This window comes from Tamandua tetradactyla, chromosome 12 (assembly GCF_023851605.1).
Source record: "Tamandua tetradactyla isolate mTamTet1 chromosome 12, mTamTet1.pri, whole genome shotgun sequence".
In the NCBI taxonomy this organism is placed as follows: Eukaryota; Metazoa; Chordata; class Mammalia; order Pilosa; family Myrmecophagidae; genus Tamandua; species Tamandua tetradactyla.
Genome location: NC_135338.1, coordinates 73,530,796 through 73,640,699, shown reverse-complemented (window position 1 = coordinate 73,640,699; position 109,904 = coordinate 73,530,796). Strand labels below are relative to the sequence as shown.

At 37.5% G+C, this 109,904-nt stretch overlaps 1 protein-coding gene and 1 pseudogene across 4 annotated transcripts; both read left to right on the top strand.

Moving 5' to 3' along the window:
• Nucleotides 1-23,733: 23,733 nt before the first annotated feature.
• SPESP1 (sperm equatorial segment protein 1) lies at nt 23,734-75,834 on the top strand. 4 transcript variants are annotated; one of them, XM_077123950.1, is made up of 2 exons: nt 23,734-23,907; nt 74,592-75,832. In XM_077123950.1, exon 2 carries the CDS (start codon nt 74,654-74,656, stop codon nt 75,626-75,628), a length of 975 nt encoding a protein of 324 aa, XP_076980065.1. In that variant the 5' UTR covers nt 23,734-23,907; nt 74,592-74,653; the 3' UTR covers nt 75,629-75,832. The 4 variants fall into 4 exon arrangements, with proteins under 4 accessions (XP_076980065.1, XP_076980067.1, XP_076980064.1 ...); XM_077123952.1 differs by lacking the exon at nt 23,734-23,907 and adding an exon at nt 36,243-36,487 and having other exon boundaries at nt 74,730-75,834; XM_077123949.1 differs by lacking the exon at nt 23,734-23,907 and adding an exon at nt 36,249-36,487 and having other exon boundaries at nt 74,592-75,829.
• On the top strand, nt 58,484-61,768 carry LOC143652368 (proteasome subunit alpha type-6 pseudogene; annotated as a pseudogene).
• Nucleotides 75,835-109,904: the final 34,070 nt, after the last annotated feature.

The window sequence follows — 109,904 nt, the reverse complement described above, 5'->3', positions numbered from 1 at the left end:
TGGGAAATCTGACTGGTGTCTATAATATCTGAGGAGACCCTCCTCAAAAAAAAAAAAGGACTCTCAACAGTCAGGGAAAGAAACAGAAGAACTGAAAAATTCTGTACATTAAACAGAGCCTATGCTAGAGGTTTAGAATAAGTTAAACTGGATGTCAAAGAATAGATAGAGAACAAATCCATCCAGCAAGAAAACCCTATGTAAAAGAGTGAAAAAAACATCCAGAATAAACTAATAAAGGAAATCAAATGTGTAGGTGCCAGCAAAAAATGAGACATACTAGGGAAATTGAGGATATGGCCGAGTCAAATGAAACACACACACACACACACACACACACACACACACACACACGGTTCAAATGAGATACAGGAGTTGAAACAACTAATTTAGGTTGTTCAAACAGGCATGGAAAATCTCACCAAAAATCAAATCAATGAGTTGAGTGAGTATATAAAGAAGACATTGGGTGAAAAAAAGAAGAACTTGAAAGTTTGCAAAAACAAGTCACAGAACTTATGGGATTGAAAAGCACAATAAAAGTGAAACAAAAACATGAAAACAAAAAAGATGAAACAAAAACAATGGAAAATTACAATGATAAATATGAAGAGGCAAAAGAAAGGATACATGAACTAAAGAATTGGATATCTGAAATACAAAATATGAAAGAAAATATAGGGAAAAGAATGGAAAAAGATATGAGCAGGGTCCAGGGAATTAAATGAACACATGAATTTAGGTACTGTGTGTGTTCCAGAAAGAGAAGAGAAGAGAAAGTAAAGTAAGATAAAGACTAGTGGAGGAAATACTAAAAATTTCTAATCTTTTTTTGAAAGACATAAAATTTCAGATCCAAGAAGTACAGTATTCCCCAAACAGCATAGATTCAAATAGACATACTCCAAGATACTTACTAATCAGATTGTCAAATGTCAAAGACAAAGAATTTTGAAAGCAGCAAGAGAAAAACAACTCATCACATACAAGGGAATCTCAGTAAGACTGTGTGGATTTCTCAGCAGAAACCATGGAGGCAAAAATACAGTGGTATGGTATATTTTAGATTCTAAAACAGAAAAATTGCCAAACAATAATTATATACTCAACAAAATTGTCCTTCAAAAATTAGGGGGGATCAAAATATTTTCAGGCAAAAAATCATTGAGAGAATTTGTGACTAAGAGACAAGCTCTGCAAGAAATACTAAAGGGAGCACTTCAGGCAGATAGTAAAAGACAGAAGAAAGAAGTCTGGAGAATAGCATAGAAATAAAGACTATCAGTAAAGGAAAAAAGAGAAAAAAATTAAATATGACACATAAAATCCAAAAAAGACAAAATGGTAGAAGAAAATACTGCTCTACACAAATAACATTAAATGTTAATGGATTAAACTCCCCAATCAAAAGACATAGACTGGCAGAATGGATTAGAAACCAGGACTCATATATATGCTGTCTACAGGAGACTCATTTTAGAACCAAGGAGAAAAATAGGTTGAAAGTGAAAGGCTGGGAATAGTTATTTCATGCAAACAACAATCAGAAATGAGCAGGTGTAGCTATACTAACATCCGACAAATTAGACATCAAAAACAAAACAAAAGAGACAAAGAAGGACACTTTGTATTAATAAAAGGAACAATTCAACAAGAAGACAAAACAATCATAAATATTTATGCACCAAGTCAGAGTGCTCCAAAATACATGAGGTAAACAATGACAACACTGAAAGGAGAATTAGACACCTATACCATTAAAGTTGGAGACTTCAATTCCCCACTCTCATCAGTGGATAGAACATCAAGACAGAGGATCAATAAGGAAACAGATTTTGAATAATATGATAAAAGAACTAGACTTAACAGACATTTACAGAACATTACACCCACAATAGCATGATACACATTCATTTTAAAGTGCTCAGGGATCATTCTCAAGGATAAACAATTGCTGGGTACAAGGCAAATCTCAAATTTAAAAAGATTGAAATCATACAAGGCACTTTCTTAGATCATAATGGAATGAAGTTGGAAATCAATAACAGGCAAAGGGCCAGAAAATTCACAAATATATGGAGGCTAAACAACACACTTTTAAACAACCAGTGGGTAAAAGTAGAAATTACAAGAAAAATTAGTAAATAGCTTGAGGAAAATAAAAATGAAAACACAACATATCAAAATTCATGGATACAGCAAAAGTGCTGCTGAGAGGGAAATTTTTTTGCCTTAAATGCCTATATTTAAAAATAAAAAAAGAAAAATTCAACAAATGGTGCTGCAATAATGGAATTCTCACATGGAAAAAAAATGAAATGTGACCCTGGACATATAGCATACAAAACAACAACAACAACAAGGAATTAACTGTTCACCAAGAAAACTATAAACTAACCCCAGAGCAAACAAAAGTAAAGAAATAACAGCAAATTAACACCAAAGCAAACAAAAGCAAAGAAATAACAAAGAGTAGAGCAGAAATAAATGAAATTGAGAATATGCAAACAATCAAGAAAATAAAAAGAAAAACATGAATTAGTTCTTTGAGAAAACAATGAAATGAATGAGTCCTTAGCTAGGTTGATAAGAGAGAGAGAGAGAGAGAATGCAAAGAAATAAAATTAGAAATGGAAGAGAAGAGATAACCACTGACTCTGCAGAAATAAAGAAGGTAATGAGAGGATGCTATGAGCAACTATATGCTAACAAACTAGACAATGCAGATGAAATGAACAATTTCCTAGAAAGTTATGAACAGCTGACATGGACTCAAGAAGAAATAGATGACCTCAACAAACCAATCACAAGTAAAGAGATTGAATCAGTCATCAAGAAGCTCCCAAAAAAGAAAAGTTGAGGAACAGATGGCTCCATATGTGAATTCTACCAAGCTTTCAAAGAAGAATTAGTACTAATACTGCTGAAACTCTTCAAAAAAATTGAAGGTGAGGGAAAGCTACCTGACTCATTCTGTGAAGCCAACATCACCCTAATACCAAAGTCAGACAAAGACACTACAAGAAAATTACACACCAATCTCCTTAATGAACATCGATGCAAAAAATCCTCAAAAAAAAAAAAATACCTGCAGAATGAATCCAACAGCATATTAAAATAATTATACACCACGACCAAGTAGGATTCATTCCAGATATGCAAGGCTGGTTCAACATAAGAAAAGGAATTAATGTAATGCACCATATGAACAAATCAAAGCAGAAAAACCTACATGGAAAAGGCGCTTTTCAACTATATATGAAAAACCTACAGCTAACATCATCCTCAATGGAGAAAGACTGAAAACTTTGCCTCTAAGACCAGGAACAAGACAAGGATGCCCACTGTCACAATTGTTGTTCAACAGACACTTCACAGAAGAGGAAATACAAATGGCTAAAATACATGAAAAGTTGCTCAATTTTATTGGATTTTAGGGAAATGCAAATCAAAACCATAATGAGATATCCTCTGAAACCCACTAGACTGGACATTATAAAAAAAATGATAAGTGCTGGAGAGGATGTGGAAAAAGAGGCACACTTATCCACTGTTAATGGAAATGTAAAATGGTACATCTGCTCCTGAAGGCAGTTTGATGGTTTCTCAGGAAGCTAAGTATAGAATTCCCATATGATCCAGCAATCCAACTACTAGGTTTATATTCAGAGGAACTGAAGACAAGGACACAAACAGACATTTGTACACAAATGTTTATAGCAGCATTATTTATAATTGTCCAAGAGATGGAAGAAACTCAAATGTCCATCAACAGATGAGTGGCTTAACAAAGCTGTGATATATACATACGATGGAATATTACGCAGCTTTAAGACAATAAAATCATGAAGCATGGAACAATGTGGATGAACCTTGGCATTAGGCTGAGTGAAATTCACCAGAATCTAAAGGACAAATACTGTATGGTCTCACTTAGATGAACGAACACTGATGAGTGAACTTTGAGAGTTGAAGTTAAGAATGCAAGTTATCAAGAGATAGCAATAAGGTAGAGATTGTGCATTTGGTACTCAAGAAATAGAGAGTATGCAACAGGACTGATTGTAAAAATTCTGAAAAGGATAGCACAGTACTAACTGAATGTAGCACAATAATATAACTACACTGAAGGAAGCTGACTACAAGCATGATTGAGGGAGGAGGACTGGAGACACATATGAAAAGAGAAGGAAAGACAGAGGATAACGACTGAGTCAATATAACAGGAATGCCTCGAGTGGACAGTGATGGTGATTAATTGTTCAATTATAAAAACATTTTTGCATGAGGAAGAACAAATGAATGTCACCATTGCACGTACTTGAAAATGGGTGATATACTGTCAAAAGTACAATCAATGCAAGCTAGGGTCTAAAGTCAACAGTAACAGTGTAATATGCTTCCACTGAGTGTAGCAAAGGCATTACGCCAAAACTAAATATCAACAGGCAGGGGGTCATCGGGAAGGGGTTTGGATTCTTTGCAGAAGAAAAAGAAATATCTTCACATAGATTATGGTGATGAAGTCATGTCTGTTTACTTAGGTTGGATTGTATCATGTGCGAATAAAACTGTACATGAACAGAGAAAAACAGGTGCTAGAGAATATATGGAGAAAGAGATGTACTTATTCACTGATGGTAGAGAAACTGAGAGGTGCAGCCCCTTGGAGGGCAGTGGGGTCATTCCACAGTAGGCCAGGGATGGGGCTGCCATATGATCCTGAAATCCTGTTGTTCAGTATATACCTGGTGGAACTGAGTGTGGGGAGATTAATGGACATTTGTACACTGGTGTTTTGGCAGAAGCATTCATGATTCACAATGGATGGAGCTGGCCTAAAGGTACAACTACTGAGCAAAGGAAGAAGGAACTGTGGTGTATACGTGCAATGGACTTCTGACCAGCTGCAAGAAGGAATGAAGTTGTGGGGAATGTAACTAGGTGAATGAACCTTAAGGACTGTATATTGAATGAAATATCAGAAACAAAAGGACAAATACCATACCTCACTCATATGGAATAACTATAATATAAAAACTTGGTGAATTGAAGTCAAGAGCATGGGTTATCAGGTTGGGGCCTATTGTAAAGGCCCTAGGTTGTAAACTTGTACAGCAGTCACATATATTCAGGACTTGTAACTGCTATTTCTAAATTCTGAGTTATGGAACTGTTTTGTATAACCTGGCCATTCCCAGAAACTTCAAGTATTTATGTGACACCTGAGACTCAGATTTAGAGCTCTGAAGCTATGAAAGTCAGCACTACCCCATACAGAAATGGTAAAAATATGAAAAAGAGATCAGATTTTAACTAAGGATTTTTTTTTTGTATGCTGTATGGCAGGGGTCACATTTCATTCTTTTTCCATGCCAGTATCCCCTTATTGCAGCACCATTTGTTGAATTTTTGTTTGTTTTGTTTGCTAGTTTGTTTTGTTTTGGGGAAGTGCATGGGCCAGGAATTGAACCCAGGTCTCCCACATGGCAGGTGAGAATTCTACCACTGAATTACCCTCACACTCCTTTAGCTAGAGATATTAATGAAGCTGATATGGATAGGACTAAGGTAGGTCAGAATACAGGGAAAGGATGACATCATCCATCTTTTAAAACTTCAACTACTGTGTGAGACCAAGGGAAGAGATGTTTATTTGGTGCAAAATTCGTATTTTAGGTAGTGCATTATTGAATTTAACTTCTATGGTCAGTTTAGTTGAACACCATAAGTATATAAAATCTTGAATAAGACATGAGATCTTGTTGCTTTGTCCAGGTTAGTGTGATGCACCAATATATTCCTGAGTGATTTAGGGAGTAAATAAAGAAGTATTGGTAAAGTCTCTTAGGGCCCTAGAGAGAAAGGAGGAAATATTTAGCTCTCCCACTGAGAATTCCTGATATTCTCACAAGCAATCAGGACAACCATATCAATAGGCTGAGCACTTGATCTCTGAGTTCACCCCTGTGCTGGTTTGAAAGGATGTATGTACCCTATGTATGCATGGGATAAAGAGTAAAAATCCCATTTTGTAAGGGCAGCTGTTTCTTCCAATCCCTATTCAGTACTGTATGTTTGAAACTGTAATTAGATCATCTCCCTGGAGACGTAACTCAATCAAGAGTGGTTGTTAAACTGGATTAGGTGGAGACCTATCTCAACCCATTTGGGTGGGTCTTGATTAGTTTACTGGAATCCTAAAAGGAGAAACCATTTTGGAGAAAGATAGAAATTCAGAGAGCGAGCAGAGAAGTATGACATAGCCACAAGAGGCAGAGTCCATCAGCCAGTGACCTTTGGAGATGAAGAAGGAAAATACCTCCCAGGGAGCTTCATGAAACAGGAAGCAGGAGAGAAAGCTAGCAGATGATGCTGTGTTCATCATGTGCCTTTCCAGATGAGAGAGAAACCTGGCTGTGTTTACCGTGTGCCTTCTAACTTGAGAGAGAAACCCTGAACTTCATCGGCCTTCATGAATCAAGGTACCTTTCCCTGGGTGCCTTAGATTGAACATTTCTATAGACTTGCTTTAATTGGGACATTTTCTCAGCCTTAGAACTGTAAACTTGCAACTTATTAAATTTCCCTTTTAAAAAGTCATTCCATTTCTGGTATATTGCATTCTAGCAGCTAGCAAACTAGAACAACCCTTATGAAACTTATTCCTGCAAAGGATGGGGTTATGCCTACTTATAAATTTCCTTAAGAGTCACTCCCAGAGAACCTCTTTTGTTGCCCAGATGTGGACACTCTCTCTCTAACCCAACTCAGCAGATGAACTGAAGTCCCTTCCCTCTACATGGGACATGATTTCCAGAGGTATAAATCTCCTTGTCAAAGTGGGTCAGAACTCCTGGGATTTGCCAAGACCTGGCATCATGGGCTTGAAAAAGCCTTCTTGACCAACAGGGGGAAGAGAGAATTGAGAAAAAATAAAGCATCAGTGGCCGAGAGATTTCAAACATTGTCAAGAGGTTATCCTGGAGGTCATTCTTATGCATTATCTAGATATCTATTTTTAGTTATGGTGTATTGGAGTGGCTGGAGGGGAGTACCTGAAACTGTTGAGCTGTGTTCCAGTAGCCTTAATTTTTGAAGATGATTGCATAATGACATAGCTTTTACAGTTGACTGTGTGATTATGAAAACCTTGTGTATGACACTCCTTTTATTCAAGGTATGGACAGATGAATAAAAAATGGTTTAAAAATAAATAATATGGGGATAAGGAGTAAAATAAATTGGGTAGATTGAAATACTGGTTGTCAGTGAGAAGAAGGCATAAGGTGTATGGGATGTATGTTGGGTTTTTTAATTTCTTTTTATGGAGTGATGCAAATATTCTAGAAATGATCATAGTGATGAATATACAACTATATGATGATATTGTGATCCATAGATTGTACACCATGTTTGGACTGTATGTGTGTGATTTGTCAATAAAAATGTTTTTTCAAAAACTGGTGGGAGAGGAGATCTAAGATATCTCATATAAACAAATATTAATGTAGTATGCATCACTAGACATACCCTATAAACAACTCTAAAGAGAGTTCTTCAGATAGAAAGGAGTAGACACTATAGAGTAGAGTGAGGTGGCATAAAATATTAAAGATCTCTGGTAACATTAACCATGTGCATAATTATAAATGCAATACTAGCACATTGTATTGCATTTTTAGTTTGTAGCCCCACTTTTTAACTCATACAGTTTCTAAAATGCAAATACATTTAAAAGTAATGATAAATCTATGGTTTGGATATGCAATGTTTGAAGTACAAAAAAGTGGTGGAGGTAAAAGGGGCTATAGAAACATAGTTCATCAATGCTCTTGAAGTTAAAGTTAAACTGATATCAAATAATATAAGATTGTTATAAATTCCAGATGTTAAACATAAATCCAATGGTAACCACAAAGAAAATATCTGAAAAACATACAATGAAATAAATGAGAAGGAACTCAAAATGATTTATTATAAAAGATCAAATATATAGGAAAGTAGGACACTTCCACACCTAGAGAGAGAACAGGCAGAAACTCTTGAAAGCAGTGGTTCTGGGGCTTCAGAGTCCAGGAAAGGACCATTGCAACATACAAGGAAGAAGTGAATGAAAAAGTGGAGAAACTACGATGCAAGTACTGTGGTGAATGACTGAACTTGTCTGCAGTTCCTGAAGCCATCTTCCACCCATGAGGTTACCTTTGGGTTGGCCTGGTTCTTACCCGGCCTGCTCCTGTAGACTGGGAGAGTGAGGGAGGCCCCCAAGCCAGGAAAAGAGGGATGCACAGCACAGGCTGATCTATCAGTTGGCTGATGAAGTTTACTCTCTGGGACTCCCAACCTTGAATCTTTCCAGGCAGTGTCAGGCATGGATGAGACAGAGGTCACATGCTCACTGCAGAAATATAACAAAGCTGTCTCTGTGGGAAAAGGCACCTGATGTTCTGAAAAGACTAAAGTGTTGTAAAGCTGTTTGAGTCAGGAGTGAAAGGAGGCCTTGGGAAACATGTGTAACTTTTGACTCATCCGGTCACAAGGAAGCAGATGGTTCAGCTCATGCTTCCTCCTCTCCATTCTTTAGTTACATTTTTTACTTTCTTTACCTGGCAGCCATATAAAATAAACAGTGCTAAACCTCTGGGAGTCTTTGAGTCTCCATCCAAGCTCAGAGTTCCACCTGGTCCCAGCTTTAACTATATCTTTGTCTCTTGTGTTTCTTTCTCAATTCCCCATCACCTCCCTTCAGTCCTGACACTGAGCCATGCTGGTCATGGCAAGGCAGGAGCTCAGGGTGCTTGTGGCACAATTGTTTCCATATACAGAGAAACCACAGAGAGAGGCTGAACTTGGCTGGAGTTTCTGGTGCTCATCCTTTACTCTCAAATTTGGCAGTTTTGGTTCAGCCTGGTTCTTGCCCAACTGCCAGCTGCAGACAGTAACAGACAGGGAGGCCCTCACCCCAGGCAAAGAGGGGATTGCAGCACAGTTCTGATCCAACTCTTGGCTATTGATGTTGACCTTCTGGGTCCTGCAGTCTTGAACCTTTCCATGCAGGAGTCCGGTACACCTGCTGAACCATTGTTCCACACACTGAGATACTACAGTGATTGAGAAATTGCATCATGGCTCCCAGTGCCACTCACCCCCTCGCTTGAGACCAAAAGCTTCTAGTCAACCCAGACCCTGCTCAGTTGGCCAGAATAGGATTGGAAGAAACAGGTAAGCCATCCCACTCAGGAACAGTGGGACATGACACAGTTATTATCCAACTGTTGGTCAGCCAAATTGAATTCCATGGTCCCACACCATTGGTTCTTTCTGGACAGGCACCTGCAGCACCACAGTGCCATAATATTTCCATCATCCTTAGAAAGAGAGGGGGTAGAGGGCAAAAAATAAAGTACCTTTGTAGCCCTGTGGGTAATAGGTAGCTGAAGAGTACCATCTGCTGAGAAGGCTGGAAAAATGCAGTCATGGATAGAAGAGAAGGAGAGCATAAAGAATTTGAAAGATTACATAGAAAAATAGCAGATGTTATGAAAATGAAAGTCACCATAGATGAAATTAAAACTGTATTAGAGACAGGCAACAGCAGATTTGAAGAGGTGGAAGAAAGTATAAGCAAAGTAGAAGACAGCACATCCAAATATGAATACATAAAAGAACAATTGGAGATAAAAAAAAAATGGAAACATTTGTGTAGGGTCACAAGAAAATGATTGAAAGCAGGAAGTACACTGATATATACATCATAGTACCCCAGGAGAAGAGAAAGGAAAATGGCGTGGAAGAATCTTTGAGGAGATAATGGCTCCATATTTACCAACCATTATCAAAGCACATATATATATATGCAAATTGAAGGCACTCAGTGTACCCCAAATAGAATAAATCTGAATAGATCCACTCCAAGACACACATTAATCACACCATCAAATATCAAAGAAGAGAGAATCCTGAAAACAACAAGTGAAAGCACCCCCCTCCCATACAAGGGAAACCACTTAAGGCTAAGTGCTGACTTCTCTTCAGACACCATGGAGGCAAGAAGCCAGTGGTATGATATATTTAAGCAGTGAAAAAGAAAAATTGCCTGTCAAAAATTCTTTATTCAGCAAAGCTGTTCTTCAAATGTGAGGGAGAACTTAAAATATTCACAGACAAAGAGACGCTGAGAGAGTTATTAATGACAGAACTGTGACTTCTCTGTGCTACTTACATAAAAATAAGGTGGTGGCCCTTAGCAGTTGGGCTACCAGAACATCCAAAAATCCAAATGTAAGGAGACAACTTAAAATCAATGAGTACCCCCAGTACACACTCAGGAAAGTCCAGAAAGAATGTGATTTGCAGAAACCTGGCTACAGCCCGCAGAAGAGCACAAAAGGCAGCTAGAGATGATTGTCCTCAACCTTTGACCCATTTCTCACAGTAAAATAACACACATACAACTCATGTGACTGAGTATTTCCTGAGCAAATAAGAGCCATATGTCTTACTTTCAGAGAGCCATATTTGTGAATCAACTGTGGGAAATTCTAAATGTAGCACAATAATGCTGGGGTGGGTCAGTTGGAGTTTTCTTTTTCTCAGTGCTTCTCCACAGAGGCACAAGAAGACAACTATTTACTACTTGGTTGAGCCTACATTTGAGGACTCTTTTGCTTTAACAAAACTAACAGTTTTCCCAATCCTCTTTTGGTATTCCTTTAATAAATAAAATACATTATTTGTTAAAATTTCATTAAACACAGAAAAACTCTAAGGAAATTTTGTCACCCATAATCAAATGTTTCACAAGAGCCAATGGTGGGCAGGTAGGGGTGCCAATCTTTACTCCTGATGTTTTTATATAACTTCATGACTTGATTCATTCACCATGTTAAAATAATTTTATAATCTTTCTCCAGTAAAATTATGTTGACATCCAATAAAGGAAAAACTTTAATGAAATTCAGGATCTCACACATATATTGAGTTATTCATGAATTGGGAAGCATGTCTTTCAGATTGTAGACAGGAGCTCCACTGAGGGGCTGGAAGGGGAAGTTCTTTAATGACAGAGATTTTTTTCAGTCATTTTTTTAATGGGAAACCCCATCAGCTACAGGTTTTCCACTTTGATATTAAAATTGGTATCTCCTCGGTGTGAGAACTTTAATATTGACTAAGGAAGGAGTGGCCACTGAATGTTTTCTTTCATTCATAAATCTGAGAGTGTTTTATAGATTATGAATCCCCATATGTTTCACAAGTGTTGCTCTAAAAATAAAGGAATTCCCATATGTAGTTCACTGAATGGTTCTCCAATTTTAATCACCTGGTATTCCTCAAGAACCTACAAAATTCTAGTAAAGACATCCAGTCATTTCCTGTTTTAATATTATTCCTATTTGAGCTTACTTGTGCACACAAATTAAAGTCTGCTGATTTTTTTTATTTGCAATGATTCTAGACCTTGAGTTTCTATCCAGTGGAGTTCACACATGTTGTTTAAGAGTATATTATAAATAAAAATATTTCCACATGGATCACATTGATAGAGAATTTCTCCCTGTGTGAGTTCTCTGTTTATTTAAAGGTTTGAACAGTGGCTAAAGACACTTCTGCATTTGATACATTTATATTGTGATTCCTCTCATGTAGTATCTGGGCAGAATTTGGACCAACATCATGTTTAAAACAAGATACCCCTATAACAACCCACCACCTACACCCTGCATTGGTATGAAACATTTGTTACAATTAATGATAGCATATTTTTTACAATTGTTATATTTATGTCCATACTTTATTTAGGATTCATTGTTTGTGTAGGGTAGTTCTATGGTTTTTAAAAATTTTTATTCTGTTACCACATAAACAATCTAACATATCCCCTTTTAATCAATTCAGATGTATATTTCATTGTTGTTAAGTTCCCTCATAGTATTGTTCTACCCTCATCACCATCAATTACCAAAACATTTCCATCATTCCAAATAGCAACCCTGTATATTTTAAGCTTAACCTCCCATTCCTCCCCCCACCCATTCCCTGGTAACCTATATTCTTTTTTTCTGGCTCTGAATTTGCTTATTCTAATTGTTTCAGTCAGAGAGATCATACAATATTTAATCCTTTTGTGTCTGGCTTATTTCACTCTACAGATTTTCCAGGTTGATCAATATTGTCATATATATCAGGATTTCATTCCTTTTTATGGCTGAATAATAGTCCATTGTATGTATCTCCCACATTTTACTTATCCATTTATCAGTTGATGGATATGGGTTGCTTCCATCATTTGGCAATTGTGAACAGTGCTGCTACAAAGATTGGTTTGGAAATATCTGTTCAAGCCCCTGCTTTCAAACTTTTGAGTATATAACTAGTAGTGGAATTGCTTGGTCATATGATAGTTCTATCTACAACTTCCTGAGAACTAACAAATTATCTTCCACAACCGCTAAACCATTTTACATTGCCACCAGCAATGGATGAGTGTTTCTATTGTGCTGCATTCCCTCAAGCACTTTTTAATTTCCATATTTTAATAGCAGCCCTTCTAATGGGTGTTAAATTGTATCTCATTGTGGTTTTGATTTGTGTTTCTCTGGTGGCTAATGAAATTGAGCATTTTTTCAAGTGCTTTCTGACACTGTGGATCTTCTTTGGAAAGATGTCTGTTCAATTCTTTTGCCCATTTTAAAATTGGGTTCTTTGTCTTTGATGTTAAGGTTAAGGATTTCTTTATTTATACTGCATAGTAATCATTTATCAGATATGTAGTTTCCAAATATTTTCTCCCACTGTCTAGGCTATTACTTAATTTCATGATACAGTCCATGGAGGAACAATTTTTAAAATTTTCATGAGGTCCCATTTATCTAACTTTTCTTTTGGTACTTGTTCTTTCAATATAAAATCTAAGAAAACATTGCCTAACACAAAAGTCCTATAGATGCTTTACCCAAGTTTTCTTCTAGGAGCTTTACAGTTATAGCTCTTATATTTAGGTTTTTTATCCATTTTGAGTTGTTTTTGTATGTTGCATCAGGTAGGGTTTATCCTTTTGTTGTAAATAGAGATCCAGTTTTTACAGCACAACATGTTGAAGAACTATCATTTCCCAATGGAATGGTCTATGTCATTCTGTCAAAAATCAATTGGTCAAATGCCTAAAGTGTATAATAATAGTGACTAAATGTACAAGTTAAAAAATGTTTTTGCATGAAGAACAAAGGAATGTCAATATTGCAGGGTGTTGAAAATAGATGGTCATTCATATTCTAAAACTTCAACTTCTGTATGAGACTAAAACAAGAAATGTTTATTTGGTACAAAGCTTACATTTTGACTAGTGTATTTCCTAATTTAACTTAAGTGGACAGTTTAATTGAACACCAGAAGTACATGGAAACTTGAATAGGACATGAGATTTTGTAGGTTTGTCCAGGTTAGTGTGATGGCTCAATAAATACCAGAATGATTTAAACAGTGAATAAAGAAATATTTGCAAAGTCCCCTTGGAGTAGTGGGGAGAAAGGGGACAGTTCAACTTCCACATTTGGAGAATTCCTGATATTCTTGCATGCAGTGGGGATTGCCAAATCAATAGGCCAAGTCCTCAACCTTGGGGTTTGTTCCTATGAAACTTATCCACACAGAGAATAGGCTAAGGCTACTTAAAGTTAGGCCCGAGTCATCCCCAGAGAACTTCTTTTGTTACTCAGATGCGGCCTCTCTTTCCACCAACATGTCAAGCAAACTCACTACCCTCCCTCTCTCTGTGTGGGACATGACTCCTAGAGGTGTAAACCTCCCTGGTAACATGCAACAGAAATCCTAGAATAAGCTGGGACTCAGCATCAAGGGATTGAGAAAAACTTCTTGAAAAGGGGAAGAGAGAAATGAGACAAAATAAAGTGTCAGTGGCTGTGAGATTTCAAACAGAGTGGAGAGGTTATCCTGGAGATTATTCTTATGCATTATATAGATATCCCATTTTTAGTATATGGTATATTAGAGTGGCTAGAGGGAAGTGTCTGATACTGTAGAGCTGTGTTTCAGTAACCATGTTTCTTGAAGATGTTATAGCTTATGCAATGTGACTGTGTGATTGGAAAACTTTGTGTCTGATGCTCCCTTTATCTATGGTATGGACAGATGAGTAAAAAAATACGGATTAAAAGTAAGCAAATAATGGGGGAACAAGGTTAAAATAAATTGTGTAGATTGAAATATTGGTGGTCAATGAAAGGTAAGGGTAAGGGGTATGGCATGTATGAGTTTTTTTATTTTTCTTTCTTTTTTCTGGAGAGATGCAACTGCTCAAAAAAAGATTATGATGATGAATGCACAACTATGTGATGATATTGTGAGCCATTGATTGTAACCATGTCAAGAATGTTTGTATGTCAACAATGATTGTATGTCAATAATGTTGGTATATCAGTTTATTGTTTATAATAAAAACATTTCTTAAAAAATCAGTTGGCAAAAATTATGAGTTTATTTCTGAGTTATAACTTTCAATTCTGTTGGTCTGTATGTCTGTACTTGTGCCAGTGCCATGCTGTTTTGTAATAAATTTTAAGTTAGGCAAGTGTGAGTCTGTGGAGGGCCAGGAGCAATCAATCAGGCCCAAGCACATTGGAAAGTCCCCACAACATTGGGGCGGAATGTCCCCAAGAGTTCAACAATAACCAATGTTAGGAAACTGAGGGAACGGGATGTGTTTTGGCAACAGCTAACGGTATTCTTCTGCTTTTATGATCACACTTGCTTGCTAGCAACTGCAAAAACCACAACATGATTTTAGCCTTTATAAGCACACCTTGAAAACCTCTGGGGGCTGCTCTCTGAATCCTCTTTCTTGGAGGCTTCTGAGGTAGTTGCGGCAGGCTAATAAAGACTCCAAATTGGCTTGCAGTTTTGAGTTGTGTGGTCTCTGGTTCAGTGCACCCCACAACACCATGAATACAGAATATCCTTCCATTTGTTAAGGCATTCTTTAATTTCTTTTAGCAATGTTTCATAGTTTTCTCTGTGCAAGTTGTTTACAAGTCCTCGGTTACCCTTATTCCTAGATATTTGATTCTTTTAGTTGCTATTCCAACTAAACGGGATTTTTAATTTCATTGCATGTAAGATATGGTTTGTTTATTTTGAACATTATCCATGATGCCCAATAGATGGAGGGAGCTGAAGGGTACAATGACTTAGAAGTAGAATGGTGAACTGTGATATATTTATATGATGGAATATCATATGGCTACAAAAGGAAACATGTCGAGAGGCATAAAATGAACTGAATAAAACTTGCGGACAATGTGTTGTGCAAAATAAGCCAAGAACAAAAGCTCAAATAAGCGATAGTCTCTTTCAGAAAATACTTATACGAAAATAGGATATTTTGAATACAATTAAAAATTTAAATGTCTAAAACATCTTCTAAGAGAATGAAAAATAAGTTATTTGTAAAGAAAAATCAAGCCATTTGTCTCCAAAGGGAATATGTTGTCTTTTAGTCTGTAAATAGTCTTCTGAATATTAAAAACAGTATTCTGTATTAAGTAGTAAGCCTTTTCAGTCATGAACTTCAATTTTATGGTTCTCTTGTATATTCCTATGTCTTTTTAGCCCAGTTGCACTGTAATAATCTTGAGGTAAACAGGTTCTCTTTTTGTCAGACATCAATAGTGATTTCATGTATTCAGTGAGTCAGACAGCACAGTAATACTGTATCCATTTAATATTTGAAGTTAGTTTATAGAGGATAATTTTAAATCACTGGCTTTTTTTGCACAGGCAGGCACTTGGAATTAAACCCAGGTCTCCACTATGGCAGGTGAGAATTTTGCCACTGAGCCACCATCGCACCACACCTATAATAGATAATTTAAAAAATAATAATGACAAAGATGTTTTGAATACATATCAATGAAGGACTTAATTTGTGTTGATGTTACAGACATTGTCTTAGAAACAACAGATAATTTATCCGAGACCTTAAAACTTTAGCTGGGAAATATCTTAGAATTTTTGGTGGAGATGATAATAGGTTTAGAGATCTTTTTTACATTCTGAAAAAACCTGTCCAAAATCTCTGAAGCAATGAAGGGCATGATATGCCCCAGGAACAGAGATTAGCCTGGATACTTGCTGGATCACAGTGGGTGAAGTTGCAGCCTCAGTAACTCTGAAACTGTGCATTGGGGTTAAGTGGTCACTGGGTTGCACTAATAGAAGCAGCAACACATGATTGGAAATTCTGCATAATGGATGGATATTGAGGGGATTTAGGTGACATGGGAAGCTGTTTTTTGGCCATCCCTAAAGGACATGCAGGCCTCAACTTTTGCTTTTTCTATTTATCTTCATTCATTATTTATTCTTAACTTCTTTTTTATTTGTAATGATAGTATATTCATAACATCAGTTTTGATTTTCAAAAAATCAGTTTGGATTTTTATTCTTATTTGTCACCTGACATGGTTGACTGGTTCCATGTTTGGTTAAATCCTCATGTGGGGCACTAGTCTCTGGGATCTCATCTTTTGGAAACCCAGAATTTTTCAGACCATCAATTCCTGGTTTCTTTTTATGCAAGAGTTCAGTTCTCAGCATATCCTTTTCCTCTCACATTTCACTATAAGCTTCAAAGAGAAGCCAGTCTGCATTTTCCATTTAGTTTGGAAATTTCCTCAACTAGATATTCAAGCTCATTGCTTTCAAATTCTCCCTTCAATCCAACACCATCACTGAATTTTGCCAAGTTCTCTGCCACTTTAAAACAAAGATTGCCTCTCCTTCAGTTTGCAATAACACATTTATCATTAACATCTAAGTCCTCTTTGGAGGTGATTTTAGCATCCATAGTTCCACCAAGAGTCTCCTCAAAGCAATCCAGGCTTTCTCTATCAAGTGCATCATACTTTTTCCAGAATCTTCCCTCATCCATTTGTAAAGCAGATCCAACATTTTTGGTATTTGCAAATCCTAGCATCCCACTTCTCTGGTACAAAAATCTGCTTCAGTTTGCTAAAGCTGCCAGAATCAATATACCAGAAATGGATGGGATTTAGGACTTTAACCTAAAGGTTAGGTTACAAATTAGGTTAGAAATTTACCAGCTTTTACAATCACAAAGGTGCAAGATAAAGTGTTTTACAATCATTATCTCATTTACAATAAAAATTCAGAGATTTCAGGTATCACCTCTGCCTACTCTAACATAGCAAAAAGAAAAAAGGATTATTTATATGATGATTCAGTAAAATAATCCTTTTTTATATCTGAACTTCTCAGTTAGTCTTTTGAAATGTATTTTAGATTATTGATCTTTTCTCAGTTATGAATCAGTGATAAAGATAAAATTCTTTTCTTTTCAACACAGCCTAGCCCAATACAATTAGAATCTGGGAAACAATGCCCAGGAAATGGACTCTTAATTATAATACTTTCCTGTAACTAGATTATATTGTAAGAGAAGAGAAATAGAAATGAAGTCTACATTTTCAATATTTTTTGTCTTTGTATCAGAATGAGAATTTACAGAAAAATTTACAAAATTAGTGTTTAAAATAATGAGTTTTATTTTTTCTGTGTTTCTGTGCTTTGGGATCTGACTCATGGCTAAATATTTTAATTGAAGCTACAGGCCTTCTAATTGGGTCTGTTTGATGTATACTTCCCTACTTCCGACAAATAAAAATTCTTAGCCAAGCTTTATTCAGATTGCTTAAAGATAAGTAAATGTGTAGGTATTAATATCCCTAGAATCCAAAAGATTAAAAAAGCTGAATTTCTAATACTCTTTAAACTCTTTCTGACTTCTTTCTCTGTTTCCTAGCTTAGTAAAACTCTCCCTCTATAATGATAAGATTTACCAAATCCTACTGAAAACTCAATGAGTTTTGCAAAAGAAGTCATTTTTATCATTCATATTTATGAACCTGAATACTCAGATATTTACCAATTTAATTGCAAGTCTCCTGGTAAGGTCACATTGAAATCTAGATGCAAACTAATTGGACAAATCCCTGAAACAACTTTTCAAAATGAAAACTACTAAAACATTTAACCTAGCCAAAGAACTTCATAAAGTCATATCTGAAGTTTTACCCCAAATTAAAGAAAAACGCTTTACAAGGTATGCCAAGTTCAACAAGGCAATGTATGAATATTACAATAGGCTTAAGGAAAAAAGCTGGGGAAAAGAAATCTTCCAAGCTAAAACAGCTACTAACTAAGCCCCAACAAACCTTCTAGGTATCAGCATCCAGAGTGCTTGTATTAGTCAGGGTTCTCTAAAGAAACAGAACTAATAGGCAAGATCTGTAAATATGAGATTTATAAAGGTGTCTCATGCAACTCTGGAAATGGAAGAGTCCAAAATCCATAGGACAGGCTGTGAAATTGACAGCTCCAATGAAGGATCTGGACAAATGCCATAGGAGAGTCTCGCTGGCTGAAGAGGCAGTGGAAGAGTCTCTCTTCTCCCCTAAAAGCTTTCAATCGATTGGATTATCTCATTGTGGGAGGCATGCCTTAGTTGATTGCAAATGTAATCAACCACAGATACAATCAACTGGCTGATGATTTAATATACCAGCCTTCTGGTTTATCAACCAGCCATGAAATATCCTTGTAGCAATGGTCAGGCCAGTGTGTGCCTGACCAGACAACTGGGCATAATCACTTGGTCCAGTTGACACCAGAACCTAACCTAACCCCTTGTTAACTTGGCAGCTATACACATCACCTTAAAGCACACTTAATTTCCAAATAGAACACAATAACAGACATACGTTTTGCCTAACAATACTCAAGTATCCTGTGTACAACCAGAAACACCCTAGAATAAGGGGAAACTCCTAAGGTAACATTCACTCTTAAACTTCATACCCTGTGACTTAAATACTACAACATGAACAATACAACTTATGTCATATGGTAAGAGGAAAACAAGATATTTGCTTATGTACAAATGCAAACAAAACAGGAAGGAAATATTCATACACAGTCCTCATTTCTGTAACTGGTCACATGGTTGTAGTTAATATTTATCACTATCTTCTTCTAATACCCATTTTACGTTCCTTTTACCCTCAGCAAGCACTTCAGCTGGCCATGGTTCTTTGCCGTGAAGTGACCCAGACCTTCATCCCTAAAGTTTCTGGGCCATTGATAGTCCTGCCTGGATTGGGTTGCTGCAGTTTTCCATTGACTTTAAACACAGGGCATGGTAGTACTACAAGACACACTAGGGGATCTCCTGTATTCCAGGAAACCTACTCTTTACCTCCATTGTGTATTTACAGTCCTATTTCCCCATGGTAGGATCAATCACCTCAGATAGAACAGTAATCCCTTTTTGTGCCTGTGGATTCAGTGTTGTGAGAAGCTAAAAGTGGTCAGGTGGTAGTTTTAACTTCCAGTTCAATGGAATCATTGTTGTGTCTCCAGGTAAGAGCACTCCTCCTTTTGGAACTAAGACCTGTAGACCAGCAAAGCTTAAGGTTTCAGGGACAGGAAGCAAAAATTTTCCTAGTGGATCACTAAGGGTGATAGTGAGTGGTGCCACTGACATTTCCACCCCCTGACTCCTGGACCCTGGCTACGGGAGAAACAGCACCATAGAGTGGATGCTGATTCAGAGCATACACGGCCTCCTGGAGAACACTGCCTCAGCCCTGCAAGGTATTGTCACTTAGTTGGCACCATAATTGGGTCTTCAAAAGGCCATTCCATCCTTCTATCAATGCAACTGCCTCTAGATGATGGGGAACATGGAAAGACCAGAGAATACTATGAGTATGTACCCATTCCCACACTTCACTTGCTGTGAAGTGGGTTCCTTGATCAGAAGCAATGCTGTGTGGAATACTATGATGGTGGATAAGACATTCTGTAAGCCCACATATTGTGGTTTTTGTGAAAGCATTACATGTGGGGAATGCAAACCCATATCTGGTGTATGTATTGGAAAGCTAACCCAATACCAATCCAGTACAAATCACTGCCCTTCCATGATGGAAGTGGTGCAATGTAATCAACTGCCACCAGGTAGCAGGCTTTTCACTTCAGAGAATGGTGCCATATCAGGGACTGAGCGTGGGTCTCTGCTGCTGACAGAATGGACACTCAACAATGGCCATAACCATTTACTTTTGTTCTAATATTTCTTCCCTTCTTTTTGCTTTGCGGGCTAATTTGCTGTACTTTCTCAAGTTCCTCCAAAATAAACAGTTAATTCCTCAGTTTTTGCTCTTCTACTTTAATATAAGCAGTAAGGGCAATAAATTCTTTCTTTGCAACTAACTTTGCTGCATCCCATAAATTTTGGTATGTCGTGTTTTCATTTTCATTTGCCTGGAGATATTTACTTACTTCTTTTGTAATTTTTTCCTTGACCTACTGGTTTTTTAAGATTGTGTTGTTCAGCTTCCATATATTTGTTAATTTTCTGGCCTTCTGACTGTTACTGATTTCCAACTCCATTCCATTATGATCTGAGAAACTGCTTTGTGTAATTTCAATTTTCTTAAATTTATGAAGACTTGCTTTGGAACCCAACATGTGATCTATCCTGTAGAAAGATCCATGAGTATTTGACAAAAATATGTATCCTGCTGTTGTGTGATGTAGTGTCTTTTAAATGTCTGTTAAATTTAGTTCGTTTATTACACTATTCAACAGCTGTTTCCCTTTTTTAAAACAAAATTCACATTTTATTTAGATTGGAAAAAACTGTACAAATTGATTTTTTTTCACCAAAAATAAAAGCAATATTTTCTGTATTATTCCTGGATAAACCACAAAACACTGTGATTAATTAGTTGAGGTAATTCCCTTAACTTTCCAATACAAATTCTTAACAACATACTTAAAAGCCCTGCTAATTAAAGGTCAGTTGTGAGCCTTATTTTAACATTTTATAAACTGCATTCCTTCCTTCCACACCTTCTCAAAATCTGTTTCTTCAAAGTACTGATAACTGGCCTGACAACTGGATCCACAGTGGTAATTAATGTTATGTCTAAAATGACTTAATTCCAGAGTGCCACTAACAAAGATCATGCAAAAATGAAATATGGCACTTTTGATGCTATCTTCTGGAAGAACAGAGTGTCTTCAAGACATGACAGTTCAAACAAGGGCCCTTTAAATAGATAGATTATTAATGACTAACGTGTTCAGTGGAGACCTACAGGCAAAGATAATCAGTGATTAAGCAGCTTGCATACACCTCCCAGCTTCTCCTCCAAATGTAAGATGAAAACATATTTTTAAAGTCTCAAGTATTTTCAGTGGTTTCTGAATTACCTATGGGAAGCTTTGACTTAGTTGTATAGAGTTTTATATACGTGTTGATCATTAAATACTAATCATGTTTTATATAAAAATTTATATTAAGCAGAGCCAAGTACTTGACCTCTGATCTGTCAAAGTGTTCCTCAGGTATGTTTTGAGAAGCTTTCAGCCATTTTCATAGTGTTCATTCTCAACCTTCATCATGGGAAGAATACATAACACCTTCAACAAAGCATAAACATTAGGAAAAAACTTGATGTCAGGTAAATGGAAGGCGTCATAAACGGTGAATAGAGGTTCTATATGTTTCCCTCTGTGTTTCCATTTGATTTTCCAACAATGAAGCTCAGCTGAGAGTGTGTCAGGATTGGGTGAATCACATCTGTACATGTTAGCATGGTGTTCCTTCAACATATCAAATTTGACCTGTCTTACAACAGATGGTACCAGAGATAAGCATTTAAAAGCTTTGAGATGCTGTTCTGAAAAATTTATCTTTAAGTTCCCAAATAATATGCTCTACCATTGGAACACTTAGTTTCTCTATAGTAATTCTCAGAGGCTAAGTAAGATTCCAGGTTACCTTGCTGAGCTCTGTGGAGTTTGCCAGGGATTTTCATGTGAATATCAAGTTTGGTTGCCAAATTTGTGGCTTCCTCAAACCAAAATTCATAATAAACTTCAATATTTTCCATCACTTTGTCTAGAGAATGCAGCACTGCTGTCAAGCAGCTAGCTGCAAAGAAGATATCAGAGGTTTGCCCCTGGAGATTCATCCCAAAGATTCCTGTAAGATAGGACATTCTTAAGAACAACAATGGTAACAATGAAATAAAGATCTGTTACTGCACTACAGAGTAGAAATGCTTGATCAGCTACACAGTTATTCCATCTAATATTTGTGTCTTTATGCCATCTAAACATAAAACAAGCACTTGCAGGAGTTCCACTAAAATTTCAAAAGCATCATGCCTGCCTGTCCACTGAGAATGGTAAATTTCCCTCAGTTATTACCCCTTTCTTCATTGCTCTGAAAAAGGACCACGATTACATAGTCAAGTTCTAAAAATAGTTACAGTGATCAATGGAAGAAAGAAGAAACTTCCTCAATCATTCCCAATGCAACAGATACTCCCATAACGGGTACTGAGTTCGCTAACCACATATTTAAGGAACAGGAAGAGCAGAACATATAGATAGCTTGGGGATATTTCTCTGGAAGTCTGGAAGCAACAACTTTGATTTTGGAAGAAAATCCACTTGACACAATGCAAGCCTGTCCATGATTTTTTTTCACCAAAAATAAAAGCAATATTTTCTGTATTATTCCTGGATAAACCACAAAACACTGTGATTAATTAGTTGAGGTAATTCCCTTAACTTTCCAATACAAATTCTTAACAACATACTTAAAAGCCCTGCTAATTAAAGGTCAGTTGTTTCATCCCCACTTCTCAGTTATTGTAGTGAGAAATTTCACAGCCAAAATTTTTGCAACTGCTTCTTAACGGAGGAAGCCTCCACAAACTCCTCTCTCAGGTTATGAAATTCATTCACAAACCTCACCAACACAGGCAGATGCTCTTCCCCGGCTATGTGACCACATCATCAGTGACAATGGAAAAGAAGAGTGAGTTTCTCACTTCCCTGAGAGTTTCTTCCCAAATGCAGCTCTCTGTATCTCTAGCATCTGTTTCTGCCGTATTTTTGAACAGAACAATGTTTTAGCAGCTGTTGTCTCAAAGCACTTTCTCAGAACCTCTTCACCAGAATTTATTTGGTACCACAGAAGTGCTTGAAAGTTATCAGAAGTGAAGAGAACTTCAGGGACTTCATCAGCCTCATGTCCATCCAAAGGTTTGCTTTGTTCCCCATAAGAATCAAAATTTCAAATAAAGATTTTAGGTGTTCTTTGTTTTCCTTCTCTTAAAGGGTTAAGGGTTAGATATTTTCACCCTATTCTTCTGCATTTGTGTTCTGAGCATCGCTGTTGTTTTTGTTTCTGTGTGTTTTTGTTCCTGTTCAGAGATCTCATCAATTTTTCCTGTTTCAGAGTCCTGATTTAATCTTCACTCACTTTGTTTATTCATTTTCTGTCTACTATGTGGATTGTTCAAATGACTGGTAAATCAAATATTGTTGGTGTAGCACTAGCTTGAAGAATTGTCCTATGGCTAGTTCTACAGAGCACAGAGGTCTCAAAGTGTTTGGCACACAACCAATAATGTTTATTTAACTGATCAGGTGTTTTATCTTCCAAGACTGCTCTCCTACAATTCTCCACCCACTTCTGGCATCCGGCCAGATCCCACAGGAAACTGAAGACGGCCAGGTTGGACTGTGTGTTCCTCCGCGTGCAGTTGGGAGCAGCGCAGAAGTTCAGCGTGGTAGCCGGCCTGCGGGTTGGCCCCGTGCTTCCCTCCCCACCCCTTCAGTGCAGCCCGCCAACCCTTCGGGGCCAGGGACAGGAGCCAGTCCAGGCAGCCAGCTCTACAGGGATCTGTTTCCCTTTTCATCCTCTATCTAGATGTCCTATCCAGTGGTGAAGAGGTGTATTGAAGTCTCCAGCTATTTTTTTTCTTATTCCCCACAGTTTTACTTGTAAATACTTGTGTGCACAAGTGTTTGTGTATGACTGTGTTCTGATATCAGCTTCTTAAGTGGTCTTGCTTGCTTTGGCTTTCTCTTATGGCTCCCGTAGACCCATTTGGTTATATATAGGGTGAATGAATGTAATAATCAAGGGATAGTCCGCCAATCTCAGCTTTCGGAGCCACCAGCCTCAGATGGCCACATTTGCTGCTCCAAATGTTTCCTTTTAACTGCCCATGTTTAGGACGGAGACAGAGACTCCAAAGCTGGGCCCTGCTTGAATGTGTCTGGGTTTAATGGGCTGATTTTAATTTTAAATTCCTTCATTTAAATTCCTCCTTAAAGCACGCTTTGAGATAATTACACAGTCCTTTACTGATCTATTAATCAGGCTGGGTTCTGTGTCCACCTCCGATTCCTCACTTCTGCTGGGGTGGTCCAGAGGCCTTGGAAATCACTAGCAGCAAAAGCAGGATGCAGCTGACCCAACTGTCCCTGAGCTGGGACCCAGGAGGGTCTGGGGGTACTGAGTGGCAGGCCCAGAAGGTAGGAGGCCTTTTGATGCCAGATGATTCTGGGCCTTGGTGTTTCCTTCTGAACCTGAAGTCTCCAACTACTATGGTAGAGGTGTCTACTTCTTCCTTCAATGTTGTCAGTGTGTGTCTTGTATTTTAGAGTACTCTGGCTTGGTGTATAAATATTTATGATTGTTTTATCTTCTTAATGAGTTGTACCTTTTATTAATATATAGCGTCCTTCTTTGTCTCTTTTAATTGTTTGACGCTTGAAATCTGTATATTAGTATAGCTATCCCTGATCTTTTCTGATTATTGCTTGCATGAAATATCTTTTTCCAGCCTTTTACTTCCATCCTATTTTTGTCCTTGGGTCTAAATTGAATTTCTTGTAGATAGCATATAGATGGGTCCTGTTTTTTTTTCATTGATTCTACCAGTCTATGCCTTTTTTATTGGGGTGTTTAATTCATTAACTTTTAATGTTATTACTAAAAAGGCAGTACTTTCTTCTACCATTTTGTCTTTTGGGTTTTATGTCTCACTTTTCTTTTACCTTCCTGATAGTCTTCCTTTCTACGCTCTTCTCCAAGCCTGTCTCCTCTATCCTCTCCCATCTGCCTTAGTGCTCCCTTTAATATTTCTTGAAGAGCATTTCTCTTGCTCACAATCTTTCAGTGTCTGTCTGAAAATATTTTAAACTCTCCCTCATTTTTGAAGGACAGTTTGTTGATGCAGAATTTTTGGTTAGGTTATTTTCTCTTCATGTTCTCATTCAGTTTCCTGAGATTCTGCGCATATTTTTCCATTCTTTTCCCTATTTTTCTTTCATGTTTAGGATTTCAGTCCTGTCTGCTCATTCACTAATCCTTTCATCTGCTTCCTCAGATCTGTTGTTGTAGGTCTCCATTATGTTTTTCATTTCTTCCCATAAATTTTGTGCCTTTCATTCCCATAAATTCAGCCATTTGTTTTTTCAGACTTTTGAGTTCTTCTTTGTTTGCCCAATGTCTTCTATATCCTTCATCTCTTTTGCCCATCTTCCCTCAACTATTGATTTCATTTTGAGGTGATTTGTATGTCTGTTCATATGTCCTTAATTAGTTGTTTCAACTCTTGATTCTCATTTGAAATGTTAGTATGTTCCTTTGAATGGGCCATGTCTTTGTTTTTCTTAGAATGACTTCTATTTTTTGTTGGTGTCTAGGCATCTGATTTCCTTGAATAGTTTATTCTGGAGGCTGGTTTCACTCTTTTACCTGGGGTTTTCTTGTTGCTTGTCTTTGTTCACTATCTGTTCTTTGGCATCCAGTTCAACTTATTTTAGACCTCTAGCATAGCTTCTGATTAACTGATCAGAATTTTTCAGCTCTTGTTTTTATGGTTCTTTTCCTGCCTATATGGAACTTGTTTTTAGAGAAGGGTCTGCCAAGATATGCTTGATCTGAATCAGATTTTTCCTGACCAGATAGGCCCAGGTCTCAGGAGGAGGTGTAATCTGTATCAAGTTTCTCTGAGGTTGAAACCCATCATGTTGTCAGACTTTGCTATGAACTCTTGACTCTGTGCTTTTCATATCTTGTCCAACAGGTGGCACTTGTCAGCCTGCTTTTCCCACCACTGTGAAATACTGCGGTGCCTTTTTCAGCAGCCCCTGTCCTTGCCAGGTTCCTGGTTGAGACAGATGCTGAACTAGAAGTTGGGTTTAGGCTGCTTCTGTTTTCTAGCCCCTGCGGCCTGAATTCCATGAAGGAGGGACAACACTTGAGCTGGGCCCTGCCCCTCCTTTTCTTGGTGCATATATACCCTTACAGAATTATCTCCCCAACTTGACTCATTATTTTGTCCCTTAGATCTGTCTTAACTCAGTCCTTGTCTGTGACAATTTAAAATGCCTGTGGCTTTCTCTAATGAGCTATATCGTATAGTTTAAAAAGAAAACAAAAAGAAGAAATCCCATTTCAGAGCCAGTTCTCCAGCTTACCAATGAAGAGCTGGAGCTGTTAACAGGCTCTACGTGCCCTCTTTTGCAGTGCTCAGAGTTCAGCCAACTCCAAAATCCCCCTAATCACTTCTATTTTATTTCATTTTATTTTTTGTCTGTCAGCTCTGCCTCTTCTCTGCCAGGATTAAAACCACAATTGGAGCTTCGCTGAGTTACCTTCCCTTGCTTCCAATAGAAACTACTTAAAGAAATACCCTTTAGGGAATCATGTTCTTCACCTAACGAGTTATTTTGTCTCTCAGACAGATTAATTGCACCCTTGCCTGGGACAGTGCTGAAGCCAAGAATGGCCTCCTGGGCTCTTAGGAAGCTTTAGAAAAAGAAAAAAAGGAGAGAAAGAAAACAATCCTTTTCAAAACCAGCCACAGCCCCCTAGGGTTTGCAAATCAAGAGCCAGAGTTTATATGTGTCTCTACATGCCCTTTTTATCTTGGGACCCAGCCCTTTTCCAGTTTTTGAGCTCTTTTCTTCTTTCTCTATCATTCTCAACCCTTCCTTCCATGCCTACCCCCAGCTTATCCATACTTGGAGTTTCTATTCAGCTGTCCAAATTTGTTAATTAGTTCTGCAATTGAGGCTTAGTTAGACTATCTTCCTTGGTCTCAGTAGAGACGGGTTCTTTTTCCTTTGGAGAACCAACTCAAAGATGGCCTGCCATGCCACTGGAGGAGAAACAACAGCCTCCATGGCTTGGGAAAAATATAATTCTGTGTAGGATCTTGCCATTCCACCTGTTCCAGACTGGTGTCTGATGTGTGTCCGGTCACTGAATTCCCCCAAACATTTGTTCCAGACAGTTCCTGCTATTTATTAGCAGTCCTGGAGGATGAACTGAATTCTGAACCTCACAACACTGCCGTCTTGTCCCATTGCCTGAATGTATGCCTTTAAAGTTATGCATGATTTTAGAATATTATGAAAACAAATGACTTTAACTTTCAGTGAAGGAGGAAAAAATGAAAGAATGCTAGTTGACTTTTTAAGCCTGCACTTAATCATAGTTTTAAACCAGTTCTCCCTACCAGCATCCAGAAAACTCTTTCAGAATTTATTCCTAATTTATGTCATGGGAATACCAATAAAAGAGTAAACTGAAGAAAGCAATATTTCTGAAAACTGTCACCTAAAATAGCTATGCCCTCTAAACTATCAATTGTAAATGTAATACAAAGATAGACCGGATAGACTTATTTTACTTGGGTATGTGTGCCCTAATTTTTTTTTAAGTTCAGAATGGAATGCACAGTTTCTGAAAACCAAGGTGCAGAATAAGTTTAATAATCTAAGCTGCATGCATAGGAGTAGAACTAAAAGGAAGTTATTGCTCAAAGCAAAGTGATAGGAAAACAGTTTATATACTTGCTTAGAACAAGGAAAGGAAGAATGGGGAAGAGGAGGCATGGAGAACATGAGATTTGTGAGTTGTCTTGGGCAAAGCATCCTTCCATACCATAAATCTGCAAAAGAAGCCCAGGTAGAATGTTTGTGAGGGAAAGGGCTTATTTGGTAAAGATAATCAGGCTTTTACCATCATAAAAAACCTGATCCTATATAGTTAGTTCTGGCTGATTCTGCATCAAACAGGGAAACAAGTCTCTTTTTGATGAGACCGTGAGTTTATTGAAGATGCATTAATAAAGAACTGGAGGAAAAAAAATCTAAGACCAGTTCAGTGTGAGAAAGGTGATTTGAGCTTTTATAGCTCAAACAGACAAATGGATGGCAAGAGTCCAGAAGAAAGCAGAAAAAAAATAAGTGTGTTAGTTTGCAAGCTGCCAGAATGTGATATACCAGAACTGAAATGGCTTTTAAAATGAGGAATTTAATAAGTTACAAGTTTACAATTTTAAGGAAGTGAAAGTGTCCAAATTAAGGTACCAACAAGAGACTACCTTAATTCAAGGAAGGTCCATGGATTAGGAGCGCCTTTGTCAGTTGGGAAGTCATGTGGTAGGCATCTGCTGGTCTCTTCTTCCTGGGCTCCACTGCTTTCAGTATCTGTCCACGTGGTGGTTCCTCACTTTGTTTCTCTGAGGCTTGCTTTCATCTCTTGGTTTCTCCAAAATGTTTCCTTTTTAAAAGTATTCCGGTAAACTAATCAAGCCCCACCTGGAATGGGTGGAGTCACATCTCCACCTAATCAAAAATAAATACCCACAATTGGGTGTGTCACATCTCCATGGAGATAACTTAATCAAAAATGCCAATCTACAGTATGAAATCAGGTTTAAGAGAAATGGTTGCTCCCACAAGAATGGATCAGGATTAAAACATGGCTTTTTAAGGTGCATAATCCTTTCAAACCAGCACACTAAGTAAAATCTTAGAATTCATTAAAATTGGGTATTGGTCACCTGCTTCCTTTTGTTTGATCAGCATATTCTGTTATTTTGATGGCCCTTATCTCTTCATTGACCATTTAGGCTTTTGATCTTGTCCTTCAAAGGGAGTATGGTGGGAACATTAACCCATATTGCATTTCATCCTGCTTTGGGTATTATCTCTGCAAGCAGAGCTTCAGTAAGATATCAATAATGTAACCAGAAATAGAGAATGAACTTTTGAGGTCACAGCAAGCAATGCTAATAAGGGCTTTCAGGTTGAAGTGAATAAAAGTTAGTTGGGTGATTTGATTATAACAAGCATTTCTAGTTATCAAAGCAGTTTCTGGCTGAAGGATTGTATTGGACATTTTTCTAACCATCCAGCTATCATCAGCATGATTGTCTATCATAGTTCCTCCTTTTCCATAGAGGCAGAGCTCTAAATTAGCACTGAAAGAGATCTTTGGCAGGTCAGCCTGCTTTAGTTAGTGTTTGTTTCTTCTTTGTAGTTTCCTGTGTAAAATGGAAGTTTAAATTTTAGTAAAGCTATTTACCAATCCAAATTCACAACTTACACAGCTTTACTGATAAAATAAGCTAGAATTATACGTATTAGGTCTTTAAGATGATGAAAAATGTAAATCTGTGTTTAACAAACTTATTATTTTTAAAACTTTATTTTAAAAATAATTGTGTTTTATAAAATATTTGAAGACAGTTTCAAAGATCATTTTAGTAACTTAAGGTAATCAGGTATGTGAAGTGTGCAGATATAAAAGGAAAAGAATGTAGTTCTGTCTTACAATAAAATGACTGTTTTTCACAGAATGACAAGTAAGGATATATAAGACAAAGCCTGGGTGCACATGAAAAGTTGTGGAAGGTTTATTGAAATGAAATGTTTTTGACATGGTTGATGCTGAAAAAACCAAAAACAATAGTTTTCTTTTGTTATACAGTCTGGTCTCAATATAATGTAGAATCAGGAGAGACATGATCTGAGAGTGGCTTTATAGAAAAGAACACTCTATTTTGGTTATAATTGCTCTGCAAGAGAATAGAAATAGGATGAGATGATGTATGTTCAACCCTTTATTTGCCTCTCCCAACAATCAAGGTTGAGAGGAAAATGTAAAATTGTACCTGTAAAGTTTAGCAGAGAAAGGAAAAATGCCCTCACTGATTCAAATCTAGAGAATCTAACAGAACCTTTATTACCCCATCTGCTCCACCTCTACTCTATACCTGAGGGGCCAGTAGATCAGGAAAGGAGGAAGGCCAAACTGAGCTAATATTCAAGCACACCAGAAAAGGATGAAACATATGGTTCAAATCAGGGAGTTTTATATTTCTATGTTTCTTTTTCTTGTGCATCTAACTTTTTGTTTGCGTTCATTAGGGCAATGTGTTTTTTCCTACCTCTGGATGTATAAAAGAGCTGCATTTGAAGTGCTTATAGGTAAATAAGCATATATGTATATATTCCAGGAGTCCCAAAAAAAATTAAGAAAGGAAAAACCCTTTAGGTACCAGTGTTCAAAACCTTAGTAACCAATCTCTGTAAACAAACCTAAACATTAGAAAGAAACCACCCTTGGAATTTCCCTAAGGTAGCTGAGGGCTGCCTAGGGAAATGGCAAGGACTTTTCCAATTGTCTAAGACACAGCTTTAGGCAAAATAGATCCAACAATTGGAAACAAGAAAAAGGCATACAGACACTGAAGAAATAAAAGAAAATAATAAGAGTATACTATGAACAACTATATGCCAAAAAACTAGGCAACTTAGATGAAATGGACAAATGGAAGCAAATGAACACGCTACACTGACATCAAAAGAAATAGAAGATCTCAATAAATCAATCATGAGTCAAGAGGTTCAGTCATCAAAATTCTTCCTACAAAGAAAAGGCCAGGGTGAGATGGCATCATAGGGGAATTTTATCAAACATTCCAAAAAGAACTAACACCAATCCTGCTCAAACTTTTCCAAAAAAATGTTTGAAGAAAAAGGAATACTACCTAACTCATTTTATGAAGCTAGCAACACTTGAATACCAAAACCGAAAAAAGATGCTGTGAGGAAAACTACAGGCCAATCTCCCTCATGAGCATAGATGCAAAAATTCTCAAAAAATACTAGCAAATCTAATCCAACAACACATTAAAAGAACTATACACCACGACCAAGTGGGATTTATACCAGGAATGCAAGGATGATTCAACACAAGAAAATAAACTAATGTAATACAACATATTAACAAAACAAAAAGGAAAAAATCACATGATCATCTTGATTGATGCTGAAAAAGCATTCAACAAAATTCAACATCCTTTTCTGATAAAAACACTTCAGGTAGGAATCAAAGGTAACTTCCTCAATATGATAAAGGGAATATAGGAAAAACTGATAGCCAGCATTGTACTCAATGGAGAGAGACTGGAAGCTTTCTCCCTAAGATTGGGAACAAGACAATGATGTCCTCTGTCACCACTATTATTCAACATTGTGCTAGAAGTTCTAGCTAGAGCAATCAGGTGGAAAAAGAGATAAAAGGCATCCCAATTGGAAAGGAAGGAGTAAAACTTTCACTATTTGCAGATGGCATGATACTATACGTGGAAAATCCTGAGGAATCTATAACAAAATTACTTGAGCTAATAAATTCAGCAAGGTGGCGGGATATAAAATTAATGTGCAAAAATCAGTACTATTTCTGTACAAAAGCAATGACCTAACCAAGGTATCAATTAAGGAAAAAATTCCATTCAAAATGGCACCTAAAAGAATCAAGTATGTAGGAATGAATTTAAGTAGGGATATAAAGAACTTGTACACAGAAAGCCACATAACATTTCTAAAAAGAAACAAAGGAGATCTAAATAGCTGGAAAGACATTCTATGCTCATGGACAGAAAGGTTAAATACAGTTAAAATGTCAATTCTTCTCAAATTGATCTACAGATTCAACACAGTACCAATCAAAATTCCAACGAACTACTTTGAAGACTTGGAAAAAAGAAGACTGGATAAACAAAACGTAGTATATACCTATGATGAAATATTATGCAGCAGTAAGATGAAATGATGTCCTGTAGCATATGACAACATGGATGTGCCCTGAGAGCACAATACTGAGTGAAATAAGCCAGACACAAAAAGACAGATACTGTGCGATTTCATTATTATAACCTTGGTAAATGTAAACTCAGAGGTTTATAATAAAGAATTAGGGGGCCCAGAGACACACAAAAGCTAGAGATGGGTGAATGGTTAGCTAAGGAGGTTGAACTTAAAGGTAAGAGAATGAATAGAAGTGAAGGCAGTTCTTTAGCAGGTCTATAAGTAATACTGTCATATTGAAGGTGAACATGATTGAAAGGGGTTGTATAGAGTTATGTATTCCACCCATTGTTATGAGAAATATAAATAAGTTCTTGCATGAACTACTTCAAAGGTGTGAATCTTGTACAAAGAGTCAATAATAGACAGATGGGGGAAACTACTATTGCATGCTATGGTCGATATTTAAGAGGAAGATATCAACAGCACCACAACAATAATGGTACATGGGGTAAATAATATAGGGGGAGGGAAAGAGCTAAGGCATGTTTGGATTTGCTGTTTGGTGAAGGTGTGTTTATCTTTGGAGCAATGAGAGTTGTTTAAAACTGAGAGTATTGATGATTGTACAACTAAGTGCGGATAATGTGAGCCATAGGTTGTTTATTTGGGCATTATCCATGATACCCAATAGATTGAGGTGGCTGAAGGATATATTGACTGAGAAGCAGAAAGGCAACTCTGATGTCTACAGATGATGGACTATTGTGCAGCTACAGAAAAGAACAGTCATGAGGCATGCAACGAAGTGAATGAACCTGGGGGACATTAAGTGGTGCAAAATAAGCCATAAATAAAAGAACAAATATTGTAGAGTCTCTTTTAGAAAATACCTATATGAAAATTGGGGCCTAGACTGTAAGATCTTCTAGCAGTCACATTTAGTCTAGGGTTGTTTGTGTTATTTCTAGATTTTGATGCTGTTGTATATATGTATAACCTGCTATCTACCTGGACCTATGGTTAACTGTGTGGCACCTAAGACAGAGTAGGAGATCTACAGGTCTGAAAGTCAACATTGCCTCATAAACAACTGCTAAAAAAATACAAAATAGAGATCAGGCTTAATTTGAGATAAGAACAAATCCAATTAGGTTGGGACTAAGGTGAATCAGAATACAGGGCTAAGTTTTACATTGTCTGTATTTTACTGCTTCACTACTCTATAAAACCAAAGGAAGATAATTTTCTTTTCCCAAAACCTAAATTTTCTGTAGCATATAATTTAACTTAACCTCTTTGAATAGCTCATTTAAACAATCTATACATATGGATTCCCAGAATGGGAATGAGGGCTTGTAATTATGTATAGCTTAAGTGAATACCAAGATACATCCTTGAGTATGTTGGGAAGTTAATTAAGTATTTGTGAAGTCCCTCGAGGGATGGGAGAAAATATATGGAACTATTAAGCTTTACCACTGGGGAAACCCCCTGAAACTCTTTAAAATGTTAGGGACCCCCAAGTCAATAGGCCAAGCCCTTGATCTTAAGGCTTCCTTTTGTGAAACATTTCTGTATAGGAGAACCTAAATCCACCTATAATTATGACTAAGAGTTACTTCCAGAAAACCTCTTTCATTGCTCAGAGGTGGCCTCTCTCTCTAAGTCCAACCCTACAAGTAAAACCATTACCCTTCCTGTCACATAGGACATGGCACTCAGGAGTGAAATTCTCCCTGGTAATTTGGGATATGACTCCCAGGGATGAGTCTGGCCCTGGCACCATGGGATCAACAATGCCTTCCTGATCAAAAGGGGGAAAATAGGTAACAAAATAAGGTATCACTGGCTAAGAGAGTTCAAATAGAGTCAACAGTCTATTCTGGAAGCTACTGTTATACAACTGTTAGTTAGACATTGCTATTTACCATGGTTTCCCAATCCCCAATCAAAACCATTCCTTTTAACCCTAAAGAAAACTAAGGGTTCTAAATGAGATTCTATAAAAGTTTCACATACTAATATCCAGAAACCTACAACCTTCAGATTGGTTCCTAGGCCAGCTAAGTCCTAAAATCCAGAAAGGCCAGCCTCTCCAAGAACATCAGCTAGATATATCCCCCTATCTCATATTATTGACACTCCTTTCCAGCATGAAAAAGTTAGAAGGGGCAGAGCCCAAATACCCCTAAAGATCTGGAGAAGTATCAGAGATGAAGTTATAACAGAGAAGATAAGATTTAGCAAATGAGTATGATTGCTGAATCATAATATTGATATTTCTTTTAGTCTCCAGTGTCTTGAGCAGCTAGAAGGAAAAACCTAAAATTGTGGAACAGTAACCCTTATCATACACTGAAATCTGTTCTCTAATTACTTGTTACAATGTACTTTGAGATTTATTGCTTTTTTATATATATGGCATATTTCATAATAAAAAGTTTTTTTAAAAGACAAACTATCCAATTTAAACAAGTACTCATGATAGGAATGAAATTTTTCAAAAGAGGAAATACAAATGGCTAAAGGATGCTCAACTTCACTAGCTATTTGGAATAAGCTAATCAAAACCACAATGAAATATTACTTCACATCTACTAGATCGGCTACTATTAAACAAACAGGAAACTACAAGTGTTGAAGGGGATTTGCAGAAATATGAACCCTTATTCTCTGCTAGTTGGAATATAAAATGGTACAGACACTGTGGAAGGTAATTTGGCTGTTTCTTAGAAAGCTAAGTATAGAACTGCCTTATAGTCTGACAATCTTGCTACTAGGTATTTACTCAGAAGAACTGGAAGCATGGACATGAACAGACACTTGCACACAGCAATGTGGGATCCAGTGGTCTGAATTCACCAGCCAAAAGCTGGATCAATATTTGGCCAGTTCCCCCTCGGTCTGGAGGTAGAAGACACCCATAGACCTTCCAGTTTGCTGCCTACCATAGTATAAATATTATGTAAAGCCTTTTGTTGCATATCCTAAATTGCTTCCCAAATAGTTGTAGTTGTTTGATTCTAGAATGCAACTGTATTTGGATAGAGCACTGGTAAAGCTAAAGGTTCCTGAGCTAACCTTGAAAAAGTTGTCTGTACTAGTTGTTACCACTTCCACCTCTTATTATTCCTCAACTCATCGGTCTGGCTTTCCCTAGATGACTCCATTGAAATTGCTTCTGCAGAGAATATCATGGTTAAATCTACGTCCTCTTGTTTGACTTCTCAGCAGCAATTGACAGTGTTGGAATCCCCCTCCTCCAGGAATCCTCTGTGCTTTCCTGGTTTCCTCTCCCCAATTTCAGTTTCTTTTGTGGGTCCACTCTCCTCTCTCTAGTCTGCTTATGTTTCTCAGGGAACTGTCATAGGCCCAATGACTTTCTCATTCTAAAGTCTCTCCTTAGGCAACTGTGCCTATCCCCACTTCTAAATGCTGATGCTTCCCAAATCTCCATCTCCATCTCACCCTTCTCCAGGGTGCCACACCCATCTGCTCACTGGGCAAGCCACTCTAGTAGGAGGTCTCGAGCTCAGTTCAATACTACAATGTTGAAAACTAAAATCAAGATCTTCCTCCACCCCATAAGTGTCCGGCATTATGTAAATGGCATATTGTTAAATGGCATCATCACATATTCAGATGCCCCAAATCAGAAATCTGGGCATCACTTCCTTCTATTCTTGTTGATTCTTGCTCTAAATGTTTCTCAAATCTGCCTACATCTCAAGTCCTGTTACTCTGAGTCCAGACACCCATCAACCTGTGCCCGTGTTACTGGAACAGCCACCTAACTTGGCTCTCTGCTTCCAGTCTTGCTTCCCTCCATGCCTATTCTTGATATTGCAAGTAGAGTGAGTTTTCTGAAATACAAATTTAATCACAATCTTTCCTGGATGAAAACGTTGCTGTAGCTCCTCACTGCCTCAGAATAAAATTCAATCTCCTTAAGGTGGCTGTAAAGTTCTTAAGGTCCCTGCTTACCTCTTTCCCTTCTCTCCAACCAATTCCCCTAAACTCTCCATCCTATAGTCCAATTAGACTAGATATTTTCAGTTTCAGGGGAGCTCCAAGCTTTCGTTTGCCTAGGCAATTTGGATGAGGGCGGTGGAGGGCCTTCTTTTGCATCCACAGTGCCTGGTGTCCCCGCCTCCTTCACGCACCCTCTCGCATTATAGTACTTTCATGTGCTGTATTGACAGCTTGTCAGTGCCTCCCATCACATAGGAAGTCCTCCTGCGCAGACACTGTGTTGTAGCCACCGCTACAGGCGGAGCCCACACGTATAGGCGGAGCCCACACGGCCTTTGCAGTCACAGGGCCTTCAATATGACCCGAGGCTCGCGAGGGACTCTAGCCTCGAAGCCCGAGCAACCACGCGTGGCTGCGGCTAGGAGGCGCGTGGTCCTAGGAGGGGGCGGTCTCTCGCCGCTCGCGCTTTCCTCCACCTACCCTGGCGCTGCGCTTGCGCGCAGGGGACAACCGTTGCCAGGCTCCCGGAGCCCTGAGGGAGGGATCGGTGCCCGCTGATACCCTCCCCTTTTGGCCTGAGGTTCCCAGCCTGTTGGCCCCAGGACGTTGCAGTCGCATGGCGGAGTGCTTTGGACAATGCCGATGAAGTCTTTCGCCCTTCTAGTTGCGTTGTTACTGTGGTCTTCGTCCGTGCTGGCACATCCGAGTGAGTGATGACCCTGAGGCGGCAGCGACCCAGGGGACACCCCAGAGGGAAACTCCCTGGTTCCCGACCCACCCGAGGCCAAGCCCTTCCTTATACCTCTGATTCCCTGGCCCTACACCCCTCCCAGACCCCACTGCCCGGGGTCCTAGCCTCCAGGCGCTGAAGTCTTTTCTCTCCTATTCCTGACTTTCCCCCCGGGTCAACCCATGGGCCTCCTCGCAAACAGGAAGAGCAGTGATTCGGACAATAGGTCCCGAACATGACCAGGGATGCACTTGTCTGGGCAGATTGAGCTCTCGGGTGTGTAGCTTTCTCACCCGCTGTGGGAAACTTTCTTTGATGTTAACCTTTTCCTCTTTCATCAGCGATTGGCTGCCCATGTGATAGCAGGGGTCGGACAAATCTGCCTATTTTTCAATGGTTGGCCAGCAAAGAATGGTTTTTATATTTTTAAATGTAAATATTAAATGTAATGTTTCGTGATGTGAAACGTATGAAATTCAAGTTTCACTGTACACTGTACATAAAATTTTATTGGAACAGAGCCATGGTGATTAGTATTGCCCATGGCTGCTCCCAGCCTCCTAACAGCAGTTAAGTAGTTGCCACAGAGATAGTATGGCCTAAAAATTTTAAAAACTGAAACACATTTTTTTAAAGCCTAAAATATTTGTTATTTGGCCTTTTACAGAAACAGTTTGATCCTTATAGTAAAACTTGGAGAGCATGTGGGTCCTGGGCAGCTGGCCATTCAGGACACTCACATGCCCCTCTATGCGCATCCACAGAGCATTCTCCAGGTACACAGGATTCAAAGCCTCTGTTAAGCAGAATTACAAATAACTGCTTGCTGGAGCTATTTAGTCCCTCCCTAACAGTTTAAAACCAATAAGGTCAAATATCGGTTTTTAGTTTGTTAAGGCTGCTGGAAATGCAATATACCAGAAATGGGTTGGCTTTTATACAGGGAATTTATCAAGTTTTAAGTTTATAATGCTAAGGACATAAAAATGTCCAAACTAAGCATCGAGAGAAGGATACTTTGGCTCAAGAAAGGTTGATTTGGGAATGCACATGGCTGGGGTCTGTTGGTCCTTTGGCTTCTGGTTTCAAACAGCTTCCCTGGGGGCATTTCCAAACATCTTTGTGTCTTCTCTGAACTTTTTCCAAAATGGTTCCCTCTTAAGGGGCTCCAGTAAGTGGATTAAGACCCACCTTGAATGGGTGGAGATACATCTCCATGGAAACAACCTAATCAGAAGGTCCCACCCGCAACTGGGTGGGCCAACATCTCCATGGAAACAACCTAATCAAAAGGCCCCACACTAAATAATAGGTCTCCCTCCACAGGACTGGATTAGAAAAAAGAACATGACTTTTTTCTGGAGTACATAGCAGTTTCAAACCAGCACAGTAGTATGGTAGTGCAGAGAATTTTCTTATGTTAACAACACGTGGGCACCGTTGAGGTATTCAAGTCTGATATCAGGGCTTGTCCTGATAAAGTTGTCTGACTTTAGTTCAGTGTAATATGTAGTGATGTTGTGGTTTGTTTGAAACAAAACTTAACAGGTAGGTGTGAGAAAAAGTACTATAGTGCATACTAATTATGCAGAGCTTTATTTCAGAATTGTTAAAAGGTCCTTAGTTAAAAATTAGATTTGAAAAAATGAAAATACAGCACAGCCTAAATTATGACTAATAGTGGGAAAAGTTTTGGATAACTGAAGGTAGTACTTTAAATACTAGCACTTATTTTTAGCAGATTTTAAGAAAAATCTTGATAAATTTTTCTTCCTTACCATAAGAGAACAGAATATATGGATTTCTTGATATCTGATGGTCATTATTACTAACACCAATTGTTGCAATTACTTTGGTAGTCGTAGATCAGTAGGTCATAAGTGACCAACATATGTGAGATTTTAATTGAGATGACATTAATATCATCACAGTCTGGGACTGGTGGGCAGCATCCCCTTATTCACAGCCTAAATTCCTACCTCTATATCTTGCCTAACCCCATAATTTCATGGCCTGTTCTTCTTCTCTGTCTCCTCCTCCCTAAACTTCCCTAAGGCTTGTAGGAAATGAGAAGATGCTTCTCAGAAAAATGGATGTTTTTCTTTTGTTGTTGAGGATATCCATTATATAAGACATAAGAAAGACAGATAGATTCAGGTCCCAGATCAAAGAAGATGTCTTGGAAAATGTAATTTACCTTTTTCACAGAAGTTGATTAAGGGATCCTGCATTCTCTACAAAGTGGCTGGGGTAAATACCAGATTTATGTGGTGGATTGATATTGCTATTTAGTACATTTTACAGAGCTAGAAGAGGTATATTTTGAAATCATGAGTTTATTATGGGTCCAGTTAAAATTTAACATTGTTCATAGGATAACTTCTTGATTTTTAACTTTTCACTCAACTGAAATTGTATTCTTTTAAATATATGTAATTAAATAAGGCTGTTTCATTTATATATTGCTACATAAAAAACAGCCTCAAATCCTTGTGTCTTAAAACAATTTTATTATTTTCCATGATTCTTTGATTGACTGAATCATCTGGGCAGTTCTTCTGCTTCCATGTTATAGCTGAGGTCACTCATGTAGCTACATTCAACTGACAGCTCAACAGGGGTAAGAATTTCTCCATCAATGTTGGAAGGTATAACCCATAAATACCATGAAGCACAAAGCTATTCAGTTAATATTTCTTTAACTGGAAATATTGATTAATATGAACATAATTGATATTTTACCTGTCAGCAAAAATTAAAATTTGAATTAATAATAATATTAACAAGTTCTGGGAAAATTACTAGTTGAATAATTAGATATAATGTTTCCTTTTGTGACCATTCTTTGAGTATACTCCACTAAAGAAACACAGTTAAACCATTTTGATTTGAGTAAGAAGTACTTTAGCTCAGTTATTTAAGTTCATTTTCATTTGAAGGTACTGGTGTTTAACTGGCAATTCAAAATGGTGACAACTTTCAGGTATTACTTGGTAGCAGTACTTAAATTTTGTATGGTAAGAGAAATCTATTTTTCTTAGACTTATTTTACTTAGGCAATTTGTTGTCCAAAGTCATGGACAAGTTTTATTCAGACAAAATCTGGTTCACCTAGATTAGCTGCGTGGGTGTATGTTTAAGCTTTATATACCTGAGCTCATTATGGATAAAGTCATTTAGGTTTTCATTTTTGTGGTAATAAAAATCCCATATATATTTGGATTTTTTAAAAAAGTTTGCAGCATTAATTCTTGATTATATTTTGGATACAACCATCCATATTTCTTGGATAAATTTTGGGGAAGTTAATTGACATATGAAGGTTATGGTTGAAGACAAAGTAGCATTATATATGTTCTTTAAGCAACAAAGGCCTGATGAATTCCTTTAAACTTTAACTCATTGGTCTTGATAAGAAAGTATTTAAATTTATATTTCCAACTTTGCTGAACCACTAGATTCTCTACACCATTATATACCCATTATATACTATATTTTACTATTACCTTTAACTTAAAAAGTTTATATTCTTGTACAAAACTGCATGTTTAAATTATGGTATTATTTGTCTTTAAAAGTATGATTTTTTAAAGCATAAATTGTATTTTAGCACATGATGCCATAGTGCCCAATTTATATCCAGACATATATATTTAGAATTACATCTTGACATTTGGTGTTTTTGAGTGTATATCTTTGTATAGCCTAGTTATTGCATTATATAAACATAACGTATTGGTATGACCATTTTACCAATTTGAGTGAACAGCGGAAACGTTACCTCCCTTTATGTCTTTTTATCGTCCCCCAATTATTATATAACTGTCTCAGATATTTCCTTTACATACATTGAGAAACACATCAGAAAGTATTATAATTTTTGTTTCAACTGTCAAGTATAATTTAGAAAATTCAAAAGAACAAAAGACTATTTTATTTACTCCAATTTTTGCTCTTTTTGTTATACTTTCTTCCTATATTCTAACATTCCTACTTTTCTCATTTTCTATCTGTCTAGTGAACTTCCTTTAGCTACTCTTTTAGGGTGACTCTTTTGACAACAGCTTCTCTTAATTTTATGTCACCCGAGAGAGTGTTGATTACCCCTTCATTCCTGAAGGGTATTTTCACTAGATTTAAAATTCTGGGTGACAGTTCTTTTCTTTCAACACTTGAAAAATACTGTGCCATTTCTCCCGGTCTCCAGGATTTTTGATGAGAAATCCACTGCCATTCAAATTGTTGTTCTGTTATAGATAAGATGTCATTTCTCTCTCAAATCTTTTTCAAGATTTTTGTCTTTGTCTTTAGTTTATGGAGGTTGACAACATGTCTTGGCAAGGATTTCTTTGCATTTATTATGTTTGGGGTTCACTCAGTTTCTTGAATCTGTAAGTTCATGTCTTTTGCCAAATTTGGGGATTTTTCTTTGAATATTTTTCAGCTTTACCATCTTTCTTCCTTCCTTCTAAGACTCCAATGACACAAATATTAGATCTTTTTGTTATAGTTCCACAGGTCCCTGAGGCACTATCCATATTTTTTCATTCCATTTTCTGTTTTTCAGGTTGGGGAATTTTATTATTCTTTCAATTCACTGATTCTTCTTTTAAAAAATGTAAACTTTTAATTTTGAAAAACTTTCAGACTTACAGGACAGTTAAAAAATATAAACCCTGTTCTGGTTTGGAAGCTGCCAGAATGCAATATACCAGAAATGGAACAGCTTTTAAAAAGGGGAATTTAATAAACTGCAAGTATACAGTTCTAAGGCTGTGAAAAAGTCCAAATTAAAGCAAGGCTATAGAGTGTCCAATCTAAGGCATCCAGGGAAAGATACTTTAGTTCAAGAAGGCAGATGATGAGAATTTCTCTCTCAGCTGGAAAGGCACATGGTGAACATGGTGGCGTCTGTTAGCTTTCTCTCTAGGCTTCTTGTTTCATGAAGCTCCCTTGGGGGGTTTTCCTTCTTCATATCCAGAGGTCTCTGGCTGTATGGGCTGTCATGGCTCTAAAGCTTTTTCCAAAATGGTTACCTCTTAAAGGGCTCCAATAAACAACCCTACCTTGAATGGGTGGAGACATATTTCCATGGAAACCATCTAATCAGAGGTTTCCACCTAATTATGGGTGGGTCACATCTCCATGGGAACAATCAAAAGCTCCCACCCAGCAATATTGAATGAGGATTAAAGGACATGGCTTTTCTGGGGTCCACAAAAGATTCAAACCTGCACAAACCCCATACAGAGAACTCTAACATAACCACTGTCCCCCCAGAAGCCCAGATCCACCAATTTTAACATTTCACCATGTTTGTGTACATTCTATCTGTCCATCAATCATCAATCATCAATTTATCCATCTTATTGTCTGTTAATCCATTTTCTGAATACTTGAATATAGGTTGTATACTCGTGCTCCTTGAACACTTACTACTGCCATGTACATTTCCTCAGAACAAGGATATTTGCATATTTATCAACTTAACAGCAGTTATCAAGTTCATGAAATTTAACATTGATATAAAACTTATAGTTTATATTCCAGTTTTTTCAATCCCAATAATGTCTTTTTTGAGCCTTCTCTCTTCCCTTGTTATATCCTATCCAGTCTCATGTATTTACTTGTTCTTTCTTTTTTTATGGTGGGAACATATATATACAACATAAACTTTCCCATCTCAACAACTCCCAAGGATACCATTCAATGGGATTAATAACATTCACTATGTTGCAGTACCCTTAACCACTTTCCAGTACTAAAACTTTCTCATTTCCCAAAACAGAATATTTTGCATTAACACCTTATTGTTCTTACCCCCCACTCCTGGTAACCTGTACTCTACTCTTTGTCTCTATAAGTGTGTGTATTCCCCAACGTTTTCTTTGTAGTTGCCATGGACTTAATATTAACATCTTAAATCTATAACAAATTTGTTTGCTTTGATACCAACTTAATTTCAATAGTATATACAAACTGTGTTCCTACCCTCGTACTCCCCCCACCTTTATGTAGTTCTTGTCATAGTAACATGTTTATACATTGAGTCCACACTACGGACTTATCATTACATTTTATGCATTTACATGTAGATCTTGTAGGAAGTAAAAAGTGGACTAACACACCAAAAATAAAATACTGGCACTTATATTTACCCCTGTTGCTATCCTTACTGAAGATTTTTAGTTCTTTGTGTGGCTTTGATCTATTGTCTATTGTCCTTTCTTTTCAACCTTCAGAACTTTCTTTGGCATTTCTTATAGGGACAGTCTGAACTTTCTCAGCTTTTGCTTATCTGGAAGTATCTTAATTCCTCCCTCAGTTTTGAAAAACAGTTTTGCTGGATATAAAATTCTTGATTGCCAGTTTTTTGCTTCCAGCATTTTAAATATATTCTCCCACTTCCTTCTTGCCTCCATGGTTTCCAATGAGAAATTGGTACTTAATCTATTGATGCTCCCTAGTATATAACATATTGCTTCTCAATTGTGGCTTTCAAATTCTCTTTATCTTTGACATTCAACTGTTTGATTATAACATGGCATAGTGTGGCTCTATTTGCCCTTCTCTGGTTTAGAGTTCATTGAGCATCTTGGATATGCATATTCATATCTTTCATTAAATTTAGGAGGCTTTCAGCATTATTTCTTTGAATGTTCTTTCTACCCCTGTCACTCTTCTCTTTTTGGGACTTGATAAGCTTGATGGAGTCCCACGGGTTTCTTGGGCTCTGTTCAGTTGTCTTCATTCTTACCTCTTTTGATTCCTCTTTCTGGATGATTTCAATAGTCTTATCTTCGAGTTCACTGATTCTCTCTTTTGCCAGCTCCAATATGTTGTTGAACCCTTCTAGGGAATTTTAAATTTCTGCTACTGTGATTTTCAGCTCTGATTCCTTTCTTTAGTTTCTGTTTTTCTATTGATATTCTTTGTGTTCATCTGTCATTTTTATGATTTCCTTTAGTTCTTTGTCCATGTTTTACTTTAGCTCTTTGAGCATATTTAGGATCATTTTCTTAAAGTCCTTGCTATGTCCCAGATCTGATCCTCCTCATTGGTGGTTTCTTCTACTTTAATTTTCTCTTTTTTGGAGGCCATCACTTCATATTTCTTTGTATGTTTTGCAATTTTATGTTGATATTTTATAATGTGTTGTTGTTGGAATTTAGACCATGGGATATCGGTTCCTTAAGTTCGTATCCAGCTAGTGTTATAGTAGAGCTTTCCAATTGCCAAAGACTAACACCACCACCACCACTCCCCCCCCACACACACACACCTCAGAATACAAAATGAAATAAAAATAGAAAACACTTTCCCCAATCTTTGCAGGTTGACCTAGGCAAGTGTTCTTCTTCAGGGCTTATCCATACAGTGAGTTCAGAGGATAACTTACAGTGGCCTCCCTGATCCTTTCTGCACAAATACCCCTAAGAATTCACCCATTTACATGAATAAAGTGTCACTTCGTTCTTAGGAAACAGTTTCCTTATGATTCCAGGCACTGCATATTAAGTCTTTATATTACTTGGTTCTCTAGAGAAACAGAACCAACAGGAGATTATCTGTAAATATGAGATTTATGAAAGTGTCTCACATAACCGTGGGGATGTAAGAGTCCAAAATATGTAGGGCAAGCCATGAGCTGTCAGGTCCAATGAAGGTCCTCAATGAACTTCCCATGAGAGGCTGGTTGGTTGAAGTGAAAAGAGAGATTCTCTCTTCTGAATTCTCCTTAAAATCCTTTGAGTGATTAGATTAAGTGTCACTCATTGCAGAAGACACTTCCCTTAGCCAACTACAGATGTAATCAGCTGTGGAAGCAGCCAACATGTTCATGATTTAAGTCCATGAAATGTCCTCCCAGCAACAGATAGGCCAGTGCTTGTTTGACCAACAACTAGGCACCATTACATGGCCAAGTGCACATGAACCTAACGATCACAATCCTACAGCCAACAATCTCTTCTCCCAGGAAGCATGACTTGACTGCTCCCCCACAGTGTTCTGTAGGTGAGTTCCATAAGCTACCTTCTACATGCAGGGCAAGTTCTGTGGCAGTCAGTTCCTCAGTCCACCACCGGACAAATCAAACCACACACATGGTCCTGGTAGGTGCATGAGGGTTGTTCTAGTTTGCTAGATGCTGGAATGAAACACACCAGAGACAGATTGGCTTTCAATAAAAGGGGATTTATTTAGTTGACATATAGTTCTTCAGAGTAAAGGCAGCTAACTCTCAAATGAGGTTCTTTCTTATGTGGGAAGGCACAGGTGCGGAAAGGCACCATACAAGCAGGGCAAGAAACAAGAAAACAAAAACTGAGAAATTCTCCTATGTTAAACAAAATCTAAGCTAGATGTCCAGAAAAAGCTGAACTGAATGTCAAAGAACAGATAGACAACAAATTCATCCAGCAAGAAAACCTCGGGTAAAAGAAGTGAAAGCAATCTCCAGAATAAATTAATTGAGGTAATTAAATCCCCAGACAACAGCAAAAAATAACAAATCACACTAGGAAAATTGAAGATATGGCCCAGTCAAAGGAACAAACCAACAATTCAAATGAAATACAGGAGTTGAAACCATTAATTCAGAATATATGAACAGACATGGAAAACCTCATCAAAAACCAAATCAATGAATTAAGGGAGGATATAAAGAAGGCAAGGAATGAACAAAAAGAAGAAATGGAAAGTCTGAAAAAACAAATCACAGAACTTATGAGAATGAAATGCACAGTAGAAGAGATGAAAAAACAATGGAAACCTACAATGGTAGATTTCAAGAGGCAGAAGATAGGATTAGTGCTCTGGAGGATGGAACATCTGAAATCCAACAAGCAAAAGAAAATATAGGGAAAAAATGAAAAAATATGAGCAGGGAATCAGGGAATTGAATGACAATATGAAGCGCACGAATATACATGTTGTGGGTGTCCCAGAAGGAGAAGAGAAGGGAAAAGGAGGAGAAAAACTAATGGAGGAAATTATCACTGAAAATTTCCCAACTCTTATGAAAGACTTAAAATTACAGATCCAAGAAGTGCCGCATACCTGAAAGAGAATAGATCCAAATAGACGTACTCCAAGACACTTACTAATCAGAATGTCAGAGGTCAAAGAGACAGAGAGAATCTTGAAAGCAGCAAGAGAAAAGCAATCCATCACATACAAGGGAAGCCCAATAAGACTATGCTTAGATTTCTCAGCAGAAACCATAGAGGTGAGAAGACAGTGGGATGATATATTTACATTACTAAAAGAGAAAAATTGCCAGCTGAGAATTCTATATCCAGCAAAATTGTTCTTCAAAAATGAGGAAGAAATTAGAACATTTTCAGACAAAAAATCACTGAAAGAATTTGTGATGAAGAGACCAGCTCTGCAAGAAATACTCAAGGGAGCACTAGAGACAGATATGAAAAGACAGAAGAGAGAGAGATGGAGAAAAGTGTAGAAAGGAACACTATGAGTAAAGATAAAAAGAAGGAAAATTAGATATGACATATAAAATCCAAAAAGCAAAATGGTAAAGAAAGTACTACCAGTACAGTAATAGCACTAAATGTTAATGGATTAAACTCCCCAATCAAAAGACATAGACTGGTAGAATGGATTAAAAAAACAGGATCCATCTATATGCTGTCTGCAGGAAACACATCGTAGACCCAAGGATAAACATAGGTTGGAAGTGAAAGGTTGGGAAAAGATATTTCTTGCAAATGACAATCAGAAAAGAGCAGGAGTAGCTATACTAATATCCAACAAATTAGACTTCAAATGTAAAACAGTTAAAAGAGATAAAGAAGGATACTATGTATTAATAAAAAGAACAATTCAGCACAAAGACATAACAATCATAAATATTTATGCACCGAACCAGAATGCTCCAAAATACATGCGGCAAACACTGAAAAGAGAAATAAACACATCTACCATAATATTTGGAGACTTCAATTCACCACTCTCATCAATGGACAGAACATCTAGACAGAGAGAGGATCAATAAAGAAACAGAATTTGAATAATACAATAAATGAGCTAGACTTAACAGACATTTATAGAACATTACACCCCACCAGCAGGATACACATTTTTCTCAAGTGCTCATGGATCATTCTCAAGGGTAGACCATATGCTGGGTCACAAAGCAAGTCTCAATAAATTTTAAAAGATTGAAGTTATAAAAAACACTTTCTCAGATCATAAAGGAATGAAGCTGGAAATCAATAATAGGCAGAGTGCTAGAAAATTCACAAATACGTGGAGGCTCAACAACACACTCTTAAACAACCAGTGGGTCAAGGAAGAAATTACAAGGGAAATCAGTAAATATCTCGAGGCAAATGAAAATGAAAGCACAACATATCAAAACTTACGGGACACAGCAAAGGCAGTGCTAAGAGGGAAATTTATTGCCCTAAATACCTATATCAAAAAAGAATAAAGGGCAAAAATTGAGGAATTAGCTGTCCACTTGGAAGAAGTAGAGAAAGAACAGCAAACTAACCCCAAAGCAAGCAAAAGGAAAGAAATAACAAAGATTAGACCAGAAATAAATGAAATTGGGAACATGTAATCAATTGAGAAAATCATTAAAACCAGAAGCTGGTTTTATGAGAAAATCAATAAGATTTATGGACCCTTAGCAAGATTGACAAAAAGAAGAGAGAGGATGCAAATAAATAAGATCAGAAATGGAAGAGGAGACATAACCACTGACCCCACAGAAATAAAGGAAGTAGTGACAGGATACTATGAACAACTTTATGCTAATAAATACAACAATGTAGATGAAATGGACAACTTCCTAGAAAGGCATGAACAACCAACTTTGACTCGAGAAGAAATAGACGACCTCAACAAACCAATCACAAGTAAAGAAATTGAATCAGTCATTAAGAAGCTCCCCCAAAAGAAAAGTCCAGGACCAGACGGCTTCACATGTGAATTCTACCAAACATTCCAGAAAGAATTAGTACCAATCCTGGTCAAACTCTGCAAAAAAATTGAAGAGGAGGGAAAGCTACCTAACTCATTCTACAAAGCCAACATCACCTTTGTACCAAAGCCAGACAAAGATATTGCAAAAAAAGAAAATTACAGACCAATCTCTCTAATGAATATAGATGCAAAAATCCTCAATAAAATTCTAGCAAATCATATCCAGCAACACATTAAAAGAATTATACATCATGACCAAGTAGGATTCATCCCACATATGCAAGGATGGTTCAACATAAGAAAATCAATTAATGTAATACACCATATCAACAAATCAAAGCAGAAAAACCACATGATCATCACTATTGATGCAGAAAAGGCATTTGACAAAATTCAACATCCTTTCCTGTTGAAAACACTTCAAAGGATAGGAATAGAAGGGAACTTTCTGATAATGATAAAGGGAATATATGAAAAACCCACAGCTAATATCATCCTCAATGGGGAAAAACTGAAAACTTTCCCCCTAAGATCAGGAAGAAGACAAGGATGTCCACTATCACCACTATTATTCAACATTGTGTTGGAAGTTCTAGCCAGAGCAATTAGACAAGAAAAAGAAATACAAGGCATCAAAATTGGAAAAGAAGAAGTAAAACTATCACTGTTTGCAGATGATATGATACTATATGTTGAAAACCCTGAAAAATTCACAGCAAAACTGCTAGGGCTAATAAATGAGTATAGCAAAGTGGCAGGTTACAAGATCAACACTCAAAAATCTGTAGTGTTTCTATACACTAGTAATAACAATCTGAGGGGGAAATCAAGAAATGAATTCCATTTACAATTGCAAGCAAAAGAATAAACTATTTAGGAATAAATTTAACTAAAGAGACAAAAGACCTATACAAAGAAAACTACCAGAAATTGTTAAAAGAAATCACAGAAGACCTAAATAGATGAAAGGGCATAATGTGTTCATGGATTGGAAGACTAAATATAGTTAAGATGTCAATTCTACCTAAATTGATTTACAGATTCAATGCAATACCAATTAAAATCCCAACAACTTACTTTTCCAAAATAGAAAAACCATAACCAAATTTATCTGGAAGGCAGGGTGCCCCAAATAGCTAAAAACATCTTGAGGAAAAAAAACGAAGTCAGAGGTCTCATACTACCTGATTTTAAGGCATATTATGAAGCTACAGTGGTCAAAACAGCATGGTACTGGCATAAAGATAGATATATTGACCAATGGAATCGAACAGAGTGTTCAGATATAGACCCTCTCATCTATGGACAATTGATCTTTGATAAGGCAGTCAAGCCAACTCACCTGGGACAGAACAGTCTCTTCAATAAATAGTGCCTAGAGAACTGGATATCCATGTGCAAAAGAATGAAAGAGGACCCATATCTCACACCCTATACAAAAGTTAACTCAAAATGGATCAAAGACTTAAACATTAGATCTAAGACCATAAAACTGTTAGAAGAAAATGTAGGGAAATATCTATAAATCTTATATTTGGAGGTGGTTTTATAGACCTTACACCCAAAGCAAGAGCACTGAAGAAATAAATAAATAAATGGGAGCTTCTCAAAATTAAACACTTTTGTGCATCAAAGAACTTCATCAAGAAAGTAGAAAGACAGCCTACACAATGGGAGACAATATTTGGAAGCGACATATCAGATAAAGGTCTAGTATCCAGAATTTATAAAGAGATTGCTCAACTCAACAACAAAAAGACAGCCAATCCAATTATAAAATGGCAAAAGACTTGAACAGACACCTCTCAGAAGAGGAAATACAAATGGCCAAAAGGCACATGAAGAGATGCTCAACTTCTCTGGCCATTAGAGAAATGCAAATCAAAACCACAATAAGATATCATCTCACACCCACCAGAATGGCCATTATCAATAAAACAGAAAATGACAAATGCTGGAGAGGATGTGGAGAGGCACACTTATCCACTGTTGGTGGGAATGTCAAATGGTGCAACCACTGTGGAAGGCAGTTTGGTGGTTCCTCAAAAAGCTAAATATAGAATTCCCATATGACCTGGCAATACCATTACTAGGTATCTACTCAAAGGACATGAGGGCAAGGACACAAATGGACATTTGCACACCTATGTTTATAGCAGCATTGTTTACAATTGCAAAGAGATGGAAACAGCCAAAATGTCCATCAACAGACGAGTGGCTAAACAAACCGTGGTGTATACATATGATGGAATATTATGCAGCTGTAAGAATAAAGTTATGAAGTATGTAACAACATGGATGGACCTTAAGGACATTATGCTGAGTGAGATTAGCCAGAAACAAAAGGACAAGTACTGTATAGTCTCACTGATATGAACTGACCTTAGTGAATAAACTTGTAACAGAGACCATCAGGAGGTAGAAATAGGGTAAGATACTGGGTAATTGGAGCTGAAGGGATACAGATTGTGCAATAGGACTGAATATAAAAACTCAGAAATGGACAGCACAATACTACCTAACTGTAATACAATTATGTTAAAACACTGAATGAAGCTGAATGTGAGAATGATAGAGGGAGGAGGGCTGGGGGCATAAATGAAATCGGATAGATAGACGATAAAGATTGAGATGGTATAATCTAGGAATGCCTAGAGTGTATAATGATAGTGACTAAATGTACAAATTTAAAAAATGTTTTTGCATGAGGAAGAACAAAGGAATGTCATTGCTGCAGGGTGCTGAAAGTAGATGGTAATTACTATTTTAAAATTTCAACTTGTGTGTGAGACTAAAGCAAAAAATGTTTATTTGGTACAAAATTTATATTTTGATTAGTGCATTTCCTAATATGACTTATATGGATAGCTTGGTTGAACACCCTAAGTACATGGAACCTTGGGTAGGACATGAGAATTTGTTGGTTTGTCCAGAGTGATGCCCCAGTGAATCCCAGTGTGATTCGATCAGTGAGTGGAAAAGTATTTACAAAGTCCCCTTTGGGGAATGATGAGAACGGGGGAAAATTCAACCTCCCCAAGTTGAATTTTTGATATTATCATAAACAGTGTGGACAACCAAAGCTATAGACTAAGCCCCCAGTCTTGGGGTTTGTTCATATGAAACTTAACCCCACAAAGGACAGGTCAAGCCTACTTAAAATTAGGCCTAAGAGTCACCCCCAAGAGAGCCTCTTTTGTTGCTCAGATGTGGCCTCTCTCTCCAGCCAACACAACAAGCAAACTCACCACCCTCCCACTGTCTACGTGGGACATGACTCCCAGGGGTGTGGACCTTCCTGGCAACATGGGACAGAAATCCTAGAGTGAGCTGACACTCAGCATCAAGGGATTGAAAAAAACTCTAGAATGAACTGAGACTCAGCATCAAGGGATTGAGAAAACCTTCTCGACCAAAAGGGGGAAGAGGGAAATGAGACAAAGTGTCAATGGCTGAGAGATTCCAAACAGAGTCGAGAGGTTATCCTGGAGGTTATTCTTACACATTAAATAGATATCACTTTGTTATTCAAGATGTAATGGAGAGGCTGGAGGGAACTGCCTGAAAATGTAGAGCTGTGATCCAGTAGCCATGTTTCTTGATGATGATTGAATAATAACATAGCTTTTACAATGTGACTGAGTGGTTGTGAGAACAGTGTGTCTGATGCTCCTTTTATCTACCTTGTCAACAGATGAGTTGAAAATATGGAATAAAAATAAATAATAGGAGGAACAAATGTTAAAATAAATTCAGTTTGAAATGCTAGTGATCAATGAAAGGGAGGGGTAAGGGGTATGGTATGCTTAATTTTTTTTTTCTGTTTTGGTTTTATTTCTTTTTCCGTTGTCTTTTTATTTCTTTTTCTGAATTGATGGAAATGTTCTAAGAAATGATCATGATGATGAATATGCAACTATGTGATGATACTGTGAATTACTGATTATATATGTAGAACGGAATGATCATATCTAAGAATGTTTGTGTTTCTTTCTTGTCATATTTTTTAAAAATTTAAAAATTAATAAAGAAATTTTTTATGCATTGGAAATACATTTCAATAAAAATTTTTAAAACTGATAAAATATAGTAGTTGTATAGTATGATTCTAGCTATGTAAATACATTGTGTGTACTCTGGAAGGCTGTTAACAATATGTAAGATGACAATATTGTCCAAATTGATCTACAGATTCAACACAATCCTGATCAAAATCCCAGCTTATTTTTTGGTAGTAATAGACAAGTTGATCCTAAAATCCATATGGAATTGCAAGAGACCCAGAATATCCAAAACAATCTTAAAAAAGAATAAAGTTGGAGGATTCATACCTCTTGATTTCAAAACTTAATATTACAGCTGCAGTAACCAAGACAGTGTAGTACTGGGATACTGGGAAATCAATGAAATAGATTTAGAGTCCAGAAAGAAACTCTTACATTTATGGTCAATTAATTTTTGACAAGGGTGCCAAGACAATTCAGTGGGGGAAAGAATAGTATTTTCAGTAAATGGTACTGAAACACCTTGCAAAAGAATTAAGTTGGACCCCTAACTCATATCATATAGAAAAATGAGCTGAAAAAAATGGATCATAAGCCTAAATGTAAAACTCTTCAAAGAAAACGTGTAAATCTTCATGACCTTGGATTTACTAGTGATTTCTTAGAGATGACTTTGAAGCACAAATGGCAAAAGAAAAAATAAATTGTATCACATCAAAATTAAAACATTTTGTGCTGCAATTGATACCATTAGGAAAATGAAAAGACAATGTAAGAATAGGAGAAAATATTTGTAAATCATATATCTGATAAGGTGCTGGTATCCAGAATATGTAAAGAATCCTTAGAACTCAATAGTAAAAAGACAAGTAACCCAACTAAAAATGGGAAGATGCTCTGAATAGGTATTTCTTCTAAGACATACAAATGGCCAATAAGCACATAAAAACATGCTCAATAAGGTGGGCCATGGTGGCACAGCAGGCAGAGTTCTTGCCTGCCATGCCAGAGATCTGGGTTCAATTCCTGGTGCCTGCCCATGTGAAAAAAAAAAAAAAGATGCTCAATATAAATAGTCATAAGGGCAATACAAGTCACAACCACAATGAGATACCATTTCATACTCACAAGAATGGCTAAATCAAAAGGACAGTAACAAGTGTTGGGGAGGACTTGGAGATATTGCAATCCATGTACACTGCTGTTAGGAATGTGAAATGCTGTAGCTGGTTTGGCAGTTCCTCAATAGGTTAAACATAGAGTTACCACATGACCCCAATTCCACCCCTAATTATAAATCCAGGAAAATGAAAACATATGTCCATACATGAATGTTCATAGCAAATGACTCATAATCACCAAAAATTGGAACAATCCAAATATCCATAAACTAATGAATGGATAAACAAAAGAATCAAGTACTAATACATGCTACAACACGAATGAACCTTGAAAACATTATGCTAAATGGAAGAAGCCAGCCCCAAAAGACTACATTAATATGAATCCATTTATGTGGAATTCCAGAATAGGCAAATCCATAAAGACAGAAAGTAAATCAATGATTGCCTATAGATGGGAGCCAGAGACAATAGGGAATGAGTTTCTTTGTGGGTTGATGAAAGTGTTTTAAATTTAATTATAGTGATGGTTGTACAACTCTTGTGAATATACTAAAAACCATTGTATACTTTAAATGGGTGAATTTTATAGTATAAGAATTATATGTCAATAGAGATGTTAAAAATGTAAAAGGTAAATTTTGCAGGTATTTTAATATTCTTTAAGTTGTGGTTTACTTACATTAAAATTATGTGAATTAAATGTTACTTTAGAGATTGATAAAATCCAACAGAAGGAGTGGTGCAAAGGTGGCTCTGTGATAGAATTCTCACCTGCCAAGCTGGAGACCCAGGTTGAAAAAGATTCAATAGAAGAAAATAGAACTCAAAGCAAAGTTAGTTAAATTCATATTATTTAAACGTATTAGGCCATTTAAGGACAATTACAAGAAATGTAAAGTCTCCCTGAAAATTAGAACTGTTTAACTGTAATGTTTAGGATGCTTTAGATAAACTTCAGGCTTGGAAATTTAGAAAAAATAGGGTTAAAGCTGTATTTTTTCTATTACAGAAAGCTACCTGTTTTGATTCAAAGTAAGACATTTTTAATTGCCTATATTTACTCCCTAATTGCTGCACTATTAGCCCTCCTAAAATACAGACCAGCAGATCTATTTTAAGCATAACATGAAGTCTAATTTTTCCCTATATCATTATTTGCATAAAAAATTTTGTACCTGTGATCATTTCCTTAAGATAAATTCCTGGAGTACAAATAATTTGCATATCTACCAGCATTTTCTTCATTCATTCAGTTATTCATTTGACTTTTTGACTGTCTATATGGCCGTAGATATTGGTTAAGACAGGAGATATATGAACAAAACAGGCATGACCACAGCTCTCAGAGAGCTTACAATATGTAGCAGTTAACAAGTATTAAACAAACAAATAAATATTGATAAAGTATTCTAAGTTCTCTAAAGAAAAATCAGAGTGTTAAGAGAGAGACTAATGAGGGATCTGGGGATCATAGGGAATTAAATTACTAAGGAATTAGCATACATGATACCAACCCTAGGCTTTATATTTTTAAAACATTTGCCTACTTGATTGGCAAAACAAATATAGTTTTTAATTTGCATTTCTTTCATTAACAGTGAATTTTAACAAGTTTTCATGCTCACTGACTTTTCTTTATTCCTTATATGCTCCTTTTTCTTCCTTAATTAGCCATTCTATGAAAAGGAAATATAAATTTTGAAGGTATTGTTTATTGCTGGAAGTTTTATGTTTCATTGCTCATTTTAAATCATGATTTTATTATTTTCCTCAGAACAAACTCAAAACTAATTAACTTGCCTTTCACCTCCATGTGAAGTGAATTTTTTTAAGTTATTGACCCTCAGCCCCATCCATTCCTTGTAGTTAGAAAATGTATCAATAAATGTGGATGAATTATTTTCATTATTCTCAGGTTCATCTTAATATATGAATGAGAGGTGTTTTGGCCCACTTGAAAGAAGGGAAAAATGATTTATAATTAATTAACTTTACATGTATTTATTTTGAATATTTTAATAGTCAAATATATTTTTAAATAGAATTGTTTTCTTCCAGGACACTGTTATCAGCATACTTCTACTGTTTTGCCAACATCCTTGTGTCATTTTTTTCTTTACAGCAACATTGTGTGGTCCTTACGTGTGCTCCTGCTTTGAAATCAGGCAGTCCATACTCAAATCCAATCCTTACCACTTACAAATTAAATATGATCTTAGCCAAATTACTTATCCTTTCTTTGTATCCTCCTTTTCCAAGCTATAAACATTGCTTACATTTAAGCCTGTGGCATGTGCCTGGCACATACTGTTCAGATTTGCTGCCACTTTTGTTCCTATAATTGTTAGTATGATTAGTATGATTTATTTTGTTTACTCTCCTTATTTATTTCTAACATGTGACCAGTTCTCCCTGTACAGTTCCAAGAATAGAAGGGTGGACAACCTCAAGCTCAGCCACAATCCCCATACCTGTAATTCCTGCCAACTTCAAGCTCGTTTAGCTTAGACCCAAGACACTAGAGAGCAGCATCATGGTTTCTGAAGCTCGAGAATCTTACCGTAGCCACTTTCTGGGACATCGCTATGTTTGGTTGGATCACTAACTTCTGAAAATAGAGGATATATTATAAAGCATACTGTGTAGACTACAGATATTCAAAGTATGTCAGACCAACTTCTAGCAGAGTAATCTGATCTTTGCAAGAATTTGAATTTTGCTAATTTTTGTAGCACCTCCTGAAGAATGGAGAGAGGCAGATTTTCACAGTAGCGAGGGCCATCTGTAGAGATAATTGAGGCTTGATTATCTTTTACTACCTTGCCTGCAGACATTTTACAAAGATGAGATTGATTTGCAAGAGCAGTCCTGATTAGTAGAAATGAGAAAGGCAGTAAGAAATATTTAGATGTTTTGGGAGCAAGAGCAGGGTATGGGAACTGTATGTGGAATGAGTGGAGTTAAGAATAGAACAAGGAGACAAAGGGTGCATGAAGAAAGAAAGAAAAGAGAAATAGGATGTAGCACATGTGCTCTGTTGCATTGGAAGCCATGAAACAAGGTTTTCAGTGTTGCCTGAGTAACAGTAGAAGGGAATAATGAGTACTTCAGGTTTTTTTTCTTCAAGAATAACTAATAGCAAGTAAGTACCTACTACTCCTGTCTTTTGAAACCCTAACTCACTTAATAGCAACCTGTGTATCCTAGTTACTACTTTGAGAAGAGAAAACCTAAATAATTTAGAAATCAAAAGTTTAACAGACTATAATTTAATGACAATGTCTTTTAAAAAGCATTTAGACCTTTGTTGGTTGCAAGTTTTAGATTTGCTTATGAATTGTTGTCCAAATAGAAATATTTCCAAAGCAGATTTGTTTTTCTTTTTGTTTTTATTGGATGTATATATTTTAATGCAATTTTATTGAGATATATTTACACGACATAATCCAAAATATACAATCATTGGTCATCATATCATCACATAGTTGTGCATACATCCTTATGATCAATTTTAGAAAATTTCTGTTATCCCAGAAAAGAAATGAAAATTAAAAAATCCAAATCCTCCCATACCTTTTATCCTCCCCTATTATTGACCTATGGTATCGGTGTGGTTACATTTGTTACTTTTGATGAAAGTATTAAAATATTGCTGTTAACTACAGTCCATAGGTTGCAATAGGTACATTTTCCCCATATATCCCTCTATTTTTAACTTCTTGTAATAATGTAACTGCTAACAATAGTGCCCACTGAACCCTGTTCCAGGTTCAGTAGCCTTCTCACTAAAAGAATTCAGATAATGAGAGAGCCTGTAGGAATAAGTAGTAAAGTTTATTAAACAGAGTACACATTAAAGAAGTTAATGCAGAACTATTCAAGGAAGGGAGAACTCACTGAGTGGATTGGATTAACTTGCCTTATAGAGAGGTTTTGTTGGTAGCAGGTTTCCATAGTAACCTTTGAATACCTGGGGTTTACATGGTTGTGTTAACCAGGTGCTTACATGGCTTGCATTATTTTAAGAGGCGATAACTATAGATGCATGTGGCCTGTCATCAGGTAGCCAAAATTTGTCTTTGGGCAGATGTTTAACCAACTTTATGACCCCATACTTTTGTCATTGACTGATTGTATACTTCAGACCCATGTGTGGTAGTTGATTCAGTTGTCAACTTGGCCGGTGAAGGCACCTAGTTTTGTTGCTGCGGACATGAGCCAATGGTACATGAACCTCATCTGTTGCTAATTACATCTACAGTCAGCTAGGAGGCGTGCCTGCTGTAATGAGTGACGTTTGACTTAATTGGCTGGTGCTTAAATGAGAGAGCTCAACGTAGCACAGCCTAAGCAGCTGGCATTCCTCATCTCAGTGCTTGCAGCTCAGCCCAGGCCTTTGGAGATGCAGAGAGGAATCACCCCGGGGAAAGTTGTTGGAACTTAGAGACCTGGAGAAAAGGCCAGCAGAGACCATCCTGTGCCTTCCCACGTAAGAAAGGACCTCAGTTGAAAGTTAGCTGCCTTTCCTCTGAAGAACTAACAAAATAAATCCCCTTTTATTAAAAGCCAGTCCATCTCTGGTGTGTTGCATTCCGGCAGCTAGCAAACTAGAACACCATGATTTTACAAACTTTATGTTTCGGGGAGGTTTCAAGGCTTTCGGGGAAATTCTTGCTTTAGGAAATTTGTGGTTTGTATTGATTCCTTTGGAGTTACATAGAAAACTAGGGACTTGCAGTTGTCCATTAACTCTTTAAGAGTGTATAGGAACCAGGGACTTGCAGTTGTTCTATTCTGTCCTGCTTTAATAGTGTTGTACATTTGCTCTAGTTCATGAAATTTTGAATATTTGTACAGTTAATCGTGGACATTGTTTACCACAAGATTTACTGTATTATACATTTTCATGTTTTAATCTCCGATTTTCCTTCCGGTGACACATGTGACTTTAAACGTCCCTTTTCCATGACATATACATAACATTCAGCACTGTTAATTATTCTCACAATAACGTGCTACCTTCACGTCCAAAGCAAATATTTAATAATGCTTTATTATGGAAAATTATAAGCATTTCTGGGAAAATATAATTAAAAACAAATCCTCTCTCAATCCAGAAAATCTCTCCACAGTGGTAGAAGAGAAAAAAGAAAACAAGTTGGTTATTTAATAAGCATTAAGCCAGAACGTGAAGCATAGTAGGCAAGCCACTTAAGTGACTTCAGAGAAAGAAATAAATCTCACCCATTTATAAGGCCAAGCAGACACACTTGGTTATATACATGTTCTTAAGATAAACAAAAACTAGTTCTCAAGTAAAAGGACTTGATAGCACCATTTTTTCACCCACAGTCAATATTTTTTAAAAAATATTTTTATTGACAAATCTTCACACATGTATGTTCCATACAGTGTACAATCAGTGGCTCACAGTATCATCACATAGTTGTATATTTTTCACCATGATCATTTTTTAGAACATTTGCATCACTCCAGAAAAAAAAATGAAGAGAAAAATTCATACATACCATGCCCCTTAACCCTCTCTCTCATTGACCACTAGTATTTCCATCTACCCAATTTATTTTACTCCTTATCCCCCTATTATTTATTTATTTTTTCTAAATAATATATATATATATTTTTTTTTTCATGGGTGGGCACCAGGAATCGAACCTGGGTCTCCAGAATGGCAGGTGAGAACTCTGCCACTGAGCCACTGTTACCCACCCCCATATTTTTTACTCATCTGTCCATACCCTGGATAAAAGACAATCACACAGTCACATTGTAAAAGTTATATCTTTATACAATCACCTTTAATAATCAAGGCTACTGGAATACAGCTCAACATTTTCAGGTACTTCCCTCCAGCCACTCCAATACACCATAAACTAAAAAGGAATATATAGATAATGCATAAGAATTACCTCCAGGAGAACTTCTCAACTCGGTTTGAAATGTTTCAGCCACTGAAACTTTATTTTATCTCATTTCTCTCTTCCTCCTTCGGTCAAGAAGCCTTTCTCAATCCCTTGATAGCAGGCTTCAGCTCATCCCTGGAGTTCTGTCCCATGTTGCCAGGGAGATTTACACCCTTGGGAGTCATGTCCCACATAGTGGGGAGGGCAGTGAGTTCAGCTGCTGAGTTGACTTAGATAGAGGGACCACATCTGAGCAAGAAAAGAGGTTCTCTGAGGGTGACTCTTAGGCCTAATTTTAAATAGGCTTAGCCTATCCTTTACAGGAATAAATTTCATAGGGGCAAACCCCAAGATTGAGGGCTTGACCTATTGATTTGGTAGTCCCCACTGCTTGTGAGAAGATAAAAAATTCTCTAGTTGGAGAAGTTGAATATTTCCTCCTTTCTACCTGGTCCCCCGAGGGAACTTTGCAAATACTTCTTTATTCACTGCCCAGGTACTCTGGGATATATTGGGGCATCACACTAATGTGGACAAGCCAACAAAATCTCATACCCTATTCAAGATTCCATGTACTGATGGTTTTGAACTATTTGACCATACAAGTTAAATTAGGAAATGCACTGCCCAAAATATAAATTTTACATCAAATAAACCTCTCTCCTTTTGGTCTCACACAGAAGTTGAAGTTTTAAAGTATGGACAATATCATCCTTTGCCCTGTATTCTGATTTACTTTAGTCTTATACAGATCAGCTTCATTCATATCTTTACTTGTAGTCTGATCCCTTTTTCAACTTTTTAAATAGTTTCTTTGTAGGGTTCTGCTGACTTTTATAGCTTCAGCACGCTAACTCTGAGTCTCAGGTGTTACATAAGTACCCAAAGTTTATACCCATAGTTAATCTTAAATTCATCTGGTGATTAGGGTAGACTTAGTTTTTCGTAATTGACTCTATTTAAAGGAATAATATAACTTCTCATATCTCTATGGCATATAGATAGTCACAAATTGGATCCAAATGCCTAAAGTAAACTCTCATGGAAATGGAGAGATAAGGGTACTAATTTCTTTGATATTTACATTTCAGAGATGGCTTCCAAGTCTGAGAAAGACAAAACTGACAAAAGCCTTATTTATATACATCTCAAAGGGGCAAGAAAAGTATTTACAATTACAAGTTTTCTAAAGAATTCTCTAAGAAGAGGGAAGGGTGGATTAATATATGAACGTTTTTTTCTTTTTTAATTTATTTTTACACCTACTGTATATATAAAACTAAAAAGAATAGTATATTTTCCATATATGTATAACCAGCTTCAACTATTAGGAATTCATGAGTAATCTTATTTCATCTGTATCTCCACCTGCCTTCCTTTTTTCCTTATCTCCCTAGTTATCCTCCCCCACCTCTCAGCCTTGATTATTTAGAAGCAAATTGGACACCATGTAATTTTGATACTGACCAGTGAGGGAGTTCTCTGCCTGTTGTGTACAAATCTTAAGACATTGGTGTTTCATTTCATTGCCAAGTATGAGACAAGGAGAACAGATGGCCTAATATCTGTTTCACAGAACTGGTGTAACTCAGAATTTTACAGTTTCAAAAGATGAGCAGGTTTTAGGATAATGACCACAGTGGCTTGAGAAGATGCAATTAGAGATGATCTATTTATTGAGCATGCACAGATTGACTAGTAGCAGAATGTATGTAATAAAATGTTGGTCTTAACATGATGATGGGTGTGATTTTTAGTATTAGAATGAAATTTGGGTCACTTATAGGTTAAGGTTTAAGTTACTGCACATGTCAGGCAGGCCAATTTTGATTGGCTCTAACTTTGTTTAGTAAGATAGCTTAGGAATCAGGGTGGGTTCTGGGCTGAATTAAATTCCTTCATTAATAAACATTAAGGGGTTGTCTAGTGACATTAAGGGATTGTCTCGTGACTTTGAAGTCACAAGTTTTCAAAGTGAGAAAACAGGATAAGGGGTTACAAGTGGGATAAGTCACAAGTTATCACAGGGCTTTTGCAGTTATAAGATAAAAATACAAGCATTACCAAGTTGCTGCAAGTACTGGGTGGAGCTTTTCACCTGGTGATGGAGCTCGGGCCCAGAGTCTGTATTTGAAGTAGTGGGTGCACCAATATGTCCCGTGGTTCCAGCACTGGTTTTGACTGACAGATTAAAATTTTTTCACCTGACGGCTGCCTGTACCAAGTAGAATATAACTTTTAAGGCTGTTAACCAGGATGGCCTTAGATCAGTAGCTGTCAGAGGGAGAGACTGTGCAGTAATTGTCACACAGAAGAAACTACCTGACAAATTATTGGATTCCAGCACAGTGACTCATTTATTCAAGATAATCGAAAACACTGGGGGTGCACAGGTAGTTCAGTGGTTAGAATGCCCGCTTTTCATGCGGGAGACCTGGGTTAGATTCCTGGATCATGCACCCCAAAAAACAAAGAAACAAACAAACAAACAAAATCACTGGCTGTATGATGACAGGAATGACAGCTAACAGCAGATCTCAGGTGCAGAGGGCATGCTATGAGGCAGTTAATTGGAAATACAAGTATGTCTGTGAGATTCCTGTGAACATGCTATGTAAACAAACTGCAGATATTTCTCAGGTCTGCACACAGAATGCTGAAATGAGGCCTCTTGGTTGTTGTATGAGTTTAATTGGTATAGATGAAGAACAAGGTCCTCAGGTGTGCAAGTGTGATCCTGCAGGCTACTACTGTGGGTTTAAAGCCACTGCAGCAGGAGTTAAACAAACTGAGTCAACCAGCTTCCTTGGAAAAAAAAAGTGAAGAAGAAATTTTATTGGACATTTGAACAGACAGTGGAAACTGCAATTACATGCCCATCTGCTGTTCTCTCAATTAATTTCAAACCTTCAGAAATAGCGGTTGGATTACTTACAGTTATAATCCTAAATTCAGGATTCTTACAGAAGCAGAGATTGATCCTTACTTTGTTGCTCTAGCAGAGAAGGACTAGAGACACTAACATTGTAATTGGTTTTCAGAATCCATGATGATGCCACTTGCCTATGTGTTTGGTAAAAACAAACCAATATTAGGGAGGCCCCTGATTGAGAAAGTAACTTCTCCCACTCTTCCTACCCGTGAAGTGATCAGTACTCTGCATAAATAAAAACTACTTTTGGAAAATAGTAGCATCCTGTCTTGTTTACCTCCAATTTTAATATTAAGCCTCTAATACATGCAAACATTTAAATATTCATCATCCTCAAATTGTAATTTTATTCATTTTGTTGATAAAGATACAGGTTTCCTTGGCTTAAGGAACTTTAGTAGCCAGAAATTGAAATATTACTACATAGCATAATTAATAAATAGAAAAATGGAAAAAAAAGATACAAGCATTATTAAAGATTAAGACATCTGGGTTACAGTTGTCAGTAAGTTTTAGCAGATTCAGGTATTTAATTTTGGCTATTCTACAACATACTAGAAAATAAAAATGCCTCTATATAATGATTCAGTAATCATAATCATTTGTTAATTTCTTGATTACAATTTCCCAGTAAATATTACAATATGGAACACTAAAATACAAGAATTTCTAAAAATCACAACAGCAATATCATTTTCATACCTAAAAAGATAACTATAATTCCTGTATATCACAGTCAGTGATCAAACTCTACTGATTGTTTCTCTTTTTTAGCTTGTTTGGTTGAATTGGGATTCAATTAAGATTCAAACATGTAATTGGTTCGTAAGTGTCTTAATTCTTTTAGTTTATAGTTCCTCCTCCATCTCTATTTTTTTCCCTTGGGCAATTTATTATTGAAGAAACTAGGTCATAGGTCCTGTAGTTTCCCACAGTCTGGATTTTGCTATTTACATCCCCATGGTGGAATTTAATATCTTGCTTTTAGGAAGAAGTACCATGCATTTGCTGTGTGTTGCTAGTTAGAACTAAACAAGCCTATTGGACTCAGGCTTGAATTTTTTTTTACAATACTACTTCAAAGGTGATATTGTTTTCCATCAGGAGGCACGTATTATCTGAATGTATACCTTTTTGTGATTTAAGCAGTCATTGATAATCATTACAAAATATTCTAAATATATAAGAGTTTTCTTCATAAATTAGCTGGAATACCTTTAAATTGAAACTTTCCTTTATGTTGAGCTATAACTTTCCCTCATGTTGAGGTATTTTTTCAAAGCTTTTGGGTCTATTTCCGCATTTTCTATTCTGTTTCATTTATCCATTTATTCATATGCCAATGATAAAAGAGACTTTATAATATAGATTTAATATCTGGTAGGGCTAACACCTATTTTTTCTGGCTGTTCTTACATGCTTGTTCTTCTAAATGGGTTTTATGATCATTTTTCTAGATCTAGAAAAATAATTATATTTTATTAGGTGTATATTAAATTTATAAATTAACACAAAAGGAATATGACATCTAAGCATCTTTATGATGTTGAATCTTCTTGTCCAAGATCATGGTATATCTTTTCATTTGTTTAAGTTCCCTATCTGTCTTTCAGAAGATTTTACTACATTTCTATATTAGTTTCCTATGACTCTTAAAACAAATTATCATAAACTTGGTAGTGTAAAATGATGGAAATTTATTACCTCAGTTCTGGAGACCAGATATCTGAAATCAGACTTGAAATTAAGGTGTCAGCAGGGCCATGTTCCCTCTGGAGCCTCCAGGGGAGATTATGTTCCTTCCTCTTCCGGTTACTGATGGTTGAGAGCATTCTTAGACTTCCGGCCACATCACTCCCCTCTGCCTCTTGGTCGCATTGTCCCCTCCTCTTCTAGGTGACTTTCTCTTTTAAAAACACTTGAGGGCCTTCCAGGAAGATGGCAGAGTAGGGTTGGTTGAATTCACCCCTGCTCCATAGAATAAGATAGGGGACAAGGGAAAAAATGATTGGGACTGCAGTCCCAGTGGCGGGGGTGGAGGGCGGTTAGTGATTGAAGAGGGTCTTCAATATTTCATAAGGAGGAGAGAAGCAGGGAGATGTGGACGGGGAGAGCAGAGTGGGTCTGACTGGCTGAGACCCCAGCGGCGGTGGGCAGCAGCACACAGGGAAGTGAGGATTCAAGGGAGTGGACCATCCCTTCACTCCATCCTGCCCCAGCTGTTAGCAGGAGAAACTTCCCCATGTGGTTTCACAGCCAGCAGCACCTATGGGGAGTTCAGAAGTGTACCTTAAGATCCACCATGAAAAGCTGCACCCCCGAACACAGATTAGTAACCCTGCTGGACACTGCAAATAGCTGTCCCATTGGACACAGTGAATGGTAGATCCACTGGGTGCCTAACACTGCAATTGGCTCCCCCATCCCACACGCTGGGACCTGCCATCCCACTGCCATGCACTGGGACCAGCCACCCCACCGCCACCTGCTGCACAAGCAGTCTTCCCAGCTGGCTGCTGCAGTCGAGGAGAGGTGGGCCTGAGGGTGAAGTGGTGCCTCAGGAGTACCACCTTCTGGGAAGAAGCAGTAAGTGCAGTCTGGCAAACTCCCTATCTGCCTAGTTTTTGTGTTTTTTTAAAAATATATTTTCTCTGTTTTTACAATAATAATAATAATACTTTTTAAATTTATAGGTATTTATAGTTATGTGTTTGTTTTTTATTATTTTTTTTATTTTCTCTCTCTTCAGTGGGCACCAATCTGAGTCTATTCCCAATATATCTTAGGATGTTACCTTCTGAATTCCGGGCCTACTATTGTTGATGTGTATTTTTTTATGTATTTTTTTATTTAATTTTTTTAAATTTTGGGGTGTATGGGCAAGAATTGAGGCCAAGTCTCTTGCATGGCAGGTGGGCATTCTGCTACTGAACTACCCATGCAACCCTGCTTAGCTTTTAATACACACTCAAGTAAAATTGTACCCCCTCTATGATATCCAGGCCTTGGTTTGGCAGGAAATTACTGACAAACCAAGTGCAAAAGGGAATCTCCAACACAAAACCAAGTAAATACAAAACTTTAGATGAGTAAAGGAAACCAACTTGCAAAATAACATTATTATTATAATCAAATGCCCTGAAAATAATAGAAGAATCACAAAGCACATGAAGGTCCAGGCAGAAACGGCCCAGTCAAACAAACAAATCAAAACATTGGAGGTGTCACAGAATATGGAACAAGTATTCAAGGATATTTATAAAGAAATAAAGGATATGAGGAAAATACTAAAAAAGCATAAAAATTTTTGAAAGATTAATTAGAAAAATGGCAAATCTCACAGAGATGAAAGATGCAGTAGACAAAATTAGAAGTATACTAGAGACAGGATAGCAGATTCAAAGAAGTAAAAGAAAGAATAAATGAGCTAGAAGATAAACAATTGAACTAAAGCACACGAAGGAACAATTGGCAAGAAAGATGGAAAAAAAAGGAACTGGATCTTAAGGAAATGATGGACAACAAAAAAGGTCCCAGAAGGGGAAGGAAAGAGTAAAGGGCTGGGAAAGTTAGTTGAAGATATAATTGGGGAAAACTTCCCAACCATTATAAAAGACATAAATATGCAAATCAAAGAGGCCCAATGAACTTCAAATACAATAAATCCAAATAGGCCCACTCCAGGACACATACTAATAAAATTGTCCGATTTTGAAGAGAAACAAAGTCCTTAAAGCAGCATGAGAAAAGTGATCTACTACATACAATGGAAAGTATATACTGAGTTCAGTCTACTCAACAGACACCAGGGAGGCAAGAAGGCAGTGATATGTTATATTTAAAATCCTGAACAAGAAGGGCTGCCAGCTAAAATTCTTTATCTAGCCAAGTTATCCTTCACAATTGAGGGAGAGATTAAAATCTTCAAAGACAAAGATTGAGAGAACTAGTCAACAAGAGATCTGTCCTACAAGAAATACTAAAGGAAGTCCTGTCAGCTGAAAAAAAAAAACAGGAGAGAAAGGTCTGGAGGAGGACACAGAATTGAAGAGTACCAGTAAGTGTAATTTAAAGGATAAAAAGAGAGAGAAGGGAAAGAATATATAGATAGATCTGACAAATAAAAACTAAAGACTAAGATAGTAGATTCAGGAATTGCTTTAACAGTAATAACTTTGAAAACTAATAGGCTAAACTCACTAATTAAAAGATGCAGATTGGCAGAATAGATTTAAAATATATAATCCATTTATTTGCTGTTTACAACAGATGCATCTTAGACCCCAGGACACAAATAGATTGAAAGTGAAAGGATAGAAAAAGATGTTCTATGCAAGCTGTAACCAAAAGAAAGCAGGAGTAGTTACACTAATATCAGATAAAATAGACTTCAAATTTAAAGACATCATAAGAGACAAGGAAACTACATGTTGATAAAAGGCACAACTCACCAAGAGAAAATAACAATCACAGATGTTTAGGTTCCCAATGAAGGAGCTCCAAAATACATGAGGAAAACATTGGCAAAACAGAAGGGAACTACAGATGTTTCAACAGTAATAGTGGGAGACTTCAGTAGACCACTCTCTGCTATAGACAGAATAACCAGACAGAGGATCAACAAGGAAATAGAGAACCTAAACAGTGTCATGAATGAATTAGACCTCATAGACATATAAATATTGTTACACCCCAAAACACTAGGATATGTGTGCTTCTCTAGTGCCTGTGGAACATCCTCCAAGCTAGATTATATGCTGGGACACAAAATAAGTCTTTTTTAATTTGATAAGATTGAAATTATCTAAACACTTTCTCTGACCACAACAGAATCGAACTGGAAATTAATAATCACCAAAACATGAGAGCTTTCACACATATATGGAGATTAAACAACACTCTTAAATAATCAGTGGGTCAAAGAGTAAATTGCTAGAAAAATTGGTAAATATCTGGGGATGAATACCACATATCAGAACTTATGGGATGCAGCAAAGGCAGTGCTGAGAGGGAAATTTATTGCCTTAAATGCCTATATTAAAAAACAAGAATGAGCAGAAATTGAGGACTTAACTGCTCACCTGGAAAATTAGAGAAAGAACAGAAAATTAACCCCAAAGCAAATGAAAAAGAAAAACAACAACAAAGATTAGAGCAGAAATAAATGAACTGGAGGAAAAAAAGCAATAAAAGAAACAATAAAACCAGAAGTTGGTTCCTTGAGAAAATCAATAAAATCGATGGACCCCTAGCTAGACTGGCAAAGAAAAGGATGCAAATAAATAAAATCAGAAATAAGAGTGGGGTCATTACCACAGATCCTGAAGAAATAAAAAAAAAAACATAAGAGAATACTATGACTAATTATATGCCAACAAACTAGACAACTTAGGTGAAATAGACAAATCTGTAGAAACACACAAACTACCTATACTGACTCAAGAAGAAATTGAGCTCAACAAACCAGTTACAATTAAAGAGATTCAGTCACTCGTCAAAAATCTTTCCACAAAGAAAAGCCCAGGACCAGGTAGCTTCACGGGAATTTTATCAAGTATTCATAAAAGAACCAATACCATTCCTACTCAAACCATTCCAGAAAATTGAGGGAAAAAGAATGCTCCCTAACTCATTTTATGAAGCTAACATCACTCTAATACCAAAGCCAGATAAAGACACACTAAAGGAAAGGAAAACTGTAGACCAATTTCCTCTAATGAACATAGACACAAACATTCTCAACAAAATACTAGCAAATCGCATCCAAAAACACATTAAAAGAATTATACCTCAGGACCAAGTGGAGTTTATACCAGGAGTGCAAGAGTGATTTAACACAAGAAAGTCAATCAATGTAATACAGCACATTAATAAATCAAAAGGGAAAATCACATGATCATCTCAATTGATGCTGAAAAAGCATTCCACAAAACACGGCATCCTTTCCTTATAAAAACCCTTCAAAAAGTAGATTTAAGGGAAATTCCCTCAATATCATAAAAGGCATATATGAAAAACCCATCATGCTTAATGGTAAGAGATTGAAGCATTCCCCCTAAGATCAGGAGCAAGACAGGGATGCCCATTATCAATACTATTATTCATCATCATACTATAAGTCCTAGCTGGAGCTAGGAAATAAAAGGCATCCAAATAGGAAAGGAAGAAGTAAGACTTTCATTATTTGCAGATGACGTGATCCTATACTTGGAAAACACTGAAAAATTTGACAAAGCTACTTGAACTAATTAATAAATTCAGCAAAATGGTGGGATACAAAATTAATGTACAAAAATCAGTAACGTTTCTATACACAAGTAATGACCTATCTGAGGTGACAATTAAGGAAAAACTTCCATTGAAAATAGCAGCCAAAAGAATGAGGTGACTAGGAATAAGCCTAACCAGGAATGTCAAGAACTTGTATACAGAAAACCACAAAACATTGCTGAAATAAATAAGAAATGATCTAGATAGATGGAAAAACATTCTTATGCTAATGCATAGGAACGTCGAATGTCGTTAAGATGTCAATTTTACCCAAATTGACCTACAGATTCAATGCAATACCAATCAAAATCCCAACAACCTACTTTGAAGACTTGGAAAAACTAGTTATTAAATTTATTTGGAAGGGAGAGAAACCCCAAATAGCTCAAGATATCCTAAAAAAGAAGAATGAAGTAGGAGGACTAACACTTCCTGATTTTAAAGTGTACTATAAAGCGGAACAGTGGTCAAAACAGCATGGTTCCAGCACAAAGACAGAAATATTGACAAATGGAATCAATTCAAGAGTGCAGAGATAGACCATCAAATCTATGGACAGTTGATCTTTGTTCAGGCTCCCAAATCCACTGAACTGGAACAGAATAGTCTTTTCAATAAATGGGAATGAGCAAATTGGATATCAATAATCAAAAGAATGAAAGAGAATCCCTACCTTACAGTCTAAACAAAATTAATTCAAAATGTATTAAAGACCTAAATGTAAGTGCCAGTGCAATAAAAATTCGGAAGAAAATGTAGAGAAACAGCTTCAAGATCTAGTAATAGGAGGTAGTGTCTTAAATTTTATTCCTAAAGCACAAGCAGTGAAAGAAAAAACAGATAAATAGGAACTCTTTAAGAACAAGAGCTTTCGTGCCTCAAAGGACTTTGTTGAAAAGGTCAAGAGGCAGCCAATTCAATAGGAGAAAGTATGTGGAAACCATATATTGGATAAAGGCTTGATATCCTGTGTACATAAAGAAATTATACAACTCAACAATGAAAGAACAAACAGTCCAGTTATAAAATGGGCAGAGGATATGAATAGACACTTTTCCAAGGAACAAATCAAAATGGCTAAAAGAAAATGAAGAAATGCTCATTTTCATTATCTACAAGGGAAATGCAAATCAAAATGACAATGAGATATCACCTCACCCCTATAAGAATGGCTGCTATTAAACAAACAGAAAGCTATAGATGTTGGAGAGGATGTGGAGAAATTGGAACACTTATTCACTGTTGGTGGAAATATATAATGCAGCCACTGTGGAAGACAGTTTGGCGAGTCCTCAGCAAACTAAATATTGAATTGCCCTATGACCCAACAATACCAATACTCGATATATAATCAGAAGACCTGAGGGCAGTGACACAAACAGTCATTTGCACACTGATGTTCATAGTGGCACTATTCACAATTGGCAAAAGATGGAAACAATGCAAGTGCCCATCAACAGACAAGTGGATAAACAAAATTGGTATATACATATAATGGAATATTATGTAGCAGTAAGATGAAATGATGTCCCAAAACATATGACAACATGGATGAAGCTTGAGGACAAAATGTTGAGTGAAATAAGTCATACACAAAAGGATAGATTCTGTTGTGATTTGGCTATAATGACACTGGTAAAGGTAATCTCAGAGGTTACACTGAGAAGAGAATTTATTAAATTGCAAGTTTCCTGTTGTAAGGCAATGAAAATGTCTAAATTAAGGCATCAAGAGGTTAGCTTTACTCAAGAAAGATTGATGCCATCCAGAAGACTTCTGTCAGTTGAGAAGGCACAAGACGATGTCTGCTAGCTTTCTCTCCTGGTTTCTCGTTTCATAAGAAATGTCTGGGGGTGTTTTCTTTCTGCATCTCCAAAGGTCTCTGTCTGTGTGGACTTTGAAGCTTTTTCCAAAATGGTTCCCTCTTAAAGGGCTCCATTAAGCAACCCCACCTTGAATGGACAGAGATACATCCCCATGGAAACCACCTAATCAAAAGGTCTTACCCACAACTGGGTGGGTCACATCTCCATGGAAACAATAAAAAAAGATTCTACCCAGGAATATTGAATGGGGATTAAAGAACATGGCTTTTCTGGGGTATGCAACAGTTTTAAACCAGCACACATGGTAACGATGATAGTGTATGTACTTTAGACTTTCACCTACTGTATAAGACCAAAGGCACAGAGGTTTATTATGTCTAAAACCATAAATTTTCTGTAGCACAACAATCTAAATCAACCTGTCTGGAAAGCTCATTTAAATAACCCAAACTCCTCAAGTCCAGAACTGGAATGAGTCCTTATAATTCTATATAGCTTAATGTAATACCCAGATAATCTTAGACTATGGTGGGCTGATAATTTAAACATATTAGTACAGTTCCTTGAGGGTCCAAAGGAAGCAAAACATGGAACCGTTAAATTTTCCCATTTGGGAAACCCAGAAACCCCTCTTAACCGTTGGGAACTCCCAAGAAAATAAGCCAAGCCCTTCATTTTGCCCTTTTGAAACTTATTTTTGTAGTGGAGAAGCTAAGATTACCTAAGACTTACAGGAAACCTCTTTTGTTGCTCATATTTTGTTGCTCATATGCTGTCTGTCTGTGTCTGTCTTTCTGTCTGTCTGTCTCTCTCTCTCTCTCTCTCTCTCACACACACACACACACACACTCCCCCTCTCTGCCCTCACTCTGCAAGAAAATCATTACTCTCCCCTCTACATGGAACATGACATTCAGGGGTGATGTCTCCCTGATAATATCAGGATATCCCAGGGATGTGATTCCCAGGGATGAGTCTGGCCCTGGCACCATGGGATTGATAAGGCCTTCCTAACTAAAAGGGGAAAAGAAGTGTAATAAAATAAGGCATTACTGGCTAAGAATAATCAAATAGAGTCAAACGGCTATTCTGGAGGTTACTCTTAGGCAAGCTTCAGTTAGTACTAATTGCCATGGTTTGCTAAACCACAACCAACATCATTCCTGTTAACTCTTAAGAATACCTAGGGCTTGAAACAAGATGCTGTAAAAGCTTCATGTGCTAAGTTTGCTTTCCTAGAACCTATGATTTCCAGAAGATTCCTAGGCCAAATAAATCCTGAAACCCAGAGGGACCCGCCTCTCCAAGATTATCAGCTAATTGCATCCCTCTATCCTTTGCTGTTGACATCCCTTCTCAAGATGAAAATGTCAGAAGGGGCATTGCCCAAAGATCCCTATAGATTGGGAGAAGGATCAAAGGAGAAGGAGGAGTTATAACAGAGAAAATAGGACTTAAAAACTGAGTATGACTGCTGTATCACTATACTGGTATTTCTTCTAACCTCCAAGTGTTTTGGAGCAGCTAGAAGGAAAAATCTGAGATGGTGGAATGTAGCACGTGACACACTCTGAAATCTGTTCTGTAACTGCTTGTTGAAGTGTACTTTGAAACTTACTGCTTTTTCTTTCTTTACTTTGTATATATGTTATACAATAGCAAACATTAAAAAAAAAACAAAACCACTTGGGATTTAAGGTTTGTCTGGATAATCCAGTATAATCTTCCCGTGTCAAGATCCTTAATTTGACCATATTCACAAAGATGCTTTTTCTTTATAAGGTAACATATACAGTGTTGAAAGACATTTCAGGACTAAGTTTACAGATTATAGCATTTTATTCAGGACATCAAGAGTTTTGCTGCGGTAAGACAGGCAGATCACTGTGAAAACAGAAGCTGCTTCAAGTTTCTAGTATGGCAAGTGATTTTTATAGACATAAAAAGAAAGTTAGCTTGACTCCTATCAGTTAGACAGGGATTTGTCCCTCTTATAGGGGCTGATAGGTGGGTTTTATTTTTGTTGGGTCAAATGGAACTACTTTAAAGGTTTGTTTGGTCATCTTGATGGGGATTTCAAATTTCAAAAGATTTAAAGAGGAAACTCAAGAGGGAGTTCAAAGAGGAAGTAAGGCATCAGATTTTTTAACGTGAGGTGCCCCCAGCACTTTCTCTATATAATTTTATCAATAGCTCTAGGTATTAGGACCTGATATCTTTGGGTAGCCGTTATTCAGCTTACTAAAATTACTCATAAGGCTTTAGACATATCTTTTAAGTTTATGATGAGTTATTTTTTATTTTTTGTTATCAAAAGAGGCATCTTTCACATATCTTCTGTCTGGTTTATGTTTGTATGTATGGGAGCTATTGAAAATCGTATGCTGATTTTGTAACTTGCTACTTTACTAAATTCCATTAGTAGTTGTAGTAGCTTTTCAGTAGATTTTTATGTTTTCTAGATTTATAATTATATCATATGCATATATGATAAGTCATTTCTCTACGTAATCAAAAGGTCACATCCACAGTTGGGTGTGTCACATCACTTTGGATACAATCTAATCAAGTTTTCATCCAAAGGTGTTGGCTAGGGATTAAAAGAAATGGATGCCTCCACAAAATTGATTTAGGATTAAAGCATGGCTTTTCTGGGATACATTGTATTTTTAAACTGGCACAGTAACAGAGATATTATGTTTCTTTTCTCATTCCTGACTTTAGCAGGAAAGCCTCTAGCATGTTTCTACTAAATAAGATCCAAAGCATATTTTTAATGTATAAAAATATCTCTTTAGGGATTTAAATTTGTATTTAAAAATGAGAAATGCAAGCAGCTACCTTTCTAGGGAATAATATTATTTTGTAGAGTACTTTATAGCTTTTAAGCATTTTCAAATATTTATTTGGTTCTGCGAGGTAAAAGGGCAGATATAATATCTTAATTTTACAGTTAAGTAAGTGTTCAGAGAAATTAAGTAATTACCAAAGATCATCCTGCTAGAAAGTGACAGGGCCAGGATCAGAATTAAAGACTTAATTTTCATCTCATTGGGCTCAATATTTTCTTTCTGGAAAACTCTAGACTCAGACAATGTATTTTATAAATAAGAGTACACATAAATAAGTTATTTTCCTTTTAAAAATGTGACTTTTAATGGTTTATTATATAAAATGATTTTTTATAAGGTACAAAACATTGTGGTAACAATAAAGCCCCCTTGAAGTTCCGACTTCACTCCCATCCCCTCTTCACTCCTTGGAGGCAACCACTGATGACACGAGTTGGGGTTCTCCTTCCAGTCTATTTTTTAAAATCTGCAATTCACGAACAAGATATATGATACTGTATGAATGGCTTTAAAAATTATTACAAAGTAATATCAAACTTTGCCTTATATTCCCTATCTTCCTTTTTCACCCATCATCATTATCTAGATCTTGGAGTGTGCAAAACTTTTCTAAACATGACATAAAATGTAGAATCTGGTCTTAGAATCTAGATCTCCAGACAAATCTTATATTTTTCCATTATCCCATAGTCCTACTAAACTGTTCTCATAAGGAAATTTATTTTAGATATATGCCTTTGATTTTGATTAAACTTCCATCTGACACTTCTAAGTCAAACAGAGTATATCAAAAGAGGAGAAACATGTAAATATAAAGCGATTTTTAGTATTTTGTGCTTCCCAAAAAACAAATAAAAATGTTTCCTGACAGAAAGTGTGGCCTGTAGAGAGATGGTTCAAGTAAGAGTTATGCATTCTAGATTGGTAAAAGTTACTCAATTCCTTAAATTAAGTCAATTTGTATCCATGATAATGAAAGAGAGTAGTGGCAAAGTAAATTCAAAATTACATGTAAATCCAAAATTGCACTTAAATGCAAAACACTCTTGAATCAGGAGTAAGGAAGTTTAGGATATCTTATTCAATAATCTTTTCTATTCTTCATATTGGAAATGAGAGGCCTCAACATTAAGATGCCATAAAATACTAGTATAACTAGAATTGCTATTTTGTTGTAAATGTGAATATTGATTATTTAGACCAGGAATTGGCACACTTTTTCTCCAAGGGCCAGATAGTAAATATTCTCAGCTTTACAGGCCATGTCATTTCTGTTGCAACTACTCAACTCTGGTGCAGCAAAAAGCAGCCATTGGCAATGCATAAAGAAATGGGCCAGGTTGGCTATATTTCAATAAAACTTTATTTATAAAAAGAGTTGGGACTATATAGCCCACAGGCTGTAGTTTGATCTTTGCTGAGTTAGAGGCAGTGGGATACTGGTAAATGTTTAATAACCAGCTCTTGGAAGGAAAGGGGAAGCCCTGATTTGTAGCATTTGACCATTTACTTGGTGTAGATACTCCCACCGTGGTTGATTTCAAGGTACCAACTTTGCATCATTAAACAGAGAGGTGGAAAGAGATGTACATTAACACACCCTTATACTGCACTTCCAACCACACAGTTCAAATAGGCATAAATAACTCAAGCGCACAGACAACAGTAAAATGTAGTAAGATACTCAGAAACAATGAGTTTTTAGTATTTTTTTGTTTTTAATATAATTTATTTAATTGAAAATTGATATATTTTAATTTTTAGTAATGTCTGTGTTTAACACCTGGCTCACAAAATTTCAGAAAAGTTAACTATCAACTTTGGTAAGCCAAGCCAATATGAGACCCCTCCAGCCCACTCCCAGGTTGGAGGAAATAATCAAGGGATTTTGTTTAATAAGTTGCCTGCTGAATCACAAGTTATGTGAGAGTGTAATAACAAAAAGATATAGAGAATTGTGTTATTATGCAAATTTGCACTAATCTTGTTCATCTGTTTTAATAGGAATCTAAAAAAATATTTTTTCATGTAAATAAGAATTGACTCTGTGCCAAAGACACTTTGTTTCTTGGTTCTTTATCTCAACTTCTAAGTGATAGCATATGAAGTAAATGAGTAAATTTAGACAGGACAGTAGATTCTGTCAATGTATCATATATAATAATAAATGTTACTGTTTATTTGATTTTTTTCTTAAGGGATAACTGTGACGCCTGAGGAAGAACAAAACGTGAATCATTATGTACAAGTTTTACAGAACATGCTACTAAGTGTTCCCACTAAGGAGCTAAGCCGTGAGAAAAAGTCAAAATCTCCAAATAATGTTTATTTTACAGGATCGCAGATACCAAAATTTAAGGAGATAATTACACATGGAGAACCTTCAAATGAGCATGATGTTTTAACCAGTCCCATCACTGAAGAACCTACGACTATCCCTAATGGAGGCTTCACACCAGAAATAAGGAAAAGACATACTAAAAGTACAGCATTTTGGTCTATCAAACCAAACAATGTTTCTGTTGTTTTACGTGTAAAAGAACCGTATATTGAAAAGGAAGAGCCAGATCTGGATGCAAAAGAAACTGAGGCACCAAAGGTATTGCCGTATGTCACTGATTCAGTTACTGATTCATCTATGACTTCAGGTGTCACTTCTGATAAAACAGCTGTCTCCTCTTCAAATGAAAGCAATGAAGCAGATGACTTCACAGATGGAGAAGATGTTCCACAGCTCTCAAGTGGGTCTCAAAAAAATTTTTATGAATCAACAACTGAACAACAGCCCTACACTTCAAAATATGAAGAAATTTTGAAAAAAATTTCAGAAATGAGATCACAGGTACAACAGGTACCTCCAAGTGACAACCAGAATCCAGAATATAAAGAGGACATTAAAGCCTCTAGAGAGCACCTGAGACGAAGTCTTGCTTTAGCAGTAGCAGCAGAACATAAATTAAATAAATTATATAAATCCCAGTTAATGCCACTAGAAAGATCTGGTATTGAAGGTGATAACATTGAAACTGTTATTAACATGCTGTATAATTCTAGATCTAAATTATATGAATATTTAAATATCAAATATGTTCCACCAGCATTGAAAAGAAAAGTTATTAAAGTAGTAAGTATATTGAAAAAAATATTATGTGTACGTCGAAGAGAAACTCAAATCCTTATTAGGAAGTTATTAAACAATAATCTAAAAATTTTAAACCTACTTGATATTCCATGACAATATTGATTTGAGCAAATTGCACATTCATTCACAGGAGAAATAAGCATTTTACTGGTTTTAAAAGTTACATAAAAATATTTTCTATTGTACTTCAATGTGCTAACATCTTTGCATGTCATATGTTATGAAAAATTTTCATATGCACTAAAAACCTGGTAATTTAAAATAAAATTTTGGTTCAATAGTTTGTAGTTTTTTCTCATTAATTTTTAAAATGTTACAGATTTTATTTTACTTAGAATAGTTAAAGTCACCCATTTTATAAGAGTTTAGAGACTGGACACAGTCTCTAGATGTCTGTAGCAAGTTTTGTGTAATTAGATGTCTGTAGCAAGTTTTATATAATTGCCTAGAAATGTAAAATTTTAGGGCAGATGGTCTCTGCTACTCTTCCAGGGCTGACTTTTCTGTTTGAGTAGCATAATTGGGGTCGTATCAGAATTACTTTTATTTAGATAAATATGTGCCTTTGAAAGGTGGATGATATATTAAAGCACATCTCTTGTTCATTGTTAAGTAAATACTGTTGTAATATCAATGAGGGACTATAATTAGGATTTGTAATGAAATGATTCCACTTAGTTCCTCGTTTTTTGCTTGTTCATATAGATTCACATTGAAGCTTTGCAAATCTGTTATCAGGAGTATGATTAGCACCGTTAAGGCTAACTACTGTAACTACTACATATACTAATATACCATATACTACAAATACTGTAACTATATACCATATACTACTATAACTACTCTAATTATGGTGTAGGTAATTCTGTTTCATGGTTTCACCTGTATTATATTCAAATTCATTTATTTATTCATTCAAATCAGTCATTTATAGTTTAATTAAAATTTTTTGAACAAATACTACACATAGTACAAAATGCTAGGTTTTGTCCTAGGTTAGGCTTTGTATTAAGACCTAGTTCCTTCTCTCTTTAAGATTATATTAATAGCAGGAGAAACAGATATTAAAATAATTTCAGTAAGTTTTAAATTTAAGTTGTGACAAGTTGCTATGAAGGTGTGAGATATTTTAATGGAAACACTTTGACTAATCCAATAATACCGGGAAAGCTACCCTGAGAAAGTGACATTTAAGCTGAGATCTGAAGGATGAGGATGTGTGCAAAAGTGAGGGGGCATTCCAGACACGGTTACTAGCATATGTGAATGCTCTGAAGTAAGTATGAATACGGCAATTTCAGTGAAGAAGGCCGGAGTATATAAAGGAAAAGGGAGACCATCCCAAGATGGAGCTAATGAGGTAAGCAGGGTCAGAGCCTTACAGTGCATATTGAAGAGTTTAGCCATTAGCCTAAGATCAATGTCTAATTCATTTATCAAATTATTCAAGTTCTCTGTTTACTTATTGATCCTCTTTACTTATTGAACTAGACACATACAGAAGAATATCCCCCCCAAAGAAAAATAGAATAATATACACACTTCTCAAGTGCTTATGAAACACTCTCCAAGATAGATCACATGTTGGATCACAAAACAGGTCCCAAGAAATTTAAAATTTAAAAAGAATGAAATTATACAAAGCACTTGCTCTGATAATAATGGAATGAAGCTGGAAATCAACAACAGCAGAGGATAGAAAAATGCACAAATTTTTGGAGGTTACACAACATACTTTTATAGATGTTCTATCTATTGGTGTAAGTGGTGGATTTAAGTCTCCAACTATTATTGTAAATACATCTATTTCTCCATTCAGTTTTATTAGTGTTTGTCTCCTGTATTTTTGGGGCACCCTGGTTAGGTGCATATATATTTATCAATGTTATATCTTTTTGGTGTATTTCCCCTTTTATTAAAGTATAATGCCCTTTATTTCTTATAACTGCTTTCCATTTAAAGCCTATTTTTTTAGTACAGCTACCACGGCTTTTTAAAATACTATTTGTGTGGCATATCTCTTCCCAGCATTTCACTTTTAACCTATTTGTGTCCCTGCTTCTAAGACAAGTCTGTTGTAGACAGCATATAGAGGGCTCATATATTTTTATCCATTCTGCCAGTCTGTTTCTTTTCATTGAGGCATTTAATCCATTAACATTCAATGACATTGCTCTAATGGCAGTACTTACCTAAACCATTTTATTCTTTGACTTTTTTTATGTCATATCTTCTTTATGTTTTTCTTTTTACCCTTTTAGGTACCTTTACTGATACTCTTCATTTCTACAGTCTCCTCCAAACTGCTCTCTCATGTCTTTTCTTTCAGACTGCAGGATGACTCCCTTTAGTGTTTCCCAAAGGGTGGGTCTCTTATGAAATCTCTTAGCTTCTGCATATCTATGAATATCTTGAATTTTTTAATATATATTTTTATTGAGAAATCTTCACACACATACATTCCATACATGGTGTACAATCAATGGCTCACAATACCATCACATAGTTGAGTATTCATCAGCATTATCATTTTTTAGAACATTTGCATCACTCCAGAAAAATAAATAAAAAGAAAAAAATCACGTATACCATATATACTCACATATACACCTTAACCCTCCCTCTCATTGACCACAAGTATTCCCGTCTACCCAATTTATTTTAACCTTTGTCTCACCTGTTATTTATTTATTTTTTTATCCATATTTTTTTACTCATCTGTCCATACCTTGGATAAAAGGAGCATCAGACATAAGGTTTTCTCTATCACACAGTCACATTGTAAAAGTTATATCTTTATACAATCACCTTCAAGAATCAAGGCTACTGGAATACAGCTCAACAGTTTCAGGTATGTCCCTCAAGGCCCTTCAATACACCATAAACTAAAAAGGAATACCTATAATAAGCATACAAATAACCTCTAGGATAACTTCTCAACTCTGTTTGAAATCTCTCAGCCACTGAAACTTTATTTTTTCTCATTTCTCTTTTCCCCCTTTTGGTCAAGAAGTCTTTCTCAATCCCTTTATGCCTCATCACAGGAGTTCTGTCCTATGTTGCCAGGGAGATTTATACCCTTGTGAGTCATGTCCCACATAGGAGGGAGGGCAGTGAGTTCACCTGCCAAATTGGCTTGGAGACAGAGGCCACATCTGAGCAACAAGTGAGATTCTCTGGGGGTGACCCTTAGACCTAATTTTAAGTAGGCTTAGCCTATCCTTTGCAGGAATAAATTTCATAGTGGTGAACCCCAAGATCAAGGGTTCAACCTATTGATTTGGTTGTCCCCATTGTTTGCGAAGATATGAGTTTCTCCAAATATTTCTTCCTTTCTCCCCAGTCCTCCAGGGGGACTTTGCAAATACGTCTTTATTCACTGCCCAAATTACTCTGGGATATATTAGGGCATCACACTAACCTGGACAAACCAACAAACTCTCACGCCTTATTCAAGGTGTTCAATTAAGCTGGCCATACAAGTTAAATTAGGTCAGTTCAACTAAACTGACCATACAGGTTAAATTATATAAAAATATAAATTATCCACTAAATAAACATCTTTCCCTTTGGTCTCACACAGAAGTTGAAGTTTTAAAATATGGACCATATCATCCTTTACCCTGTATTCTGATTTACCTTTGTCCTATCCGTATCACCTCCCTTCATATCTCTAATGGATGGCTGATCCCTTTTCAACTTTTTAAACCACTCCTATATGGGGTTCTGCTGACTTTCACAGCTTCTGAGCTCTAACTCTGAGTCTCAGGTGTCATACATGTATATATACCCAAAGTTTCTGGGAATGACCAGATTACAAACAGCTCAATATGTCAGAATTTAGAAATAACAGTTACAACTCCTGAATATGTGCAACTGCTGTAAGAACTTGCAATCCAGGATCCTTTACAATAGACCCCAACCTGATAACCCATGCTTTTGACTTTTTTTTTTTTAAACATGGGCAGGCACTGGGAATCGAACCCGGGTCTCCTGCATAGCAGGTGAGAACTCTCCCGGATGAGCCACCATGGCACGCCCATACTCTCAACTTTTAAACTCATCTTTGAAGGACAGTTTTGCTTGTTAGAGAATTCTTGGCTGGCCTTTTTTCTCTTTCAGTATCTTACATATTTCATACTACTGCCTTCTGTCCTTGATGAGGACAAGTAGTATGAGAAATTGATGTTTAGTTTTATCAGGCATTTATCACAAAGTAATGAATCACTTTTCTCTTGCTGATTTCAGCGTTCTTATTTATCTTTGGCATTTGACATTTTAATTAGTATGTATCTTGGAGTATATCTATTCAGATTTATTCAGTTTGGAGTATGTTGCACTTCTTGGATGAATATCCCTGTTTCTATAAGAGTTGGAAATTTTTCAACCCTTATTTTCTCAAATATTAATTCTACCCCTTTTCTGTTCTCTTCTCCTACTGGGACACCATGATGTAAATGTTTGCATACTTCATGTTGTCAATAAATTCTGTCAATTTTTCCTATTCTTTTTTCTATCTGTTCTTTTGTTTGTTTGAATTTAGATATTGTCTTCTAGCTCACTGATCCTTTATTCTGTTTTTTAAAATTGGCTGTTGTATGCATCTAGTGTATTTTTAATTTCAGCTATTGTGCTTTTCAATAAGATCTGCTATTTTTCTTTTCATGCTTTCAGATTCTTCTCCATGCTCATCAGTGCCTTCTTAAAGTCCTTTGCTCTTTAGCCACCTCCTCAAATTGATTTAGGAGATTTGTTTGAACATCTTTGATAAGTTGTTCCGAATTCTACATCTTTTCCAGCTTTTTTATTTTCTCCTTTGACTGGGTTATATCTTCCAGTTTTTTGCCATGGCTGTAATTTTTGGTGATGTCTAGGCATCTAATTATCCTGGTGAATTTACTTTGGAAGTCAGATTCTCTCTCATGTCAAAGATTTTGTTGTTGATTTGTTTTGTATTAGTGCTATTTTTTGACACTTGGTTCATCAGTATTACCCACCCAGGGCTGGCCGGGAACCCATGAAGGGGATGCATAACAATTACATAGGGCCCAGGGGAGATGGTGAGGTAAAGAAACCAAAAAGCCTTTAATGTTCCCCAACAGTGCACTTTCCTGGCCTACTAGCAGATGACACTCATCAGCAACCTGTTCCCCTCAGCCCTCAGAAATCAGGTTCTTCTAACCCCCTGCCATTTCCAGACAATGGAGTAGCAGTACTAGTCTGGGCAGATTGAAACTGCAGGTCCCAGCAGTCTAAATTCACCAGCCTAAAGCTGGAACAGTGCTAGACTGTATCCCACCTTGTTCTTGGGGCAGTGAATCACCATGGGCCTCTCAGTCTGCAGTCAGCTGCCCACCAGGAATCAGGTACCTTAAAGCTTTCTGTCCTGAGAGTGGGGGATTGGTGCCAGGAGCTGAAACAGAGGGGGTTTACTTATGCTCTCACACAGCTTCTCTGCCTCTTCATCCCACACTTTCTTGGGTGCTGAACAGCATTCCTCTAATATCCAGAGCCCCAGAACTGTTTTCCAGACAGTTTCTGCTGGCCCCAGTTATTTTTCTGGGAGAGAAGTGAGCCCAGCCTCTCCATAATCAGCCATCTTGGATTCCTCCACCTGGAATGACTGTTTTTTTTTTTTTTTTTTGGCTAAAAACCTTTTATAGCTTCTCACTAAGAGCAAACAAGTAATCCAAGAAAACGTCATTTCAGCATAGTGAAAACCAAATTCTTGTTTCTCATGAAGATACATCTGATAAGAAAACTATTAAAAATCTTATAAAACTATAAAATCTTAGCCAACCTTAATGACAACCAATAAAATTCACTTCCAACAAGACTCATACAACTTTCTATATCCATCCATTTTGTCCTACACATTTTTATTTCTCATTTGCAACTTTCAGTTATTTTACTTTAGAGGAAAAAGTACTCTCTTTTTACTTAACAAAAACACTTCCTGCATACTTTACATATTTAAATTACCAAAAAAGGTCTTGAAATCAATCTTCAAGCAAACATCATACAAAGCACAATTGTTTTTGCTGTTGTTGTTTTGTGCAAAATAACATATATACATATAAAAGCAATAAATTTCAAATCACATCAAAACAATTAGTTGTAGAATAGTTTTCAGAGTTTGGTATGGGTTATAATTCCACAATTTTAGGTTTTTACTTCTAGCTGCTCTAAAATACTGGAGCCTAAAAGAAATATCAATATAATGATTCAGCAATCATACTTGTTGTTAAACCCTACCTTCTCTGTATAATTCCACCATCACCTTTGGTCTTTCCCCCACTCTTTAGGGGTATTCGGGCTGTGCCTATTCTAACATTTTCACATTGGAAGGGGCTGTCAATAATATGGGATGAGCGATGGAACTAGTTGATGTTCTGGAGAGGCTGGTCCCTCTGCATTTCAGGACTTATCTTGTCCAGAGGCTCATTTGAAGGTTATAGCTTTCTGAAATGTTACCCTAGTGCATGGAGCCTTTGAGAATCCCTTATAATGCCCTAAGTGTTCTTTAGGATTGGCAGGAATGGCCTTGGTTAAGGCTTGGCAAATCATAGTAGGTAGCAATTTCTAAATGAAGTTTGCATAAGAGTGACCTCCAGAGTAGCCTTTTGACTCCACCTGAACTTTCTCAGCCACTGACATCTTGTCACACTTCTTCTCCCCCTTTTGGTCAGAGTGACATTGTTGATTCTACAGTGCCAGGGCCAGACTCATCCCTGGAAGTCACCTCCCATGATGCCAGGGGGACTTTCACCCCCAGATGCCATATCCCATGTGGTGGGGAGAGCAATGACTTCATCTGCAGATTTAGGGTTAGAGAGAGGGAAGCCACATCTGAGCAACACAAGAGGTCCTCTGATAGGCTAAGCTTCTCAAGAGCAAGTCTCAAGATCAAGGACTTGGCTTGTTAATTTGGGTGCTGCTAATGTTTGACCCAGTATTAGAGGCTTCCCCGGTAGTAAAGTTTGATAGTTCCATATTTTTTCTCCCATCCCTCAAGGGACTTTGCCAATACTTTTTTTTTTGTATGCTGTATGGCAGGGGTTACATTTCATTCTTTTTCCATGTGAGTATCACATTTGTTGAATTGCAGCACCATTTGTTGAATTTTTTGTTTGTTTGTTTGCTTGCTTGCTTGGGGAAGTACATTGGCCAGGAATTGAACCCAGGTCTCCCACATGGCAGGTGAAAATTCTACCACCCCCTTGCCAATACTTTGTGATTATCTGCTTAATATACTCTGAGATGTACTGGAATGACCTTTTGAAGACTCAATTACAGCGCCTTTTGAAGACTGTAATAACTTTCAGGGATGGGGCAATGTTCTCCAGGAGGCTGTATATGCTCTAAATCAAGATTCTATTATGGTGCTGTTTCTCCCATAACCAGCATTCATGTTTTCAGGAATCAAGATGTACAAATGGAAGTAACACCATTCACTCTTATTCCTCATGATCTACTAGCAAAAGATTTTATTCCTATCCCCATGATCTTATGCTCTGTTGGTCTAAATGTCTTAGTCCCAAAAGGAGGAAAGCTTTCACCTAGAGACATAACAGTAATTCCATTGAACTGGAAGTGAAGACTGCCTCATGACTACTTTGGCTCCTCAAGCCTCTGAATCAATAGGCAAAGAACTGAGCTACTGGGTTGGCTGGGGTGGTTGTGTCAGTATTTCATTCCTTTCTATGACCAAATAACATTGCATTATAGGAATATACCACATTTTATTTATCCATTCATCAGTTGATGGACATTCTTGGGTGATTTTCAATTTGGGACTATTAGGGATAATACTGTCATGAACAATTGTGTACAAGTTTTTGAGTGAGCGTATACTTTAAAGTCTCTTGGGTATAAACCTAGGAAAGAAATTGCCAGGTCATATGGTAATTCCATGTCTCACTGTTCTAGTTTGCTAGCTGCCGGAATGCAATATACCAGAAACAGAATGGCTTTTAAAAGGGGAATTCAATAAGTTGCTAGTTTACAGTTCTAAGGCTGAGAAAACGTTCCAATTAAACAAGTCTATAGAACTGTCCAATCACAGGCATCCAGGGAAATATACCTTGATTCAAGAAGGTTGATGAAGTTCAGGATTTCTCTCTCAAGTGAGGAGGCACATGGCGAACACAGTCAGGGTTTCTCTCTTGGCTGCAAAGGCACATGGTGAACACGGTGTCTTCTGTTAGCTTTCTCTCCTGGCTTCTGGTTTCATGAAGCTCCCCGGGAGGCATTTTCCTTCTTCATCTCCAGAGGTTGCTGCCTCATGGACTCTCTATTTCGTGGTGCTGCAGCATTCTCTGCTCTTTCTGAATTTCTTTCATTCTCCAAAATGTTTCCTGTTTTATAGGACTCCAGAAACTTATCAAAATCTGCCCAAATGGGTGGAGAATGTCATCACCTAATCCAGTTTAACAACCACTCTTGATTAAAATCACATCTCCAGGAAGATGATCTGATTACAGTCTCAAACATGCAGTATTGAATAGGGATTATGCTGCCTTTACGAAAGGGATTTTGATTAAAACATGGCTTTTCTAGGGGACATACATCCTTTCAAACCAGCACAGAAGCCAGTTGGGGTTTTGATAGGGATTTCATTGAAACTGTAAATCAATTTTTGAAGTATTGTCATCTTAACAATATTAAAGTTCTGACCCATGAATATGAATGTCTCTCCATTACTTTAGACCTTCTTTAATTTCTTTCAACAATGTTTTGTAATTTGGGGAATTTTCAGTTTTTCATTTCTTTCATTAAATTTTCACAAAGTAGTTTATTATTTTTAAAGGTATTGTAAGTAAAATTACTTTCTTAATTTCATTTTCAGATTTTTAATTGCAAGTGTATAGAAATAAATTAGGCTTTTTATACTGATCTTGTATATTAAACTCATTTGTTAGCTCTGCTTTTTGCATGTGGATTCCTTAATATTTTCTATATGCAAGATCATGTCATTTGTGAATAGAGATAGATTTTCTTCTTTCATTCCATTCATTGTTTTCTTGCCTAATTGTCCTATGTTACAATGTTGAATGGAAATGTTGAAAGTCGACATCCTTGTCTAGTTCCTGAACTTAGGGGGTAAGAGTGCAGGCTTTCAAATTATGTATAATGTTAGATGTAGATTTTTCCTTTGACGTTCTTTAATAATTTAGGAATTCCTCTTCTATTCCTAATTCATTCATTGTTTTTATTATATAAGGATGTTGGATTATGTTTAATGCTTTGCGTGCATCTCTTGAGACAGTATGGATTTTGTATTTTATTCTATTAATATGGTATATTACATTATATTTCAAAGGAAGTAATTTTAATTCATTGGATAAATCCAACTTCGTCATGGTGTACAATTCTGTCTATATGTTGCCGAATTCAGTTCACTTGTATTTTCTCGTGATTTTTTGTGTTTGTATTCATAAGGGATATTGGTCTATAGTTTTCTTTTCTTGTGATTTAATTTCTGTATTTTTGTATCAAGGTAATATGGGGTTCATAGAATAAGTTGGGCAGTATCCCCTTCTCTTTATATTTTGAAAGGCCTTGTAGACAACTGATGTTAGCTTGTCTTTAAACATTTGGTAGAATTCACTAGTGAAGTCATCTGAGCCTGGCTTTTCCTTATGGGTAATTTTTTAAATTACCATTAGTAAGTCTATCTCTTTTCTTGTAATAAGTCTATTTACATTTTCTATTTTTTCTTGGGTTAGTTTTAATAGTTTCAGTCTTCTAGGAATTTGTCCATTTCATCTAAGTTATATAATTTGCTAGGACAATTATTCATAATATTCCCTTGGAATCTTTTTTTATTTCTCTAGGGATGGCAGTAATGACTCCCCTTTTATTCCTGATTGTTATAATTTGAGTCCTTTCTCTCTTTTTTTTAAATTAATCAAGCTAAAAGTTTATCCATTTTGCTCATCTTTTCACAGAATCAGCTTTTAGTTTTGTTGATTTTCTTGATTTTTTCAATTCTATATATCGTTTATCTCCCCTCTAATCTTTACTATTATTTTCTACCTACTGTTTGATTTTTATTTAGTTTGCCCTACCTTATTAGTTTCTTAAAGCAGAAGGTTATGTGATTGGGTCGAGGTCTTTCTTCTTTTTAATATAGATGTTTCTTTATATCTATAAATTTTTCCTCTAAGCACTACATGAAATGCATCCACATATTTTGGTAGGTTGGGTTTTCTTTAATTCACCTCAAATATTTTATAATTTCCTTTGTAGTTTCTTATTTGACTTATTAATTATTTAGGAGTGTGTGGTTTAGTTTCCACATATTTGGAATTTCAGAAGTTTTTCTGTTATTGATTTCTAATTTCATTCCATTAAAGTCAGAGAACATACTTTGTCTGATTTAAATCCTGCTAATTTTAATGAGATTTGTTTTGTGGCCTAACATATGGTCTATCCTGGAGAATGTTCAATGTGCACTTGAGAAGGTGTGTATTCTGCTGTTGTTGGCTAGAGTGTCTTATAGAAAATCTTTCAGGTCTAATTGGCTTATAGTGCTGTTGAAGTATTTTATTTCTTGGTTGACCTTCTGTCTAGTTGTTCTACCCACTATTGTAAGTCAGGTATTAAAGTCTCTAACTATTATTGCTGAATTGTCTATTTCTACCTTTGATTCTATCTAGTTTTACTTCAGGTATTTTGGGGCTGTTTTGTTAGGTGCACATCTATTTTTAATTATTATGTCTTCATGATGGGCATACTCTTAATATTATAAAATATAATTATTTGCCTCTAGAGACAATTTTTGTCTGAAACTCTAATTTTTCTGATATTGGTATAGTTGATCCAGCTCTCTTTTGGTTACATTTACATGGTACATCTTTTTTATCCTTTTGCTTTTAATCTGAGTAAAAAGATATGAGCATTTGTCTTCATGTTCTGAGTGTGTTTCAGCATATAGTTGGAACATGTTACTTCTATCCATTCTGCCAATATTTGCCTTTTTATTGGAGTGTTCAATCCATTTACATTTAATTTAGTTACTGTTAAGGTATGCTTTTCATATGCTTTTTTATATATTTTATTTTTTGTATCTCTTTTCCTTCATTACTGTTTCTTTTCTGTTAGTAGATATTTTCTGGTGTGCTACTATAATTCCCTTTCTTTTACTATAACTGTTTTATTTTCTTATGAGTTGCTTTTGAGGTTACAATTAACATCTTTTAACAATGGAGTTTTAATAATATCGACATAATTTCAGTAGTACACAAAAACTTTGCTCCTGTTTAATTCTCTTCCCTCTCCCATTCTTTGGGCTATTAATATTATACACATATATTATAAAGCTATTAATATTATACACAATAGTATAAAGCCTATCAACACAGTTTTATGGTTATTACTATACATAGTTGTGTTTTAAATCAGGTAGAAAAAGAAAAGTATTGCAAACAAAAAGTACTTTTATACTGACTTTTACATTTTGTTTGTAGGTATCTTATTGGTTCTCTTTATTTCTATGTGTGGATTTCAGTCTGAAGGTGTCATTTCTTTCATAACTTTCCACTTGTTTTCTGCCTTTTGTTTTCATAAAATTAACTATTATGTGTCTTGGTGTGGATTTCTTTAGCCTTATGCTCTTTGGGGAGTGCTCAGTTTCTTGAATCTATAGTTTATCCTCTTTCTGAATATGGAAAATTTTCATCCAGTATGTCCTCGAGTATTTTTTCAATCTACTTATTTTTCATCTTCCTTTGGAACTGCAATGACACAAGCGTTAGATCTTTCATTATAGTCAGACAAGTCTCTGAGACTGTATTCATTTTTTTTCGGTGCATTTTTTCTCTTTTCAGATTGGCTAATTTCTATTACTCTTTATTCAAGTTCACTTATTCGTACCTCTGTCCTCTCCATTCTTCTGTTGATCCCACCACTGAGCTTTTCTACTTAAGTTTTGTATTTTTCATCTCTAAATTTTCTATTTGGTGCTTTGTTATATCTTCTAATTCTTTGCAAAGACTCTATTTCTTTGTGGAGATTTTTTAATTTTTCATTTGTTTCAAGCATGTTTTTAATTGCTCAAAGCATTTTTATGATGGCTGCTTTAAAATCTTTGGCAGGTAATTCAACATCTCTGACACCTTGGTGTTGTCATTATCACTAGGTAGTGATGAAAGTCATTAGCCTTGTCAGGTGAGAGTAAGGTGGACATGGAGGCTCCACATGTGGTCTCCACCAACATGTAGTGGGGCACTCAGTACTGCCCAGCAGAGATAAAAAGTCCCGGCACCTTCTCTGATACCTCACAGAGTAGGGAACATTAGAATTCTTCCTTAGAGCTTGTGAAGGTAGAAGACCAGACTCCCCACTTGGTTTCTGCTGGAGGGGATTGGATCATATTACAGTTTATCTGTGGTGTTTAGCTGTAATACTTATTGTCTAAAAGTTTTCTGTTTGCTAGGCTGCCCCTTTCCTGGTCCTTTGGCTGGGAGAATAAACCTTCTGACCTCACTCTCCTCGCTGGGGTACTCCTTTATTTTTAGTTGGTTTCAGCTGTACATAGTCTGAACCCAAGTAGTAGCCCAAGGGCAAAGGGACACCTTCTACGTAGACTAGTGCAAGTCAGCCTCTTGGGGCCTCAAATAGGGTGGAAGCATGTGGAAAGTGGATCAGGAGATACAAATAGAATATATTTAGCATGTTCACTCCTTTTGTCCCTCAAAATTCATTCTTGTTCTTCACTGAGTGAAATGTTTATGTCTTCAATATAAGGAACACGCAAAATCTCATCATTATATTATAATGAGGTGATGTTAATTCTAACATACTAAATTTAGCCACCAGTGTTCTTCATACAAAGTAGAGGGAAAAGATGAGACAATTAGCTTTAAAATAGCTCCTATAGTTCCCACTACTGTAGTTGCTCACAGGCCTATGTTCATGATCATGGCTGCCTTCTTCAGCCCCATTCTATTTCCTTGCCCTCTGCCATATCTTGGATGAACAGGATTCTTTACTTGGTAGCATGATCCAAAACTGCACCCTATTGCTACAGTCTTCTACTGACCAAGAGTACTGGATAAAAGAGTAGTAAGTTTGCCCCAGTGAATTCCTTTGCCTAAGCAGACTCAGGTCTAGACAGTGACCCTGTTTTCTGCCAGTTGGTTCAACAGCATAAGGAGCCAAAATGGGCAGGGTGCAATCTCAGATTCAAATACACTGGGATCATGACTATGTTACCTGCGTAAACTGTTCCTCCCTTGGGCTTTAAGATCTCCAAACCCCTCAAATCCAAGGTCATAGTAACTAGAAGCAAAAATTCTTTAGGCAAGTTATAAAGTGAGACCATTTCAACCTCCATTGGTACATTTTGGATATGAAAGAGATGGCGCTTTATTTTGGTGCTGGTTTAAGGTATACACTTCATCCTATAGTTCAGCAACTTTGCAGGTTTACATCTCTCAGCTGGCACCTGACTCATCCTTCAGCTTTCTTATGATGGCAATTGCTTTTGCATAATATGGCACTTAGTAAGATCAATAAATTCCACAGGTGTGCACCAGTTTCTTCACTTACTTTTTCAAAACATATTTCCCTTGATTGGAGCGGATATTTGGTGATGCAAGACAAAAAACAGTTAGGGATTGATGCCAGTTCATAAACTGTTTATTACCAATCCTCAGTATGATAAGTACAGAAAGTGAGAAAAAGTGCTTATGGATTTTTAATATTTTAACATTACCATGACATTCAAGTGCATAATTATTTTCCTAATAATTTATTTTATTGTATTTTATAAGATATTGATCCATGATATAATGAGAATTTAAAAAAAAAAAAAACTGATCCTTCCTCACAAATAGTTTGAGGAGCACCAGGGCAATGGAGCAGACATTCTACAAGTCTGTGAACGGAAATTAGACAGAAACTCTGCAGGCATGAAGACAAATCTACCTCTAGAATATGTCTTCTACCTATGAGGAAAAACCTCTGCCCACTTTGTGATGAAAGGAAAAATTTAATTCACCTGCCATCAGATATATGGCTAATCTTCCCAGGAGACAGTACTGTATGGAAGACCCAACATTGGCCTCTTTGTTGTCAAGTGAGGCACTCAACACTGATGGGAACCAAATTAACCATGATGAGGGAAATCCACATTGTTGGGCCCAACACACAAGCCTATGGAGCAAACACCAGGGCAGCTGGGGTGTTCTAGTTTGCTAGCGGCCAGAATGCAATATATCCAAGTTCATAGCTTTTAAAATCTGCCTTCCAGCCAAAGCCACTAGTCAATTTTGCCAGGTTATCTGCCATTTTAAAACAAGGCTCACCTTCCTTCCAGTATGTAATGACATGTCTCATTTCTGTCTAGAGTCTGGTCAGAGGTATCTTTAGAGTCCACATTTCTACCAACAGTCTCTTCAAAGCATTTTAGGCCTTCTCTATCAAGCTCCTCACAACTCCTCCAAAGCTTTCCCCTTATCCATTTAAAAAGCCATTCCAACATGTTTGGTATTTACAAACCACAGGAGCACCCCATACCTGGTACCAAAATGTGTTCTAGTTTGCCAGCTGCCAGAATGAAATATACCAGAAATGGAATGGCTTTTAAAAAGGGGAATTTAATAAGTGCTAGTTTACACTTCTAAGGCTGACAAAATGTCCCAATTAAAACAAGTCTATAGAAATGTCCAATCAAAGGCATCCTGAGAAAGATACTTTGGTTCAAGTAGGCCGATGAAGTTCCTGTTTCTCTCTCAGCTGGAAGGGGACATGGTGAACATGGCAGCATCTGCTGGCTTTCTCGTGGCTCTTTAAAGGATTCCAGCAAACAATTCCACCTTCAATGGGTGGAGACACACCTCCATGGAAACCATCTAATCAAAATTACCAACCACAATTGGGTAGGTCACATCTCCATGGGAACAATCAAAATGCTCCCACCCAGCAATATTGAATCAAGATTAAAGGAAAAACAGAGCCCAGAGATTTCACAGAAAAACCTTTCAACCAGCTGGGTAACACACCCAGGGAAATCTGATCAAATGCCCAGACACCAGCAGAAAATAATGGATGACGCTCGGAAAATTGAAGATATGGCCCAGTCAAAGGAACAAACCAATAGTTCAAATGAGATACAGGAGCTGAGACAACTAATGCTGAATATACGAACAGAAATGGAAAAACTCTTCAAAAACCAAATCAATAAATTGAGGGAGGACATGAAGAAGACATGGGCTGAACAAAAAGAAGAAATAGAAAATCTGAAAAAACAAATCACAGAACTTATGGGAGTGAAGGACAAAGAAGAAAAAATGGAAAAAACAATGGATACCTACAATGGTGGATCTAAAGAGACAGGAGCTACAATTAGTGAACTGGAGGATGGAACATCTGAATTCCAAAAAGAAACAGAAACTATAGGGAGAAGAATGGAAAAACTTGAGCAGGGGATCAGGGAACTGAATGACAATATGAAGTGCACAAATATACATGTTGTGGGTGTCCCAGAAGGAGAAGAGAAGGGAAAAGGAGGAGAAAAACTAATGGAAGAAATTATCACTGAAAATTTCCCAACTCTTATGAAAGACCTAAATTTACAGATCCAAGAAGTGCAGCGCACCCCAAAGAGAATAGACCCAAATAGGCGTTCTCCAAGACACTTACTAGTTAGAATGTCAGAGGTCAAAGAGAAAGAGAGGATCTTGAAAGCAGCAAGAGAAAAACAATCTGTCACATACAAGGGAAACCCAATAAGACTATGTGTAGATTTCTCAGCAGAAACCATGGAAGCTAGAAGACAGTGGGATGATATATTTAAATTACTAAAAGAGAAAAACTGCCCACCAAGACTTCTATATCCAGCAAAATTGTCCTTCAAAAATGAAGGAGAAATTAAAACATTTATAGACAAAAAGTCACTGAGAGAATTTGTGACCAAGAGACCAGCTCTGCAAGAAATACTAAAGGGAGCACTAGAGTCAGATACAAAAAGACAGAAGAGAGAGATATGGAGAAGAGTGTAGAAAGAAGGAAAATCAGATATGATATATATAATACAAAAGCCAAAATGGTAGAGGAAAATATTATCCAAACAGTAATAACACTAGAAGTTAATGGACTGAATTTCCCAATCAAAAGACATAGAATGGCAGAATGGATTACGACCCAGCAATACCACTGCTGGGTATCTACTCAAAGGACTTAAGGGCAAAGACACAGACGGACATTTGCACACCAGTGTTTATAGCAGCATTATCTACAATTGCAAAGAGATGGAAACAGCCAAAATGTCCATCAACAGATGAGTGGCTAAACGAACTGTGGTGTATACCTATGATGGAATATTATGCAGCTTTAAGACAGACTAAACTTATGAAGCATGTAATAACATGGATGGACCTAGAGAATATTATGCTGAGTGAGTCTAGCCAAAAACTAAAGGACAAATACTGTATGGTCCCACTGATGTGAACCGACATTCGAGAATCAGCTTGGAGTATATCATTGGTAACAGAGTCCAGCAGGAGTTAGAAACAGGGTAAGATAATGGGTAATTGGAGCTGAAGGGATACAGACTGTGCAACAGGACTAGATACAAAAACTCAAAAATGGACAGCACAATAATACCTAAGTGTAATGTAACTATGTTGGAACACTGAATGAAGCTGCACCTGAAATATAGTTTTTTGTTTGTTTGTTTGTATCTTTTGTTTTTGTTTTTTTTCTTTTTCCTTTTTTTATATATATATATATTTTTATTAGTGTTATTATTTTAATTCTCTTCTCTATATTAACATTCTATATCTTTTTCTGCTGTTTTGCTAGTTCTTTTCCTAAATCGATGCAAATGTACTAAGAAATGATGATCATACATCTATGTGATGATACTAAGAATTACTGAGTGCATGTGTAGAATGGGATGATTTCTAAATGTTGTGTTAATTTCTTTTCTTTTTTTGATTAATAAAAAAATTAAAAAAAAAAAAAAAAGATTAAAGGACATGGCTTTTCTAAGGTCCACCACAGATTCAAACTGGGACATGGGGCAAGAGCAGTTGACATCCATATGACAGGTCATCATGGCCACCTGATTATTGCAATTCTCCTCTAAAGTGGGTGCCTCTGGTGGATATTTGAGTGGGACATAAATTCTTTACATTCTTATTTACTTCAAGAGGTCCAGTTACACACTTCTCTCCCAGATCTCCTTATCACCGGTTTTCTAAGTCTGACCTTATTAATCCCTGACCAGCCAACCTATCTGTTGTTAGTCATTGCCCACAAGTAGGTATAGATCCAAACCTCAGGTTATCTCTTCTTCTACACAAAATGGGTAACGAGATGCACTGCTCAAAGTTCAGCTCACTGGGAAGATTTTCCTTTACTAACCGCTTTTCAGGACCACCCCAGAGGGGATGTAGTGCAGTGGCTATCTACTTCCAGCACACAATACTGTAAAATAGACCCATGCTTTCTTTCTTTCATTAACTGATTTTAGGGGACTCCCTAACAAAAATAGAAGCAGGTGCCATGGAGAAGTCTGAGCCTCCTTCTCATGAAGTTTACATATGCCTTTTAGACCTGCTCAGGCTGGGTCTCCTGTAAACCATTTCCATTTTGTAATGGGAAGCAGCCATGCTTGTCCAATTTTACGATTCTTGGATTATAATAATAAGTTCATGATGGGTAGTTCAGGTCACATAGTCACTGGTGTACTCAGTGTCAACTTTCACTCTCTACCAGGCCCTACTTGCAAGCCAGGACCTGCTTTTCCAATGGATAATACTGTTGGCATAAGAGGGCATGGTCATACTCCAAAACTCCTGTGATCTATTTGGTAATTCTTACTGACCTTGCCAAAATCTCTATATAGCATCTCTACCACAGACACTTCCAATGTTAGTGGGTCTGCTGGGTCATAAAGTCCAAGAGGTAGGGCAACTTGTACCACACCCAGGACCTATTAAGAAACTTTGCTTATTTCAGGACCCCCTTAAAACTATCAGCATTTTTTTGTTTTTTAATTTTGAAATAATTGTGGTTTCACAGGAAGTTGCAAAGAAATGTACACAGAGGTCCCTTCAGCCAATTTTCTGCAATATTAACATTTTGTGTAACTGTAGCACAATATCAAAACACAAATTTGACACTGGTGCAATCCACAGGCCATACTCAGATTTCACTACACATACATTCATTTGTATGTGAGTGTGTGTAAACTCTATGCAATTTTATCACGTATAGCTTTGTGTAACCACTTTGTGTAACCGCTACCACAATCAAGTGACTTAACTGTACCATCACCACAACATTCCCTCATGCTTACCCCTTCACAGCCACAACCACCTCCGTATTTAGCCTTTGGCAGTCATTCATCTGTTCTCCATCTCTAACATTCCTATTTTTTCATCAGTTCTATGTAAATGAAACCATGAAGTATGTATCTTTTTGAAGTTGGTTTTTTTTTATTTAGCATAATTTCCTTGAGATTCATCCAGTTGTTGAGTGTGTCAATAGCTTATTTTTATTTTTTTTAATTGAATTCCTTGGTATGAATTTACCACAATTTGCTTAACCATTCACTGCTAAAGGACATTTGAGTTGTTTCCAGTTTTGAACTATTATGACCAAAACCTCTATGAACATTTGGTGTGTAAACATAAATGTGTTTTATTTCTTTGGGCTAAATGCTCAAGGCTGTTTAGCTATAATTTCCAGGTTATTTGGTATTTGCATGTCTAATTTTATAAGAAACTGTCGAACTTTTCCAGAGTAGCATTTTACATTCCTACCAGCAATGTATGAGTAATCCAGTTTCTGTGTATCCTTGCCAGCATTTGGTGTTGTCACTGATTTATTTTAGCTATACTGATATGTTTGTAGTGATATAACATTGTGATTTTAGTTTGTATTTCCCTAATAGCTAATAATGTTGAACATGGTGTCATGTTATTTTATACTTGTGTATCTTCTTTGGCGAAATGTCTTGTTTATGTCTTTTGCTCAACTAGATTTTGTTTTTTAAGTGTTGAGTTTCAAGAGTTCTTTGTATTTTCCAGATACAAGTCTTTTGTTGGATATGTAATTTCCAAACATTTTCTCCAGTTAGTAATTGTCTTTTCATTCCCTTAACAGGATCTTTTGAGAGCAAAAGATTTTTTTATGAAGTCCAATTTATCAATTTTTCCTTTTATGGATCATGTTCTTGTTGTTAAGTCCAAGAATTCTTTGCCAAGCCCTAAGGCCATGTAAGCCAAAACCTTCTATTTACCAGTCCACCCTTGTGCTTATAATAGTAATTTTGTCCACCATGTCTCTAATAGTCAAGTATTGATGCCTGGCCTCTGCCACAGAATCCCACTGTACCCATAGAGAAGAAGGAATTGAATTCTATCATAGAATTCCCCCTATTGTCATCTCACTGGAAAGCACAGCCAAGGCAAAACTCTTCAAAGATGCTGGTGCCTCCCTCCTTAACGTATATCTTAATGCCTTGGTGAAAGGAGTATCTTCCAAGTTATCCTAGAGGATGTGGTTTGGAGTGCAGGAAATACTAAGTAGGTTGCACATAACTGATCCATTCTGAATGTGTTCCTATCTCCCTGAATTTTCAGAACCTTTAGATATGCCAGGGAACTTCTAGCATTTTTGCCTCCTATTATTTGCAGGAGATGAGGAAAAGGGTACAAATGAAGACCCATATATGTTATGTCTAAATATTTTAAGTATATTTGAAATATAAAAGTATTTATCAATTAAACAGTTAAATAAGTTTTGTGCCCCTGCCTGGACACATAGCAATCTAGCAAGTTCAGATTTAGGATTCTCCAAGACTCCTTGGAATTCTACTCTGGAACATGATAGCACTGCTTCATGGGGAAGGGCCTGGGAGAAGAACACCTCTTGACCAGGTCTACAGAAAGTTTTGGCCACTGTTGAGTTTGGACTTCAATTACACAAACTTGCAAACTATTAATGCCACTTATCAGTGCTTAGGCCTCCACATGAAGTCCTGAAACTTGGGTGAGTACGCTCAAATCAATGAGTTCATTTGCTTCCAGGGAAGTGTTAGGAACAGTGGATTCCCCTGCCATGTACCCACTGCTGCATTTCCTTCCCCATAAAATGGGTACCTTAGTCCAAGGTGTAGAGTTGGACCTCAAAGCAGAGCTACTTGATTCCAAAGCTCATGCTTATAAACACTCGTTATACTGTCTTCATGTCATAATAACCACCCTACATCAGACTGAATGAATTATAATCTCTGACAGAAGAGCCCAAGAAACTGAATTTTTAATAACCACATAAGTGTAAGAAATACTGATGCGGGTGAACAAGATTAAAGAACTTTTGAATCAGACAATTCAGAGTGTGGGGCCCTGGGTATATCAGTAACCCCTTCAAACCTCAGTTGTTTTTTTCTAAAACAAGAGTAATGATTATTTTTAATTATACCTAAAATTTAACACTCACAATTGCAACCAGTGCTTCATAGCCATGGCTTCACTTGAACTCAGTACCTGCCTCTTCAGGTTGTGATAAGAATTCAGTGAGATAATACAATGTACAATGTGCTAATAGAGCATCTGGTACAAGGTCAACACCCGACCTGGAAATAGAATCTGTTTCTGTCGTCCTTTATTAAAAACATGCAAGTTGCTCACTTCTGAAGAATCCTATCACTGTTGTGTCTCAGGCCAAGATTTGGCCCTTCAAAAGAACTTCATTCAATTTGATTTCCTTTCTGAAGTCATGCCATTCCAGAAGTATGATTTTGCAATCCCCTGTTGATGCTGTGGAAATCTCTAGCTGGCAAGGTTCTAACCCAAATTCCTGAGAAACTGGCCTGCTGCTGATGTCCAACAGCTAACACTCAGGAAGCTGCTGGTGCCTCCGAAGGGTCACGGGCAGTTCCCTCAGCAGGGCTCTGCTCCCTGCCATTCACACTTAGGAGCCCTCAAAAAAGGTTGGAAGAGTGGGAACCACCAATGTCTGTGTAGGGTAACCAACTGTCTTGGTTTGCCTGGGACTGCAGGTTTGCAGGGGAAATAGGACTTGCAGTGCTAAACAGAGTCCTGGAAAACTGTGACGACTCAGTCACTCAATGCCTGGGGCAGCTCATCCTCCGAAGAGCCCAAGAAGAAGTTCTTCACTTGCCACTTGGCATCAAGGGCACTCACACTGATTCTGCCTGATTGATAAGGGTATACACAGTGGTTTTACCTGGGCCCAAGTGTCCCAGGTAAATGGCGGCAAGAGACAGACCCAGGCTGCCCATGCTTGCATTCTGCACACTGCCTGATGATGTGGGTAAGCAAGACTCATACACGGAACTCAGAGAAACAGTTACTTCTGTTCCAGCTAAGGTGGTAAGTCCCCATCAATATAAGAGAAATCCCAGGAGGCAATGATAGAGCCTCCTGCGAAACAGGTTAGCTGTTGATCGATGATGTTCATGTATAGGGGAGGGTGAGGGGTTGTCCTGAATAAAGTACAAAACAGGCCTTTTCTTCAGGTGGGCACAATAGGAGAAGGCTTTGGGAATGTGTGCTAAACTCTTCTACCCATTGCATCCATATCCTAGGCTCTTTGCCACCCACCTTCTACCCCTCCACCCCTCAACATGAGACACACACACACAGTCAATCCTCTCCTTCCTTTCTGCACAGCCCTTGACGCTTGCTGATCTGCTCCTTAACCTTTGTTGCTCCTCTTTCCCAAACCACCCTGGCTAGGGTCCCAAACCCGCAAAGGAGACCTGAGACTCTGAATGAGTAACTTTCAGTCCTAACAGCCTCTCCTAGTGTCAGGGAGCTGTGAACATGGCCTCTGCTAAAAGACTGCTACATCTCCCCCTGAGGGGAGCGGCCTGAGGCAGAGGCGTGGTGGTGTGGAAGGACTTGGAGGCGTTCATTCGGAAGGGTTTAGGGCACTGCAAAACGAGAAGACTTGACAGGAAGCCAAGGGCAAGGCCAGCCTTCTGGGTAGACAAAATGGGGCCTTGCGAGTGCTCACCCCAGCCAGAGGGCAACCGCTAGGACCAACATATGGTAGGGCCCAGAATTTAGGAACAAGAGTTCAGGGATCAACTGGTACAAATTTCAGCCCTGCCACTTGCTGGATTTGTGATCCTGGGTAAATTGCTTAATCTCTCTGAACCTCATCTGTGAAAAGGGCTGATCATGAAAACTTCACAGGGCTGCTGTCAGGATTGCCCAAGATAAAAAAGTCTGCAGGTCATGTCCCTAGGCCTGCTTTCAAAGAACTTTTTACAAGTGCTCATTTTACCTATTAAATGTCTATCTAGGGAACATTTTTTTTGTAAATTTTAAGTAGATTATATCATTTGGGATTGTTAATCATTATATACTTCGATTAAAGCAAAAAAAAATAGTTTTAACTGAGATATTATTGTGATACAGAATTAATAAGAAAAATATCATTTTAAAGAAAAGTCCTGTCTTCCTTGGTTTATAAAAAGTATAATGTAAATAAAATAGGATACTAACATAGAAGAAAACACCTCTCATGCTACAAAGATCATTTCATTGTATCCTAAGAACAGTTTGTGAGGCAAGTTCTATTATTATCCTTATTTTACAGATGAGAAAATAGAAGCCTGAGGACTCATAACTGAACCCATGTTCAGTGCAGGATTCAGAACTTGGGCAAGTCAACTTGAGTGTCTGCACTCCCAACCTCCACCCTGGTCTGCCTCAGTTATCACTAAGTAGTTGCATAATCTTAATATTATGTCAGCAGGTAGGGGTTGGGTAATCCGGGGTCCAGGTGGAGACTAGGGAGCACCTGTGCCCAGAGCGCCTATAAGAGGCGAGAGAGGGCAGAGCTGATCCAAGTCTCTTGTGCTGGTATTAAGCAGTCCCTGTTGCATGCTGTAAGGGGCCCATGGAGAGGCTGGACCCTGGAGTGAAGCAGACTGTACAAGGAGAGGGGCAACCCCAGCAGAAACCATGCCCCTGGAGCACCCTGCCTGGATGAGTTTGAAGGGTCTGTGGTGGCCCCTGCCTAGGACCCTTTCTGATCACCTTTTCCACCCCTCCTCCTCAACTGTTGGTCAAGGTTTTAGAATACAAGCAACAGAAACCAGCTCTGCATAACTTGAGCTACACTTAAGAATTGATGGACTGAGGAAGTTAGGGTCGGAAACCTCCATACATGCGAGGTAAGCTAGGAACATAGCGAGGTCACCTACAGGAACTGTACCATCAGGACACCACCCAGCACCCCGGTCCCAGGACTCTCACCACTGCCCCCAAGTCCTTGTGTCTTTCTGACACTGACCCTGATTCCAAAAGTCAGTGAGCAAACTTTTGGGGTGATGGCTATTTAACTATCTCGATAATGGTACATATGTCAAAACATATCAGATTGGTGCTTCACGCCCAGTAGGAAAGCCAGTATTAAACTAATAACAAGTGCTGGCAAAGATGTGGAGAAACAGAAACCCTCTTATATTGCTGGTGAGAATGTAAAATGGTGCGGCTGCTGTGGAAAACAGTTTGGTGGCTCCTCAGAGAGTTAAACCTAGAATTAGCATGTGACCCAGCAATTCCACGTCTAGGCACAACCCTTCCAACATTGAAAAGATTCCTGTATGACACTGTTCACTGCAGCGTTATTCATAATAGCCAAAAGGTGGAAGCAACCTAGTGTCCATCAGCGAATGAGGGGATAAACAAAATGGGGTATAGCCACACAAAGGAATAGTATTCGGTTATAAGAAGTGAAGTTCTGATGCATGCTACAACATGGGTATTTTGGTGAAATAAGCCAGATACAAAAGAACACATATTGTGTGATTTCTCTTATGTGAAATACTTAAACAAATTCATAGACACCGAAAGCAGAATAGTGGTTACCAGGGATGGGGGGAAGGGAGAATAGGAAGTTATTACTAAATGAATATGAGTTTTGATTTGGGATGGTGAAAACAGTCTGGAAATAGATCATGGTGAAAGTTATACTGCATTGTCACTGTACTTAAGGTCAAAGAATTGTCCACTTAAAATGGCTAAAATGATTTTCATGTTAGGTATATTTTACCATAATTTAAAATAAATAATTTATTATTATTTTAAGACAAAAGATGCCATTTCATACCCACCATTATGGCTACTGTTTTAAAAATGGAAACTAAGTATTGGAGAGGATGTGAAGAAATAGGAACACTTGTTCATTGTTGGTAGAAGGTAAAGTAATGCAGCTGCTGTGGAAAACAGTTTGACGGCTCCTCAGAAAGTTTAATATAGAATTACCATATGACCTGGCAATCCCACTTCCAGATATATATCCAAAGGAGTAGAAAGTGTTAGGCACAGTGTCGTTAAGGATCCCATGCGAGACAGAGAGTCAAAGCTTAACAGGTTTATTGAAAGTGAGGGAGCAGGGAGAAGGCAGGTGGGAGAGCTGACGAGAGAAAGCAGGTGGAAGCCTGAAAATGGCGCCCGCCTGGGGAGCCAGCAAAAGGAAAGAGAAAATGGCTCTGCATCTTTGTTCTGGGGGCTGTGTTTTAAAGGGGGTGGCGTCAGGAGGGGAGAGTGTCCACCAGGTGGTGTGTCATTCCTTGATTGGATGGGGGCTTGTTAACTTCTGATTTGATGGGTTGCTGGGGTTCTGACACACTGCTTTGTCTCTCAGACATCAGGCTCTGCAAAAGAAGCTGAGGGAAAGAGGCTGAGAGAAAGAAACTGAGAGGCCTCCGGGTCACAGAGTCCATTTTATATGTAAAGTTCCTTTTCTGAGACCTGACTGAAAGCAGGGACTCCAACAGATATTTGCACACCAATGTTCAAAGCAGTATTATTCACAACTGCAGAAAAAATGGAACCAACACAATCATCCACCAACCGATGAAAGGATAAACAAAAAATGGTATGGGTCTGTTCTACAACTACTTGCTGAGGTGTACTTTGAAAATCACTGCTTTTTCTTCTTTTCTTTATATATATGTTATATTTAACAATAAAAAAATTTTTAAAAAAAGGAAAAGAAAAAGTGGTATATACATACAAAGGAGTATTATTCAGCCGTAAAAAGAAAAGAATGAAGTTCTGATACGTTGACAACTAGATGAAACTTTAGGACATCATGTTGAGTGTGAGAAGCTAGACACAGAAGGACAAATGCGGTATGAGCTCACTGATACAGAGTGACTAGAATAAGCAATTCATAGAGTCAGAAACTAGAATGCTTAATTGGTCCAGAATTTCTGTTTAGAACAAATGAAGTTTTAGTAATAGATGGTGGGAGGGAAGCAGAACATTATGAAAGTAGTTAATGCCACTGAATTATACATTTGAAGGTGGTTAAGAGGGAAGGTTTTAGGATATATGCATATGTTACTAGAATAAAATTTTTGAAAGTCATAGAACTGTACAACACAAACAATGAACCTTGATGTAAACCTTGGACTATAGCTAGTAGTACTGTTATGATAATATTCTCTAATTAATTGTAATAAATGTGCCACCCTAATGCAAAGTGTTAATAATATGTGGGGTGGGGTGGGAGTATATGTGAACTCTGTGGGCTGCATGATTTTTCTGCAAACCAACAACTTCTCTAATAAAACGAACGAAGCACTGAGCAAGCTGATACAGAATGATCTTCAAAGTAGATGGTGAAAGGCAGAGAACAAAAGTGAAGACTCCTGTGGGTGTATTTTGCTTTGTATTCATAAATGTCATTATATGTACATAAATAAAAAACACTAATTGTGTTACCTCTGGAAAATGAGACCAGGCAGTGAGGAGAGAGGGAGCCTCTCTTTTCCTTATTATCTCTCTTATGCGTTTTCAATTTTCACCATATGCATGAGCTGCTTTTATTACAAGAAGACTCTCTTGCTTGGGTCTTCCTTAAGCAAGATTGAGCGGAAGTCCTGTGTCCTCATCTCCTGGCCTTCTCCTCTCCTTGGCTGGAAAGGGGGTCTCACAGCCTCTGGTGGCCATGGTGGTCCCTGCGCCTGGTGTCCACCCCACAAAATGCAGGTCTCACTGTCCCAGCACCATATGCAGAGGCTCAGGCCCCACACCAGCGGGAATAGCATCCCCGTACCAGGCTGTGGCCCTGGGGTGCCCTTTTACCTTGCAGCATGAAGTCCTCATTCTCCTTCCCCTCCAGGATAATCTGTCTCAAGTCTTATTTAAAGCTTGTCTTTGGGACAGGCCATTCTCATGCCAGGGCACCCTCTCGATCCACTCACCTCTCTCAGACTCAGAAACAAGATGAATTGTTTATTGCTTCTTAGGGGGATGGAGAGCCCTTACTGACTATAGGAAGAAAATCAGGGTCATATACCAATGTGCACGGAATTGCCAAATGCACAAAATGCAAGAATAATCTTTTTATTTCTTCTAACAAGACATCTGGGTTTATACCTATTGGCTTTGTATCAAGAACTGATACTTACTAAATTTAGGCCTAAATTTACAGAATTCTTGGATCAGCCCAGGCTTCTTTTCCCACTAAAGCCACAGTAACTCCTCCTTTATTTCTTCCTCTTTACAGCTCAGACACGGCAGTCTCACATTTTGCACTTCCCTGGTTGGTGTGGAGTCGTGGGAAGAGCCCTGTGTTGGGTACTAGAAGACCAGGGTTCTGACCCGGCACCACCAACTCCTGAGTTACCTGGGAGGAGGCCACATCCGCTCAGTGGGCCTCGGTTTCCCCATCTGAAAATGAAAGATTGCAGGGTGCACGGGTGGTTAGTGGTAGAATACTCGTCTTTCACGCAGGAGACCCAGGTTCAATTCCTGGACCATGTACCGCACCCCCCAAAAAGTGAAAGATTGTACTAGATACTTCAACTGCAGGAAAAGACTGTAGACATATTTTCAGGGGAACAGTTAAATGTTTTATATGGAAAACATGTAGATGTATTGCCCTTGTGATTGAAAATTAATTTTGAGTGTTTGGAAGCCACTGAAATAAGTAATCTGTAAGGATGTGCCCAGACTTGACTTCTAACACTTCTCTGAGCTCAAAAGTAGGAGTAGAGGGGAAGGGGGGGAGGAGCTGAGAGGGGCATCTTTCTGCCATGCAGTCCCCACAGCAACTCTTACCCCCTCCCCACCCTTGTAAAGAGGACAATGTCTCACCTGTCACCATGGTGGTGGCAGAAACTCTGATGGCTGGAGCAGTAAAAGAGATTCTTGTGGTTAAGGATGTAGCAGATGGGGGACAGGAATGGAAGTGGGGCAGTTAAAGAGGACACGGCCTTGCCCAGCATCTCAGCTCTGCCTTTTATCCTTTGGAAACAAGACCCTGCCTCTGTAGCAGTATCAATCTAGAATGGGAAGGGAAGGAAAGGAGGGCATGAACTACTGCATAATCCAGGGCAATTGTCCTCCAAGCAACCTGCTGGGGGCCTACCAGAGTATGTAATTGGGCCTAGCAACCCCCTGGGGGTAGGGCTTAGCAGCCCCTTTTCACAGATAAGAAATACTTTTTAGAGAAAGGAAATACGTTGACTTCAGGCATTAAGTGATTAACCATAAGTGCCACTTCTGTGGGTGATGTGGTGAGCTTCAGAATGATAACCACAAGGCAGCCAGGGTCACATGGGAGCAGATACTTCTGCATCTGGAAGACTAATTGGGATTCTCCTTTTGGAACTTGAGGAACAAAGGAAGTGGTTGAAAGTGATGAAAAACAACCTTCTGAATGAGTGAAAGGAATCAAGTGTTTGGGGCCAGGTGCTTTCTCATACGTTGTTTCATTTAATCCTCTAACCATGTGGGCAGGTAGGCAGTGTTGGTGTGGTTCCCACGTTACAGAGAACTCAGGCTTCAGGGACCTACCAAAGTTCCCCAGCTAGAGAAGGGCAGAGATGGATTCAACGCCTCCTTTCTCACTCAAGCAAGAGTCTCTATAGCGTTCTCTAGTCACATTGACTCAACATCTAATCACCCCATGTGAGATCCTTGAGCACAAGCCCATGTGCTGGTTGCCTCCTCCAAGTTCTAGTCCAACATGCTTGGAGCACAGGCATATTCCAGACTGCCAGAAAATATTTGAAACCTCTGCTGTGAACTCTCCCCTTTTCTCGCTGTCTCTTTCCTTTTTACCACCTGCGTGTGCCTTGGGTGTCAAAATGCTCACGATGGTTGAGCAGGAAAATAACTCTTCCCTTTTAGCAGGAAATTATACCTCTGGGGCACTAGGAACAGAGCACTATGTGAGGAGTCCAGAACTAGATCAACGGCAAACCCTCTTCTGCCTCACTTTCCCCTTCTGTGGCATGAAGTGTTCCCTGGTGAGCCTGGAGACCTCTTCAAGGTCTAAGGTCTAGCTCTTCTTATGGGTGGGGCTCCTATCTATTCCCAGTGGAGCCCGGAAGGAATTCCTTTCTGGGCTTGCCATTCACAGACTGCTCCACACAGACCCCATCTCTGTGCTTCTTGCTGCTTTTCTACTTGAAAAAGTCCCTACTGGGCTTTAACAAGATAAACTGATGGGCACTGCGGGAACATGCTGGACCAAGGCTGTTGCTGTTAACGCTTGTCTGCTGGTTACAGGTGGGTTATATGGGGTCCTGTGGGAAAATAAAGGATAAATAAGAAATATAAGCTCAGTGAGAGCAGGTGTCTCATCTCCCTTGTTTATTGGTTTAGCTCCATGGCACAGAGTATTTCTTGAGTGAGTGCATAAATGAATTAGTGAATGAGCGGAGATGGTTCCTGCCTAGAGATGAATGTTAGTTGGGGAAACAAAACGTACATGCACAAAAAGTTACATAATGACCCAAAAAACAAGTTACCATGCAAAACAATGGGGACAATTTTTTTTGTCTTTAATAATGTAAATCCCTGTGTATGGTCTTGCACTGTGTCCTGGGGCAGGAAGCACAGGGAAACAAATCTTCATTTAGCAAATGGGAGCTGAGTCCTGTGGAGAGGGGGTGACTTTTCCCAGGTCATGCAGTGAAGACCCCTCTCCTGATTACTGCCTGAGCTGGTTAGCCCTCAGTTCCTGCTGATCCTTCTTAAAACTGAAGGGAAAGGGATGCAAGGGCAGTTCAGTGGAAGAGTCCTTGTCTGCCATGCAGGAGACCCAGATAGGGTTCCAGGCCCATGCACTTCCCCCACACCCCTACCCCAACCCCCCATGAAAAAAAAAAAAGCAAAACAAACAAAAAAACTCAACAAATGGTGCTGCAATAATGGGATTTTGGCATGAGAAAAAGAATGAAATGTGAACCCTGCCAAGCAGCATACAAAACAAAACAAAACAAAAAAAACTGGAGGGAACATTATGAATGATTGATCTGGTGATTTCTCTTTGGGATATCGATGAAGTTAGCCACTTTGACCATTTGCTAAATCTTCATTGAGTGACTACTGGATTCCAGGTGCTGTTTCAGTCTCTTGAGATTCATCCACAAATAAAGCAGACACAGTTCTTGCCCTCATGGATCTTATGTTCTAGTAGAGGGAGGCAGCCAATGAAGAGTAATAAGTAATAATAAGTAAGCAAATCATGTAGCATATTAGGATATGACTCAGGTTGTGGGGAAAAGAAATAAAGCAGGATCATGAGAATGATCCTTCCAAAAGCTGGAAGGAGATGAGGGAGCTGGCCCAGTGGGTTGTTGGAGAAAGTGTACCAGGTGGAGGGAACAATTACCATAAAGGTCCTGAGGCAGAAATGCATGTGTGTTCAAGAAAGATTGACAAGGTCTTTGTAGCTGGAGCCAAATGAGTGAGGGAGGGAGCAGGTCATTGAGCCAAGTCAAGGAGGTCTCTTAGCCACAATAAGGACTTTGGGAGTTATTCTAATTGGGTGAGAAGCCACCTGAAGGTTTTAAGCATGGAGTAACCTCATCTCATTTACATTTGAAGAGGCTCTCTGGGGCAGCTGGGTAGAGAAAAGACTATCAGGGGACAAGGGTATAACAGGGAGGTGAGCTAAATGTTTTTGGAGTAGTCCAGGTGACAGTAATTTAGGTGGTAGCTTGGTGAGGATGAGAAATGGTCAGATTCTGAATCTATTCTAATATAAAAGCAACAGGATTTGCTTGTGGGTTGGATGTTGGGTGCGTGGGAAAGAAAGGAATAAATGAGTACTCCAAGGCTCTGAACAGTGAATTATATGGTGGGTTCAGGGGGGGTGGGTAGTCCTTTACTGAGACTGGAATACTAGGTAGCATAGGGTTAGGGATACCATGAATTCCATTTTGGAGTTATTAAGTTGAAGATGCTCATAAACTTTCAAATGGAGCTGGATCTATTAGATCACAATTCAGGGCCAGGGTTGGGCCTGGACATATAAATTGGGAACATGATTTTGAAAACCAGGAAGTCAGTCTAAATAGAAGAAAAAAAGTTCTGATGACTGTGTCCTGGGACATTACAACCTTTAAACGTAAGAAAGAAAAACAGAAAACAGAATCTATAAATAAGTAAGAATAACTAAGACGGAGACAGAGAGGAGCTAGAAAGGAAACCAGGAGAGAGTGGAATCCTGGAAGTCAAGGGAAGACAGCGGTTCAAGAAGGAAAGAATATTCACCTTTGCCAAATCTGCTGAGGAGTCAAGAAAGATGAGGACCAGATTTGTCCATGAGGAGGTTACGGATAATCTTGATAAGAAAGGTTTCTGTTGGGACAAAATTCTGATTGAAGAAAAAGGAGGGAGAAGTGAAGAAGTGGAGACCGAATAGTGGCTATGAGTTCAAGAAATTCAAGTTCCCTTGAAAAAGGAGAGGGAAATTGGCCAACAGTTAAAGAAGGAATGATCCAGGAAAAAGGAGGAAAGGGTATAGAGAGACGGAATAATTGCAAAGGCAAGAACCCTGAGGGAGTGAGGGGATATGGGATCCAAGTACAAGTGGCGAGATAAGCCTCAGGAGGGAGCACAGACAGGTGATCCACACAGATCCACGGAGCATCTGCCTTTCCTAATGCAGCCTGACTGACGGAGGTGGCGTAGTCAAGTCCCCATCCTACAGCTAACACAAAAAATTTCTGCACTACAGGCTCAGGACTTTAAATCAGGCCCAAGAATCAACAAATGATCCCTTGTAGGGCTAGAGTGAAAGCATATCATGCTGTTAGGAAAAAAAGAAATAAAAATATAGGACTTTATTCTAAAAAACAACCAATTGAGAGCATGGCTCTATAAAAGAAACCTTTTGTCCCCTCTCTAGCAAGATATAGAGGAGGGGAAAAGAGGATCTCCAGAAGATTTTTCTTTTCACAATGATGTTTCCCTTCATTAGTAGTCAGAGAAAAGGCAAATATAAACAGAGAGATATCAAGTTGTGCCTAATGGGTTCTCTAAAAAAATGCAACTAATCCATTGCATCAAGTGCTTGGTATTTTAATAAAACAAGCATTTTCATTAATCATGGGTGGGAATGAAAACTGTTGAAGATTTATTAGAAACAATTTGTCTATTTTTATGAAAAGACTAAACATTCATACTTTTTGGCTCAGCAATTCTCTTGGGACTCTATTCTAGAGAAACCACTGACAACTTGGATAAAAATTTAGTCACAAGCTGTTACTCGTTTATGGTGATGGAATAACTATAAGAAAATTGCATGTTCAAATGTAAAAGACTGGTTCACAATATTTTGACACATTAATATTTAATATATGCTGAAATGCATAAGTGAGTTGGAAAAAGCTACAAAATTAGTAACAGGTGAATTTCTCAATTTTGCCTTAGAGATCATATATTCTTTCTTCAATTACATCTAGTCTGCAGATTATCCCATTTATTGAATTTTTAAAAATATTATAATGACCATTCTTTTTTCCATGATTTCTAAGTGAGGTTTCTTCACATCAACTCGTGCTGGTGTCATTTCTGCCCATTTTGTTTAAGTCCTTCTTTTTTAGCAGATATTTTCTTTCCTTTCTCTCTTTGAGGTCTACTATTTTCATTTCATATAGAATGAATTCTCTGTATTACTAGTTTGATTGACTGTCTTAGCATTCACTCCTATTAGGTTTTGGGGAACATCAGCTTGCTGTCTCATCTTGAATTGTGTATGTGTGTGTGTCTGTGTGTGTGTGTATGTGTTCAGTTGTCTTCTAGCAGTTTTGCCCTTGCTTCCATCCAGCTTGCTCGGCTCCCCATTCTGATATTGGCTTTATATGGGTGGTCTGAGTCTCCTCATGGAGATCTTGGGGATATTGTAGATCCAGTCATATTGGCAGCAGTTGGCTTGATCCAGTTCTTGGGTAGGAGGCTGTATCAACTCTTCTTTCCTCAGTAGAAAATATACTAAATCACAGTCCCAAGTGTTGATCAGCCATAGTTTTTTTCAGGTGTCTTCTATGAGCGGGGTAGGGGGGTGGGGTCCCACACCAGTCAAGAGTTTCACATCATTTCCTAATAGCCAAACTTCTAGCAGCCTCTGCTTACTTTTGCACTCATTGCTGAGCTGCAGTTTGGCCTGCCATTGCGTTTCTGCTTTGTCCATTCCATTTTTAAACAGTATTCTGTCTATCATTGTTTTGTGTTCACAGAAAAGGGGGCTGCAAAGGGTGAACTAAGCAATGCCATCTTAACCAGAAGGCCCAAACTGTAGGTTCTTACTTTACTGACTCTGGCTCATGGGGGTGAAGGAAGTGGTGTTAACATTATCCCTACCTTTTGCTGACTGCAGGATCTCAGCTTCCCTCACCTCATTCCCAGTTTCCACAGTTGTTTCTCTGGGTGTCTCACCTGTCTTCTCATGCCCGCCTACTCAAATCTGGCCACTCGGGATTCTGGAGCTGTCTACTACCTGACAGCCCTTTGAGGACATCTCTTCTCCTATTCCCCCTACAGCTTTCCTTTGAGAAAGCACCTCACAGTGCAGGGCCTATCTCCTGGGTCTCCAAAAATTCAAGATCCTCGAGTGTCCAAAGAGTACCAGGGCCACTTTGAATTCCCTGCAAGAGTAAGGAGAATATCCTCCTCTCCAAAGAGTTCAGACCAGAGCTGGAAATCAGGTCCATACTCTCTCTCTTCCTTCCAGGAGACACCACAAGCCCTCCACCTTACAACTTTCTCTTCAGTGGTCGCCTTTTCCATGATGCAAACCAACTCACGCAGTGTGTTCATTAGACTCAACCCCACTTTGAGTCCCATGCTGAACTGCCCTCTGCATGTGACCAGAAGGAAACACTCAATTTTAGCATTGATTTCATCTGGCTGTATGGGTTACTATGATTTTTTACTTTGTTTTGTGTGTGTGTGTATATGCTTTTAGGCATTTTTCCAATCTTGTACAATTCATGTTTATTACTTTTGCAATAATGAAAAAAGTTATGGAAAAAAGTTTGCCCTTCTAAAATGTTTGTGAGAAGAAAGTCAGTCCTTCTAACAAAAATTCTCACAATTTTTATAATTTTCCTTTAAAAAACTTGCATTTTGTCCAGCTATTAGGATGTGAATTGGATTTTCATTTGTCAAAACTTTGTCAGGAGGAACCTTTATAAAATGCATTTTGAAATCTCAGACTGAGAACCACAAAATTCAGTGTTTCAGCTTGCTAAAGCTGCTGGAATACAATATAGGAGAAATGAGTTAGCTTTTACAATGCGGATTCATTAGGTCACAAATTTACAGTACTAAGGCCATGAAAAAGTCCCAATTACAGCATCCACAGGATGATACCTTCTCTGGAGAAAGGCAGCTGGCATCTGGGGTTCCTCTGCCACATGGGAAGATACATGGACAGCGTCTGCTGGTGCTTCCCTCCCAGGTTTTGTTGCTTTCAACTCCTGTTCTCTCTCCCTGTGTTTTGTCTTTTTCCCTCTCATAGAGGGTTCCAGTAAAGGGTTAAGACCCACCTTGAATGGACTGGGTTACATCTCAGTTGAAATAACCTAACCAAAAGATCCCATCCACAATAGGTCTGTACCGAAAGGGATGGATTAAAAGAACATAGGCATTTTTTTGGTAAATAACAGATTCAAACTACCATACTTAGTATCTCATATTTAAATGCTACTTAAATTATTATTGGAATCTAATCTCACTAACTAGGATACATTTTTATAAAATGTTTCTTTGTATCTTGGATTGAAAGTACTTGCCCAGAGGCAAAAGTTCTGGAAGCATAATGTTGTTTTGAGATGTTTTTAAGAAGGAGATAAAAGAGCAACAAGTTTACACTAGTTAGTTTAGTATGATTTTAATATTAGCATTTTGCATCAGTGATTCCCAAACTTGAGTGCTTATTAGAATTATTCAGAGGAATTTTTAAAACATAGATTCCTGAGTCCTACTCCCTAAAAACAAAAACTGTTTCATTGGGTCTAGAGCCTTTTTATTATTATTATCCTGGGAGTCTTTTATTAAAAAAAAAAATGTTCCTAGGTGATTCCGATAGTCAGGTCTGGGAAGTCAGTGATAAAAATAATATG

Coding starts and splice junctions, on each gene's coding strand:
- SPESP1 (XM_077123949.1), top strand. CDS start 36,418: ATGCCGATGAAGTCTTTCGCCCTTCTAGTTGCGTTGTTACTGTGGTCT. Junction 36,488..74,591: donor GTCCGTGCTGGCACATCCGA/GTGAGTGATGAC, acceptor TTTTTTCTTAAG/GGATAACTGTGACGCCTGAG.